Source organism: Astatotilapia calliptera, chromosome 12, assembly GCF_900246225.1.
Source record: "Astatotilapia calliptera chromosome 12, fAstCal1.2, whole genome shotgun sequence".
In the NCBI taxonomy this organism is placed as follows: Eukaryota; Metazoa; Chordata; class Actinopteri; order Cichliformes; family Cichlidae; genus Astatotilapia; species Astatotilapia calliptera.
Window position 1 is genome coordinate 21,006,228 of NC_039313.1, and position 142,792 is coordinate 21,149,019.

The window sequence follows — 142,792 nt, forward strand, 5'->3', positions numbered from 1 at the left end:
CAGAAAATTCACACAAGAGCGGAACAGAAGATCCTTGACCAGTTTGGGCTGTGAAACAGGAGAGCCTACGAGACTACACTATGCGAGGTAGCATTGGCACTACACAAGAGCAACATCTGAATTTTACTATTTAAATCTTTTTAGTTTACACATGAATTAATTACACATTATACATGGTTATAAAGTCTAACAACTGCTGAGAGGAAGGGCCTGCTATAATGCTCCTTTTTGAACCCTTTGGTGAACTGATTTGATTTAGTTTAACGTTAGGTTTTCAGTTAGCATACTACATAACCAATGGATGGTGCATTTTCACTTTTGGGCCTTAGTTTCCAAGTATGCACACACCACCCAACAGTTTCGTGTCAGTACCACTTCATGTTATATGAAGCGGTACTGACCTCATATTGACAGTTTAGTCCGTCACCATCCCTCTCCCACTAGGAGCTCAGTCTGAGTGGAGTTTTTTCTCTCCTCCTCTTACCTCATGTTATGTATTTTCGTTGTTTTTTTTTTCCTATCAGCCTACCTTACTGACATGTCTCCCCAATGTGATGTTTGTGTAAAGTTGGTCAGAAGGTTCCTTTGTAAGTGCGCATGCGCCATTAGCGTGCTGCCTGCTGTAACCCTAATTTCCTTCGGGATTAATAAAGTATTCTGATTCTGATTTTCATTTCCTTATGTATATGTAACCCTTACTTCCTTCACCCTAAACCTAACCTAAACCCAACAACAAAAAAATGTGACTGTGTAACCAAATTTGTGTCCCTGCAACACGAGCAATGCAAATAAAATGTACACATGGCTATTATAGATCCAGAGAGATAATGAACAAACGTATGATGACAGCTGATGGAAATGTTGATGTGTTTTGAATTTAGTTTGTGCCCTGAAGATGTCCATTTATCTCTCTCATATTAACCCTATTAGCAGTCTCACTGACAGAGCACAACGATAAGGGTTGCCAGGATATCGCTGTTATTATTGCTGCGACTCTATTTTGAGACTCAATAACTCTCTCACCCACACGCTGGTAATGAGAGGAGGGTGAGAGGTGTTTAGGGATTACAAATGACCAAATTTTGATCTATTTCATAAAGCAAAGGTCTAAAACACACCAGCTTTGAAGGTGTGGCATATCGCAGTACCATCGTAGTTTAGTCTCACAGTCAAATGAGTTATCTTTATGATAAAATCTGTTTTGAACTGTGTGATTTAAAAGAGGTAAGAAAACGAAAAAAATATTCAGCTGTCACCAGCTGTCGCTATTCTTAGAACAAACTATTTGCCATAATGAAACCTTGTATTAAGCACATTTAAAGTATGCTCAAAGGTCGCGTGCCGAATTTGAGACAAGACTGATTTTATTTGAAACACTGTTTGGAAAATAAAGTCATCATCATTTGAAAGGTGCCATCTGCACATATGGACACATACACATAAACACACGCGCACTCACACACCAGCGTCAGCACATCAGCGTCAGACAAGCCAAACAATGCCCACTGCTAGGCAACCATGCCATCCCAGTGCAGATGGCAGGGTCTGATCATGTTTATTTTACTTTAATCTAATGCTTTTAAGTCCCATTGCCTACCCATGCAATCAAACTGACGTTACTGGGGATATGCAAGTGGTGTGTTTGTGTGTGCGTGTTTGAAAGAGAAAGTGTCTGTGTGTTGAGGTCAGGACCGTCCTACTAATAGTGATTATATAATGGACTATACTTAAATGGTCAGCGTCTGCATGACTATGTGTTCAATTTCTATTTTTTCAATAAGCTAAATAGTGAAATGAGGGAAGATCATTCAGGCAAGTTTGCAAGTTGTGGAAAGGCAGGGCCAGTACCGAGTTGCATCATAGAAAAGAATTAAAAGTTTATTTTAGTGTTTAATGATTAACTAAACAGTTAGAATGCGACACAGTCACTTGTGGGTGGCAAAAGAGTAGTAATTATCTTTACCACATAACTGAAAGATGTATAAGAAGTTTCTTTAAAATGTTAAAATGTTCTATGACTCTTAATTTAAATTATGAAAGATAAGAACATAAGTAAATAATTTCACTTGGATTTTATCATATATGTGTTTAAGTTCAAAGAAACTGGATCAAAGAATATTATTAACATACCAAAACCTTTTGGAAGCCTACAATCAAAAATAATGACAAAAAAAATGACAAAGTTTAATGTACCCGTGTCTTTATTTTACGCATGAAACCTCAACTTCTCGTGATTTTTAGAGAACATTTGGGATATAGTGAGTCAGTTTTTACTGGATGTTTAGTCATTTTCCCCAAATTAGAGGCCCACACAGACAGGAAAGGTGGCTTGCCTTGGTTTGGACATGTGTGGGTGTAGCTTTCAGTCTCAGTCTTGTGATGCACGGAAGCTGTGGCTACAGAGGTGAATGGGTTATCCCGGCTTAACTATAATCTAGTTTGTTGCAATAGAACAGATCTATCCTACTGCAATTTATATCCACCCATTTGTGTCAGTGGTATATTTTTGTTTGAAGGCTGGATGGAGTCTCCAGTCCGTCTGCATTCCAATGATCATAATCATCTACTACAGTTTACACACCCTACTTTCTACTACCTTTCTACTACTCAGCCTGTTTCACCTGTTTTGAAGCACTTGAATTTTTTTCTGCAAACCAAACTGTTTAGGCAAATAATTTGAACACATCAAGCACGTAAAGTCCATTTGAAATAAATTACTTAATATATACAACTATAATTGCTCCAAATATGAAAAGATGACTGCAATAAAGCTTATTTCAGCAATTTACAGTTCAGAGTGTAAGTATTTTTTTTTATCACTTTGCAGTTCTGGAGTGGATTGACTGTTTTAGATGATGCTTAATACATTTATCAGTACATACACCTGCATGAATTATGTTTGTGAGTCTGAGTGTGGAGATGAATGGCTCATAGTCATAAAAGCTACAGAGTATTTACACCTGAATAGCATCTGCACTTTACGGCTCATTTTGACCAGAGTGGTGTGTTTAGTGACTGCACACAGTTTGTTTAAGCAAAAAGAAAAAACTGATGTAGCAGCTAGCAACGTCTTGTACTGTTGCCTTGCATGGAAAAAGAAAGACGGAAACAAGACTTTAAATTAATATTAATATTGTCCCATAACTGCTGGTAATAAGGAGCTGTTTGCTAACAGCTTTCCATATCAATTTGAAAGGTGATGATGTGTGCTCCCCCCAACTGTCTTCAATCCATTTTTGAATGTTTAAATGGAAAAATATCTCATACAGAATAAACAAGCATCATTTGGAATATTGCTATCGTTCAGTGTCTGCTTTTGGTGCTTTTTCGCAGAGAGTACTTTGACACCTAGCTATAAGTTGGGATATAAACTACATGATCAGTTTAACAATGGGTTGTTCTTATTAGAGCCATATAGGTCCACCATACCACAATCACTATCCCAAAACACCAGTTTGGATGAATTCTTTTGTGGATTTAGGCTTGTCTCAATGTCACTGGCTGAATGTTAAGATCAAGACTTTATAGGGGTCATCTGGTATGTGTCTCCTTGGTCTTCTTCTAGCTGAACATAGGTCTTTATAACTATGGCTTTGAAAACTGATTCAATTCCCTGGATAAGAACCTAACCATCCTGAAGACATCTATGGAGATACAACTTAAAAACTGTGCAAAAACTAGCATTTGTTAATCAGTTACATATATATTTTGAACTAGTTCTGCTGGTCTTTGCTTGTCTGCCTTAAGGCCACAATCTATCTGCACGTCCATCAGTCAGCAATGGCAGTTCTTTTCAGCTCCGTCAGTTTGTGGTGTGCCCCTCCTTCATATTTCAGTGTGTTTAAAATGGAAGATCTATTTATGCAGCCTGTCTTTAGGAGCTGGTTTTCTGATTGCTTCGTCAGAGAGCTGGTCTGTCTGTGGCAGCAAGCTGGAGGCGCTTTAGGCTCTTCATCCCCCCTGGTGAGCCTCTATCCCAGCAGGCTTAGGGACACAGTCCTAGGCAGCTGCCACAAGGTTGGATTGGTAAGGAATAAATAGCTTTTCTCCACAACAATAATGAAGAAGAAAAAGCAAACAGATTCAAAGATACTGATGTTGTTATACATGGTGTGGTATTTACCACACCTGCTAATTCATAATGCCTCAACCGGCCTTGATGAATGAACTTGTATTGCAGCATGGTTTTTATACCATCCGGGCTCGGTCGAAACCCATCAGCAGTTTGGGCAGAGCACCAAACGAACTTGTTTTGTTGGTTATTTGCTTTTTCAGTTGTAGAAATAGAAACTCAAACGTGCCTTAAATGCTGAGATAACTAGACAAAAGGCCGGTACTGTGATTGTTCCACGATTACTTTTCAGAGGGGAAAAGTCATACTCGTGTTGTCATCAGCGTTTCCTCTGTGACTTTATTGAAGTGACACATCAGGGCCTTTCATTGAGGGTCTGGTTAAATCTATTTTTGTCTTGTCACTCTCATTAATAAAAGATTTCAGACAGTCTACCAGGGAATATGAGGAGAACATTGCTTCAATAGTGTTATTACGTGGCACACATGCACTAACATACATCCACATTTATATCATAGAATAGTTCATGCTTAGGTCTTATCTCCCCGACATTGTGTGCTCAGCTGTGTGTTACACCTAAAAGCCAACTATTGACAAGTATTGTGGCAGTACACAGCATGAGTGGCCCTGCGGCTGTGTACAGGGCTGGAGAACCGAGCAGCACTATTGGCTCAGTTAACAAGGAATATATCACTGCAGCTGTTTGTCTTCACGTGTTTCACGTCTTATTCTCATTTTCTACCTACAGGCCTTCAGTTCTTTTTGTTTTCTGTTAATTCGTTGCTTCTTTCATGTGTCACTTTTGACCAACCTTGGCATCTCTCTGTGTGTACTGTTCCAGTTAGTTATGTAATCTCAGTATCTATGTCATTTGGGACCTCATATTGACAGTTTAGTCCGTCACCATCCCTCTCCTGCCAGTTTAGTTATCCACTTCACTCCAGGCAGCTGGGGAGCATGACACAATATTACACAGCCAAAGTTATTGATCCCATAAAGACTGCGTGTTTATGACACTGTCGCACACGTATATGATTCACATTTTGATGCAACCAGATCACTGACATGGCTGTAAGTTGGCACCAACCAAATTTAAGTTACATAAGTTGCCGTGTGTGAGTTCAAAACAGTCCTGTCAGCTGATGTTACGTGACCAGTGTTGACTGCAAACCAGAAAAGACTAGAACCCTGGGATTTAATACATGCTTAGCTCTAGCCTGACAAATAGCACACGATTCCTCGCTGACCTGATTCTTCTTATCTTGTCATGATAAGGTGGAATTATGATACCTGTTTGCCCGACATGAACTTAATAAAAAAACAAAAAACAAAGAGGCTCATATGACCTGTCATAAAATGAGTAGTATAGGACAAGACAATGGCAAGTTTAGTTTTCAGTTAAGGTCATTTCAATAAAAAAGAAAATCCTAGAAAACGTTATCTCTGTTGTACTTTGTAATGATTCTCTTGCATTATTTGCAAAGCAAATCTACAGCATTGGGTAAAATAAAGAAGCAGATTGTATGTGTTTTCATTAAAGTTCGTGCAAACAGTAAACTACACTGAGACGTTCTTTTATCCAATATAAACGTGTGTTAACTCCTCTAACAAGGACAACTGGTTTTAACCAGGTAACTTGCAGCTTTCCAGGTTCCATGAACTTTGCCCTGGTGCTTTTTTCACAATATTGCCAACTGACAAACAAACAGCTAGACTGAAAACTACCACAGCTTCAGCTTCAGGTCCCGCACTGGTGGAGGAAAAATAATAATAATAATTAAAAAGGCAATAAATGCGTTGCATATGTCATCTAAACTGATAGCAAAATAGACTGTAAAAAAAACTTTGACCAACTAAAATTCTGAAATCTGACAGATGTTAGACTAGACATGAGAAATCTGACAGATGTTAGACTAGACATGGGATAGGAATGAACCCATCTCAGCAATTAGCCACTTTAATAAAAAGGTTGACCTCCATCTGTAATATGTGCGTGTATACTTAGCAATATAAAATGCCCGTGTCCAGCAGTCTGCACACAGTATCCAACCATAATTTGGCCTTTTTGGAAGAGTCTGACTGTCAATAACCCAGAAGAAACTAAGATAAAATAACCCAACTCCATACTGCTCTCTAGTTAACTACATGTCCTGCAGCCTCTTGCTAAAAATATTAGCCCACAACCCCATCTCCTGTTGCATTTTGGAATTACAAAATAAAAAGTCAAGCACGGCTTTCCTTATAAAGTGTTTACTGGTGTAGTTATTTTACACATTATGCCTGAAAAGAATAATGTTTTAAAGATACAGTCACATAAATTTCTTCTTCAAACACATTCACAATAGTTTCCTGTACAACTATTTTAAAACCATTGTACCAAACCTTTCTAAAAGTTCTAAAGATTTGTTAAATACTTAAAATATGAATTGTATTACTAATGATTTAAACGAAACACTGAATTGAAAAACAAAAACCCAAAGCTAATTATAAAACACTGGGAGAGGCGTTTACCACTGTTACGAATCCCTTTTTCTTTCCACAGTATTCAAGCAAATTATTTTCCTTCTCTTGCACAACAGGGGAACTCTTCAACAATTCAGCACTTACTTTACTGCATTGTATGTAATTAACTATTCATTATTTATTTATATTATGCTGAGAAAATAGGAAATAGGTTAAATGATGCACTGAAACATCTACAAATATAAGTACAAATACAGTATGTAAGACAAACACAAAGTCTGTACAGTTCTAAAGAGCTTGAAAGTCAATATTTGGACGCATGTCTTTGGATTGTGGAAGGAAGCCACAGCACCTGCAGAGAACCCAAACTGACACAGAGAGCAAACTCCATACAAAAAGGCCCGAGGCAGATGGCGGAATTCAACCTTGCTGTGAGGCAACAGTGCTAACCACCACTCCACCATGCTACAGGGCTAAAAATACTATTTAAAACAGCTTGTTTGCTAAGTTCTCTGTTGACACAACACCAGTTAAGGGCTTTTTCATGCTTGAATGATTTACAGGTCAGTGTTAAGCAGCTTAACAAAAAAAAAACATTCCCCTGGAAATTGTCAGCAACAAGGATCGCACTGAAAATAAGTGAAAAAGTAGCCCAAAGAAAAAAATGTAAAGAGCAATGCTGTGTGCACTACAGCACTCTGACACTATTACAGATGCTGATTTTTGAACTCTGTGCTGATAACAGACAGGATGGTTCTTTTCCTCCTTAGCTGGGCAGATGCAGTGGTTTGACTCAAAATAAGCTTTACGTTTCACCTCAGTTAATCTTAAATTAGTTGAAACTCAGAGAAGGTCCCGGGTATGGAATTTATTTTAAATATGACTTTCGTCTTTACACAGCTTTTGCAATCGTTTATTTGCCCTGTTACAACATTTCTGAAATGTTCTGCTTACACCAGATTTAAAATCAGCATATATGCTTCTAAAAAATATATATAATTTCAACAGTTGACATTGTGTCTTTGTGCTATTTTTCAAATAACTACTACTTACTGAAATGATTTTAAAAAATACATTTTACACAGTTTACCAGCTTTTTGTGGAAACAGGCCTGCAGATGTACAAACAAATACCAAAATACCTCCAAAAAACTGTTCCATATACCAAACAAACCAATGAATACACTTAGCCATAATGACGTTAGAGTCCTATGACTGGATGTAGCGGATAATCTCACTCAGATCATAGCCTGTCACTGCAAAGGCATAGCCATCGCCATCACAGAACCTGGCGCCGCAGATTTGTGTATCTGTCACACACTCGTTATGCAAATGCGCAACCTAAGAGGAAATGAGAAAAACACACAGTCAGGTTCTGTTTGAGAGTAAGACATAAGTCATCTTGTGTCAGTCATCCAGGTGTGTAGGATGACTGGGGGAGACTGCAATGAACTGTCCCTCTTTTTTAAATGTATTCAGGAAATATGCTTTGTAGTCTGTCTTGGGACCACTTACCTCCACACTGTTGGTCTCTGGGGTGATAGTCATGTGCCATACTCTGACAAGAGAGTCCTCAGCAGCAGATAAAAGCTAGCGTAGAGAAGGAGATGGTCATCTTTCAGGTGATTTGAGGTAAACTATTAATATTACTACTAAAAATATGTTTAAATGTAAATATACTTCAAATTTTCACTAATTATTGTCAAACTGACAAAGATGAATCTGTTACTTTCAGCTGTGAAAAAGCTAAATAAAAAAGGCATTATTATACATCTTTTTGATACAACTCACCAATCCAGAAAAAGGAGCAATGTCTACTGAGTATATCCAGCGAGCATGAGCGTTGATCTCAGCATGCAAAATTCCCGTAACTGCCTCGTAGAGTCGAATCTGGCCTGTGCCGTAACCTGCCACCGCTGTGCCCTTCCACAACTTGACAGATGAGCAGCTCATACTGAAAACATTGAGGACCAATGCCATCAGGGAACCAACAGAAACTATATTTTATATTAGATTAGAGAATGTCAGGAAATAAAACACATAAATAAGTCAGTGTAAAAAATACCTTCGGTCAGAACAGACAGCATTTTTCAAGTCCTGAATCAAGTCTTTGCTGGATTCCCCCCCCCCCCCCCCCCCCCCCCCTATTTCTTAATGATATGACTTTAATATAGCATTAATCTGTTGTAAAATTGATTTTTGTGCCACTTCTTATTTTCTCTTCCACTTGTTCTGTATCCTCAAAGTTTTTAAGGATCCACTGCACACCATGCCAAGATATCCCAGGTTTTCTGGCAACAGCTCTTTGAGAAGCATCTTATTGAAAAATATTATTTTATTTCTGTCAAACTGTGCTATCTTAAGCATTTTTCATTAAATCAATTAAGAAATGAGAACACACTACATATTTTTTGCAACAGGCTCCTAGTAACAGAGGCTAAAGATACCATTTAAAAATTTCTTCTAAGCTCAGTTGTCTATTATTAAACACAACAATGGTTAGGTAGAATGTCATGCTTGAATAATTAATGGGTCAGTGTTCAGTGGCTTAGCAAACAAAAAACATCCTTCTGAAAATGGTCGGGTACAAGGACTGAACTGAAAATGACTGAAAAAGCAACTAGTGTCCAAACAAAAACTTTTAAAATAACTTCAGAAAACCCAGAGAACTACTGTTCAAGACCAATGGGTCCTTAAAAGCAATATGACGAAAGGTGTGGCTCAAGACAACACTGTAGAAAAAAGCTTCAGTGAACTTACTCAAAACCAGGGATTTTGTTGAGCAGCTGAAACTCCTCCCCAGACTTCCACACACATAGATTTCCCCCATCATCTGCAGTGACAAGATTAGCTATGCACTCCTAAAGGAACAGAGAAAAGGATATTGTAATTCATAGAACGATCATAGTTGTTATAATTATTACATAAGGTATTTATTCATTTAATCTATGACTCATGCAAGAGGCGTACACTGTCATGTACAAACAAAGACTGTGACAGATTGCAAAACACACATATGTGCCTTACCTGGCTGCCAGAGCACTCTGAGGCCATGTCAGTGATGGATTCTTTGTGCTCCTCCAGGACTTCAGACAAGGTAATATTACTTCCTTTACTGGGCACATCAAATACTAAAATTGCACCAGATGAAACTCCTATAGAATGAGAAAGAGACAAGTAGACTGTAGACCTGTGCTCTTTTGACTACACAAAAACTGAAAAGACAAAAATTCCACCCAGCACTTACCCACACATATATAATTCTCGTACACTGCTGCTATCCCTCGGGCAAACACTGCCTGTGCTGGGACAGAAATTAGGTCTGTGAATGCACCAAATCTAATAAAGAACTCAGGGTTAATAATTTTCTGTCTCACATGCAAATATGTAATGAGTATGAAATTTATGAAGCTGAATACATCAGTCACAGATAACAGTATTTATCAGCAAGCATAAGAAAATCTGAAAACGTCTTTATTGCCATAGTGATGTCATAATACTGGTGTAAATCTTTAAAAAAAAAAACACTAAATAATGAAGACATCCCACGGGTGTTGATGTTATGGGGATGGATCAATTGATCTAAATCCTCTTCAGGAACAATTAAGCGATTCACTGTAACTCATTATATCGCAACACACTGCACACTATGGTTTCACACTAATGAGTAAAAAAAGTTCTTCTATTAGTGAGTCCCTACATGTGTAGTAGGATAGTTACAACTAAATGTTGCATATTTACCTGTAGGTGTTTCTGGAGTATCCAGTGCATGCCAGTACACCATGATGGAGCCATCAGATTCATACATCTAAAGGAACACACTTATAAGTAAATAAGACTTATAAGATAAGTAAAAAGCTACAAAACAATATTTATTGCTTGCGGTACTCTATGACAGATTAAATTTAACTTAATGTAATACTACTGTTTCATAATGTGTGATTATAGCCACTATAAGTATAAAATTAAAAGACATAACACTGCCTCCTTTTCTGTTGGTGATCACCACAGCAGATCATCTGCCTCCATCTTACTTTCTCCCTACATGCAGAGGGTTATCAGTAGGGACATGCATGTCCTTCTTCACCGGCAGCTCCATGTTTAACATCCTTTGTCCCGTATATCCACTATACCTCTCTGCACATGCCCAAACCATATCAGCCTTGTCTCTCTAACTTCATCTCCGAACTGCTTGACCTGAGCTGTCCCTCTGATGTACTCATTTCTAATACTGTTCCGTCTGATCATGCCCAGCAAAAATGTAATCGTCTTCAATTATATAGCTGCCAGCTCTGCCTCCTGTCTTTTTGTCAGTGCCTCTGTCTTCAAATCATGCATCTTAGCAGGTCTCGGTACCATCTTGTAAAGTTTCCCTTTAACTCTTGCTATTCTGTTACAAATCACCTCTAACACACGTCTTCACCCACTCGTGCACCCTCATCTCCTCTGTCAACCTGTCCATCACCATTGCAAACAAGAAAGGGCTCTGTGACGATCCCACCCACACCTTGAACCCATCTGTCAGTCCTGCTGTACACCTCACCACTGTGTTACTATCCTCATACATGTCCTGCTATTGACATCAAAACTGAGAAAATAACAACATCTACCTGGATGCCCTTTTGAGACGTCACCACAAGGAGATCACGAGAGGGGAGTACACAAAACGCAGCCTGTTACAAAAAAAACATGTATTATTTTTAAGCTTAATTGTTTTTTGTGTTACTTTTATAGCTCTGCATTCTACATCACAGGACTATAAATGTACTGTATGAGTATGTGATTAATTGTAATATTTATATATGCATTACACATTGTAATGTATGTAATGTAATGTAACTGAAGAAAGTATTAAGCCATTTTCACACATTGAGGGAAAAAGTAGCTGTCTGAAAATTAGTTGTCTTAGGTATACAAGAGAATGCCTTTAATATGGTACGCAAACAAGCAAGACACAGGGGCGCACACACACGCACACACACACACACACACACACACACAACATATATATATATATATATATATATATATATATATATATATATATATATATACATATATATATATGTGTGTTTCTTTTCTAAGTGAAAAAATTAAGGAAGGAGAAAAACATGAGGATTAAAAAGCAAGACAGTGGTGAGTGGAGCAGATATCCACAATCTGGGGAAGTGATCTGAATAGTATAGTCAGGAATAGTCAAAGTCAGGAAACCATCAGTTGACAGTTAACAGTCTTAACACTTCATAACCAGCCAACTTGGTCTTGGGCATTGTTACCAAATTAAGGATGCTTACAACATTTCTAGAGTAATGCTTTAACATTCGTTTTGTAGGACTTTTAAGTTGGTTGTTTCAAATTATTTATAATATACTGGAAATAAATGAAATTTGTTGAAGGGGGATTGTTTTGCCTTGGACTCACCAACGTATACCAAGTGCATTCATTTCGTGTACATTTAGAAAGAATACGACTGAAAATACTGAAGTCAATACTGACGTTTTGCTGAAGTCAGTCTTTTAGCTGTTCTCAGTGAGTATGATAAGGTAAAATGGGGAGCAGAAGAAGTTGCACCGTGACCTAACCTGCATGATAAGCGAAGTGCTTGTAGCAACATTTGGCTCCTTGGACTGCAGCTGACGGTGGGTGTAGTTTAGGCCGTCCCAGGACGCGCTGACCATGTTGACCATGTTAGCATGGACCACGGTGAAGTGGGTGAGGCGCCTCGGTGCTATGCGCAGCACGCTGAGGTTGTTGTACAACGCTGATGCGCTGTTTTTTATCTGGATACTCTTTTCCTTGTGATACATTGGGTCTTCTTTGTAGGGCACAGTTGATCGAACAATGTGTAATCTAATCTGATGGCGGACTAAAAAAGAAAAGAAAGAAGACAGAAAATAAAGATACCATAATTAAATAGCAAGTAATCTCTTCAAAAACATGCCCTAACCACTAGGCTGTCGTTAATTCATAGCAAATTAAATGCTAACCACTTAACATTAGCAGCAAGCTAAGTATCTTAGCGAGATAATAAATACACCCGGACAGCCTTATATATTGGACATATGTAAAACAAAGTTTAAAAAAAAAACCCTCCCCCATAGCTGTTGCCTCAATCGATTATTCCAAATTAAGTTAATGTAAACGAAGGGCTTCTCTGGCTTTTGCTAGCAACAGGATTACCTATGCGTCCTCTGCAGCCATAGAGACGACGTAACTCTACGTACTACGTCAACTATGCGTGCTAGGTTGCTGGGCAACCGTGAATAGTACGAATCTGAGGATAAAGGTAAAATGTTCCAGTTTTGGCATGACAACACTGTTTATTAAAAAGAAACCTAACGCCGATTGTGTTGCGATATATAAATTTAGCGCTTTTAGTTGCAGTGTGGTTATCTACGTTAAAGTAAAGGTGTCGCTGACAAGGTGCCCATCTCCCCTGTTTGTGTGCTTCGTGTATGTCTGTAACGTGTATCCGGATAACGGAGCATTCGTTTTGATAACAGTGATTTTAGGGTTAATATTTGAAACTGTGAAGAGTGTTTTAAAACACCTACTCTATGTGCAAACTACTCATAATTATTACGATAATAACAGGAGTAAAAATAAAAAAGTTCTCTGCACCCCGAACGAGCAACAGTAGCCAGTTGGCTGCCTGTGTAGAAATGACATTTGCAGCGGGACAAAACCATATTAAAATGTTTTTGTTTTGTTTTCTTTAAATATACAGGTCATTGTTTGTATTCTTAACTCCAGTGTGGGGATCACGTAAAAATTGTGTCTGTTGACGTAGAATTGTGACTTTTGGGCCCGTCATTTTCATCATCTAACGGAATTAAAGCCACAAACTTCCTGATTGATGCACTAACTGAGCTTTTGAATGCCCTGTCTGCAACTGCCAGCATACTGACCTTTACACGACCATAACACAGATAAAAAATAAAATAAACCTTTTCATTGACCAAAGAAAATAAATAGCTTGAAAAATGATAGCTATCTGGCATGCTGTTATCTAACATGCTTTGTACTCTATGGATAAAAACACAAAATAATGCCCATGCATTTACTCTCCTCTTAATAAAACCCTAAAAGTGTGACTGTCCCTTATTGCAACCTTTAAATGTCTACAGTGTCACCAAATCACAAGGTCAAAAGGTCAATCAAAAGGTTTCAGGACTGTTTCTTGATTATTTTTTTAACCAAGTGAGCTCACCAAGATCTTCATCATTAAATAGAATTTAGGTTTGTGATAATGCCAGTTTTTTTTAGTTTTCCATGATCTGACTTTTTGCAATTTATATTTCACACCAGCCTCTGAGCAAAAATGCCACGCTCTGCAACCAAGGTTCAAACTGACAAGCACAGACGTAGGTCATCTGTACAGGTGATCTCACCTGCAGCACAAGAGCAGAAAGGGGAAGATATAATCCCAGGTCACTCGACCCGGACCCAGTGGACAAATATGTTGCTTCAGGAGGATGCAGATGAGGCAGTGGGGGAAATCTTAGATGAACTGCTGAGGAAGGTCATGAAAGGATGTCTTGATGTGTATACTGAGAGCCAGGTAAAACTGAGAAGCTTATCAGCTTTTTGTTGTTGTTTTTTTTTTTTTTACAATCAGTTCAACATTAATGTTATAAAGCAAATACTTTGTCTTGCTTTTATCCATAAATAATATATATTGCATTTCACATCTGTGATATTGTCTGTCTTTGGCAATAAGCTACCAACTTTCTCTGCATCTTGGGCCAAGAGGTACCTCACACAGATTGTAGAGCACCAAATCTTGTGCCTAGATGAGGGAGAAGGACCAGTCGAAAGATCAAAAACAGAAGATTCTGAGCCTGTGCCACCAACTTCCGATGCCTGGGCTCAAGGATGTGTGCCTGTTCTTATCCATCAACAACATCTTGCTGCACAGGAGGTACTCTTATAGTCTCTTCTATTTGTCTTCTATTCAAATGCCACCATTAAGTTATTTGTATTCACATCTACACTATATCTATATTGCTATATTCCTTTGTAACAGAAGGCTGACATTGACCAGGTTCCAGCACAGAGAGAGGCACGAGTCAGCCAGCAATGAATGTTGAGGTCCAAATAAAAAGCTCCTCAAAGCGAAGAAACAAGTCCAAATTAACCAGCCTTCCCAGTCTACCAGTTTAAAGCCGATAGAGAGTGATGCTATCATGTTCCTGGGTCGAAGACTCAGTGTTTTGATTTTTGTATTATAATTGTTGATCTTTGATTTCATCATGGTTTATGACAACCAGTGTTTTGGTTTAAGTTTTGTATTTCTTGCTCTCCAGTTGTTCTTGGTTTGTGATTTCGAGTTCTTAGGTTTTGGTTCCTGTCCCCCTCATGTTTAGTGTAGGTTTAGTTCTGTCCTTGTGTTTATTCTCTTGTTCCCTAGTCAGTCGTGTCTCATGTCACTCTTGTCCCTGTACTTCGTGTTCCCTCTGTTCAGTATCAGTCTATGTCTCTGTACCTGTCGTGTGCTTCCTGTTTTATTTTAACAGTCTCTGTTCTCTGTTCAGTCTCTGTCCCAATGTTTTCTCTGTGCTTGTCCTGGTCCCACATCTCATGTCTAGTCTCCCTGTCTCTATGTTCCCGCTGTAAGGTGTCAGTTATGTCGTAACATTAAGCTTGTGCCTCTGAGTGTGTGACTGTATGTACGTGCCATATTTCCTGTTTTACTCTGATAGTCTTGTGTGCTATGTCAGTGTGTCTAGTTTGGCTCCCCTTGCCTCGGCATGTTTAATTAGGTTCAGCTGTGTCTCCCCCCGTTTGTTTCCTCGTTCCCTGTGTGTTCTCCTTAGCTCTTTGTTGGATCAGCTGCGTTACTCCTGCGTTCTCTCCTGTGTGTCATTGCTTCCATCTCAGCTTTTCTAGTTATGTTTCAGGTTAGCTTTGCCAGTATAGGTTTTGTTTGTTCTTTTCTAGTTGTCCTTGCCATTTATTTTTAACATCTGTTCAGCCCTAAATATAGGCTCGTTTTCTGTTACCATCCACATTCATCTTCATTGTCTGCATTTGGGTCCACTCCTCTAACTTCATGTGGTTTGCCTCAAACCATGACAGATGTGCCTGTGCTGTTTTCTGTTGATCAGGTTGCAGGAGGCCCATCACCTCGGGTTACCCCACTGCTTCAGCCCAAGATCTGTGACAGCTGATTAGAAGACGTAGCAATGTCTATGGTTGAGCCACACATTAACACAATAAATTTGAAAAAACTACTATAATTGTACAAGTCTGCCTTTTTTTTAAACTCCAGTTTCCCACCATGTGATTTTAGCTACTCTGCATTTGAAATACAGAAATTAAATACAGTATTTCTAATCTAAAAAAATGTTGCTATATAAAATAACACATGATAAAGGTGAGTTGTCTCAGGAACGACATTGCACCTGAAAGTTTTATTCGTAATACATTATATGCATTGGAGTCTTTTTATACTGTGTGCAAAAATAAACACTGAGACCTTATTATTTACGTATCTCGTAAAATATACTTTACATATCACCTGATCTCTCTCAAATGTTAGACTCTTGTAATTTATTTAAGTAGTCTTTAATACTTCACCAGGCTTATTGCAAGGCACTCAGAGCTCTTCTTTGAATGTTGGCTGCCTTTTGTTCTTTCAAGATGATCCGACACATTCAATAATGTTAAGGTCTGGGCTCTGGGGAGGCAGAAGTATGCTTTTACTGCATTGGCAGTGTGTTTAGGATCATTGCCAAGCTGAAAAATGAAGCTGATGCCAACCACCCGCCTTCCAGATGGTACTGTATGGTGGATGGTAGTGGATAGTAGCGTGACTTCTTGACAGCCATCCTTAATTGAAACCATTTCTGATGGAGCTGCAGTAAACAGTAGAAGGATCAGTTGAAGAGCTAGGGGTATTTTTCTGTTCCTGTATCACTTCTTTGCTGGATTTTTTTTCATTTCCTAAAGTCAAGACTTTTAGACACCGTTCATATGCTGTAGATGGATTTTTAAGCCTCTTCTTCTTTTGTCCATCATTTGTCCTTTTTCCCTCAAATTTTTAAGATTACATGCACACCATATTGAGATGTACCAAGTTTAATAACTCTTTGGGAATCCCTTCGCTGGGGCAAAAATACTATTTTATGCCATTCAAACTGTCTGATTTATAGCATTTTTCATTAATTCTGCTAAAGAAATGAGAACAGCGTATGTGTTTTTGTGACAGAGCACTTGTAACAACATTAGTTCTTTCCTATGTTGTCTTTGTGTAGCTAGGACACTGGTTCTTCCTCTGAGTTAGGTGCATTTTTATGCTTGAATGATAGGCCATTATTAAGCAGCTTACCAAGCAAAGAAATGTATCTATGAAAATGGTCGGATACAAAGACTGGACTTAAAATGAGTGAAAAGCTGTTTATTATACTCTTGCATACGTTCATAACGGTTATAATGTTCCGTTTTTCACCATTTGGAAGATGTAATAGCGCCATAATCCTTTAGAGGCTGTAGTTTGTGGGGCTGTTGAATGTATTGTACATTATGCTGATAGGTGTTTGTATAATTGTGTTCTTCCCTGGAGGCAAAATAACAGAATTGTATCTACTATATTTAGCAATTAATTGCTTATAAATAGCGGATCTGCATTTTCTGTACATTTGTATTGATTTGAAAAAAGATATTAACAGAAATTTAAAGCAGATAAATATCACCGTATCGATTGTATGTTATTTATTTATTTATTTTACCTGTGTCGAAATTATTATAGGCATGTGTCTGCGCATGAGCGGCTCCGGAGCACCAATCAGAAGATTGTTTGTGCAACCTATCTTGGGAAAGACGATTGGACCCGCCCAGAGAGAGAAGCGAGCCAATCATCGAGCTCCCTCACCTTTTCTAACCCAATCAGGGAAATATTTTGTTGGGTAGCATGTTTCACTAACCCTTGGCACATGTGAAAGCGGAATGAAGGGAAAGCGCTGTTGATGAAACGTTCCTAAATAACTGAAATTTTATCTTGTCGAAAACAATTTAGAAATGAAGAAGAAGCAGTCCGTTCCAGAGGAACCAGCAGAGGTAAGACTTGAAAATTTAGTAAAGTTTGGCTTCCCGATCGCTCAGAAAAGAGCAGTTCTACTCAGCGATGCACGAGTACTGCTCGCATGCCTACAGTTTGCTATTTACGTCGCACTGGAACCACTTAGCGAACTTACATGTTTCATACATTCTGTGCTGGGGGAATATTGGTAACACGTATTACAGTGCAACATGTATAATTTGTTGTTTACAGATGAATCCCTCAGATTCCTCTCGACAAAGAGAAGAGGACGAGGAAAATGAGGCTCCAGTTAAAGCAAAAAGAAGCAAAGCTGATCACGCAGGGGAGGAGGTTGTCTATCACCCAGTGAAGCTATCTCGAAATGATCTGTATCGACCTCCTACAGCAGAGGAGCTCAACCAACTGAAAGAGGCAGAAAGCCTGTTTCACTGCAGTCTGCTCAAAATGCAGGTGAGACGCCAGACTTAGTGACATAACCATAAAAGATAATGATAAAAAAGGAGTGTGATCATATCTCTTAACCCTGTTGTCGTATGTAACCACTGACCACACAAACTGATAGTGATCTGTCATCAATAATAGATGGAGGAGCTGTTGAAAGAAGTTGCATTGAGTGAACGCAGGAAACGCCAAATAGATTCATTCATTCAGACAGTCACCAAGTTAATCCAGACTGTGCCAGACTCACCAGAAGTTGAGGTATGTTGTGCTTCAGTTGTAACCAAAGCTTTGTGATTGGCAATAGATGGTCAACTCCACACAAATTCACACATGATTTTTGTCTCAGGTAAGTGACCTGTCCTGGCTGTCTGGTGCAGTGAAGGTCCCATTTCTCTTGGTGCCTAAAACAACAAAAGGGAAATTCCACATGGCGCCTCCTTCTTCCATTGATCTGATCGGGAGCTACCCCTTGGGTACCTGCACCAAACCAAATGTCATGGTGGACCTGGCTGTCACAATTCCAAATGTAAGTCATCCTAACTGCTTTTGTATTCTACAAAAAAATCAATGGTGTGCTGTGTTTCCGTAGCCTTCAGTCTGCTATTCTGTCTGTTGTTAGGATGTCCTCCATCCAAAAGATGTCCTGAACCAGAGGTATCCGAGGAAAAGGGCTCTCTACCTGGCAGGCCTGGCCCAGCATCTCACTTCCTCTTCTGACATCGGGACCATGCAGTATTCCTGTCTCCATGGGAATCGACTTCGACCTGTTCTGCTGCTGACCCCTCCAGGTATTCAAGTTTTAATTAATTTCATATTGTATACATTTTAAACATTATTCAATGACATTACGTTTACATTATATGGATTTTAACATCTATGTTAAAAGGCTTTTTTTCTGGTTGTGACTTTGAGATAAAAAGTGTTCTGTATTCCAGGTAAAGACTCTTCCAGCTTCACCCTCCGCGTTCATGCCTGTCCAGCTCCCGGGTTCTTCAAGCCCAGCCGTTTTCATCCCCAGAGGAATAACATCAGGACAGAGTGGTACACTGGTTTGCAGACTTCCCAGTCTGGTAAGATTGTTATTGTTCATCCCAGTATTTAAATCCCCTTCAGTAAACTGTCTCAGACAATGATTTTACAGTTGTATGTTAAATTTAGTTAAATACTAACCCTCCGACTACAGAAGTAGAAGTAGCCTGTCATGAACTAGAAAAACATCAAACAGGCTTAAAAAATGACCTGGATATTTCTGATGGAATGAGAAGCAAAGCAGGAACATCAAAGGAGCATGCAAAGGAGATCTCAAAGTTGTTACCTTTTTTTTGGCCTTCTGATGCAGCTTGAGTCTTTGAACAAACTGTGTCTGGATTTTCAACAGACTGTTTTCATTGTATTGTATATTTATAGCCATGTTATTAGTCAGCAACTCCTTAATTAAATTATCTTTTTTTTTTAACTTATTTTGTCACAGAGAGCTCTGAACCTCCGACTCCACATTATAACAGCTCTGTTCTGGGAGATTTATTGCCGAGGGCTCACCTCCAGTTCCTCTCTGCTGTCAGCTCTCAGTGCTCAGCTTTTACTGATGGGGTGGCTTTACTTAAAGTCTGGCTTCGTCAAAGAGAGCTTGATCAGGTAGGAAGCTCTCATTGGTTCTCACACTTGTTGCATAGAGTTCAGAGGAGTGTACTGCAACGTTCAGCATAGCACTTTGCATTATATGGCTTGACAAAACCGAAAACCCCAGTCAGACATGATGATTACAACAATGGTTATAATCAACTTTATTCTTGACTGGATCATATTGAAGTGCTGCAACTTTTGATTTAGTTAAACATTAAAAGTTCTCGTAGCCTAATAAAGGAGATGTGGAAATCACTTTAGTTTATCTCCAGATCAATATATATTATTGATTAAATAATTATTCTTTGTGATCAATGGCCTACAACTACATCTGATGAATTTTCATATCTGTATTCTAGTAGCTGAGGTTCCAGCAGCGTAAGATTTGGAAGCAGATTAGAGTCAAACATGAAAACATTTATACACATTCTGCATCATCGATTAATATTGCAACTAATAATCATCAATAAATATTGCACTAGTAATGCAACACATGCTGTAACTTTCCAGATACTTTTAAACTGAAATTCTGATCCTTGCCTGGTCCACATCATGGTTTTAGCACAAGTCACCATTAAAATCTAGCCAGGTAGAGGGACAGCCATTTTCACAACACTGAAAACTCTGAATTAAAGCTAAAGCTAAAAAATGTCCTACTTTAAGGTGTAATTTTTTTCTTACCTTATATCTTTATTGTTCTCAATGTCTTATAGGGCACTGGTTGTTTTAATGGCTTCCTAGCTTCAATGCTGTTGGCGTATCTACTGATCACTCATAGAATCAGTAACAGCATGACGGCATATCAGCTTCTTCGAAACACCTTGAACTTCTTGGGTAATTTTAGTTTTAATGGATGTCCTCCTGTGTCCTTTTTTAAAATGTTGGTAATTGAAAGGTAACTTGCTTATCTGTTTTGAATGCCTTGCACCTTCTTCCTCAGCATCTACAGATCTGACAGTGAATGGAATCAGCCTGGCCAAAGATCCTGACTCTACAGCTGTGAGTTATCCAAATCAAATTTAAAACACTAATTGTGTGCATGTACTTTATTCACACTTTCATTTACTCTGGAACTGTGATTCAACCAACCCCCTCGTATCTTTTCTCTGTAGCCATCCATTTCAGAGTTCCATGATGCTTTCCAGGTTGTGTTTGTTGATCCTTCGGGACACCTTAACATGTGTGCTGACATCACTGCTTGTACATACAAACAGGTAACTGAACAGTGGTGTGTTTAAACTTTTTTTTCCACTTGTGATTTTTAAGCAACTGTTTCTGAACTTTCTTCACTTTGGTTCCTCAGCTGCAGCATGAGGCATCTTTGTCAATGCAGTTCTGGGACAACCCTACAGTGGATGGCTTCCAGTGCCTCCTCATGACACCCAAACCCATGATAAGGACAAGTGACCATGTGTTCCAGTATGTTTCTATAAACAAATGCATATATTTAACATATTTAGTTAACCTTGCATACTAGGTAAGCAGTTGGGTTCTGCACCTTCTTTTTAGGAAACATGGTTACTAAATGTAAAACAAATCACATGGAGGACTTTTACTTTCAGAGTAGAGATCATTATGCTCTTCATCCTCTCAGCTCTTCTGTTTCATTTCCCCTTAGGTTGTGTGAGCTGGTGAAGCTTCAGTCCAGCTGTAAGAAACTGAATCTTCTCAGTGAGCTGATGGACCACAGTGGGGATTACATTCACACTGCATTGCCTTTTATTCTGTCACTTCTCCAGCAAGGATTGTCCCAAAGGATTCACCTCCTTACCCACTCCCTCTCTCCTGACCCTAAGGTGAAAAAGACCTGCATTCAGGAATTATTGCTTTATTTCATATTATCTAAGTTACCAATGTGCAGAAAGAATTGGCTCTAATACTACTAATGTAACAGTGGATATGTTTCAAAGTTATGAAATATCCGTGTAAAAAGAAGTTAATCTCAAAATTGCTATCTGCAGAACTTACTTTACTTTGGTTTTATTTCAGTGGTCTGTGGAGAGCGAAGCCCCAAAGCACAAAGCTCAGCCTCCGTTATCTTTCGGTTTGCTTTTAAGGACAGAGCTGTCATCTTCTGTCCTAGAACGAGGCCCACCAGCAGACAGCCCCATGGTAACCTCACCTGCCTTTATTTATTGCATGTATAGGGCTTTATTTCTTGATTTAGCCACTGAAGTTGAAGACAAAAGGTCACTTGACTCATAATGCTACATGCATGACTCATTGTCCATGTAAATCAGATTGTATTTTTTGAAATGTGCAAGTGTGTAATACAGTGGTCCCTCACTATAATGCAATTCACCTTTTGCGGCCTCGCTGTTTTGCAGATTTTTTTGTGCAATTTTGCATGGTGTTTTTTTTTTTTTCTTTTCTGGGTCCTGATTGATTGACAGTGGTCTACATCCAGTCTCGTGCCGTGTCTCCTGTACAGTACAGAATGCGTTCAGCTTGTCAAATTTAAATAAATCTTCGATCGCTAGCAGTGTGACTCTGAGGTGCTGTACTGTATTCTCCCCAACAATCACAACGTCGATGAAACGGTTTGCACATTTTGCCTTTGGTTTCATTCTATAATACTGGACTCATTTTTCTACGAAGGTTTGCACTTTGAGAGTGTTTAAACAAGAGGGAAAATGTTCAAGCCTGTCTGAGAAAAGTGTATAAATGGTGTAGTAAGGGGTTTTACAGCCTTAAAACATCTATAATTGTAAAAAAATAAAGTTGGCTACTTCGTGGATTTCACCTATCGTGGGTTATTTTTAGAATGTAACTTCCGCGATAAACAAGGGACCACTGTATATACACACAGTTATGGATAAACATGGGGTTATTTGGGCAATGTTGCCCAATGGGGCTTCAACTTACAACCTAAAGAACCAGAGGATTGAACTACCGACTGGTTAATGGATGACTCACTTTAACTCCAGAGCCACAGCTCAGTTTGAGAATGGTTTTCTAGGTGTAAGAAGTGTATTTTTACTTCAAGTGTGTTTGTAAACATCTTGAAGAATATTATACTGCTGCAGACAAATGTAACACTTATGGACGTGATTCTGTATTACTCGTGGCTTCATAGTGTAGTGGTTCACACACTCGCTTGGCCAAGCGCAAGGTCACTGGAGACGGGAAGGGCATCCTTCGTAAAACTCTACGAACTCAAAACATGTAGAGCGACCCATTGTGTCAACCCCCTTTGTGACAAGGAAGCAGCTTAAAATGGACACACGAGTGTAACTATGGCTGGATTTTGCACTTTGTAACCAGCTTTTCTTTTAACATAAAAAGAGATCATGTTGTTCGTATGGAAATTGTGCTTATATTTTCTGTTACTTGTTTTTTGTGGCTTTGTTTTTAATCATGCTTGTGATTTAAGAAAAATTAAAAATCTAAATGTTCCTGTGCTAGGCGGCTGAATTTCGTCAGCTGTGGGGTCCTCGCTCTGAGTTGCGTCGCTTCCAGGATGGCGACATCACCGAGGCTGTGCTGTGGGACGGAGAAAGCATTTGCCAAAAGCGTCTGGTTCCCAAACAGATCATCACACACTTGCTGCAGCTGTATGTATTTTATCTCAGCAGAGCTTAGTTGAGAGACTAAAGAACTGACAATACTGTTAATACAGTGTAGTGTGGTGATCTTTTCCAACTATAACACTGATAGAAATATTCAGTAAGCTGTAATGCTTACAGAAACTACGGTGAAAGAAAGAAAGAGGCTTTGTTTTTTCATCCTGTCCTTAATTGTAAAGTTAGTCTATTTGATATTTAAAAAAACAAACAAACAGGTATTCATTGCCATTCATAGAACACAATGCCTATGCTAAGGTGAATATGGCATATAAAAGACTTCAGCATGATTGTAGAGCACTCTCCTTTAGATACTTGTTCTGACATTTGAAGCTGACTGTCAAGACTTTGTTATGACTACATATTTCTACAAATACTTCTTACATAATTTTACTACTGGTTCACTGCAAGCTGTTTCAGGGCTGAAGTGCCAGTATGAAGTTGAGCAAGGTGACAAAACAAAGTGATTGGTTTTAATTTTGAGAACTACTTGGAAGATGTTGTTAAATATTTGCCTGCGGCGAAGTAATGGCAACTGTTACTTTGCTGCAGGCAAACAGTGTTAAAAACTCAAAAGCAATGACTTCCAAGTTTTAGTGTCTGAAACAAGTTTTGGCTTATAGCACTGTTGAACACAAGCACGTACAACACGCCAACATCTTCCTATTTTGACTTCTTGCTTCTTCTGTTACCTTTCAGTAACCTTATTCTGTTGTTGGTATAGGGCACCAGCATCTTCAACATCTAAGGTCATGCAGGTTATGCATTTCTGTTTACAAAGATCATCATGTCAACATGCTCTGGGCTCAGTCTTCTGCGCATTGTTGCAAACGTTTGTCCTGCTTCTGACAATAAAGACGGCAGCGATACCCCTGGTACACACAAATAGTGTCTCGCAAGAGTTGCCAGTTTGGGGAATCTCGGTCCATTTACCCTCCACCAGTCGAGAGGGTTAATGTCTAACGAGGGAGCAATGTCTCTTAAGTAGTAATCGACCTGAGCCTCAGAGTCGGTGGCATAGGAAGAACTGTAGTTGTCGCCAAGGAGCAGCACCATAGTGTTTTTGGTGTCACTTCTAATTTGCGAGGGCACAGCTGCCTGGCTAATATCCGGGGTGACCAAAGTCTCCTGCTGCTCATCCTTTGCACCTGCAGTAGCAGTTACTACTGCATCCAATTTTGAAACTAGTTCATGCAGCTTAACCTTTGCAGCCAGTCTCCCCGTTGGTGTAAGGAAGCTCAGGTGTTTGTGCCGGGGATCCAACATGGAGGCGATAAGAGCCGGTTTTGAAGCCAGGTCGTTAGAGTCAACCTGCAATAAGTAAAAATAAAATGGCATAAATATATGTAAAGGGAATGCAGATTATTTTTTTTATCCTTGTTAATATGTTTCAGTCAAAACCGGTGCCTACCTCCATGTGATTTCTAAGTGACTGCTGAACTTTGAGCTTGAACTCTGAGACTTGTTCGACGTCATTCTCTTTTGGCACGAGATGAGTCTGAACCAGGCTGAAGGTGATCGGGTAGATATTTGAAATGGACACCTCCGTATCTGCAGATATGACTGTTGTAGCCCATTTAAGTGTCGCCAGCACAGGCGTGAAGTTCTCAATTATCTGCCAGCAGTCATCTTCAATCTCAAGGGTCTGAGCTTCCTGCCTGCTGGTGACGCTGCGGTCGGAGAGGACGGCTTTAATCGCCCACCGTTGTTCAAGCAAACGTTCAAACATGTCGCAGATGGTGTCCCATCTGTCTTTGCTCGACTGGATGAGCTTGCGTTGCGGCAGGCACATCTGAACTTGCTTCTGTTCCAAGGCCTCATTCGCGAGCAAGTTGCGATTGAAGTGCTTAACTAGTTTCCCGGCAGCAACAACGATGCGGAGTAAATCTTCACTAAGCCCATCGCTGACTGCTCGCTGAAGCGTTGTGGCAAAGCAAATCGTGTAGTCCCAGGTGACACGGGTACATGCTTGGACTGATAAGCTGTTCTGCGTGTCGTTATGAACACATGAGGTCACTTTACCGGCGATGGCCCACGCCTGCACGGTGCTGAGCACGCTCTCTGTAACAGTGTCTGCAGTGGAGTGGCTGCCTGCTGAAACTTTGTGCGTCTGCAGCACAGCTGACCTCCCCTGCCAGTCTTCTGTTATAAATGAACACGACATGGTCATGTACCTCTGAAAGGTGAGACCTGTCCAGAAGTCTGCAGTGAGAGCCACTTTCTCCACTCTACCCAGCTGCACCATAAGCTCTTCAACCTTCTCATGAAAACGGCCTTCAATAATGCGTGTAACATCACCAACAGATGGCATTTTATAACTGTGCACAGTGTATGCAAGCAGCTCGCGAAAACCATCGCCACTAACCATGCTGATGGGGAGCATGTCCTTCTCTATCATTCTGGAGATGAGCTCAGTCACCTCCGCATGCGTTGCCAGCGACACACCGTCGTTGGGTGCTGCGTCCTGGTGCTTGTTTCTGATGTGGTACATCATGCTGGTGGTGCTGCTTCTGTATTTGAGCTTCGTGCCGCACATCGTGCAGTGAACCTCGTCGTCCACTTTGATGAAGATATCCCAAACGGAGCTCCGCTTCAGGCGTTTCCTCTCGCTGGAGTCCCGCTCAGCAGGGGTGATGTTTATGTTGGGTGACATGACTGCAACCTGTGTGATTTCCGAGTTGTTGGAAGCGTTCTCATCCTCGATGCACTGAACGGTGCAGATCACGGGTTTCTCGTCCTCGTCCATCGGCGTCGCGGATGAATGGTGCCTGCTCATGTGGTTCATCATGGAGGTCGTGGCTCCGCCGCAGTATTTCAGCGTCGCGTTGCATTTCATGCAGCGGACGAAGTTCCCCGTTTGTTCAAAGCAGTCCCACACGGAGCTGCGCCTCCTTCCTGTGCGCTTCATACTTACCGTAATTCAGGTCTTCCAAGCCTTAGCAAGCTAGCAAATGTTAGCACTGACTGCTATCGGGGATGGGGTAAAAAATAAAACGGGGTTTGGGGGAATGTAAACAGGCTGTGACCTGTTTCACTTCGGCATGTGCCCTAGAAAAACCTGGCGGTGAAGCAATTATGTGTACAATTTCACTGAAGGTTCAAGTTAAAAAAGAGAGAACGTGTGTGTCATCCCGTAGGCACGCAGACATCCCCGAATCCTGTGTGCGGTATGTCGGGGCGATGGTAGATGACGTCATCAAAACGGGAAGTGAGGTAAACCGTTATTATTGAATTATTTTAGCCACGTATGATGGAAATTTCAAGAAGAACTCTGACATACCGTTCATATTTTCCCCTAACAGTATGGTTTGGGTCAATACAGATCAATCTAGAAAGTATGCGTAGTTTGTTTGACAATAATAATAGTATTATGTCTTGTTATACCTAATATATATATATATATATATATATATATATATATATATATATATATATATATATATATATATATATATATATATATATATATATATATATATATATATATATAACAGCTATAATGGTCTGATTATGATTTATTAAGTAATTATATAAACTTAAAATGGCAAGAACATTCTAAAACTGTTGGGATTTGTTATATAAATACTTATAACCATTACAACCACATGCAAAAACACACCCCGCTGGCATTTTTTTTCCTGATAATTATTTGTCTGTCAAAGCTCAACTTTCTTTTATTATTTTACTTAAAAAGATTGTAACAAATTTTGTTATTGTAGCTAAATTATCTTAGCAGTTAAATAATTATTTGTGTTAAAAAATAAAGTCTAATCCTGAAAACCACCAGAAGAGGGCATCAGTGATGTTTTTCATCACTGCATCTGCCTCTGAATGTCTTTTTTCAATATTAATACACATTATGCTCTTCAGGTGTCTGGCACTGGAGAGGAGGAGAGCTTAGTGGTGGTTCAGTCCTATGATGACCTGAGCAGAAAACTATGGAGGCTGGAAGGTCTGCCTCTCACCATCACTGCTGTTCAAGGAGCACACCCTGCACTCAGATACACACAGGTAAAATGCCTCGCTCTTACCAGAAAACTGCTGCCATGACGGCAGTAATAGGTATAAGTTGTTAAAAAATGCATAATTTTAAAATGGCACCTTGATCCCACTCCAAGCCTGTGAGCTCTTGATCAAACATTGATGTCTTTTATATTAAACTGTGAATTTATACTCAACTGTGCCTTTGCAGGTCTTTTCCCCACGACCACTGAAACTGGAGTATTCCTTTTTTGACAGAGAGAAAACTTCCAGATCACTGGTGCCTAAGGAAGGCAAACCATGTCCTGTCTATATCACTCCTATAACAAGTTAGTGGCTCATTCATTGAAACATTTTAAAAGGTCTTTGAAAAAACTGCACCTAGATGTGTAGTAATTTCCACTCTGGCTGCTGTTCGTGGTGTATTATGCATACACTTTGGCTCAAACGAAAACGTTTATCTTCATTTTCTTGGGTACTACAGACATGTAGCAATGCAAAGTCATACACCAATGTATTGGTTGCCTTATTCTTGCAGTAATCTGTCACATGGAAGGGAGTGGGAAATGGCCTCATGACCGCCTCGCGATCCAGCATATCCGAGCTGCGTTTCACATCCAACTTGGGGAGCTACTCAGAAAGCACCATAGCTATACATGCAGGCCCTGTCCTACCCACCTGGATGTCTGGAAGGTATGTTTTTGATTATGTGTACCCTTAGCTGGCTTTTCTGTGAAATTTAACTTGATATATATAATTTATAACTGAGAAAAGGGTCACTGAGCCACTCTGTCTTTAAGTTTATTCTTAGAGCAACTAGGGATCTAGGGGGAAAAAAACAGACCAACAAATATTAACTTTATTTTCTCTTATTTTAACACAAGACAGAGCACCTCTGGTTAGGTGGGCTCCATGCATTTTAATCATGTAATTTATATAATACTGTAGATCCTGTAGCTTCTGCAGCTGTTCCGTCACATTATTGTCTCCCCAAAAACACTTCTGTTGTGTTTTGTGTGCGTTTTTCTGTTTGCTGGTGTTTTCTTAAGTTTCTTAAGTACATTTGACAGTAGGTAACTTAGTAGTGTATACTCTGAAGTTGTTTGACTATTTTATTTTTTTGTAATGTTTGATTGCACGTAACAATATTCCTTTTATTTAAGCTGCCTTTTCAATTTGGTATAATTTATATTGCATCAAATCATAGCATGTTCTCTCAGTGCACTTCTGTAAGACACCCCGCTTTTAAAGAAATAGAGACAAGTTCATCAGTTTAATTAAAGATCAAGCACTTGGTGGTAGTCAGGAGTAAAAAGTCCCATTCTACAGGTAGAAACCTTTGGCTAAAGCAGCACATGTTTCACTTTGCCCCTAGGATGGCCTGGTGTTCCGAATCCAGGTGGCATACCACCGTGAACCTCAGGTGCTTCGGGAGAGCTTGACTGCAGAGGGGCTGCTGGTTGTAAGAGACAACGACGAGGCCCAGGCTCTGGAGATGGCCACCATTCACAAGCCTCTGCTTACTAGCACATTACACGGGTAAAAGTTCGAAAGTGATACAAAGTAGTTCCTGTGTGACAAAGCAGACTTATGTTTTTAGTTGTGTCTTTTCATTTTCTTCAGTCTGGTGCGTTTTGTCTTTTTATTTGAAGGCTCCAGCAGCAACACCCATGTTTTGGCGCAGCATGTCGCCTGGCCAAACGCTGGCTCAGTGCTCAGCTGTTCAGCGACGACATTACAGAGGACACAGCAGACCTGCTGGTGGCGTCGCTTTTCCTGCAGCCCGCTCCCTTTACTGCTCCCAGGTAGCCACCACTTTTGCTTTTTTTTTTTTTCTTGTTTTTTTTGTGTAGGAAACACGTTTTCCTCTGTTTGTTATGGGTCATGTGAGTGAATTTCTCCATCTTCCTCAGTTCCCCACAGGTGGCCTTCCTTCGCTTCCTTCATCTGCTCTCCTCCTTTGACTGGAGGAACAATCCGCTGATTGTCAACCTCAACAACCAGCTCACGGGCAAGTGCTCTCTCACACACATCCCTTTTCCGTGTGTGTGACACAAACAAATCCCTCTTGACCTCTTTCTTTTTACTCGCCCAACATACTTCTACATCCGTCCATATGCTTTATTGTTTCAACGCCAAATCTTTTTCGCCTCTCTGTCACGTGTAGCTGTGGACTACCCAGAGATCAAGAATGGCTTCATGGCCACCCGGGAGTCCCTGCCTGTCATGTTTATAGCTACGCCTAAAGACAAAAAACTGTCTATGTGGACCAAACGCTCACCTAGCATTCAGGTCAGTGGACACACAAGTACACAAATAACAAAGTATTTAATAGATCAGCTCTCAGCGCTGAATTTTAAATGATTAAATATTACATTTGTTTAGTAAACATGTGAGAAAAGAACACTGAAGAATGTACTATAGCTTAAAATACATCTGAAGTGTTTTCCCCTCCTTTTGCTTTTACAGTGTTTAAAAAGTTTCTTGCAGGTGCAGAGAATCATAAACAGCGGTGTAGAAAAGAGTTGCATGTTCTTGGCAAAGAACAGTCACATAGTTTTCCGATCCGGGATCCTTTCCTTAGTGCACACTGCTCTCCTGGATCACACTGAAAAGACAGGAATCATATTAAATTGAGAGAGTGATTCAGTACCTCTATAAAAGATGATAAATTGTTCTAAACAGACTGACTAGATCAGTTTTAGAATTCCAGCTGGTATTAGTTTTTGCCTTGCATACCACAGGGAGATAGCCATGCTTTTTTCTTAGAACTGGAAACGGATGGTTCTGAAGTCTTTCCAAAACGTCGTGTAAATCACTGATCTGAAACGGTACATAAAAAATTTCAAAGGGTCAAATGATAAACAGGATTATTGAAGTAAATAAATCTGAGAACGATGTTTACATCATTAATTATATCAGTTTAAAACCATCAGGTGTAGCTCACCAGCTGCTTTTCATTGCCATCCTCTTTGGTAGTAAAATAAGTAAAATATTTAGTTTCATATTCCTCTGCTTGGACGTGACCGCAGCCGTAAAGTAGTCCTGTGGCACACAGTATCGTACAGAAAAGACACGCACACGAGCCTCCCATAGTGTGCGGCTGACCCAGATAGGTTTCCTGTGCTTGGCTACCTTGCTCCTGTTAGAAACAACAATTTTAAGGACCTGCCTCTCCCAGCATCCTCCTTTATAGTTCTTGGAGAACAGGAAATTTGTGCTGTGACGTCCTGATAAAGACGTCACTGTGGACTTAATTACAAATTTTGACATTGATTCTAGTATACCTCCTGTGGATCCTGAGGCTTCACATCCCTGAGAATGTGAAGCCTGAGGGGGTCATTGTTGAATTAGTACGCACATTTTTGTAGAGACGAGTTCAGTAATGAGTCTTTTTTTTTTTTTTTTTTTTTTTTAATTTGTAGTTGTTGCAGTTCCTGTGAATAACCACCAGGGAGTAGACTATGAAAGTAGTCTATTAACAGATTGAATATTAAGTTTATTTCTAATGACAGTGTTTTCCAATAAAGACTTCCATGACCATGACTTCAAAAATGTCATAGAGGTTGAAACAATTCATATCTGGACTAGAAAGAGCTCTCAGGTTGAATGATGTCATATTTCTCTCAATTAAAAAAAGAAATTGGATTGCTCTGTTGTTGTAATCAACTAACTTTGATTAAAAATGTGGTGGAAGTTCAAAACAGATTTAAGGGGTGTATTTAAAGTTGTTGTTCGTTTGTTTTTGTTTTTATTTTCAACAATTTGGCAAAATTAGAAACCATACAGAAAATGGTGTTTTCGCTGCAGCTTTCCAGTTGTTATGCAGTTCCCGTATGAAATTAGGTCCCCAGATAAAATTATGCTACAAGATATGGGTAACATATATTCCAGTGCTAACTATTAGTTTGAAAACCGAGACAGTGTTTTTGGTGCTAATAGTTCAAAATGTTCAAAGCCACTTTTGAATGTGTGTTCAGATGCTGCAGCGTGTGATAATGGTGGCTGCAGAGAGTCTTAAAGTGCTGGAAAATCAGCTGATAGATGGCAGCCAGAAGCAGGATGTCAGGGTGGGTGAATACTGCCTTCATGATTTATCCACTATATAAATGCAGATTTTTGCTATTTCAGTGTTTTCATGCGTTCTTCGTATTTGTGTAGGTGATTTTGCGTCCTCCTCTGGACGCTTACGATGTTGTGATTCACCTGAACCCAAAGCAGGTCCCCCTGCTCGACCAGGCAGTAGATCCTCCGGCCATCACCTTCAGCAGGGGCGTGATGTCTGGCAGTGTGGCTCAGCCTGGAGGGCCCCTTCCAGTCATCGACTACAACCCTGTGTCCCTCTACCTGGGAGAGCTAAGAGTGAGTAATGTCTTTCAACATTTCAAATGCTGAGTGTGTTTTTGACAGACTTTAAAAAAAAAAAAAAAAAAGTGAAGCAGATATTATGCTTGAAAGCTGACGTGTGATACAACAGAGCCGCTTCCAGATAATAAAAAATTAAATCGCAGACAAGAGAAAATCCGAGATAAACTCAGCTGTTCTTATACTGTAAGGTAGTGAAATCCAAACTGCACAACATTCATACTAATTCCCGTTCTTCCTCTGTACATGTCTATCACAGTCCTGTTTTGACTGAGTAAGCTTGTCAAACTGAAGTGGGTTTTGGGTTTGTTTTTGGTTTCTTTGTTTGTTTGTTTGTTTGTTTTTGGGGGGGGGGATATACTCAATAGTTTTCTAATAAGTTTTGCTTTGAGCTTCACAAATAAGTGTCAGTTGGCATGCGTAACATAGTTGTTTTTTTTTTAATTTCCAGGAGGCATTTGGAGACTTGGCCCTTTTCTTCTGTGATCCATGTGGTGGAACAGTAATCACAGTTTTATGGAAGCCAAAGGCATTCATCCCAACCCCCTTTAAGGTAATTGCAAAGTGACTTCCATTTAAAAACATGAAGGCAGTTAAAAAACAAGTTTTTGGGGGTGTGGAAAACTTGCTTTTGTAATAGTTATTCTCCTTCATTCTGTTCATTTTCACACCTTCACACTAATCACCTTTTCCTCATGTTTCCTTTTTCTTTGTTATTATGTTTTGTTTTGTTTTTTCACAAAACCTCAGACGTCACAGGTGTCTGCTCGCAGCGTGGAGGTCACTGGAGATGAAGCTAAGACTGTTCCCAATGTTGAAGCAATACTGGAGGACTTCCGAATCATGGGGAAGGGCTTAGTCAAGTCAGTGGAGGCCAGGACTGAAAAATGGTCATTTTAGACGCAGCACAAATTCAATTCCATTACAAAATAATAAAACAGTGAAAACATGAATGAATTTTGAGCTTCTTGTTAACCATATCCGTTAACAGTTCTGGCTATATTTCTCTCATCCATCTGTGTTTGTTTCATGTCCAATAAATGCATACATGCTGTTTGTATTTCAGTTTATTTGCCTCTTAATTTCATTTAATTGTCTTGATTTATATACATCTATAGGTGTATAACACTTGCACATCTATAAAGCTAAATGTCATTGTTTTGAAGTCATTTATTAAAAAAATAGTTATTCAGAAACATTTATGATAAAACTTTTGAGTCATTTATCATAGTTTTTATTAGATATAATTAGATTTATATGTACTCAAGTTTCTCATGAGGATTTCCTTCCTTCCACACGAGGGGACATTTTAATCATTTTAATGGAACTTTAAAACTTTTTCCTCTTATTTAATTGACTAAGTGATGAACAGAATACAGTTATCTATGACTGAAAGCATATGCAGCAATTATGTGTAAGTACTGTATGAGTAACCATTTTAGTAACCTAAAACTGTTGGTAGACATTCAAAACTCTGCAAACGGGATCTATTTCATCACTGCTGCTGATGCAAAGATACCGTTTGTGTTTTATTTTAGACAAAGAAAAAAGGCTATGATTACCAAGAAGAGCAATGGAACTTGTGACTGTTTTGCTTTTAAGTTTTTCTATTTCTTTTTAAGTTGTCACCTTTGTTGCTCATTATAAGAAAAACTAAACATGGCTTGGAGTCACAACTTTTAACATTTGTGCAAGCAAGACAGCAAAAAGGCAGCGGAAGCTAAATTCTAGTATATCTTGGTCAAACTTGATTTCCCTACTAAAACAAAAGGACAACCATAAGCATAGAAGCTTAGTGTTTAACACAATTGCCCTGTGGCAAAAATATTTCAAAATTCCTTTTGGGTGCAGTTTGCATGTCTTCCCCGTGCTTGTGCCAGTTTCCTCTGTCAGCTTGTTTCTCCTTGCTTGTTTAATGCTGCCCATTTACATCCACGATTTTCTTGAGAGATGCTTAATCTTAAAGGTTGAACTGCTTCAATGAGCATTAATAAACTAATTATCCACAAAGTTGGCTTTGATCTCCTAACTTCAGTGGAGTTGTAAACATGAAAATTGCTTTCAGGTTTTATCCACCATACAATGCCATCTAAAAGTCTGTTATTGGCAATGGCTTCTTTTTTTCTTTTGGTATGGCAATGATCCCAAACACCACTGCCAGTGCAGTAAAAACAAACGCAGACAGAAGAACATGCAGTGGAATACCATCAGCCATTAACTGGCCTCCCCAGAGCTCAGATTACTGGATTATTAAAGCACTGTGGGATCATGACAGAGAACAGAGCATAAAGACAGTTATCCTTCAAGAAGCCTGAAGAACTATTCCTGAAGACTACTTGAAGAAATGACAAGAAAGCTTGCCAAAGAGAGTTCAGATGTTGAAGAATAAAGGTGGCCACACCAAACACTGGCTTTCAAACATATTAGAATTGTTGAAAATCTGTTCATACCTCATATGCTGTATTCCCACGTCTGGCACACACGTCGAACATAGAGCCACAGATCAAAAACTTCAATAATATCAGCGTAGATGTTTTTATAGTAAATAGTTAAAAAGTTTGAAATAGTGAAGCTGTGGTAGGCAACATATTTTTGCCACATCTGCACTCACTCTGGGCTCCTGTTTTCAGGCTTTAGAAAAGTGAAGACAGAAGAATATTTTAAGTGTTTTGAAGTCAGATGAATTGAGTAGTATGAACAGCATGAAAAAAAATCATACAATAGAGTCCAAAGGTACAAGGAGCTACCTTTTCAGCCAAAATCTGCGACTTATTTTCGTTTTGGTGGGCCTATAAACAGTGAGGGGGGAAGACTCAGGACAAAGGCTGTGTATTTCTTGGCAGCTTCTGTGCCTTTTCTCCTGCTCATCATACTAGAGTTTTAATTGTAAGGATGTCAAAAGAGGACTTAAATTCTTGTGGGTATCCCCATTTTTTCACTTTCGCACTAACTGTCCAGTTTCTGAGCCAAACTCTTCCAGGAAAAGTTAGATAAAACCACATGGCTGAAAAATGCAGCTCCACTGTCTTTCAAAATTGTGTTTGAGCTGAGAACTGAATACATACAAAAATGATGTTCTTTTAGCCTCCAAATAACATTTAATTGTTAGCAAAATTAACAGTTTTTGAGCAAACTATGTGGATGTGTGTAGAAAACGCAGGTGGAAAAGGGGGACATACAAGAACAAGAAGAAATAACACCAGTCAATATCAATGTAATGAGAAATTTCTCTGCTGAATCATCTAGTCCCCCCTGCTAATCTTCAATTTCCCTTCATATAATTTACATCAAATTCTACCATTTTAGAATCCTGCTTTCCCCAAAGTTGGTTTAGGAAGCATTCTCCTCAGTAATCTCCTCAGGGGACGCCTACTCCTATTCAAAAAAAGGTTCCTTGTAAAATGTTGCACGTGACTTAACCATGTTCGAGTTGACATATCTGGCTGGCAATGACTCAGATTGCCTTTTACACAATAACATCTCCATAAATTATGGAGAAAAAGTTTTCTGTATGCCTGAAAGTGGAATTTTTTTTCATAAGTTGACATTTTAAATAAGCAGTTTTATGTGTCTATAAACGTGTGCACATTTGTTTAGCAGTCCTTGGGTAAATTCCAGCTGATGGACTCCACTATCATGCAAACATCAACAACACACACAGACAAAAACAGGAGTATTTTAGAATGGGATCCAGATTCCTATTGATACCAGCATAGCTGAGGCCTTACAGAGCACATGTTCTCACATTTCTAACCAGACAAAGGAGACATAATGTATGGTGATGAAGTTTCAGAAGAGGAACATAAGAAAAGCACAGACAAAATAAGGTGACAGAAAGAGTAGAAGAGAAGATGCGTGTGATTAGCTGGGAATGATCCAGTACTGGTGGCAAACAGCATGAATTACACATGTGTGTGTATTTGTGTGTGTGCTCCGATAACTCTGGAACTCTAGGGTTCAGAATATACTGCTTTGAAAATAATGGAGATTCATTTGTCAAGATGTGTATATATATATATATATAGCATTCCATATGCTATATGGCTCTTGTGGCAACCAGGTAAGTTTGGATTTGCTTCCACTTGTTGTTTCCCAATGAGTGGAAATAGGAATTCTTTCCAACATTTGCTTTTTTTAATCAAACAAAAAACCCAGGATACCTGCGTATTAGTAAATACATAATTATATCTTATTTTTCATACAGTGAGTACTTCTAATCCCAATTCTGAGGGACAGAGAACAAGCATCATCAGTAAACTTAAACATACATTTAAGTTTAAATATATAACTTCATTTTATTTGGTTAGACTATTTTTGGTTGTAAAGGAGGGTAAAGGTAATATTAAAGTATTTACCTTACAATGCAAAAATGTCCTGAGGAAGAAAAAAAGGTGTACAGAGTGTGTGTGTGTGTGTATGGGTGTTTGTGCGTGACAGGTGGTGAGGGAGTGAACAGGTCAGTGACAAAACCAAGCTAGCACAGAGGCGGGGTATAGAGGGGTGGGTCCAAGCTCAGAATGGCCATCCGAGACCATTGGCTATAAAAGAGGAACTCAGTCCTCTCAGCTTCACAGGCACTCAGGAAATTCTACCAACTGTGTGTGTGTGTGTGTGTTTGTGTCATTTCTCACAGTCTCTTCAACCTGTGACAAGAAGACATGGGCTGGCAAAAGCATTATCTGGATAAACTGTCCCGCTTCTTCCAGATCCGCAACCTGCTGCTTCGTCAAGCCCTGGCAGAGTGTCTTGGCACTCTCATCCTTGTGGTAAGTGCATGTTTGTGTGTGGAAGCGTAAGAATGTGTGCACCTGTGTCTGTGCGTGTATGCATGGAATTCATGTATAATCTCAACACAACATTAAAACAATATTCATCCTTTAAATAATGCTATCTATTATGAATAACCCCTGCTCACCTGTTATATACATATATATGTGTGTGTGTGTTTGTGTGTAGGATCCCAGAGGCGCAACCTCACCCTTTCTTCACATAAAAAGGAGTTATATATGTGCACATGAACATGGAAGTTAATACATGCAAAGTAATGATGATAATTCAGTATGAGGAACAGCACATTTGTTATTGTTGTTTTTGTTTTCAGTATCAGTATTAAAGACAGAGGCCGACAAAAGATGAAATAGAATTTTATCTTGCATTGTCTCAAACATAAAGGTTAAAATAGGCATCAAAACAATAACTGTGAGGTGGACAACTTTTGCTTGCTAACTGAAATATATAGATATACTGTAGAAATATAGACTCCAGAGTATACCATTAAAAGTTGTTTATTTTGAAATGACGCCAAGAATAAAATGGATTTTACAGTTAATAATTTAAATTCTAGCAGGCAGCGTATTCTTTTAATGACTAAACATGATTAATCTTGCAGCACAATGTGATCTGTAAACCTGATAATAACCTGATAATAAACTCACAGAAGCAGGCTACCCCTGATTAAAATATCCCGTGTATGTACATATATATGATCTACATTTGTTTTGAGCACTTTGGATTGATCTATGTTAAATCATTATGGGAAATTAGAAATATTTGACCTGTAATGGTGTAACTCTTGGTGTGACTACTGATAGTACACAAAGGTGTGGTGAAGTTATTCATCAGGACACGTTCAGTGGCAGAATAATAGGTGCCACATTTTTCTTATGCAATAATATCTTGCGTAAAAATTCCTCTTTCTTCTTAATTTTTGTTTGTGATTTTCAATGCCTCCAGATGAACTCATGCTCACTGGGTGTGTGCAGCCGTGCGTGTTTTAATATTGTCTGAAATTCATGGTAGATTTGCTCACAAATTGACCATTGCATATGGAAAAAATTAGTTCTAGTCAAAGGCATTTAAAATATGTCATGAACTGACTGAGTAACTTTTCTGTTAGTATAGCGTGCTTAAATGCCTCATCACTGAGTCTAAACTGGCTTTGACCTTGGAAGCCATTTAGCAGCAGCAGCATCAGCAGCAGATTGTGTCTTTGGTTGCCACTGGTGTGCTAAACCCATGTGAAGGTGGAATCCATTTTCCACTTCAAAAGCAGTCTGCTTTCATCTGGAGAGTAGCTGTTGGAATTCCTCTAAGGCTCTTCATCCTGATTTTAAAAAGATCCCACAGAGACCGGTTTCAGGCCTCTCACTCCCAGACAAATCCTAAGTGTCTGTTTCAGTTGGCTGACTGCTCTGCAGTTCTTTTATAAGCTCCCTGACTGTGCTAACATTTGGCACTATAGATGTATGAAATGCTGAACTTGAATGTTTGTTGCTGGGTTGCAGTTAAGCTACATTATGACAGAAACATATGAAGTAACTGTAATTTGTGAAAAGAGCACAGAATCACTGAATATGAGCACTTCTAGAAGTGCTTCTGCAAGCTGGAAGTAGCTCTCCCTGTGTCCAAATTTAGTATCAGATTTAAATGAGACCTTTCTGGTGGAATGCGATCTAAATCAGGAAATGGACACTCACAAGCTAATGGCTGATCATTTGTAATCCAGTGCCTATGACATTAAGAAGTATCAAAAAGACTTTGTTCACACTCCTAAAAATAAAACAGCTAAGCACAATTCTAGCATAAGACTCAGCTATATCCTATTTTTCCAGCAACGGCTGGTCTCATCGTAGGAGGAGAGTTTACACTGAGCACAGTGATAATGAGCACTCCTCAGGCGCCAGTCCCTCTAAAGGCGGTTCCCTCAGACTAACCTCAACGAAAAGAATCCTCTTCATGGGGCTTAGAGCACAGAAGCCTAAGCATGGACGCTTACATACTACACTTACAAGCACATCCAAAGAACACTCATGGATATATGCACAAATATAATCACGAGGTACTCTGAACACACAGTTTGACATATCCTGTTTGGTGCTGTTCCATCCAGCCATCCATCCATCTTCTTCCACTTATCTGGGGCCAGGTCGCAAGGGGCACCAGCCTAAGCGGAGGGGCAAGACCTCCCTCTCCCCAGCCACCTCGTCCAGCTTATCCAGGGGAACATCAAGGCGTTCCCTGGCCATCTGAGGGATATAATCTCTCCAGTGCGTCCTTGGTCTGCCCCAGGGCCTCCTCCCGGTGGGACGTGCCCGGAACACCTCACCCTGGTGCTGTTGATAAAGAAAAACGTTCCCAAACCATCTTTATCCTCTTTCCAAGTGGATTAGGACTTGTTTTTCCCCCTTCTTGGATAAATCACTTGGGAATAATGACAGTTCCCCTCCGATCAAGGTCAACATACTGACCTTTCTGTACATGTAGTGTAGTCTTCTCCTGTCTGCCCTTGTTAAAACAATGGATTTCATTCAGAGCAGGTCTCATTCAGTGGGTTTTTGTTTTACAGGTCTCACAAATAATGATAACATTCTTTAATCTCACCTTGACTGACTAACAGGGCCTCTAATGTACAATACTTATATTGTGAGATGCTGAGTATGGTTGATGTCGTACACAAAACTTTGTAAAGTCTTGATATGCAGAATGCATTTCTCAGAGCAATTGGAAAGGTTTTCTTCATTTCAAACAAAAGTCAATGCAACAAACGGACAGAAAACATTTAGTCAAATTTAAATAGACCCATTTAAACAAAAACACACATTGAATTTTTCATTATATTAACTGTTCTACAAGAGAAACAACCAAAAACTAGTGTATTCATTTATTGGGACCCAATTGAACTTGATTTCTCTGCTCTCTCTCCAGATGTTTGGCTGCGGTTCTGTGGCCCAGTTGGTGTTGAGCGGTGGTTCCCATGGTATGTTCCTTACTGTCAACTTTGCCTTCGGCTTTGCTGCTACGTTAGGCATCTTGGTCTGTGGCCAAATATCAGGTAAGCAAACTGATTTATTGATGTTTATGTTATGTAACATGTATTTAGAGCTTTTTTTGTTTTACTTTAGGCAAGGCTGTGATTTTGTGTGATTATGGACTGCACACACTGACATAATGTCAACATCTGCATTTGCAGGCGGCCATCTCAACCCAGCAGTAACTTTTGCCTTGTGTCTGCTTGGAAGAGAGCGCTGGAGAAAGTTTCCCATGTACTTCCTCTTTCAGACAATTGGTGCTTTCTTTGGTGCTGCTATTATTTTTGGCATGTACTATGGTAAGTGAAGACTTCTAGTGATGAGTCAGAATTATCTTATTATATAATTATTAGATAAATATACAATATATATATACACTCAACAAAAATATAAACGCAACACCTTTGTTACTGCTCCCATTCTCCATGGGATGGACGTAGAGACCTAAAATTCATTCCAGATACGCAATATAACCATCCCTCCCAAACAGTGGTTGTGGGCAGTCTGAGGTACACCTGTGCACTACTCATGATGTCAGATCAGCATCCTGATGTGGCACACCTGTGAGGTGGGATGGATTATCTCAATATGGCAGATGTGCCCACTACCACACATTTGGACTGATTTGTGACCACTGTTTGGGAGGGATGGTTATATTGTGTATCTGGAATGAATTTTAGGTCTCTACGTCCATCCCATGGGGAATGGGAGCAGTAACAAAGGTGTTGCGTTTATATTTTTGTTGAGTGTATATAATTATCATATCTTATTATTTAAGCAGCAACAACAGCAATAATTAAAAAAAAACAACATCTTATTATTTGGATCCCATTAGATGCCCTGTGGGACCATCCTGCAAGTTTTAATGTGACTGGACCTGACGCCACAGCTGGCATCTTTGCTACTTATCCTGGAAACCATCTCACCCTTGTCAACGGTTTCTTTGATCAGGTAGTCTTTTGAAATGCAAACTGGTTTTATACACAAATTTTAAGAACAGAATATAGATGGGATTCCCTCTTACATTTCATTTTTACCACACAGATTATTGGCACAGCAGCACTGATAGTTTGCATTCTGGCCATTGTGGATCCTCACAACAACCCTATCCCCCAAGGGCTGGAGGCCTTCACTGTGGGATTTGTGGTTCTGGTCATTGGATTGTCTATGGGCTTTAATTCTGGCTATGCAGTGAATCCTGCCAGAGACCTCGGACCACGTCTTTTCACCGCTATAGCTGGTTGGGGGAGTGAGGTTTTCACGTCAGTGGACAGATTTGAACTACTTTTCCTTCACATTGCCTTTACAGTGATCCCTACTAACACTTACTAACTCTTATTCTGTCTCTGTCCAGGGTTAGACAAGGCTGGTTCCTGGTCCCTGTTTTTGCTCCATTCCTCGGTACCTTCATTGGTGTAATGATATACCAGCTGATGGTTGGTTTCCACATGGAAGGGGAAGTACGTGACAGGAAAGAGAGCACAGAGCAGGAGACTGTCCGACTCACCAATGTGACTTCCAAAGACAACTCCAGAGAGGCTGTGAAAGAAAGAAATGAGTGTTAGTCCGTTAGAGAGATGTCACTTAAAAAAAACATGCACTAAATACATAGTATCCCACCCTCACTTACTTCCTGACACAGCTATTGTTCTCAAACAATTGTTTCTGTTGGGACTTCTCCCCAGATAGATGTCAGGTTACCTTCTGTACAGTTGCATGTTTATGTGTCATAGTTTAGAGACTGACTGTGTGAATTTAAATATGAATTCAGAAGCAAAGAATTACATTAATTCTTTTATGACATGAACTTTCAGATTTTAGTATCTACAACACCAGACTTAACAGTATTGTATGCTTTACACCAATTTAATTTTAGATAATCTTTTTATGGAGTTTTACATACTTTATATTCTGTATATACTTAGTTAGATTAAAATATTTTTAAAAATCCTGTTCTGTGCTTTTCTCAGCCCATTTCAGTGGGATATTAAAACAATCAAACATAAGCATGTTCAAACATTTGTCTATCTTGTCTATATAATGAAAGTAGTACATTTCACTTAATGTAGGCGCCACTCAGTGACATTATCATACCTGTGCAAACTGTTGCCTCTGTTATCTTGGGTAGAGAGATTGTAGCGAGGGTTATAGGGATATAATCTTTCTACCCTTTACAAAGACAATCTTGAAGTAACTAAATCTGCTTCTTTCTTATATCCACACGTGTTTCATTTTTGACCAAATTTTCTAAATAAATGTTATTTAAAGATATTAAATTCCATTTCCATGCTTGAAACTAGTGTGAAAAAAAGTCTTATTTCATAGAAACATATTGCCTACGTTCATCGGTGTCTATTGATGAGTGTGTTTTTTATATCCTTTTTGTCCTTTACTAGGTGCCAGACTGGACAGTGACTCTTTAAATTTTGTATGTAGGTTGAGGGGAAATGCTTTTGAATGATTGCAGTAAAGTTCTCCTTTTTGTTTTTGCATAACGTAAGTGTGGTTCATGTTACTCTCCTGATATTCCTTTTTCCTGTTTGTCAGAAGTGCTTCTCATTTCTGAACGTGACTGTACTCTGATTACATGAGATAAAAAGTACAAAACATTGTCATAAAAATAAGCTAAAGTGACACATAAAGGTTCACTTCTCAGACAGACTAGCTTGCGCCTATCCCCTTCTGACAAATTAATATATATCTTACAATAATGAACAATTGTGGGAGCAATGTATAAAAGAGTAATTCAGTACTTTGCCCTTCATACTCACTGTTTTCACTATAGCTAGGGCTACCAACAACGCCACCTTTGGAATTTCACCCAAAGAAATAAGTACTAACACCAGTAAGGTACACAGGTTTGTTCCACTAATATGAGGCAGGAGATGTGATTTCACAATTAAAAGTTATACTTCGTTACTCAAAGAAAACTTTTTTTAAAACTCTACACATTCAACCATAACGGGAATGGGGGTTGGTGTTCAGAACTGAGGATGGTCAACTTGACGGGGAGACGATTTCAACAAATAAAAAAGATAAATAGATCACCCCAGACACTTGTGAGCATGCACTCAACTGCGAAGAGAATCTGGCACCAACCACACACACAGCACATAATAAAAGTCAGCTGGGAAACCCTCCACCACCTTCAGCTCTCAGCCTGGAAGCAAAAGGGACGAAATCAGCAGGTTTATACACAAAAAAAGGATAAATTATACGTTAAACTTAATATTAACAAAATCCTTTCACAATTTACCTAACAACCGTTCCTTAACAAAAACTACAAAAGTTAAACAATACTTGATAAAATAAAAACAGTTCAAAATGAACCCCACCTCAGACACACAACCCATATACATTAAAATATTTAAGGCCCGGGTTAGGGAATCAAACTCAGTCGCTGCTCAACCAGCAGAATTTGTGCTTGTTTGTGCTTTTTCTGCCTTTAGGATTGTATTTTCTCTCTTCACTCACTAAGGTTAATTATGGAGTTCCACAGGGTTCAGTGCTAGGACCAGTTCTGTTTACATTATACATGCTTCCCTTAGGCAGCATCATTAGAAGGCATAGCATACATTTTCACTGCTATGCAGTTTACACTCAACTTTATCTTACGATGAAGACAGATAACACACACCAATTAGTTAAACTGCAGGAATGTCGTAAAGACATAAAGACCCAGATGAACTCTGATTTTCTGCTTCTTAATTCTGTGAGCAACATAGTGAGGAAATGGAAGACCACAGGGACGGTTCTAAGGCCTAAATCTTAGATAAGCAGAGGCAAATGATGATGAGAACAGTCATAGTCAACCCACACACCAGCTCCAAAGACCTGCAACATCATCTTCCTGCAGATGGTGTCACTGTGCATCGTTAAACTATTCAGCGCACTTTGCACAAGGAGATTCTGTACGGGAGAGTAATGCAGAAGAAGCCTTTTCTGCACACATGCCACAGAGTCGCTTGAGGTATGCTAAAGCACATTTGCACAAGCTTCATTTTGGAATAAGGTGCTGTGGACTGATGAAACTAGAGTTATTTGGGCATAACACGAGGCCATACACGTGGTGGAAACAGAACACAGCTTTCCAAGAGAAACACTTGCTGCCCACAGTAAAATGTGGTGGCGGTTCCATCATGCTGTGGGGCTGTGTGCCCAGTGCAGGTACTGGGAATCTTGTTAAAGTTGAGGGTCGCATGGATTCCAGTTGATATCAGCAGATTCTTGAGAACAATGTTCAAGAATCAGTGACAAAGTTGAAGTTGCGCCATGGCTGGATATTTCAATAAGACAATGACCCTAAACACTGCTCAAAATCTACTAAGGCATTCATGCAGAGGAACAAGTACAACGTTCTGGAATGGCCATCTCAGTCCCCAGACCTGAATATTATTGAAAATCTATGGTGTGACTTAAAGCAGGCTATCCATGAAACCATCAAACCTGTCAAATCGTTACACTTCTCAAATATCATTGTGTTCATCTGCTATATGGTATATTTAAATGAAATTGCTGATCCAAACAACCGATGATTTATGAAGGAAAATCATGAAAATTATCAAGGGTGCTCATACTTTTGTAATAACACTGTACAACGTCTTAAATAATCATGCCCCATCTTATCTTAATGACCTTATAGTACCACATAACCCCATTAGAGCACTTTGCTCTTTAGTTAGGGCTGGATCAGGTGACCCTGAATCCTCCTTTAGTTATGCTGCAATAGGTGTAGGCTGCTGGGGGATGCCCGTGATGCATTGAATTTTCTTTTTCAGTCACCTTTCTCACTCACTATGTCTTAACAGACCTCTCTGCATTGAATCATACTTGTTATTAATCTCTGACTCCCTTCCACAGCATGTCTTTCTCCTGTTTTCCTTCTCTCACCCCAACGAGTCGTGGCAGATGGCCCGCCCCTTCCTGAGCCTGGTTCTGCCAGAGGTTTCTTCCTGTTAAAAGGGAGTTTTTCCTTCCTGAAAACAGCCTATATTTTCAAATGGATAGGTTTATACCTTTTTCTTTTTTCTGTCTTAATGACAGATGTTAACATCTGAATTTTATTGAGTCGGCCTGTTTTTTTTGGGGGGGGGGTTTCTGCATTAGCTGGCTTCACAGTTGGAAATTACTATTATGACAACAGCCGTTATCAGCTTTCTTATGTTGCTTTTTCCGTTTCAGACACTCTTTGCGCTCATAAGGTGCCTTTCATGCATCACATGACTCTTCTTCAACACAAACTAATCCCTAGGAGGGCGATCTACACCAGAGACTTTGATAAAATGTACACTACATGCCCCAATTTTTTCCAGTTATTTATTACAATTCAACTTGTTTAAGTCCAGTGAATAGCTTGAAATGGTACAAAGGGAAGTGGTGAACTGCCAGAGGTTTAAAAAAAAGTAACGTTAAAAGTGAAAAATTCTGTACATGTCCAAACTATACAAAAGACCTTTTACAGGGAACACAAAATGGGTTAACAATTTAAAGCTGTTCTGCAGCAATGGTTGATCGAACCTTGAAAGCTGGCGCTACTAATTCCTACAGGTGTTCCAACTTTTCTGGATTACTTACAACCCCCTCTTGTCTGCACAAAAGCAGTGTTGGAACAGACTGTGGTACCATACCCTTGTGAGCATCAGGTGAACAGTATTGTATTGCAGGAAAGAGGCAAGTAACAATGGAAGAGAGACACACCATCATAACACTTAAAAATGTAGGTCTTTCCTAAAGAGAAACTGCCAAATTCAAGGTGTCAGTACAATTTCCTTCACCATCAAAGGCACTCAGAAACTGGTCCAAACTCTGACAGGAAGCCACAACTGATAATACAAAGCCACAACTGAATCAGAGGACAAGTTTCTGAGAGTTAACAGCTTGCGTGATAGGTGGCTCACAGGGCAACACTTTCAAGCACAGTTTAATAGTGGTCATAGTAAACAAGTCTCAGGTTCAACTGTGAGGAGAAGACTTTAAGTTGCAGGTTTGACAGGACGAGTGTGATGGTTTGGGGCTGTTTTGCTGGATTCAGGGTCATTGTCTTGTACAGAGTCAGAGGCACCCTGAACCAAAATGGCTACTGCGGCATTCTGCATTGCCATGCAATACCCTCTGGTATGCGCCTACTTGGTCAGAGGTTCATCCTAAAGCAAGATAATGACCCAAAGTCCAAGCTAAGCCAGAATTACCTCAGGAAAAGAGAACAAGATGGTAAGTTTGAAAAGATGGAGTGTCTAGCACAGTCTCCAGACTTAAACCCCATCGAGCTGGTTTAGGATGAAATGGACAGAAGAGTGAAAGCAAAGCAACCTACAAGTGCCACACGTTTATGGGAACTTCTGCAACACATGTCGGAAGAACTTTCTGAAGAATATTTGATTTCTATTGTAGAACGAAAGCCACGGGTGTGTTCAGCTGTTATTTCTGCCAAAGGTGGCTACTTTGATCTGTCAAAAGTTTAGAATACATTTTGGTCTATAAATTGATTCAGCAATTTCTTTTTTTTTTAAACTCCAATTGCTTATTTGTATCATGCTTTCATTACAGACATTAATCTGCAGAATTTTCAATTAAAAAAAGACTGGAAAAATTGGGGTGTTCTAAAACCTTTGACTGGTAGTGTATATACAAAAGTCTATAACTGTGGCAAAAAGATGAGATTAATCCAGCAGAAAATCATTAATCTTGTGATCTAGGAAACACTGGTAAAATAAACATTGCAATTTTATTATCAGAACACTGAGTGCGCTCTCAATGCTGCTCTTTCTTCTTAAAATGATAGCTGGACATCATAGCTCTGAAACTTAAAAATGAAAACATTTAAACATTAAATGTTACCGTCCCTTAGATTTGAAGAGGTGCTCGTGAGGTTTTCTAGTTGCCACAATTCTTAGCAGTGGATACAAATCAAGTATAAAAACTTTTATACATCTTCAGCGTCACCAAATGAATCCAAGCAAAAGATCACATTTATTTGTCCATGAAAAAAAAACAACCTGCTTTTACTGGCCATAAAAATGCTGCTTGTTCTAGCAGGTCTTCTACCTTACAAGAAGTTTTGGAGTAATCATAGAGGTGAGACACATAAGCTTTTAGTATTACATCTACCGCCAGTGAAAGCTCGAGTTAAAGAAGGAACCCTTCTACCCAAAACAGAATGTTTTCATGCTAAAACAATATAATACTTTCAATATAACATTTCACATACCAAGTATATTCATTCATTATTACATGGTTTGGTACCGAATGTACCTATTGAATCCCCATTATATCCTTTAAGCCACACTATTTGCTCATGCTGGAGTTTTATCAAAGCATTTGCAGCTGGCTAGACTTACCAGCTAGACAACATTTTTTCACAGGAAAGATGAAATACAGATATCAGAGACATTGACAAATACACAGATGTTTTAACCTAATATCATAATGTCTGTCAGTATGGATTAAAGCAAAGAAGAAGTAAACAAAGTAAGAACACTATATGAATTCCCCGGGTAAGTTCAAAGAACTTGCACTCTATGTTTGAGCAATAAAAATGTTTTCACACATGAACAGACACTTATGGTCTGTTTTGCTATGCGTAGTATGGAACATGTTGGTACCATGTGCAGGCCATGTGTGATAAATGCTATATACCCTAAAGCTCCAGAGGTTATAGTACTTCAATACTTTGGCCAAGGCTAACCTGTGATTCAGTGATTTATTTCTCCACATGATCATCAACAACAGAATATTTAAAGGCTATGGAAAATGCAATAACCCAGATACCTAAAATGCAGCACAAAGCACATTTAAAACTCAGCAGTATTTCAGTGTGTAATCTTAAAATATTTGAAGCCTTGTGTTTTGCCTGTAAATCACAATTAGTATCAAAGTGAACAATGTGTGTGTGTGTAGTGTGTCTATGTATTTGGAATATCCAGTTTTAAATCTGCAAAAAATGTTGGGATGATGTGTAAAATGCAAATAGAAATAAAATGCAATGATTCACAAATATCATACAACCATGAATTAGTCACAATAAAACACAGAAAGCAAATTTATGTTTAAAATGTTTACATTTATATTAAATGAGACATTTTACTATTCAATTAGAAAATATTAGCTCCTTTGTAACTTAATGGGAACAGCCTGTCTCAGAAAGGTTGGGATGGGGGTAAGAAAAAAGACTCGATAAGTAAATGGTACTAAATAGAAATATCTGGAGAGAGATTTTGCAACTAACTAGGATAATTGGCAACAGGTTAGCAAGACTAGGTCATGAACATCTTAGGCGGAGGTTCAATAATGGCATCTAAAAAACATAATGTTCCACCATGGAAAAATTCTGACAAGTTTTAATTCATTATCTACTGTAAATATATCAAAAGTTACCAAGAATATGAGAAATCTAAATCAATACATGATCCTCCGTCCCTCAGATTGTATTGCATCAAAAACAGGCATGGTGTTGTCACGATAATCACTACATGGGTTTAGGATCATTTGCAGAAATCACACAGTTTGCCAACCACAAATTCAGGTTAAAGGTCTGTCATTCAAAGAAGAAGCCACATGTGAACATTTCTTTATAGCTGTTTCTGTTCCTTCCTTCTAATCGTCTCCTATTTTCTAATCATAGACAGGTGTGAAATGAACTGGTGAACTGGTGTGGACAGTATGGAAACACTGTCCAACACAGCTGATTCAAATTACCAAATTACCTCCTCGACATGTTTTGGAGTTCTCCAGAGGCCTGGTAATGAACTAAGCATTTGATTCAGGTGTGTTGACCAGCCCTGGAGTTCCCCACCCCTGGTCTAATGGCTCATTAGTATTTATATAATCTGCTTTTTTTTTTTAAATGTGCAGTGGTGTCATGAATTGTTGTGTCATCTTTTTTTTACTGTCTGATGTGATATAATCAATATGGGATGAAAAGCAAATGGTTTTATGTTCCACCAATCATCTATCGTTTATCCAAAGCCAGGTACCATAAATCCTGTATTGTGTTAAATATTGCAACCGTTTTGATGGTGCTCTGTTTTTTCAACCAGCACTAACAAATACAAATATGTTACATTGCAGAAGTTTGAAGAGCTCCATTGCTTCAAAACAACCAAGTAAAAAAATGAATTATATAATAAAACCTGTGAAAACTGGTAATCCTCCAGGTACTGAAAGTGCTGACTAACTCTCTCACACACCTCTTTTTCATGCATGTCACCACCAGCCACCACCTATAAAGACTTTGCACACAGTTTCGCACACAGGCGGTGATACATTTTCCATTGTTTTCTCTCAGTACTCGGGCAGACTGGATTTAAAATGACAATCACTCGGTGTCAACACTTTCACTAAAAGATGTTTGAAGGTGTGCACATGAGCCATGCTAAATTAAGGGTGTATCTATAGGTCAGTGTAGCCAGACAATGTTATTACAATCATTTCTACACTATGTCTGTAAATGACCTGAAATAAATTGTGAATCTGAAATCATTACTTCATCCTCTCACATGCTTTTATTTCAAGTCCACATATTTTGTTTTTGAATTATTTTTAATGCAAGAAATTTGTGGTTTTACTGTTGCCAGTGATTGATTACCTAGCGGCAATCCCTTTTTAGATAAATGCAATCATATTACAAAAACCTGGACCGATTTACCTGTGACCTGTTTTAGGGTGGGACTCAGATACGAAAAGAATTGTTTGAGTCTTTCTGGTGTAGCAATACATAGAAGTCATGCCAGCATAAACAAATTCTAAGAGTTATAATAGAGTTTTTTCTTTACTTATGATGAAATGATTTGTTAAAATATACTGTAGCAAAAAACAAAAACAAAAAACCCAACAACTGAGAAGACGGTTTCTATGCCACTACAATATCAATATTTAAAAGGAGTTGGCTTCACTTTTGGCATAGATTAGTGGCACTGTGGCTGTTATCTTTCAAAGATAAAAAATATCTTGGGTTTGTTGAAGTTGCTTCATAATACCTCCCTGGGTTGGGTTTAAGGCCAATCCAATACAAGCATGAAAAGCTGTAAGCTGTAGAAGCAAAATTGTTGACACATTTCACCAAAAGAGAAAAAAATATATATATATAACCTCCAATTTTTAATCTGGCATGTGGATGTGGTTTGGAACAGGGGATGGATTGCTGTATTTTGTTCAGTAAACTTTGTGCTCTGTCATTAGGATAAACACAACCACGGCAGGAGAGCTGCAAGACTTACTTTCTCTGATGGAAGAAAAAGGATATATTTGTACATTTAAAGCACATAGAAAACTTGTGAGTGCATTTTTGCAAAACAGAAGTTTTATATATTGTTCAGTTTCTTTGTTCTCTTGTCAAATTCTTTTCCCCTGACACTGTCTGGTCTACACACAGATCTATCAAAAAGGAGGGATCAACAACAGCCAGGTCTCTTTGCACAAACACTTTTACATAGCCTTTGGTTTTGTCTTGTAGAACGACTCCTCCTGCTGGGAAGTTTCTGTGCCACAAGAAAATACCATGTTTTCTGTAACTTTTATTGTCATTATAAACTTCAAGATTCAAGAAGTTTATTGTCGTATACACTGCAAAACACAAATGGTTACACTGAGCAACGGTATTCTTACTTTGCACCAAATGCACCATAAATTGGCTGCAATGTTTGCATGCAACAAGACAAACCCCCTCTATAGGTGGTTTTCAGTAATTAGCCATAATTGTACAATATTTTATGTCAGCCATAACCATGCAGTATTTTTGAATCAGTTCCAAAAGTTTGTGATGCTGTTTAAAATGTAAATAAGAGCAGCAATTTAGAAATTTTGGAATACAACTAAAAAAGACAAAGTTAAATGGTAAATTACACTAGTGAAATACCTATAAGCATTAGGTAAATGGATATCTATGTTAATGGAAGTAAGCAACACTAGCCACCACTGGGCAGGGACGTCTAATCGTCGTAAAGCTTAGAACCTAGAAAAAACCACATATTACTTTCCCAAGTATTTATCCAATTGAAGGCTTAAGCCACTGCCATCTAACAAGCATTCCCTCAAGTATTTATACAAGAAATCACGAGAATCTTTTTTTCTATTGTGAAAGCATCAAAAAATGTTAACGATTCTACTTTCTTGGGGTTTTTTTCTCATAACAATAAACTCCATTGAACATATCTCTATATAGATATAGTTATATACAGTGGGGCAAAAAAGTATTTAGTCAGCCACCGATTGTGCAAGTTCCCCCACTTAAAATGATGACAGAGGTCAGTAATTTGCACCAGAGGTACACTTCAACTGTGAGAGACAGAATGTGAAAAAAAAATCCATGAATTCACATGGTAGGATTTGTAAAGAATTTATTCGTAAATCAGGGTGGAAAATAAGTATTTGGTCAATAACAAAAATACAACTCAATACTTTGTAACATAACCTTTGTTGGCAATAACAGAGGTCAAACGTTTACTATAGGTCTTTACCAGGTTTGCACACACAGTAGCTGGTATTTTGGCCCATTCCTCCATGCAGATCTTCTCGAGAGCAGTGATGTTTTGGGGCTGTCGCCGAGCAACACGGACTTTCAACTCCTGCCACAGATTTTCTATGGGGTTGAGGTCTGGAGACTGGCTAGGCCACTCCAGGACTTTCAAATGCTTCTTACGGAGCCACTCCTTTGTTGCCCGGGCGGTGTGTTTTGGATCATTGTCATGTTGGAAGACCCAGCCTCGTTTCATCTTCAAAGTTCTCACTGATGGAAGGAGGTTTTGGCTCAAAATCTCACGATACATGGCCCCATTCATTCTGTCCTTAACACGGATCAGTCGTCCTGTCCCCTTGGCAGAAAAACAGCCCCATAGCATGATGTTTCCACCCCCATGCTTCACAGTAGGTATGGTGTTCTTGGGATGCAACTCAGTATTCTTCTTCCTCCAAACACGACGAGTTGAGTCTATACCAAAAAGTTCTACTTTGGTTTCATCTGACCACATGACATTCTCCCAATCCTCTGCTGTATCATCCACGTGCTCTCTGGCAAACTTCAGACGGGCCTGGACATGCACTGGCTTCAGCAGCGGAACACGTCTGGCACTGCGGGATTTGATTCCCTGCCGTTGTAGTGTGTTACTGATGGTGACCTTTGTTACTTTGGTCCCAGCTCTCTGCAGGTCATTCACCAGGTCCCCCCGTGTGGTTCTGGGATCTTTGCTCACCGTTCTCATGATCATTTTGACCCCACGGGATGAGATCTTGCGTGGAGCCCCAGATCGAGGGAGATTATCAGTGGTCTTGTATGTCTTCCATTTTCTGATGATTGCTCCCACAGTTGATTTTTTCACACCAAGCTGCTTGCCTATTGTAGATTCACTCTTCCCAGTCTGGTGCAGGTCTACAATACTTTTCCTGGTGTCCTTCGAAAGCTCTTTGGTCTTGGCCATGGCGGAGTTTGGAGTCGGACTGTTTGAGGCTGTGGACAGGTGTCTTTTATACAGATGATGAGTTCAAACTGGTGCCATTCATACAGGTAACGAGTGGGGGACAGAAAAGCTTCTTACAGAAGACATTACAGGTCTGTGAGAGCCAGAGATTTTCCTTGTTTGAGGTGACCAAATACTTATTTTCCACCCTGATTTACAAATAAATTCTTTACAAATCCTACCATGTGGATTCATGGATTTTTTTTTTCACATTCTGTCTCTCACAGTTGAAGTGTACCTCTGGTGCAAATTACTGACCTCTGTCATCATTTTAAGTGGGGGAACTTGCACAATCGGTGGCTGACTAAATACTTTTTTGCCCCACTGTACCTGTCTGCTCAAAAACTACACACACCCCATTCCAGTAGCTCATAGAACAACTTTTGGCAGCAACAATGTGAAGTATTTGTTTTCTGTATGACTTTCATTCTCTCACTCATTGTGAAGGAATTTTGGCCCATTCGTTTTTGCAACATTGCTTCAGTTCAGTTCTGAGGTTTGCTGGTGTTCATTTGTGCAAAGTTCTCCTAAGGTCCCACCACAGCATTTCATTTGGAATGAGGTCTGGACTTTGTCTTAGCCACCATCATTTTCTGTTTTTTGTTTTTTGTTTTTAGACTTGCTGCTGTGCTTCTGATCATTATCCTGCTGCATGACCCAGTTTCAGCCAAGCTCACTCAACGACTGCAAGGTGTCCAGGTCTGACGGGGTAAAAAGGCTGTAAAACAAATACAAATCATCACCCAGCCATGCCTATCAGTATGACATGTTGTACTGATTTCACGTGTCCAAAGAAAATTGTTCCAGCAGTCTTGTGGTTTGATCAGCTGCAACTTGCTGCTGTGCTGCAAAACTTTTTTTTTTTTTTTACAGAGAAGAAGCTTTAATTAAAAGATTCTTCTCTGAAAATAATTAATATTCTGTAAATTATGTGATGTAACACTTTTTTTCTTTCAGTTTTTCCAAGCATTGCAAAATCTGACACTGGGATGAATTTGCTAAAACATGGTAAATGGTAAATGGCCTGTATTTATATAGCGCTTTACTAGTCCCTAAGGACCCCAAAGCACTTTACATATCCAGTCATCCACCCATTCACACACACATTCACACACTGGTGATGGCAAGCTACATTGTAGCCACAGCCACCCTGGGGCGCACTGACAAAGGCTACCTATCCTATCAAGTGTGTTCTTTCACAGGACTACACAGATTCCTGTTTCAGATTTCTTTTGGATGTGATTGTATTTAGTGTAACAATTTAAACTTGCAAAAGTATTGAACCACCCCTTTTTTCTTATACCTTGTCTCTAATGAGACAGAGAGTTTTGTAATTTTTTATATTGTTATGAGCAATATTTCTCCAGGCTTTCTGAAGGTCTTCAAAGTTTTTCCTCGGACATTGGCTGTCTTTTTGCTCATTTTTAATCCAGTCATTGTATCTGACCATTTGCTTTTGTATCTTTAGGCACTTTGTTACTACCAGCACATAATTTGTTCCCATCTCTGATTTGAATGTAGGAAAAAAAAAAAAAAAAAAAAAAGATATCACAGTTTGACAGGCATAAAATTGTTCGTCAATATTGTATCAGAAATGATCTCAGTGGTGACCCTTCCTTAAGAATGGAAACAGAGAAATCATGTACGGAGGAGGTAAAGAGGGAGGTACAATAGCAAGTGCCTACAGCCATCTGGAAAACATGGTGGAGGCTCTGTAATGGTTTTGTGCTGCATTTCAGCCAATGATGTCTGGAATTGTGAAAGCATTGATGGATTTATGAATCCAAAAAACTGCCATCAGATTTTGATTCACCATCCAACAACAGCTGTAAAGCATCTAATGAACAACAGCTTAACTTTTCAACATGACAATGACCCAAACACCAAAAGACTCCTCCCCAGAGCCTGGACCTGTGGGATCATCTTAAAGGAAGGAAAAAAGGTACCTAGCATCCAAAGAAGAGCCTTGAATGTCCTTCAAGAAGCTTGGTGAATTATTCCTGAATACTACTAAAAGAAATTACAAGAAAGCGAATGGTTGTCTGTCTCTGTGTGTTAGCCCTGCGACAGACTGGCAACCTGTTCAGGGTGTACCCCTGCCTCTCACCCTATGACAGCTGGGATAGGCTCCCGCAACCCTGAAAAGGATAAACAGAAGCGAATGGATGGAAACTCCTTAAAATAATACAGACTCTTTGCCTTTTATACTGCACGCATGTTTGCAAATCCTTTAATAAGTATAGCAGACATTTCCTGTTCTTTCTCACAGTGTACTACTACTACTACCAATACTTAATAACAATAATAATGATCATTTCAAACTATTTTAAGTATATTTATATAAGTACAGTATAGTATAGTCTATAAAATGCTGAGTGTACCTTTAAATTACTAAGTATTTAAAAAGTAAAGAAGTACTTGTTTTATTCCAATAGTGAATCTATATAAATAATGCATGTTTTATGTGTTTTAGCCACTCACCTATCAGCGTAAATACTGAAGAAAAGAGTCACACTCCCCAGGAACAGAGATAATAAACTTAACACCACCATTGCCATTTTCTAGGAAATCTCTATAAACATGTGTATGTGAATACAAACCAAAAAAAGCATCATTTGTTTTATGCAATTCATATTTACTCCTCTGCTAACTAGTAACTGCTGCAAATACATATCATCGGTTTTTGTCGAAACACAGTTTGAAAAAAAAACTTCTCTACGTCCACTACAACCTTTGCTGTCTCTCTTATATTTGTCTCCATCTAGTGTTGGAAAAGTAAATATTGCTTTCTATAGTGTACAAACATCAACAATAAATCAAATATTTACATAAATAAAACTGGACATTCACTCTTCTATTAGTATTATTTTATTATTTTTATTTGCAGATCTTACCACTGTCCACATGGAGAAAAATCATTGGATCTGCAGGGGATCTGGTGCTAAAATAAGAAGGAGTCAAATCTATATAAAAAAAATATAGAATCATTATTATTATGTGACATAAGTGTATATTATACTTCATTTGGATTAAAAACAAATAACTGTTATAGCCAAGGGTTAAGTGTGACATGGGTAGTTTGGGTACTCTAATAGTATGACATTTATTTGTGTACAAACTGTGACCAGCTGATGTATGCTCATGCACCAGTATTCAGTGCTCTTTGAGTATTTAGCATTTCAACAGTGAGATGAATAGACCTTTGAAAATAATTTCTCATCTTTCTCTGCTCTCTTTCTTAAATCTTTTTCCAGTTCTACACTGTAAATTTACAACTTTTTTCTCTCCTTTGAAAATTTAACAACTGCACATTTTCTTGCAGACACATTTTGTGAGACAAGCTTCACAAAAACAGTTTGTGTATTTGATGGTATCTCTTGAGCTTTATTTCAAGTTACTACTGCCACTTGCTGTTGTTACTCCATTTATGCACACTCCTTTGTCTGCACTATGAATACACCCCACGGATGAGGGAAAAAAAGATGTGTCAAAGGTGTAAGCAGTTATGGGATGTCATGTTTTTCTAATGACTGAGCAAATATCTCAATGCCATCACTAGAAGAACAACTTTAACTAAAGGTGCCAGAATACTACTTTAACCCCGATTGTAAGCCTAAACTATGTCTTGCATAAATTTATCTTATTGCAAGTCATTGTCTAAAACAGGCCCGAATAGGAGTGGTTCAATCAAAGACTTCTAAAATGGTTATGTGTTTACATGCACATACACAACACTGGGTAAATTATGGCTGAGATATTCTTACCTGTTTCATCCTGTCTGTATACATCAGATATATGACTGGAAAGAATCTCTGGTTCCAACGATTCCCCCAGATGTAGGTGAGGATTGATATTTTTATGTTGGCTGGTTTTGCCATTGCATAGCGTCTGGCTGTCAAGTGTTCTCCACCTGCTCCCCTGCTTCTAAAGAACCAGAGGCAAACGTTTTTATCTTTCAGCTTTGTGAAAACATTCAACAATATTCTCTAGCTTTTAAATACATTTAAAATAATGTAATTAAGATGCTATTATCATACGTGGAAAATTTCTTTTCTCCATCCTTAATATTATTACCTTCTTATGTCCTCTTGAAAGGAAGACCAAAGTGGATTGTTTTGTAGCAGTAAGGTGGAGCCCCTTCCCTACCACAGTGAGGTGGCCTTCTCTGGAGCATGTCCATACCTGGCTTCCTGGCTCTCTTCTATCACCATCCTTGCCACTTGCAGTTCTGAAGACACAGGGCTGCAGATGCACACCTTCATATTGCTCTCTTGGTGCAGTCAGACATTCTCCAGTGTGGTAGTTGCTGACAGCCTGGCTCTCTTGGTGCCAACGCCATTCCTGTATAGGTGAGCATGGGCTGCATTCGCCCAGTGACACTCTACCTCCTTCGGTTCCTTCTGTAACCTGCAGACATTTACCCAGCAGCTTGTTTTGAATCTTTAAGGCAGACAGCTCTGTGGATGACAACATACAAATAAAACATAAAAGAATAAATAATTAAAGTACCCATAAATTATATGTAATAAATGTGTGTTAAAAGATGCATTTGGTATGTCTGATATGCAAAAAGCTGTATATTTTATTATTTAGAACAAGGTAATATAACTGGTTAGCAGTCAGTACCAAGCCCACATGCTTACCTGTAGAGAACCACAACCTTATCTAGGTAACCTACAACTGCTCTCTGCTGTACTCATTTTCTGTGTGTCAACCACATTAACATTACTACTTAAGTGGACAAACACATGCAAATCCAGGCAAACATGGCTCAACATGCAGTTTGTAACCACACAAGAGCACTTCATTCAACAGTAAAACAACTAAATAAACAAACACATGTTTATTTTTTTGTTGTCGTTATTGTTTTAGGTTGATAAATCCTGCAATGGAGCTTCATCTGTTTAGCTCTGCAATGCTGTGCTTTGAAACCACTGACTGAACCTATGTGTAATGCATTTGAAACCAAGACTAACTGACCAAGCAGTGACGTTCACACTTTATTACATATAAAAAAATCTAGCTGTTTAAATAAAAGCCTTTAGAGGTGTCAATCAGTTATAGTCTATAAATATGCCCTTCATTTTAAACACTGCTGTTTTTTCATAGTTCTGATGTAATACAGGAGTCATAACTGCACCTGCTTTGCTTTACAAATAGGACAAAATTCTGGTGGTTTTTGAGAAAATGACACCTGCAGACCTGTTTCTCTGTTAAACCAACTCACAATTCATTAGGTACCATTAACAAAAGCAGTGATCCCAAAAATGCTGACATCTACAAGGGAATGAAATCCGGCAACCTGCGGGTGCTGCTGTAAGCTATGATCTTTGTCTGAACCCACACATAACAGAACAAAGCCAGTCCCAGGGCGCATAGAAAGGAATGAAATGTATCCACATTACTTCAACAAAGTTACAGCTACAATAAAAAAAGGTCTGGAAGAGCATGAATGCTGCGAACATATGATAGTTTGACAAAACTAAAACATTTTAACGTAAAAATCAATGGTTCAAACCCTGTCAGCGTTTTTTATCAATATATGTACGAGCTTTCAGTGAAAACAAGAAATTTTGGGCATGACCTTAAACTTCTCACCCACAGTTTTTGTTTGTATAGACAGATTAAATTTATTATCTCTTTTATCAGCTTCATCCATCCATCCATCCATCCATCCATCTTCATCCGCTTTATCCAAGGCCGGGTCGCGGGGGCAGCACTTGCAAAATGCCTTTCAGCTACTTAAGAAATGTTTACAACAGTTCGAACAGCTAAAATTAAAACTGTTTTTTAAAAATAACAGCTATATTACTGAGGTAAACAGCGACACATGTTACCTTTGAAAATGATGAAGAGGAAAAAACAGACGTTCAGTAGCACTTTTCCCATTTTGGTGGCAGGCGAAAGTAGCCTATCCTATGGTCATGTGCTTGTGTTGTCTGAGCAACAGCAGCAGGTGGGAGGAGCTAAGCATTCACAATATCAATAGATGAGCAATAAATACAATAAATAGTGACCATGTGACACTTTTTAATCCTCTTAAGGAGGAATGAAATGTTTAAGTATCATTTAGATTTCTTTGTTTGCAATGAAATGCTTCACAACTGTCCAGAGGAGTTTAAACTATTCAAGATCACTCTTACAAGTGCTGTCCCTATTCTCCACCCATGACTGGCAGACCTTTTTACAAATGCTAACAGTACAGTTTCTCCTTCCACTAGAAAACCATTGCAACCGATACCACCTTTACTGATAAACATGCAATGTTTGCCACTGTGGCACACATGAGTTATTGCCTGCAACCAAGGTGCTACGACTCCATGGAATACTAATTAGGTTTAAAGGGGTGTAAATCTGTTTTAGCAAGACAACAAGTCTTTGAGGAATGTTTGTGGGGCTGAATGGTTATGTGGTGTTTTTCTCTGTAAAGATTCACCACATAGGATGCTATTGGGATAAAATTCCCTACTCCCTGCACATAAAAACAGCTGGAGCAAAACATTTTTGTCCTGTTTTCAGCTGATAAATGTCAGGCTTATGATTCAAAATAATTTCCTACTTAATGATCTTTAAGCTTGGGTATAAAACATGTTTTGGTAAAAAGAACAAAAAAGTTTGTTGCACATATGAACCAATGAATCAACATGAATGAATAAAGATCTAAATTAAATGTTAAAATATTCAGTTTTATCAAACTTTAATAAGCTTATATTTATTTTTATCTTCAATGGGGGACGCAAACACAATACTAGCACAAAAAGTAGGCAATGCATGTTTTGGCCTTTGAAAAAACAAAAAATAAAAAAAGCAACATCAGTGGAGGATGTCAATTGGACTGGAGTTGTTCACCATAACTCCTAAAAGCCCAGCTCTATGTCACATTTTCCGATACATGTTACCCACAAAAAGTCAGAAACATTATGGTACATCTTGAGACAGTCTGGGACCAGGAATATATTCATATGTAGGATTTACAAAATGTCTTGACACATGCTCAATTATCCAGGTTAGGAATCCCAAAAAGTATATTCAGTTCATTTCAAGGTAACATTCTCAGTACGAAAAAAATTCTGAACAATTATCCAAGTGTCTAAAGAAATTGCTTACAGTTTATTTAAGGCTTATTCGCTTAATAAATCCAGTTCAGCTTCTACAGTCATTCATTCATTCTGATGCTGGTAAATGGACAAATATAGTGGAGGTTCTTCTCCATGGAGAGCAGTAGGGCCTGGATGTTGCACAGATGGTGCTATGAAAGCTGGAACTGAACCCTGTGAAGCAGCACCTTGTGGCCACTGGTTATAATCACTTGTTATATTTGCATGCTGAGTGGGATCTGGGGTGGGGTATTGATAAACACCTGACCCTGTGAGTATAGGATCCAATCCAGTGGTGAAAGTAGAGGATGTGAACTCGCTGTAAGCTGGAGACTCAACTGTCTCAGGCCCCACAGCCTCACGACTCTGAGCTGGAGCAAATTTAGAAGGAAGGATGACCAGTGGAAACACCACCTCTGGGTCAAGGGCAAAACTAACGTCCAGATACACCTGGGAAACAGTCAGAGATGAAGAAACTTGTAAAGCATTATAATCTGCAATAAAGATGTTGTGTTAAGACACATATTTACTTTTTATTATTTATCCACAAATGTTTGCAAAAAAGCAGGTTCATTTCTGAGGTAATACAAATCATGTATTGTTTCATACCTTTATGTAATATTCAACTGAGATGATTTCACAGTTATGGAGGGTGGGAATGGCATCGCTGGGAACTTTCAGCTGGCAGGAGGCAGTTTGCTCTGAGTTTGGACGGATAGTGTCTCCGACCATTTTGAACAGCGTTTCCTTGCTGCTATTAGTGTTGTCCTGGCAACTGTACACAGTTACCTGCTGAAGTTTGAATTTGAGCCTTGTGTTCCTGGAAGAGGAGTTGCAGATTTTGGCGACAACAGACAAGGTTTCACCTGTCAAAAGCAAATATTAACAATAAGCTGCATTTTTTTTTTTTTTTTAGTCTATCAACATTTGCTAGAGCACGTTGCAGATACTTTACCTGGAGAACAAACTCCTCTGTTAATGGTAGCACAGATCTGGACCTGTCCCTTGCAGAGACCACTCATCTTTTTACGCACTGAACTGGACTGTGGACACTATAACAAACCAAATAAACATTTTTCCAGATCAACTAAATGCCTCATGTGGAGAAAATGCAGAAGAAAATACCTCAATGTTGTTTTTAGGCTTCAGATCTAGTCCAGGTAATCAACGCTGAATTCTCTTGTATGTTACATTTGCACTGTTGGTATGTTTGAACTGATGACTATCCCCAAGATGTATAAACAAAAAACTTTAAAGTGTAAAAGGTAATTCAGGTTTTTGAATCTGAAACATTTTTTATTGAATAGTTAGAACACATTTTCCAAAAATCTGATGTTTAACACATGTCACTCTAGTGTTTACCATCATTTGAGGAGTGTGTGGACAGGACTTTGACACAAAGTTGATCTCTTTTAGCACTTTCGAAGGCAGTCGCCATCTCCTAGATACCTTGGCTTCAAAGGTGTAGACAATATTTCCATGTTTTCCCTTAAAGGACGAAGGCATCCTTCTGTATAACAGAACTAATTAGGAATGCATTCATTTGCAAAAGCAAGATATGTATTAATGTTGGATGCTGCAAATTCTCACTTACCCCTCTGGGATTTTGAGCCTGAACTTAAAGATGTGCACTCTTTTTGGAAGAACAGTCCCTGCAAGAGTCGTTTGATTAACATTTGATCTCAATCTCATATTCTCAAAGTTAACTGTTTTCTTTATCTCTGCTACACTATTTAACCCATTGATACTTCCTTTTGTCTGGCTTTTGTTTTGTTTGGAATTACAGATAAAAGTGTTAATATTTTTTAACTATAGCTGCCAATAACAGATAATAAAAGACAAGTTAACCAACTTGAATTAGTTCAATCTTTTTTGTGGTTTGACCTGGAATCCTATCATGCACACCTCGATAACATGTCTTTATTTATTCATTTATTTATTTAGATTTTTGTTCTTATTATTTTGGGATATATCTTTCCTCAGACTCTTCACTTCATAAAAAGAAAAAAAAAACTTTTTTTTTTAAAGTAAGGAATCTAACTGTAGCAATTTTGCTTTTTAATACAACACATTGCCAAATTTCCTGATAAATTTCATAGCTACAAACACCTTTAAGTACAACAAACTCTGTTTGACTTTGACATCCTACCTTCATCGTTTTCTGCAACCAAGTATTCCTTCACTTTGAAATATCTCCTGCGCGCACTTTGCAGTCTCTCGACAGGTACACCTACTTCTGTCCATTCTACGTTAGCGTCCCCTTTGGCTTTTACATAAACGCTCTTGACTTTGACTTCTTTTGTCAGTCTGAAACTGACTGTACCCACTATAGTATCGCCTTCAGAATAACTGCTGTTGTCACTGATTGTTTCAAAAGTCACATTTAAGTTCTTTATCGGAGACATTTCAGAGCCGAGTGAAATGCAGAGCGTTTTTCTAGGAACTAATAAACTGAAGCAAGATATGACAGGAAGCTCCGCCTAAAGAGTGAGATCGTAATTTATGATTCTACCCAATATCACAACATCTAAATATCATATAAAGAGAAACGTCATATATTTACGCAGTTTAGGGTGATGTGAGAAAAACTACCAGGCCACAAACGATGTTCACAAGAAGAAGATCACATTCACAGCAAATTGGCAGGTTTTTAAAGTATATTCCAGTAAAACCCCGAAACCTATTAAAATATGCTTATGATGTACTGGTAATTGATCGCTAGTCCATCTGTAATGGACTAGCGATCAATCAAAAACTGTATAGAGTATTGCAAATTTCACCCCGTGACAACAGCGATAGGCTCCAACCCCGGGCTAAGAAAATTGAAGGATGCTCTTATAAACTTTTGCATCACCAAAATCACTCGTCGGAGTCAGACTGGGCAAAAGCATTTGCCGTGTGATGCGAGCATTGGGTATCGGTATGATTATTCGGAGATATTCCGTCCCATTCAGCAGAGAGAGTTTGTTTTGTTTCGTCAGCAATGATTCAGATTCGTCCCATTTGGGTGTTGAAACGAAACCATCGTGTCCTTTGTGCCAAATTGCGCTGAATTCTGAGACGTGGACTGATTTTGGCTCGCCCGTGATTATGCGGGAAAAGACTTGTTTCTAAGAAAGTCTGCATGCAGTTTGGTCTGAACGGTAAAAAAAAAAAAAAATCAGTCGAAACAATTTAACTCTTCCAGATTGCAGTGTAGATTTTAGTGTAAATTATTTTGTGGACACGCTGGGTTATAATTGCCCGATAGGCCCTTAAGCAATTACTCTGCCTGTTGTGACTGCTTAGTTTATTGTACACATTACAATGATCTCAATAATGTCGTTGTGTCATGGTCCTGAGTTTAGTGTGTGTGTGTGTGTGTGTGTGTGTGTGTGTGTGTGTGTGTGTGTGTGTGTGTGTGTGTGTGTGTGTGTGTGTGTGTTTATTAATTTATATTATTTAATTTAGTGTTATTCGTGGTTTTAGTGCTCCCTACTGATCTGCTACTGTGTGTTATATCCTTAGTTTCTAGTCTTTAGGTTTCTGTTACTGTGCCCCATGTTCACATGTTCGTACATCTCCTATGACCCCCTGTCAGTCATGTGTCCTGGTCTCAGTGTCAAGTCGGTGTCTTAGTCTGTCTCATGTTTCCCGTTTTATTTTGATGGCCTCTCGTCTAGTGTTTAGTCTAATCAGTTTTGCTTCCTCCCTGTCTCGAAAATATTATGGCAACACTGAGAAGGCAAATCATTAAGATGTGTTGTGAGATACAGGTGATGGTGTTTCTGTCTTAGTTCTCTAAGCAGAACTTCAAAAAGCTCAATTCTTCTGGCCAGTTCTTGTCTGAGGTTCAGACTAGGAAGAACGTAACTATAATATTGAACCTGAAATATGATCCCCCCACCCACTAGGGAACCACTCTCAGCTGTGGGTTCACCTTCTTCTGCTGAACTCATAGAGCAGCAAACAACCAGTCCAGAGAAATACCGTAGCATCACTTTCATTGCTCACTCCTCAACTCCTGTGAACCATAACAAGTGTGGCCTCTCTAAACATCAGTAACTAAGAAAACATGTAGGTAAAACAGTAGGTATCCTACTTATTGCTGACTTTATTATTATTATTATTATTATTATTATTATTATTACTATTATTATTATTATTATTACTATTATTATTATTATTATTAATAATAATAATAATAATAATAATAATAATAATAATAATAATAATAATAATAATAATAATAATAGTAGTATTGTGCTTGGGTTTTTAGACTCTACCAGTTACACAGATGTCTCTTCCTCTGGGCTGTTTAAAGGGGCAGTTTATACAAATGGCCTTTTAAACAGCCCAGTTGTGTATATACCAGATGCTGTCAGGCTTCAAATGTATGTATTTGTCCTCTCCACAGTCCAATCCATTGTAAGCCATTGATCTACTGCTTAAGTTCACATCTTCAGTTCGAAAATGGAGACAAGCATCGAAATTGATAAATTTTGCAAGCACAAAATGGTTAGTAAAAGAACGTCAAGGAATACTAAATTATGTAATAGCTTAAAATATTAATTTCCATACACAGCGCTTACCACTTGTAAATGGTGATGATCATCACAATACTGTTGATGTTCTGGTTTCTTTTATCAGAAACACGATTCAGTGAAACACAGCTGAATTAAATTCCCCTAGTCATGCATATAATAAATATGTGAGTCACATACAAAACTCATTTCTGCATGCATATACAGACTAAGAAACACATCATTTTACGCAGCCCACATTTGAAACTATATATTATCCTTCTCTAAGCTCTGATTGTTGTACATATATTTCCTCATTTACATACAAGTTACTCACTTTCACAAAGCTCTGAGGCTAAATAAAAAAATACTCAGCATCCTCTACAAACATCCAGTACAAACATTTGCTTTTTCTCACCTATTTGTCTCCATCTAGTGGTGGATTTCCAACAGATAAAATTGTAAGTAGATTATTAATTAATTAGTTGTGTGAGAGCTGGAATCTAGGAGTTAGCGCTACCCATAGGCGAGTGCAAGCAGTTAGGATTTCTTAATTTGAGGTGTCAGTATTTGATGGAAATCCTTTGTTGAGATTGGTGGCGTGACTGGACTAGAGTGGTCCATTGCTAAAGAGGTAGGGCAAAGATAACAGTGTTAGGTCTGAGTCAATATGGTGCTTAGTATTGAGCGCTGTGTTTAATCTTTAGGACAGTTTTGGTAAAGTTTGGTAAAGCAGGAGGAATACCCCCTGTGAGCTTTGTGATTGTGTTTATAAATATATTCCAGTTTTCTGATTTTCACACCAGACTGCTGCTTCAGACTGCCTGGCTGTTTTTAGTATTTATACTGGTTAGTATCGCTCAATAGATGGGAACCAACTGTCAGTCTGTAGTGTGACCTAACCTTGTTTTTTTTTTCCCCACAGGAGATGAAATGCTGCGGTAAGTTATTGTGGTTTCCTAACTGCTCCTTGCATGCATCGCATGTAGGGCAAGTTGACGTGTGGGCATTCAGTGGTTTTTTGATGGTTTTTCTTAAATAGTTCCCACAGTAGGGCGTAACGTATGTTATAAAAGTAGTATGTAGCATTATTCTTGACATTATTACCTAGTGTAACTCTCGTTGGAAGTGGAGAAAAGAAAAGAAAAAACAATGTCTTAACAAATCAGTGATCGTCTTTAATGGAAAAGGTAACACTCTTCCTAAATGTGTTAAAAGTGAGGCAAACAATGGAAAGTAGAACAACCTGCCCCCTAAATCTCTGACCACACTTACCACTTTTGTATGATGAAATGTACAAACACACAGAGGTGTGAGAAAACACATTGGTGCATCTCCCAAAGAGGCAGCAGTGGAAAACTATGAGCTCAGAGCAAAAACGGAAGGACATAAATAAATGCAAGCACTCACAATGACCGACCTGCTCTAACATGTGTAGATGAGTCAAAACGTTCTTTACAGTGTTTTTATTCTGAGTCTAAACTCTTGTGCAGTTCTCTGTTACCTATCGTAGCTACTTTTGTGCTGGCGAGATGTTTTTTCCATGCTCGCTCGCTCTCTCCCTCCCCACGCCCCTGCTTGGTTAAATTGTGCATATAATGGCAGAGTGTTACTGACATGTTGTGTGCGGTAAAAATGGTCATCACCACTGTTCAAAGCTCTTAAAAGCAATATATCTCACCTTTATGCTACAATCTTCTTAAGTCCAGCGTTTATCTATGGCAACTTGCTATACTATTGCTCAGGGCAAACCAATCTCTTCTCTCATCACACACAGCCAAAATGTGTTTGTCCCCCTGGATTCATCAAAAAATCCAATTAACCGTTTGCATTTTCATAATGTTTTAATATTCCAATTTGTTCCAATTCATCTTAGGAAATAACTGTTTTACCACAGAAGGCAACCGCTGATTTTCTACAATATATTAGAGGCTTTACTCTTGATTTTTTCAGCTTTGACTAATAAGTAATCATTATATTATAACCAAAAACCTTCTATAAAGCTTCTTTGTTTCATGTACATTACGATAACACATTACATTGCAGCTGCTGTGCAGGTTGAGGAATAACCCTCTATCCCTTTGATAGCACTGTGACACATACATCCAAGTTTAGACATTCACCTGGTGGCAGTTTATTCCTTTAACCATCCATCAAGTTATTTTATTGGATGTTATCAAGATGCTGTCATGCTATGATCACAGTGCTCAGAAACATCTAATTTTAATAATGAAAGCTCTCAGTTATAAGATTTTATCAGCAATTTTTCAAAACAAAAGCTTCCCATTGACGGTAATCAGATGTGAAAAGTGCTTCTGAGTCTGTTTCAGCTGACAGTGAAGGCATTGCAGTATAAAACAGTAAGTAGTTTAACAGAGACCATGTTGGTCATCACGAAAACCATAAGCTAGGAGTAATGCTAAGTGTTTTGCCTCAAGAATTTGATATGCCACCATACATAGAACAACATAAACAATTCAATATTTTTCAAAGTAAAGTGCAGCATACTCCTAAGGATAACACTGCTAAACAGACCTTTCACCTCAAATCTCTAAGCATAAACACAAATTATATGTGACATTGTTTTTTATATATATTTAAAACAACAGACAATGCATTTACATTCCAGTTTTCAAAACACTGAAAAAACAAGCAAAATTATAATAACAAATATAAAAATGTGATCTATAATTAAAAACATGTCTGTTGTTAAACAAATTGTTATGTGGAGTATAGAGAGTAGAAGACTGACTAAAGGAAAATCACTTACTTCTCTTATTGTTTGTTCTGTCACTTCTTGTGTCTCTGGTTACCCTACTGATATCAAGAGGTGAAAACTGCTCAGTCACATGATTTAACCCCCAGTCCCATTTTTCAGGCCCTTTAAAAGTCACAGTTTTGGGGTACAGCTCTGATTACTTGGTATAGTATATGGCCAGCTACGTCTAAATAGGGTATAGGACATAGAAACTTTCTGCAACTGAACACATTCATGATTTGTCCAGTTAGTCTTATTTTCCCTCCAAAATATTAAATATTAAAAACACAGTTTTTGTATAACACATTTAATTCCTTTGTGGGACAACAGCTGGAAGGCCTCTTCTGTCCTGCCAGTTGATCATCAACAAGAAGGGGGCAGCTTTATGATTCTGCCTTCTGAACCCTGTTTAACCCATACCCAACTGTGACTTTTGAGGTGTCCCCTGCTATTAATATTTGGCCCATTCACTTACACTCACAGTGTTTCATTTTGATGCTGGTAAATGGACGTATATAATGGAGGTTGTTCCCCCTGTAGAAAAGTAGTCAGAGTAGGACCTGGATGTTGCATTAAAGGTGCTTTAAAAACTGGAGCTGAAATCCCCTGTGCAGTAGCACCGTGTGACCACTAGTTAGAATTGCCACTTGTTATATTATCATGCTGAGTAGCATCTGGGGTGGGGTAGTGACCTGACACTTTGGGCTCAGAGCCAAATCCAGTGTGGAAGGCAGGGGAAGCGAAGTTGCTTTAACTTGTGACCACAGTTGTCCCAGGTGGGTGAGGCCCCACAGCCTCACCAGGCTGAATGGCTGCACATCTGGAAGGAACGATGACCAGTGGAAACACCACCTCTGGGTCAAAGGCAAAGCTAATGTCCAGATACACCTGGGAAACAGTCAGAAATTGAGAAACTTGTAAAGAATTATTATTATCTGTTCTAATTAATACATAGTTGAGACACACATTTCACATGTAGCATATTTATTCACACATGTTTAGAAACAAAGCAGTTTTATTTCTGAGGGGATGTGATGTCACCAAGAAATTGTTTAATACCTTTATGTAATATTCAACTGAGATGATTTCACAGTTATGGATAGTGGAGATGGCATCATCAGGAATCTTCAACTGGCAGGAGACAGTTCGCTCTGAGTTTGGACTGATAGTTTCCCCGACCTCTTTGAACAGATTCATCACCCACTTCTTAGTAGACTCATTGCAGCGAAATACTGTTTTTTGTTCAAGTTTGAATTTGGGCCTCGTGTTCTTGGAAGAGGAGTTGCAGATTTTGGCAACAACAGATATAGTTTCACCTGTAAAAATCAAATCAGAACATTAAACTGCATTTTTAAATCTATCAACACTCGCTGCGCAGCGTGAAGTTACTGTACCTGGAGTGCAAACATTCCTGTCAGTGGTAGCAGACATTTGGACCCGTCCCTGGGAGAGCCCACCTATGTTTTTACTCACTGTACCAGATTGTGGATGCTATGACAGACCACATAGACAAACATGTTTACAATTTAATGCGTGTGATTTTTAATGTGAGTTTTTTCACAAAGCACTTTCCAAATATCACATTTATAGCACGTATCAGTGCAGTGTTTACCATCACTTCCCAAAACTGTTGAAACGTCTTGGAAATGAAGTTGATCTTCTTTTTAACTTTAGAAGGCCACCACCAGCTCCTGGACATCTTTGCTTCAAACATGTACACAATTTTTCCATATACCCCCTTGAAGGATGAAGGCATGCTCCTGTAAACAAAACCAGTGGGAAATGTATGCATTTGCCAAAGCATCGTATGACAGTATTAATAATTCAAATTCCCACTTACCCCTCTGGGATTTTGAGCCCGAACCTAAACGTGTGGACCCCTTTGGGAAGTACAGTGCCTGCAAGAAACGGTCAGCAAATGTCGGCTTTGTCACAGAGCTACAGTGATATACTTACAATTTACTGCTGATCATTGAAGCCAGGTTATATTCCTTAAATGTAGTGTTTTCTTTATGTCGGCTGCACAATTTAACCCTTGCATTCTTCCAAGTGTGTTAAAGCCTCTCACCTTTACCATTTCTTGCAATTAAGTACTCCTTCACTTTAAAATATCTCCTTTTTGCAGTGTGGGTAATCTGGAAATATCCTGTTCCTTCTGTCCATTCTGCCTTGACGTCTCCTTTGGCTTTTACAGAAAGGCTCTTAACTTTAACCTCTTTTGTCAGCCTGAAACTAACACTGCCCACTATAGTATCTCCTTCAGAATAACTACCGTCTTCGTTGATAGCTTCAAAGGTCACGTTTAAGTCCTTCATCGAGGACATTTCCGAGCTGAGTTGAAGACGATGCGTTTCTTAGCACCGATAGACCGATTTAAGGTGCATGACGGGAGGCTCCGCCTAAAGAGTGACATCGTGACTTATGATTTCAGATAATAACAAAAGTTAAGAGATGAGATGCTCCACGCATTGATTTAAGTATGATATACAGTATAATGAAACATTTGAAAACTTATTGCAATTTACGTAGTTTAGCAAATAGACTAGCCTACTGAATAGTGCTGAACATGAACTCGTTAAATCGAAGTCACGGTCGTACTGAAAGATTCATACATCTCGCTAAGAAGACTGTGTTTGTATATGATCGCTGACAAAAAATAAATAAATAACCATAACACTACTCAACAATCTGTTAATACTCCCTCCTGTAGTTTAGGGTACATGTAAATATGTCTTCAATAAAAATAAATAACGTGCTCGTTACATAAGAGCTTATTTACGTTATTGCTGCTCATTCAAGAATTGTAAGCAAGCATATAAGTGCAATTTCAACACCATAATGCACATCTAAAGTAAAACTTCACTGCAGAGTTTGGTCATCCACATTTGCAAGTCAAAAAATACGTAAATGAGGGAAAAGTAGGTTATACACTTGTGTGATTTGTGTGAGCAGCGTTACCATGTGTGCGTGCGGTTTGGTCGCTGCTCTGAACCCAGATGAACAACTTAAGTGAACACCGCTGCCTTTCCGAGAAACGGCTGTCTGTGTAATGTGAAAAAGAGGGAGAGGTGTATAAAAGTTTTTTTTTTTTAACACACCGTTTTTTAATCGGTAGCAGCTAAATAAAGGAAAGGCAACCAAGGGAGACCAGAGTAGCGATTAGGAAAATGTATTTACAATCAGATTAATAACAGAATAAATACATAAACCTCCTCAAAAACATTGACACCTAAATGGAGAGAGAAAGAAGCCATAATCGTCTCTCAGGGGAAGTACTTTATTTTTGAAACCGTCTCAGCAATACAGCATGAGTATTCTCAGCTTGTCCTATCTTCACCTGCCTCTCTGGTCTCCCTTGCCAACTTGTTCCTTGCTCTGCTTAGCCCTCTCTCTATCTGTGCTGCGTGTTCTTCTTCACTGGTGTTTACTGGGGTACTGTGTGTGTATTTATATTGTATTGTTGCCTCCTAATGATTCCTTAATCAGTCACCGACCTTTCACTGTGTCAGTTCTTCGAATAAGTCCAGTGAGTAAAGCTGCTAACAGAAAGGGATGGTAGCCAAAGAGTACAAAAACACAGTGTAGCAGTTAAAAACATTTGATTTATTTATAATTTCAGAAAAAGCCGAAGACAGTTAAAAACAGCAAAAAATAAAATCAAGCTAGCAGTCCATTGTTGTACATTAAGTGCACAGGTGCAGGGGTCTTAAGACAAACGCTTTGGAACCCATCACAGCAACCAGTCTTTTAACTGTTGTGTCTCACTGGGGAATGCCTTCCCCATGCCCATGCCCATGCCACACCAGTTCCCCCAGCATCCGTCAGTTCTTTCCATTTTGATGCTTCCCCTTTCTCTGCTGCTGGCACATCATCTTTTATACAGAGTAAGCAGGTGTTGATAATTGCTTTGTTTAGGAAACTGTAGTAGGAAGTCACAACTTTTCAAAATAAAAATATGCAAAATATATAAAAAGTTGCAACTATTACTGGACATTTCTATAATTAAACATGTCAGATTACTCTTTTAATTTACCCTGCATACACTCAATAAATGTCATTGTCCTGGGTCATTTTGACCCAGCATTCTTAGTTTTCTTGTGTTTTTGTATTTTGTTCATTATTTATTCCATGGTTCCTCGGTTGTTCAGTTTAGTTTATTAGATTTCCCCCCGTGTCTTTACCCCCTGTGTCCCCGTCCTGTATCTGTGAGTTCCTATGCCTAGTTTCTTTTCCTTGTGTTTTATTCCATGGTTTCCCCAGCTCGTTATGTCTGCGCCCTTTTCCCAGGTGGGTAAGCCCCCACAGCCTCACCAGGCTGAATGGCTGCAAATCTGGAAGGAACGATGACCAGTGAAAGCACCACCTCTGGGTCAACGGCAAAGCTAATGTCCAGATACACCTGGGAAACAGTCAGAGATTGAGAAACTTGTAAAGAATTATTATTATGTGTTCTAATTAATACATAGTTCAGACACACATTTCACATGTAGCATATTTATTCACACATGTTTACAAAAAATGCAGTTTTATTTCTGAGGGGATGTGATGTCACCAAGAAATTGTTTAATACCTTTATGTAATATTCAACTGAGATGATTTCACAGTTATGGATAGTGGAGATGGCATCATCAGGAATCTTCAACTGGCAGGAGACAGTTCGCTCTGAGTTTGGACTGATAGTTTCCCCGACCTCTTTGAACAGAATTATCAGTGAGTTCTTAGTGTGGTACTTGCTGCGGTACACTGTATTTTGTTCAAGCTTGAATTTGGGCCTCGTGTGCTTTGAAGAGGAGTTGCAGATTTTGGCAACAACAGATAAAGTTTCACCTGTCAAAATCAAATCAGAACATTGAACTGCATTTTTAAATCTATCAATATTTGCCGTGCAACTTGAACCTTTATTTTACCTGGAGTGCAAACATTCCTCTCAATGGTAGCAGACATTTGGACCCATCCCCGGGAGAGCCCACCTATGTTTTTACTCACTGTACCAGATTGTGGACTCTATGAAAAACCACATCGACAGAGAAGATTTTTATGATTTATTGCCTGTGATTTTTAATATGATTTCTTTTATACCAAACACTTTTCATTTAGCACACGTTACATTTCTAACACTTATCAGTGCAGTGTTTACCATCCCTTCCCAAAACTGCTGAAATGTCTTGGAAATGAAGTTGATCTCTCGTTTAACTTTAGAAGGCCACCACCAGCTCTTGGATATCTTTGCTTCAAGCATGTACACAATTTTTCCATTTTCCCCCTTGAAGGATGAAGGCATGCTCCTGTAAAACAAAACCAGTGTGGAAAGTGTACATTTGCCAAAAAAAGAAGATAAAATGTTAATGAATATTAAATTCCCACTTACCCCTCTGGGAGTTTGAGCCTGAATTCAAAAGTGTGGACCCCTTTGGGAAGTGAAGTCCCTGCAAGATAAAGCTAAACACTTTTAAAAATGTCAGCTTCTTAAAAGACATACAACTATATTTACAGTTTACTGCTGATCATTAATATTTACATACATATTCTTTGAATGTAGTGTTTTGTTTATATCTGCAACACTATTCGAGTAACTACAAAATACAAGTTAACCCTTACATACAGTTCATATTTCATGCTTTCACAGTATTTAAGAGTCAAAACTGACCAAGGTCAAGAATGACCTCTTAAGTGTTTCCAACAAACTACACTACAGATAAATTTACAATCTATAAATAGCTTGTCTGACATTAATAAATGGATGATTAATCCTTAGTTAATGTTTCAGAGAGCAGGAAGAGTGTATTTTTTTAATGTTTTTTAACACTCATTTTTAGAGGAAAAACATTTGCTGTCACAGAATAGCATGTCATGTGTCATGTAAGACATGAAATTATAACAGTCATAATTAATTAAATATAAGTGAAAATGGGAAGACAGTACTGGAACTTTTGGAATTTATTATAACCATTTACAAACATTGCAACCATTAAAAATTGCCCTCACGTTTTATCATTAATTAAAAAATAATCACAACAAACATGCAGGTACAAAATGTGCTTCTTGGAAACTAGTCCGTGCATTTAAAGCAGTGTTAGGAATAATTGCATATTTGTGGTACTTGCATGTTTCCTCAGCTCCCTAAAATGGCATCCATAATCTTGTGAACCTACAAACTCTCTTTTCATCTGTCTTGAGATCAACAATTAGGACAGGACAATTAAAGTGTGGCCAGAGGGGACAGACGCAGTGCTCCAGGACAGATTTAAAAACACAGACTGGAATATGTTCACCCACACAGACCTGGACCAGTACACCTCATCTGTACTGGATTACATCTCCGAAACCACAGACAGTGTCACCACCCCGAAACAGATCACCATGTACCCCAACCAGAAGCCTTGGATGAACCGGGATGTTCGTCTCCTCCTGAAGGCCCGCAACACCGCCTTTAGGTCAGGAGATGCACACGCCTACAGCACAGCCAGGGCTAATCTAAAGAAGAGCATCAAAAAAGCCAAACACCATTATAAAAAGAAGGTAGAAGAACACTTCTCCAACTCCAACCCCCGACGCATGTGGCAAGGACTCCAGACCATTACAGACTACAGGACCACCAAACCCTCCCCCGCATCCTCTGATGTCTCCTTCCTCAACGAGCTCAACAACTTTTATGCTCGTTTTGAGCGAGGGAACCCCACAACCACAACCAAAGCAGACATGACGCCAGACCACCAACCTCTGACTCTCTCCCCCACCGATGTAGGAGCGGTGCTGAGCAGGATCAATGTCCACAAGGCTGCAGGTCCCGATGGCATCCCCGGGCGTGTTCTCAGAGCGTGTTCTGGGGAGCTTGCAGGAGTGCTGACAGACATATTCAATCTGTCCTTGGCCCACGCTGTGGTACCGGCCTGCTTCAAATCCACCTCCATCGTCCCGATACCCAAAAACTCCAACCCATCTTGCCTCAATGACTACCGCCCAGTAGCACTCACCCCCATCATCACTAAGTGCTTAGAGCAGCTGGTCCTAGCACACTTCAAATCCTGTCTCCCCCCCCACCCTGGACCCCCACCAATTTGCATACCGCCAGAACAGGAGCACAGAGGATGCAGTCTCCATCGCACTGCACTCTGTCCTCTCACACCTGGACAACAACAACACCTACGCCAGAATGCTGTTTATAGACTTCAGTTCAGTGTTCAATACAATCCACCCCTCACAACTCATCAGGAAACTGACAGACCTGGGCATCAGTTCCCTCATCTGCAAATGGTTACTGGACTTCCTGACCAACCGCCCCCAACATGTCCGGCTGGATAACCACTGCTCATCTACCATCACAATGAACACCGGTGTACCACAAGGCTGTGTGATGAGCCCTTTCCTCTACTCCCTCTTCACCCACGACTGCAGACCTGCTGATGGTTCCAACACCATCATTAAGTTTGCAGATGACACCACGGTGATTGGCCTCATCAGTGACAACGATGAGGCCGCCTACAGGGAGGAGGTGGATCGTCTGGCTGAGTGGTGCGACACAAACAACCTGCTGCTTAACACCGAGAAGACCAAGGAGCTCATCGTGGACTACAGGAGGAATGCTGACCCACATCCACCCATCCACATTAAGGGGACGGCTGTGGAGCGTGTGAGCAGCTTCAAGTTCCTGGGAGTCCACATCTCCGAGGATCTCACCTGGACGACCAACTGCTCCAAGCTGGTCAAGAAGGCTCACCAGCGCCTCTTCTTCTTGAGGACTCTGAGGAAGAACCACCTGTCCTCAGACATCCTGGTGAACTTCTATCGTTGCACCATCGAGAGCATCCTGACCAACTGTATAACAGTCTGGTACGGGAACTGCTCTGCCTCGGACCGGAAGGCGTTGCAGAGGGTCGTGAAAACTGCCCAGCGCATCGCCGGAGCACCACTTCCTGCCATAAAAGATATCTACAGGAAGCGGTGTCTGAAAAGGGCTGGGAAAATCATCAAAGACCCCAGTCACCCATCACATGGACTCTTCACCCTCCTGCCCTCTGGGAGGCGCCACAGGAGCCTCCGGACTAAGACCACCAGGTACCGGAACAGCTTCTTCCCCACAGCTGTCAGACTCCTGAACTCTGCCTCCTGACATCTGACCCACGTTAAACTCATGGACTGAACATACACACCCCCACAATGGACAACTGTACCCTCAAACACACAATAATAACATGGACTGAACCACCACTCACAACCACTAGCACTTTATATAGCCTCTGTAGAAACTATCTACACCCTCACTTATCTTAACTGCACTACTGTATAGCTCTGTGTAAATAATCATTCTGTACATTCAATAATCTTTAATCCTACAACTGTTTACAACTTGCATAGTTCCCATTTCTGTATAGCTGTATATCTCAGATTTCTGTAAAGTTATTTATTTCATATTCTGTATAGTTTTTCATATTTGTATCCTGTTCATAGCCTGTACATAGCTTGTACTCACTACAGCCTGTACATACTTAGTTATAGAATATTCACAACATACTTCATACCGTGTACATTATAACATACCATAATAGACCCATTTCTGTAATATACTTACATATCTATACTATTGCTAATATATATTGTAATATACCTATATCACTAAAGCACTTCTGGATGGATGCAAACTGCATTTCGTTGCCCTGTACCTGTGCATGTGCAATGACAATAAAGTTGAATTCTATTCTATTCTATTCTATTCTAACAAGCTCAGAATCAATTAATTTTATTGTGTTCATTTTTAGATTTTCTTTCAGAGTTGGTACTTGTGCTTGCAAGTGCAAGGCATGAGTACTAACAGATAGGCACATACCTTCATTTATGTAGTGCTTGTCTACTTTTATTGACTGCTAAAAGAGGTTTTGAGTACAAGTCAAATTGTAATCATGCATTCATACTGCACTTTATTCCTTACATTTCATCTTCCTCACATCCATGGCCAATTTAGAATAACCAGCTGTCCTAACACATGTGTCTTTGGGAGCAAGAAAACACAAAACATAACTTTTTTGGTTGTGGGCCAAATTATGGAGTGACTTCTCTTTTTACACCTTTATACTTTTTGCTGTTGTGATTGATGGATTTTATGATATTCAATTGTACTTTTTTACTACACTGTACTATTTTTGTTTAAATTCAAAATGGATCAAATCTCAAAAAGGATGCATGGTTTAATCAGTTTTCATTAGTTTTCTCACTTTATTTATTATAATTAACATTATTTTAATATTTAAACATTTTTGTTGTTCTTATTGTTTCAGTACAAATCTTTATTTCCATATACGCTTAACTTCATGGGCAACTGCTTTTATTATAAAATTCTACAAAAAACAACAACCTCGCCAGATTTTAAAGGTGAGAGTAAAACCTCTTACCTTTAAGTGTTACACCAATTAAGTAATCCTTCACTTTGAAATATCTCTTTTTTGAAGTGACAGTCATTAGATAATCTCCTATGTCTTCTGTCCATTTTGTCTTTGCGTCTCCTTTGGCTTTTACGGTGAGGGTATTAATGCTGACATTTGTTGTCAGTTTGAAATTAACTGTGCCCACTATAGTATCTCCTTCAGAATAACTACCGTCTTCATTAGTCGTTTCACAAGTCAAATAAAAGTCCTTTATCGAAGGCATTTCAGAGATGAGTGAAAAGCGATGTGTTTCTCATCACAGATAAACTGATTTATGGGGCATGACAGGAGGCTCCACCTAAAAATTAACATCATGACATCTGATTTGACCACATTTATTACGACATGAATTTAAGCTGCAACCTCATTTTGACCAAAATGTGTCACCTATTAGTTGCAGAAAAATCGGGACTGCTATGTGTTTGGGTGGAGAAGAAAAAAATCTGGGTGAGACAAAGATCAGAGGTTTAGAGCACCTGTCACTGGTAACCCACAGGTGGCTTGTTTCAGTCCCTGTTTAGATAAAGATGTCTATCTCCAATACACTGGTTTTGTACAGTATATAATAACTGACAAATGAATAATCATAACATAACTCAATAGCTTCATAATTTCCCTGTCTTCTAGGTTACATGTAAATCTAATGTCTCCAAAGAAAGACAAGAATCCATCAAAGTGCTTATTATATAACAGTTTATTTGCATGTTTTTGGCTGCTTAATACAATGTGCAAAAGGTTATAAATGAAATTTCTGTCAGGGCTCTGTGTGCGGGCAGGCAGAGATGAGAATCCAAATGCAGGACTCGGAAAACGGAATGCAACTCAAAAACCTCAGCTTTATTGCTGGCAAGAAAACAAAACATGAAGTGAGGACTGAACACTGAGACCAAAAAACACACAGGCATAATCTGATGGTACGACATGACACTGGGTTGAGGACAACACAGGGCTAATATACACAGGGTGGTAATCAGGGAATGGGTAACAGAAGGGAGACACAGCTGGGGGAGATCAGGGCTAACGAGATGGGGGAGCTAAGCTGCACACACTAACATAAGACAAAGACTTTCACAATAAGACAGGAAACAAGAAACCACTAAACAAAGATGCAGACACGACACAGAGACAGACTAGACACTGAACAGAAACTGCAATACACATGAGAACCCAAAACCTAAGAACTGATACCTCACCAAGAATAACTGAAACAGATCTATAATGATAATAATAAACAAAGCACCAGAACATCAGAAAATAATCCATAATGCAAAAATAGACCAAAATATAAGAAACTCAAATGCTGGGTCAACACTGACCCAGAACCGTGACAATTTCAGCACCATAACGTACACCTAAAACAAAAATTCACTGCAGGGGCTGACCATCCTGATTGGGAATCAGAATCTGCGCAGACTAAGCAGGTTATACATTTGTGTGTGTGCGTGTGGGTGGGGGTGGGGTGTTTTGTTTTTTAAATTTAATTACATTTTTTCCCACTGCATAACCATGTAAATGTGTGGTTTGGTTGCTGCTCTAAACTCAATTGAACAGCTTAGATCAGGGGTGGGCAACTCCAGGCCTCGAGGGCCGGTGTCCTGCAGGTTTTAGATATCTCCTTGGTCCAACACAGCTGATTTAAATGGCTAAATTACCTCTTCGAGTCTTGAAGTTCTCCAGAAGCCTGATAATGAACTAATCATGTGATTCAGGTGCTTACACAGGGTGAAATCTAAAACCTGCAGGACATTGGCCCTTGTGGCCTGGAGTTGCTCACCCCTGGCTTAGATGAACACCTTTCTAAGAAACAGCTGTATGTGTAATGATAAAGAAGAGGAGAGGCCTAAACACGCCTAAATTCCTAAACATCAACACTAACTTCATAAGAAACTACACAGCCCAAATGTATGAAGTCATGCTGTAGCCCAGGTGACTGCCAATGACTGCTTGGATCAACAAAAAAGAAACAAAGACTGGATCAGAGAATGAAGCTTAAGCCAAAGGACTGAAACACTTACGGAGCCCCGCAAGGGACATGGGAGAAAAAAAAAATTAAGACGGACTTTTGCGAGATCTCGCAAAACAAACTCGGGATCTCGCAAAACTTTTGCGAGATCCCGAGTTAGTTTTGCGACATCTCGCAAAAGTTCAGCGTAAATTTTTTTCTCCTATGTCCCTTGCGGGGCTCCGTAAACACTGAAGCAAAAGAATATCTGTAAGAAAACAATTTCCGTTTTTTTCTCATTTTTGTTCTGTCTGTTTGTTTGTTGCTGAAACGCTGTTAGTAGACATGTAGGAAAGAGTGGGCACCCTCATGATTCTATACTGGCTCAGCACCTAGCAAGCAAAGAAATTGAAAACTGGCTTCTGTTTTCTGATTGTGAATGTCATTACCATCATTACTTTGTTTGACAGCTGCTTTTCCTTGCTCTGCTTAGCCCTCTCTCTTTCTGTGCCTGTGTTCTTACTCACTGGTGTTTACTGGGGTACTGTGTGTGTATTTTCATTGTATTGCTGCTTCCTAATGATTCTTTAATCAGTCACCGACCTTTCACTGTGTCAATTCTCCTTATAAGTCCAATTCTGGAGAAAAGTTTGGTTGCTTTCAAGAACCTAAATAAGTCTCCTAATGAGTCATCACACATGAGCAAATAAACTAGCCCTAATATTTGCATACATTTACTTGGCTATCCTTTTGCTTTACAGTATTGCCTGCAAAATCAAATCAAAATGGATTCTACTGCTTGTCTTTCTTAACACTGAGTACAATAGCCCATTAGCCCACACAAGATGCATCCTCAACCAATTCAAAGTCTCCTGATTACAGCGTGCTTCACTCCATTAGTACCCATGCCTCTTATTTCTCCCACCTACCTTTGTACCATACATAAAGAAAGAAGAGTGAAAAGCAGAAGAAAGAGGGAGGTCCTTTTCCATCAGGGAGAGAGTTCCTGGTCATTTTAGAAAAAGCCCAAGGCGTTCAAAAAGCAGAAAAACTGCAGATAGGAAGCAAGAACTTTTCAAAATAAAAGTTTGCCAAAAATACGAAAAATAATTAATGTATAAAACCAAACTAAGTAAACGGTAGGAATAAAACAGGTCCTGTCAGGCCAGCTCCACCTAAAGAGGGCAGAAGATGATGGAACTTTCTATAATCAAACATGTAAAAATAATTTTTACTTTAGCCCTGAAACACTCAATAAAAGGAAAAAATAATAATTTTTTTTTAAATGTAGCTTTGAGTCACTTTGTGTAACAATTGCTGAAAGGCTACTAAGTGACCTCAAACCAGACGGGAGCATGACCAACAACAAATAACTGGTGACCAGCTTTCTTGTCTCCTTCACTAACCTGTTCAACTGTGACTTTTGAGGTTTCACTTGCTGTTTATATTTAGCTTAATTGTTTACCAGATCCAGTTCAGCTTCTATAGTAATTAATTTTAATGATGGTAAATGGAGGCTTATAATGGAGGGCCCCTGCTTAAATTGAGGCAGAGCATCAGGTCCTGCATATTACTCTGAAGGTGATATGAAAACTGGAGCTCAGAACCCTTGTGGAGCAGCTTGTGGCCACTGGTCACCACTTGTGTGCTTGTATGTCAAGTGCGATCTGAAGTGGGGAACTGTCAAATCCTGGGTACAGGATAAAATCCAATAGGCAAGGACAAGGGAAGTGATATCACTGTATCTATAACTTTGAGCCCCAGCTGTCCAAGGTGGGGAAGACCCCGCAGCCTCACCAGGCTTAATGGCAGCAAATCTGGAAGCAACAATAGGTGGAAATACCACCTCTGGGCAAAGCTAATTTCCAAAGACACCTGAGAAACATGTAAAGATTTATTATTTTCTCTTGTACTGTAAAGATATTAAGATTTTGAGTCAAGACAAACACTTCAATGGGTCAAATAAGCTTAGTAATATATTTTTTAAATCAAAGTTCCATGTATGAAGCTATTGAGAATCTATAATTGACATAATTGATTGATAATTTAATTCATGTTGTGCATTTTTGTAGTTATTTTTGCATACCATTTTTTTTTAATTAATAAGCTAAAACATTTCCTGTGTCTATCATTTATCTGCAAATGTTTGTACACTCCGTACAAGAGCGTAGTACAGAGCGTAGTACTCCACACTGTATATAAATTCCACTTGTTTTGCACATATTCAACTCTGTATATTATATATATATTATTATTATTATTTTATTTTTATTTTTATTTATTTATTTATTTTTTTACTATTTAATTTGTAAAAATGTGTATACACACACACACACACACACACACACACACACACACGTAGGAAAATATTTAGTATACACATCCAGAAATGCATACACTATTATATATTGTACATATATTTATTAGTTTCAGGTTGGCCATTCTTGTATTTTGCTCGTTTGTGTTGTTGTGTTTGCACATCTCTGTTGCTTGTGGGGCTCGCACACAAGAATTTCACTCGCATGTGCTGTGCCAGTGTGCCTGCACATGTGATGTGACAATAAAAAAAAAAAAAAAAAGTGATTTGATAGTAAGCTCTAATACTGTAACCACCACACTCACACTGCAATGGGGTATACAAGATTTCTTGTTTCCCCTCCAAGTCAGACTACTGGCTGAAGACAACTCCAGCCTGGAATCCAAGGCCCAAATCCTACACAGTCAGGATCGTTAGCCTGGTTACAAACAAGAGAAGGTGGTCACTTGGAAGAACGAGCAGCCAAAAACTTATCAATCCTGCATTTCCACCCACATTATCAGGCCTGGCTTTGTTAGAGGGTGGGTCTCTACACCAGCTCCTGGGCTTTTTCTCTCGAGCTCAAACCTCTCCAGATCTTGACCAATTTCCTTTCCTTGGGCACAGAGGGTCTCCAATCCAGTCTTTTTTTTTTTATCCCAGCAGATCCATAATCCTAATTCAAACAAGATTATTTTCAAACTGCTTACAAACTACAGACTAGGAGGTGCTATGCAGCCCACATGGGGAGGATATCGACACACTAACCACCTGCATAACAGACTATATCAACTTCTGCATAGATAACACTGTACCAACCAGGAGTGCGGTGTTACTCCAACAACAAGCCATGGCTGACTCCAGATTTTAGGACCCTGCTGGAGCAGAAAAAGAGGGCTTTCAGATCTGGAAACAGAAAGGAAATGAGGAGAGTCCAGAAGGAGCTAAGGAGAGAGATAAGGAGAGGAAAGGACACGTACAGACTGAAGACCATCACTGGATGGAGCACTTTGAGCGGAGGGGGTCCAGAGTCTGGAGACCAGGTTTGGGCTAACAGATTGAACCAGTTTTTTTTAACAGGTTTGATTTAGTAGCCCTTCCCTTCCCCATCCAGCAGAGCTCTTAAGGGTCTAAGAGCTCCACCTGTGACATTTTATGACACTGTCGTTGCTATTTTGTATGCTGTGGTTTGCTGGAGTGGGGGGAATGGCAGAGAGGGACGGGGAAACTCAACAAACTGGTCAGGAGGGCCGGCTCTGTCCGGGACTGTCCACTGAAGTCCATCGAGCAGGTTGGGGAGGAGAGGATGTTGTCTAAGCTACACTGTAAGAAATGTACATAAAAATTACAGTTAATAACTGTAAAATGGCAACGGTAAATTACCATTAAATCAAAAAGAGTAATTGATTGTAATATGGACATTACATTTCTGTAAATTGAAAAACGGTGATTTGCTTTTATTTTTACACTGTTAATATGTTGAAAATATATGAATGTACTGTAATATGGCACATTGTCTTTGAAAACAACAGGAAAAATCTGTAACATTATTTACAATTAATCACCCTACAATTTACATAATAACTCTGTATGAATGACAATCTTTCCTGCTTTTTTCATTTGAATTTACGATTTACAACTGTATATTAATTACCTAAAACATAGCGTACTTTTAATTTTAACAAAATGTCAAAACATTTTTAGAATTATTGTGAAAATTACAGTGAAATGTTTTTAATATTAACAAGCTCAGGCTGTTTGATAAAACAGTATATGTTAACAGTACATACAAACAATTACTAATAAAAAAATATGTATATTTCTTTAAGTTCTAGAGTCTCACCAAGTATAACACAGCTATTTACAATGAAAAAAACATATTTTGTGGTATAGGGAGGTTTAAATCATGGATTTACCACTGTTCAGTCCATGTTCAATCTGTTTGCGTGTGATACCACCTGCTGAAATTAAAATTAATTGATTAAAATGAAATACAAAAAAATAATGAAATAATGTTCATAAACTGGCATAGTTTGCAAGGTCAAGAGCAGTCACAGGAAACTGATTTCCTGATTGTTACAGTCCATGCACGTTTGGGAGAAAATGCATCACGTGTCTAAACCGTCACCTATACATATATATGTATATATGTGTAACAGGTGAGGAATCAGCTGAGTCTTCATCAGATGTACTGTGTGACATTAGTGATGGTAAGATATTCAAAAGTAGTACTTTTTTTTTTTTTAACCAAAATCCATTATGTTTCAAACTACTGCTATACCAAGATGCCTTTGAAGTTGTTAATCCTTTAGGTTATGGAAATAAAAAGATAAAACTGTAGTTAAAGGAACCGTGTTTTGCATGCTGTAGATACTTTGGGTTCATTTTGCACTGGTGGCTTCTGCTTTAGTCGTACACAACATTTCTGTAGATATTGTTTAATGACGCAATCTGTTTTTCAGAGTGGTGATCCAAATCAGTGTGGAGCAGAATGCACCATAGAGATGTACAACACTCCTGTTGAACACCCCAAGACTGAAGGTACACCAGATATAGAAGGAGTAAAGTTTGAGTCAGTTTTCAACTGTTTAAAATATTTTCACATCCGTCAGCCAGATTTGCCATTTTGATTAGGACACAAGATTTTTATGGCATTTTGTCATATCATGTTATGCTGTTTCTTAAATTTTTTTGTGAAAAAAAAAGAATGGTTCACCTACTCCATTCTGAATCGGAGCATTAAACAGTTTAAATACTCTGACTCTGATACCTCTTCAAAGCCGTGTGAGATCAGTCCTCAAACAAACTCTCAGCACAGTTAATACAAAACTGGAACTTTTAAGGCTGTTGCCTCTCATAATTGATGACGTGGTGGAGTGGAAGATGGAACAGATGATTTTTACCCCACTGCATCCAGACTGCAAATGAATCGTGCATGTGCGAAGCCACTGCTGGCATGTGAAGAGAAGAACCTGTGAGGCTCAGTAACAGAGATTTTATTAGAAAACTACAGACAGTTTGCGCTGAAAAATATCATTTTTTTCCCAATGCATCATGATAACTTCACTTCAGTTTGTTTCGTTTCATCAACAAATAAAGGAGGTTACATATAAGCTATTTTTTTTTAATCGCTCAAAACTTGTCTGAACACAAACTGCACTTGTTGGGCCACTGTGATGTATGTGGCTGAAGAAAACAAATTGCTGTTATTTTTAGGTTGTACAGTCCTGATCAAAAGTTTTAGACCATTTGAAAAATGGCAAAAAATCATATTTTGCATGGTTGGATCTTAACAAGGTTCCAAGTAGAGCTTCAACATGCAACAAGAAGAAATAGGAGTGAGGCAAAACATTTTTTGAGCTTGCAATTTATTAAAAACAATGCTTAAACTGAAACAGGCTGTTTTACAGCTGATCAAAAGTTTAGGACCACACCTCCAAAAAACATGGGTAAACCCCCAAAACAGAAAGTTCCAAACTTGAACTCAGTAATTAATTGTTCCGCTGTCCTTGTTGATCACTTCATGCAAGCGTTTCCATGAGGTGAGTGGGAACATGCGAGCATTGGGTACTGTAGCGTTGTCCTGTTGAAAAACCCAGTCGTTACCACACAGATGAGGGCCCTCAGTCATCAGGGATGCTCTCTGCAACATCTGGACATAGCCAGCAGCCTTTTGACACCCCTGCACCTCCTGAAGCTTCATTATTCCACTGAAGGAAAAAGCATCTCCCCAATCATTGTGGCACCCACTCGTCTGTAGGGCGAAGAAAACATCTCAGGTGGGATCTGCTTGTCATGCCAGTAAGGTTGGAAACCATCAGGACCATCAAGGCTGCATTTTTTTACAGGAGAAAAAAAAAGGTTATATTTTTTTCTCATCAGAGAATTGGTTTTTGAAGCCCTTCAGTCTCAGATGCCATTTGATGGTTATGGGGGTGCAGTCGGCACCACTAATGGCCTTAATTCGGGTTGAGGATTTTTTTTTAGATCTTCCACTTCACATTTTTGTTCCATAACCCCCAGGATTATTTAAGAAATGACCATCTTAACTGCATCCCACCTCAGCAGCGATGGCGCACTGTGAGCGACCCTACTTATGCAGTTCAGCAAGCCGACCATGTTCAAAAAGGAAAGTTTGTTTTGCTTTTGCCATCAGAACATCCTGACAGTCTGACTAGCTGACAGAAAATGACAATGAATCCACAGTTTTGCACAGATTTAGCCTTTTAAAGGTATGTGGTCCTAAACATTTGATCAGCTGTAAAACAGCCTGTCCCAATTTAAATTTGTCAAATGTAAGTTAAATGCAAAAGATGATTTTTTTTGCCATTTTTCAAGTGGTCTTAAACTTTTGATTGGGACTGTATTTAATAATCGATTAGTTTCTTCTGAATGGATTAAGAATGGGTTTTTTTCCGCATTGCAATGCATCACAATTGTAAATCATTATACGATTAATTGTGTCAGCTCTATTAGATGTAAGATTGTATATTTACTTTTGAAATGGGCAGTTTGCTTTATTGTGCTTTGTATTTGCTTTCAGACTGCAAGGAATGAAGGCTAATCTACACCGAGCATCTGAAGAACAACATGCAAGTCCTCCAGCACATTGAATCCAAAACCCTTTCCAGTTCCTCAGACACCATCAGAGACTGTTTTGAAAGCCCTCTACTATCAGGTCTGGATAAAAAGAAACTTTGCCAACCACTGCAAGTATCAAGTGTTTTCAATTTTGTTTGACTGTTTATTATGTACTTCTTTGTTTTTGGTTGTATTAAGTTTGATATTAATTAGATCAGTGCCTTTTTAGTCATTAATTTGATTATTAAATATTAACTGTCTAGGGCAGCACAGTGACACTGTAGTTAGCACTGTTGCTGCACAGCAAGAAGGTCCTGAGTTCAATTCCACCATCAGGCCGGGGTCTTTCTGTGTGGAGTTTGCATGTTCTCCCTGTGTTTGCGTGGGTTCCCTCCGGGTACTCCGGCTTCCTCCCACCATCCAAAGACATGCAGTTTGTGGGGATAGGTTAATTGATTAATCCAAATTGCCCATAGGTGTAAATGTGAGTGCGAATGGTTGTCTGTCCCTGTGTGTTAGCCCTGTGACAGACTGGCGACTTGTCCATGGTGTACCCCGCCTCTCGCCCTATGAAAGCTGGGATAGGCTCCAGCGAATGGATGGATGGATGTTAACTGTTTAATTTAATCATTGTCTCTACTGGTTTTTATTAATGTTTCTAGCAAATTATGACAAAAAGTCAAAGAATGTAAGTTTTATGCCAGTTAGCCCTGTTATGTTTATTACCTCATTTGTTGGACCTTAATTTTTTTAGATGACATTCTGGCTGAAAGAGCTGCCAATAATTTTGTGTAAATATGCACTTTTGAATAAAAAGGCATGTTTTGTATTTTACAGCTCTTCTGTGCTTTGTCAATAGAAGACAGTAAACAAGCTTATTAAAATGTATTTTAACTGGTTTACTTTATATTTGTTTTTTTATTTCAATGTAATAATTGTACAAAAACCAAAGTTCACTGTGAATTTTACATTTATCAACAAGTATACCATTATGTATTCTGCATTATCACTATATTTTCCATGGTGAAATTCTGGCAACCACAGCTGCCAGTATTTTACCGTAATATTCAACTTTTTAATATTTATTTTATTCAGTTTCACTGTATTTTACAACGCAAAACTGTAATCAGGTTAATGGAGTGTTTGTTGTTTTTACATGAGTTACCATGAACAGGTTTATGATTCTTTATTGTGAAGTTTACATTTATCATCAAAGTATACCGTTATATATTCTACATTATCACTATATTTTCCACGGTGAAATTCTGGCAACTACAGCTGCCAGTAATTTACCGTAATATTCAACTTTTTAGGTATGATACTGTATTATTTTATACAGTTTCACTATATTTAACAAAGTAAGACTGTGATCAGGTTAACGGAATGTCTGTTGTTTTCACATGAATTTATGTTTAAATTCAGTCATTTACTGTAAAAAAATAATTATTATTTACTGTGAAATTTAAGGTTACCAAAATAGGATACCGTTTTGTGTTCTACATTTACAATTTATTTTTCACGGTGAAATTCTGGCAACCACAGCTGCCAGTAATTCACCGTAAATTCTACAATATTTTTTTTACAGTGTAACATCCATCCTGGACAACACCTCCCACCCCCTGCATGAGACTGTACAAGTACTGAGCAGCTCGTTCAGCAGTAGACTTTTACACTCACAGTGTAGGCAGTAGCGCTACCGCAGGTCATTCTTTCCAGCAGCTGTCGGACTCTATAATGCAGTAAAAAGTAAAAAGTAATGCCAACCCCAATGTTTAGTGGAGGATTCTCTGCATTCTTTTCCATCATGCTACACTCTGGAACACACACCCCAACTTTTTTTTATAGCCCATCCTCGGGCATTCTGTTTAATATATCGAGATTGGGGTTTCCCAAAGTTCTCATGGGCAGATCTCCTAAGACCCTCCTGAGCAGTAGGGACCGATTAGTGAGAGGGGGGATAGTGAACTGATCCTGGCTGTGCCGTGCTCCATAAAAGCAACCACTGATCCGAGACTGTTGCTATATCATGTGTGGCTGTAGTCTGTTTCTGGGATGCTACCTCCTGTTGCATAGTTATCTGATGGTAGAAAAGTGCAGAAGCGCAGATGATTGCGATGAACCACTCTGACAGGACCATCCTTACCTTCCGGCCAAATTCTGTAAACTGAATTTGTAGGGCTTGGGTGACTGGCAATGATTTGGATCTTTTCCTCCCAATGTACTGCCAGTTTACCTTGTCTCTTCTTGTTTTATAGACTAAAACACTCTCCTGGGAGCAATGGAGCTGCTCTAGCTCGAACATCATACCTGTCCTTCATCCGGCTTGCAGCCTTCTCCACTGTTCTTCTCCACAATGCTAAACTCTACAACATATTTACAAACAAAGGTAGTTTCATCTATGAGGTAATGTAATATCACTTTCATTCCTTGGTGTAATACTGAACTGAGATTGTGTTACAGTTATGGATAGTGGGAATGGCATCGTTAGGAATCTTTAACTTGCAGGAGGCTATTTGCTCTGAGTTTGGATGGATGATCTCCCAGATCATTTTGAACAGAGTACTCTCACTGGTTTTACTGTGGCTTTTGGTACCATATTTTTTGCTTAAGTCCCAATTTGAGTCTCGTGTCCTTGGAAGAACAGTTGCAGATTTAGGCAAAAACTGATTTCACCTGTCAAAAACAAACTAAATTAATAAATGTAACAATATTTGGTAACTCAAGCAGCTGCTACTTTACCTTGAGAACAAACTCCTCTGTTAATGGAAGAAGACATTTGAATGTTTTCCTTGGAGGGGCCACTCTTCTTTTAGTTTACTAGATTAACATAATACCTCATGGAAATGCAGAAGAAAGGTGTATCAGGTAACTGTTTTTTATATTGTACTATTTTTATATGGTATACTATTCAATTTTATCTGAAATATATTTTAAAATGAAATGTATACATTTCATTTTAAAAGTTACAACACACTTTTAGATTTTGTTTTTTGTTTTTCTTGTATTTTAAAAGGCCATCACCAGTCCTGGAGATCTTTGCTTCAACCCTGTAGACAATTTCTCCATGTTTCCCCTGGAAGGATGAAAGCATGTTCCTGTGAAACAGAGCAGAGGAGAATATAGATATTTACAAAAAACAATCTATGACACGATATTAAAGCTGGTATGTAGAAATTCCCCCTTGCTCCTAAAAGTTTGGACCCCTCTGGGAAGTGAAGTAGCTGCAAGAGAATTTGTTTTATCTTTCCCTGTAGAGACCTTAAAAAAGCACCTTGCCCAAACTGGACTGATATATTTATGATTTACTGCTGATTATTTAAGTCAGTTTGTGTTCTCAAATGTACGTTTGCTTTTTAACCCCTTCAGTCTCCCTTTTATTCATCTTTTCTTTTCTATGCATCATTTCAGAGTTATTGCAATAGTTCAAATGTCTTTTAATTATAATGTACGTGCCAGTAACTGCAACATTAGTCAACATTCAAAACACACTTATTAGTTCTACACAGAGTTCCCAATGTCAATAAGTACTTTCTCTCTAATATTTCTTTAAATATTGTTGTCTCTGCACATCGCAAGTGTTTTAAATACAAAACTGGTCTATTTTTATTCACATTTTTTAAAGATTACACTCTAGCCAGAACACCATGGCTTCAAACTAATACCTTTAATGTCAGAACAACAAAACTGTCCAAGTTTTAAATGAGTAAAACTTTCTACCATCGCCCTTTTCTTTAAGTATTTCTTCACTTTGAAATATCTCCTTTAACCCTTTAAGACCTACCATAGAACCAAGTCCGCCAGAGCTTATAGTATATTTTTACATGCTGTGGAGCCATTTTTTGGAGCATTTCAAGTTGCTATACATCAATACAACCATTATAGCCCAAATTTTAATAATATGTCTGCATTAAGTGCATAGTAATTACATAAATTGCAAAAAAGTGCAATAAACTACAAAAAAATTGAAAATAGTTTTTGATTTTTTAACATATATTTCTAGTTAGAGAAATTTAAGAGGCTTATCCCTCAAAACTGTAAATACAAAAAAGTTGCACAAACTAGTTTCCCACCAAAGGAAATTTATTTTAAGTGTCTTCATAGTTTTATTTTTGAGATACACCAATTTTCATATACTGCAGGAAAAACGAAAAAATATATTATAGTACAAATTTGCAAAATAACAGCATATGCATCAAAATAAAATATTTCCAGCAGTGCAATATGAGTCCTCAGCATCCCAGAAACGACACAGAAAGTCATAAAGTCAAACATAACTTTTAAAAACACAAGTATAGGCTCATAAGGCCACGATGGTAAAAAACTACATTTCCGCAAAATGACGTCACTTCCGGTTTAGGGCAGGTCATGCGGTCACGTGATAGTTCACGCCAGAGGTGGGACCAAGTCATTGTTTTGCAAGTCTCAAGTAAGTCTCAAGTCTTTATCCTCAAGTCTCAAGTCAAGTTTCAAGTAATGTCAGGCAAGTCAGAGTCGAGTCTCAAGTCACTGGTGTGAAAGTCCGAGTAAAGTCACAAGTCTGAAATTTTGAATTTCAAGTCCTTTCGAGTCTTTAAAAAAAAACAACGAAAAAATAATGTTGCAGTTATGCTAAATGTAAATATTAGACCATGTAATTTTTAAATCTGTGTTTTTCTCAACACATGACAAAATAGTGAACTTAGAAAATATACACAAATTGTGAAATTGCACCTCTTTAAAATGCAGCTCAATTAAACCTAGCTCCAAGAATAATTTTCACCGACAGTTCTGAGATAAGCTGCATGTTATTCTTGGATGCGGTTGTAGGACCGGCTTTAAAATCACATGACAAAAATATCATACATATTAAAAAAAACTGCATCACCAACGTAGCCTGGACAACATTTGCTAGTTAGATGAAGTCAGCTATCTCATCGTAGCATATTTATATGCATATTTATAATTATACGGTTCTTGGAGTGAGTGCATACACTCATGAAGTTTAGTAACTTCCGGTCACTGCAACAAGCCCAGGTACAGTTTACCGCCGGATGGGTACAGGACCTTGAAATGCACCGTGTAGAACGAAAGACCATCGTACCTATCATAAGTTTACCAGTCTCACAAATCGTCTTCATAAATACACATTCGTTAACCGTTTATTAATCACATCATGGTTAAGTGAACTGTGCTACATGTAAGAAAGAATTTGAAATGACACATATTTGGACCGTTGTCTGGCATTTATGTATGAAAACAGGTCATATAACTCTAGTGTTAAAAAACTTACCAAGTATTAATGCCCTACATTGACAATATGTACCATGGAGTACATAAAAGCATCGTTTTTGAGTGCTTTATTTGCGGATTTGATTTTGGAAATGGTATGCAATACAAACGAAATGTTTTGTATATATAAGTGGTGAAAAGTAACTTGCTGTCTTATTTTCATCACATTATAATTCAGCTCTAATAAATGGTAAATGACCTGTATTTGTATAGCGCTTTACTTAGTCCCTAAGTACCCCAAAGCACTTTACACTACATTCAGTCATCTACCCATTCACACACTGGTGATGGCAAGCCACAGCTGCCCTGGGGCTCACTGACAGAGCCGAGGCTGCCGGACACTGGCACCACTGGGCCCTGTCGGAGCCAGGGCTCAAACCGGGAGCCTTCCGATTACAAACTGAACTGCCAACTCTTGAGCCACGATCGCCCCACTGACATAATAAATGTCAGTGGGAATTATACTTTATGCTTCTGTAAATTTAAATGAAAGCTTTGGTATTTTATAAAAATGTAAAAAAAAAATATGAATGAATTTTTAGTTTTCTTAAACTGTCCCATGCTTTATACTAGAAGATTTTAAAAAAAAGTGTCACTTTTCATGTACTTCACTCTACTTTACATGATAACTACTTTTCATGATACTGCCTAAGGAAAGTATGTGTTAAGGGTGGTGAGTTAGTGAAGCCAGACGCGGACCTCTCGTTAAAGTTGAACAGTGTCTTTATTTACAGTGAAGCCAATCCACAGTTATCCACAGTGCAAGTCCCTTCAGTGCTCCTCTCCCCGTCTGCCCTCGGGTGTCCACACAACTCCCGTGAATCAGTGACGTCTCTCCTTCCGTCTCTCCGTCTCATCCGCTTCCCGAGAAAAGGCAAAACAGCCACGATTAGCCTCCCTCCGCTATCAAACACTTGCTTTACCCTTGCTGAGCTCGAGTCACTACCAGGCTTGGTGCAATACTCCAGCGCTGTCTGTCACCCAGCCACACCATTAAATAGCTCTGCCAACGACGGTGGATGATGTTGGAATCAGTCGCAGGTGGGACAGCTCAGAGCGGCAGCACTTCCGGGTCGGAGATCTCCCATTGCTACGCGACCGCGTACCAATCGCAGCGGAGCAGGAGAGGAAGAAACAGAGCGAGAGAGAGGAGAACAAACACACACATACACACAGGGCGCCGGTCGGGGCACCGTCAGACCTGACAGTATGTGTAAGATAAATAGAATTCGTCCGAGCACAGATTCCTGTGGAACTAACCAATTACAGGGAGTGCAGAATTATTAGGCAAATGAGTATTTGGTCCACATCATCCTCTTCATGCATGTTGTCTAACTCCAAGCTGTATAGGCTCGAAAGCCTACTACCAATTAAGCATATTAGGTGATGTGCATCTCTGTAATGAGAAGGGGTGTGGTCTAATGACATCAACACCCTATATCAGGTGTGCATAATTATTAGGCAACATCCTTTCCTTTGGCAAAATGGGTCAAAAGAAGGACTTGACAGGCTCAGAAAAGTCAAAAATAGTGAGATATCTTGCAGAGGGATGCAGCAGTCTCAAAATTGCAAAGCTTCTGAAGCGTGATCATCGAACAATCAAGCGTTTCATTCAAAATAGTCAACAGGGTCGCAAGAAGCGTGTGGAAAAACCAAGGAGCAAAATAACTGCCCATGAACTGAGAAAAGTCAAGCGTGCAGCTGCCAAGATGCCACTTGCCACCAGTTTGGCCATATTTCAGAGCTGCAACATCACTGGAGTGCCCAAGAGCACAAGGTGTGCAATACTCAGAGACATGGCCAAGGTAAGAAAGGCTGAAAGACAACCACCACTGAACAAGACACACAAGCTGAAACGTCAAGACTGGGCCAAGAAATATCTCAAGACTGATTTTTCTAAGGTTTTATGCACTGATGAAATGAGAGTGAGTCTTGATGGGCCAGATGGATGGGCCCGTGGCTGGATTGGTAAAGGGCAGAGAGCTCCAGTCAGACTCAGACGCCAGCAAGGTGGAGGTGGAGTACTGGTTTGGGCTGGTATCATCAAAGATGAGCTTGTGGGGCCTTTTCGGGTTGAGGATGGAGTCAAGCTCAACTCCCAGTCCTACTGCCAGTTTCTGGAAGACACCTTCTTCAAGCAGTGGTACAGGAAGAAGTCTGCATCCTTCAAGAAAAACATGATTTTCATGCAGGACAATGCTCCATCACACGCGTCCAAGTACTCCACAGCGTGGCTGGCAAGAAAGGGTATAAAAGAAGAAAAACTAATGACATGGCCACCTTGTTCACCTGATCTGAACCCCATTGAGAACCTGTGGTCCATCATCAAATGTGAGATTTACAAGGAGGGAAAACAGTACACCTCTCTGAACAGTGTCTGGGAGGCTGTGGTTGCTGCTGCACGCAATGTTGATGGTGAACAGATCAAAACACTGACAGAATCCATGGATGGCAGGCTTTTGAGTGTCCTTGCAAAGAAAGGTGGCTATATTGGTCGCTGATTTGTTTTTGTTTTGTTTTTGAATGTCAGAAATGTATATTTGTGAATGTGGAGATGTTATATTGGTTTCACTGGTAAAAATAAATAATTGAAATGGGTATATATTTGTTTTTTGTTAAGTTGCCTAATAATTATGCACAGTAATAGTCACCTGCACACACAGATATCCCCCTAAAATAGCTAAAACTAAAAACTACTTCCAAAAACATTCAGCTTTGATATTAATGAGTTTTTTGGGTTCATTGAGAACATGGTTGTTGTTCAATAATAAAATCATTCCTCAAAAATACAACTTGCCTAATAATTCTGCACTCCCTGTATGTCTTCAACAGTTTGCTGTTAAGAAGTAGAGTTAACAGTATTTCAGCAACGTTTAGGATTCATTTTCATGATTCCGATGGATTAAGCATTATTTATGTTTTTGTTTGTTTAAAACTTCAGGCTGTCTCTTGGGACCTAGTACAGAATATTTTTTCACTGCCCAAAATCTGTCAGTAATGGTTTGGCTTTACATAATGATCTTAACCAAGAGGAAGAGAGAGCAACACATCATCAAAAAGCAGCTGCAGCAGGTAGTGTGGTTGAACTTTTATTGATTTATTTATTTCAAAATAACAGATGGTATAGGTATATGTATTTGGCTGGTTCTGAAATCATACCACCATGTCTTTGTATGTCTGACCGCACTAAGAAACATAAAGGTCATGACCATAGGTGAGAGTGGAGATATAAATCGGCCAGTAAATCTAGAGCCTCGCTTTTACGCTCTGCTTTTTCTTTCTTTTTCTTTTTCTCTTCTCTTTGATCTCTCCCCTCCCTCTTCCCTCTCCCCTCTACCTTCAGCTAAGGATCATGGCCTCAGACTCGGAAGTGCTAATTCTCACACTGGAATGGCTGCGAACCACCTTGCGAGCTGGGGGCCACCACTTGATAAACAGAACCACATCATCTGTGAAATACAGAGACAAGATTCTGAGACTACCCAAGTTGCTGTCAAGTGGCCTTTTGCCACTTGCCGACTATATCTAGTCTAGGCTTAATTATTCTTTCAAAATGTATAATCACCTCCTGCTGTTCTGATACTACTTCACTTGTCTCTGTATAGAATTGAACATTTTAAGATAAAATCAGGTTTACAAAAATCGAGTTTCAAAATAAAAAGTAGATAAATAACATGATTAAAAAAATAAGCAAAGATTACAATGATGACTAAAAAAGTTATTTAAGAAGAAAGAAAGAAAAGTATAAAACCCTTGGGATAAATTTGTGAAAGAAGAAAATATAATAATAAAATTATAATGAATGAGATAAAAATACATATACATACATATGCTTTATTAGAGGTGATTGACGACTGCAACTTAGCTATACAGTGTTCCCTTGTTTATCATGGGAGTTACATTCTAAAAATAACTAAATAATAAGTGAAATCCGAAAAGTAGCAAACTTTATTTTTATAGATGTTTTAAGGCTGTAAAATCCCTCACTACACACTTTATACACTTTTCTCAGACAGGCATGAACATCTTCACACTTTTTTCTCCTGTTTAAACCCCCTCAAAGTTCAAATCTTCGTAGAAAAATAAGCCTGGTATTATAAAATGAAACCAAAGAATTGTTTTGTGCTCTTGTTTCAACACCCACCTAAGCCACACACATGCTTTTGTATCTCACTTCTAATTTTCAGAACTTTCACTACCCTGTTTAACAGGTACCTGGCCCTTATTGTTAATCTTTAGCCTATTCACTTAATCCAGTTCAACTTGCACAATCACTCATTCTAATGCTGGTAAATGGAAGTAGATAATGGAGATGGTTCTCCCTGCAGAATAGCTGGTTGCTGCATTGAATCCACTGTGAAAGCTGGAGCTGAGAGCCCCAGTGAAGTAGCACCTTGAGGCAACTGGTTATAATTGCCTCCTTTTATGTCATCATCCTGAGGGGGATTGGGGATGGGGTATTGGCAAGCACCCGAGGCTGTAGGTACAGCATGTACATTGTAACTGGTGGCCTTGGCTGCCCCACCCTCCCCCACAGATTGTCCTAAAGCCTCATCGGGCCATATGGAAGCAAGTCTGGAAGGAAGGATGACCAGTGGAAACGTCACTTCTGGGTCAAAGGCAAAACTAATGTCCAGATACACCTGGGAAACAGTCAGAAATGGAAAAAAGAAATGTTTAAATAAAGATTGTTATCCGTTATATAGTTATAAAGATACTGAGTTAAGACACATATTTCCTGTTACTTATTTACCCATGATCGTTTACAAATGAAGGAGTTTCATTGCTAAGATATCATGATATCACTATGAAATTGTTTCATACCTTGACATAATATTCAACTGAAATAATATCACAGTTATGGAGAGTGGGGGCAATGTCACCAGGAATCTTAATTTTGCAGGACACAGTTTGCTCTGAGTTTGGACTGATAGTGTCCCCGACCATTTTGCACAGAGTCTTGAAGGTGGGATTAGTATGTTTCTTGCAGCTGTACACTATTTTCTGTTGAAGTTTGAATTTGGGTCTCATTTCCTTGGAAGAGGAGTTGCATATTTTGGCAACAACAGATAAAGTTTCTCCTGTCAAAAACAAATCATAGAAATAAACTGCATTTTTTAAAAATCTATCAGCATTTGTCTTTTCATGTTGCAGATATTTTACCTGGAGAACAAACACCTCTATTAATAGTGGCAGACATCTGGACCTGTCCCCTGGAGCGACCACCCATGTTTTTACTCACTGAACCAGATTGTGGATCCTGTAATAGAACATGCAGATAAAGATTTCCCCAGGGCAACTTAATTCCTCAAATGACCAAATTGCAGAATAATCTACTTCCTTTTTTTTGTAAACTTAAGACCAAATTCTGGTAAACATCATAAACACAGAACTCCCTGTGTTACAACTGGCGACTCCTAATGAAACATATGAAACTGTAACAGGACATTCAGGTTTTTAAATCATATAAGATTTTGTCTTATATATTTTTCATTTAGCATTTACAACACACGCTCTAAATATTTATAACATATATCAAGGCAGTGTTTACCATCATTTGGACAGTGTGTGGACTGGACCTGGACATAAACTTGATCTCTTTTTGTGAATCAGAGGACCAATGCCAGCTCCTAGCTATCTTTGCTTCCATGATGTAGGAAATTCTTCCGTTTTTCCCCTGGAAGGATGAAGGCATGTCACTGTAACAAAAAAATAAAATAAAAACAGTGGAGATTGTATTAAAATAATGTCATAACTATGCAAAAGGAAACTGTTATAACACAGTATTAATCTTTGAGGCTAGACATCTCCACTTACCAGTCTGGAAGTTTAAATGCGAAGAATAAACTGTTGACCCCCTGGGGAAGTACAGTGCCTGCAAGACAAGGTTGCTTAACTTTTCCTACACAGAGCAAGAGTGATATATTTACGATTTACTACTTTTCATTTAATTCAGACCATCAAAATGTGCTGTTTACTTCATGTCTGGTACACCGTTGAATCGGTTACTTCTTTCTATTGTCCATCACTTTTGTGATCATGATCACATCATGACTTATGTCATTGCTTTAATAGATATAGATAATAGTTTTTGTTTGTTTTTTTAATCTGTCAATAACTACAAAAGACTATTGTTAGAGATTTTCTACATTATACATTATAACCAAATCTCTATAATACAATATAATCAAGTAAGCCTTATATTCTAACCAAGTAAGCCTTATATTCTAACCAAGTATGCCTTATATTTTGTGTGTTCATATATTTTCACATAACCAAGCCTATTGTTGAAGAATCACCTAACCAAGTCTATTGTTAAAGGAAAACTGATGCATTCTTCACTTCAGTGTCTGTGATGTCAGATAAAGCATGATATACTTCTGTATTCTTATCCCAGTGTGTGAAAGATCAGATAAGCTGATTTAATGTTTAACCTCTTCCCTGACAGTTAAAAGAGGAAGTACTATGTAACCCATTTTTGCCTTATAAATAAAGCAAGCAAGCCTGTGCTCGGTGTGTTTTGTCTTCTCAGAGACATTCACCCGTACGCACGTTTTCTAATTACACTCTGAGTCGGTCTGCAGTTGTCTCATTTCTCTTACTTGTGTTTGAACAAATGTCTACCCCTGACAACTATTAACTCAAATTTTAAAAAAAATTGCACACTTTTTCAAAAACTATCAACTTCACAAACAACTCTTTTTTTTAAAAGTAAGATTTCTTAAAAAAAAAAAAATCTTATAATTCCCACATTGCGTTTATCATTGTTACCATTACACGTTATCCGCTGCTTCACTCCAAAGCTTCAAAATTCCCATCCGACACATTTAATTTCAAAATAACTCTGAGTTTAAAATACTTAAACCACTTACCTTTAGGATTTTTTTCAACTACATAGCTCTTCACTTTGAAATATCTCCTCTGCGCAAAGTATTTTGTGTCGCCGTCTGACCACTGCGCGAAAGCGTCTCCTTTGATTTTCAGAGAAACGCTCTTGACTTTGACGTCTTTTGTCAGTCTGAAAATCACTGCGCCTACAATAATATCTCCCGGAGAGACAGTATCATCGTCGTTCGTCGCTGTGTAAATCACATTAAAGTCCTTTATCGGAGACATTTTAGATCTGAGTGAAATGATTTGCGTTTCCCGTCACTGATAAACGGATCTGAATGGTGTGATTGGAGGCTCCTCCCTGTGAGTGACACCGTAATTTTGGACTGTAGCCGACACTAAAAGGTTTGGGACATTTATTACATTTATATATGATGATCGGCATAATGAATAACCACAGTTAAGGTGATTGAATGCTGATGAATATCACAATAACTCACAATTTTGTAATTCATATAATTCTCATTTAAATTGTTTATCTGTAACATTTAAAGACTGAACCAGTTAGTGGGGTTTCTGCCAAAATTATAATATAATTATATAATATTTATACAATAAAATATATATTAAATTTTTATACATTAATACTGTTGCAGTTAAAGCAGTTGGAAAATAATCAAAGAGTATGTTTAATAGTCAGTAAAACCTTAAATTTTATCATCCTTCCATAGGCAAATTGGTTGTTTCTGTTGTTGGACTGCTTATTCAACAAAGTTGATGAGAACATTATAGAGCTGACAAGAGTTTATATCAGGCTCTGTTGCTTATAAGTCAGAAAATACGCAAATGGGAGGAAATGTTGCACTTTTGTTACACCCATAAAATCAGCAGTTTATGTATTTGTGTGTGGTTTCATTTATTCATCTATTTTCTTTCCTCCTCTTCTTCTTCTTTTTTAATTTTTACATTTGTAGGATGAGGCGTGCTTGTGTGTGGGTTGGCTGTTGAAGTCATACCTCTTTTTGAAACTATGACCAAGTGTGTGGTCGGAAACTCCTAACTCTTTTTGTACCTCTGTGTGGTGGGAAACTTGTAGACTGCTCATGCGATGAGATTTCAGAAACTGTTCTTGTTTTGTTTCCTGTGTTAGTGTTTTCTTTTCTTTTTTTCAAGTGGCTCAACAAAGGCTTTCATGAAGTGTAGTACCACTAAAACCAGTTCACAAGTCAGTGATGTCCTATCAGTCACACCCCGTTAAGTTAAAGTAAAAACGTTTTTTATTTTTTATTTTTTTAAAAACAACTTTGCTGTCAAAAACTGTACTTCCACCAAATTCAGTTCTCTCACCCACAGTTGCCTGATCACAAAACAGCTCTTTGAAATAAAAGTTTTGTTGTCAGCTTGTAGGTTAAAGCTTAGATATGTTTCTGGGCTCTAAGGCTACGTGCACACTGCAGGTCTTAATGCTCAATTCCGATTTTTTTGATCAAATCCGATTTTTTTGTCTGCGTGTTCACACTACAAATAAAATGCGACAGCAAACGCGCTCTAGTGTGAACGCTCAAAGCGGCCCGCATGCGCAAAAGAAGACTTCACACACAACGCGCTCTGTTCAGACCCAGAGCAAACTTTGGAGCGTGATATCACGGGGGTGGGTGTGGAAAGGATTTTGGCCCGATCCGCCATTTTGGGGGTCTAGCGCAAGTGAAAAGGGAGCGAAGTCACACACAACAGCCATGGTTCATATTTGCTGTGTGGTCGTCTGCAATGTTCGATCACACGACCGGCAAGAGAATAAGGTTGAAAATGGTTTATCTTTCCATTCTTTCCCAACCTGGAAGCAACATGAGGCAGCTTGTGTATTGGATGTTACCAAACGAAGGCGTCTAGCTTACTCTTCCATCTCCAAATCTGTTGGTGCTCTAGACATTTTCCTTCCGGTAAGCTCTAAATATGTTCATATCAATCTTTATAGCCAATTAGTTTTATTTTCTATGCGCTCTGAGGTCATAGCAAATTAGAACAAACATCCTACTGAGTGATTTTGCAGAACTACCTTCTATTTATAGAGTTGCTAATTATTTGGCATTATTGCAGCAAACCAGCCTATGAAATGGATGAAACATAGTGACTGGGTTCCAGCCCTACACAAGGGACCTGCTTCAAACACACCACCATGCCAATCAGATTACTTCTTCCATGTGAGGGTGAAGAGGTGACCCTCCTGGATAAGATGGTGAAGGTTTGCTGCGTTTTGGTGAACAGTGTGATAATAAAAACAGGGAAAAATGAAACCTGCTCTTGTTAAATATTCTTAAGTATTGTGCTGTTAAAATTGCTGTATTTTTTCAAAAGATACAGTAAATAAAGTAATGTTAGTAGTGGGTGATGTCATGTAAACACTCATGATTTTGTGTAAACATTTTGTCATTTGTAAACTATAAATGACATGGATTCTACATTGTAACTGATGTGATGTTCTATAAGGTGGTTTTAATAAAAAAAAAAAAGAGGCAAAAATTAGTTTGTTTCTTTATTCAACTTTTGAACAGTGGGACTCAGTCAGTATATATTCAGTAAATGCAAATTATTTACACGGCAGTGCACTACAGGCACAAATCTAGACCCCTAGATAAAACATTATGGGTCATTCCCACAACCCACAGCTTTACTGTGTTCCAGCAAAGTATCCAATAGCAGTGACAACTCCTCCACAGTAGCAGGTGGGATTTTTCTGTTTTGAGGACGACTCCTTTTACCTGTCAATACGGATGGTCTGTTTATGTTTTGATCGAGAGCCTTTTTTTTGGGCAGCTGAAGAGGAGAAGTCTATCTTATGGCCAACCTCTGGCTGTATCTTGGTCATATTACCCAGCAAAACCCAGTATGCAGGTTCATCTGTAACAGTCCTTGTGCCACGGATCAACACTGTTGCTTCTACATTAAACAGAAGAGCAGCGACATGGCTGCAGGTCTCTGCGACTCCGGCCTTACAGGTGCTGTGGGCTGCTTCAACCTTCCCTGTGATGCTCACAGTGACCCATGGCTGCAATGCTGGTTCATTCAGTCTTTGAGAGTGCAGTACCTGAAACACACACAGACAAAGTTCATTTAAAGACAAGAACTAATGAGCCAAGGCCGACATAAATGTGTTTTATCTACTTTATCATAAATGTAACAAAGTGTTTAGAAAGTTAGCACATACATGTAATTTTTTTATGTATCCATCTATAGAATGCTGCATGTTATATTCTAAATCTGCCTGTTCTCTCTCAGAAACCTGCCTGCAGAAAATGAACCTAAAGTATGTAATGCAAGGATGTCATCACTTTAGAGATGGAGAAAGCATAAAGTGACAATTATGGATCACTTAATATGATAAGGAGATTCTGCAGGTCATTAATCAATGTATAAAAGTAAAATAAAATGTATTTTTAGTAACACGGGATACAAACATGGAAGCAAGATGTATAATTAGGATTATTTATAATAAATATGAATAAATTAGTGCAATTTCTTTAACTATAAAGAATAACAATCCTTCAGGACAATGTCACATCAATGCACTGAACTCATTATGTTATCCACCTAACAGCCTCCACATGTTCTCACTGTAATTTCCCCTCATGAATGAATTTATGCTGCAGTAATCTGAATGTTTGCAGGGAAATCAAACGCATTTCACTCGCAGTGCTCGAGCTGACTTACCTTTGTTTGAATGACGACTTGTACGTGCTGACTCCACAGACAAGGTACGAAAATATGTCAGGCTACGTCAATAGCGGTTGGTCTTCAGGGTTTCTACTCCACGGCCGTATTTCATACGGGTCCACATTTCCAATGCACGCTATTTTCTGCAAGTACCGCTGCTTCCCCTCTGGACGCACTCAGTCTCTATACAGTTCATTCTCTTTTGAGCTGCTTTTAAGCATCTTTCTTGTAGTCGTCGTTCCAACACAGTGTGTTTGTTTTGATTCGTAGACCCCGAAAATGGCGCTGCGCTCCCATAATGCATTGCAGCGTGGCGTCAACTCCAAAGCCCTATATTGTTTGACAGATGGCCGTTAATATAAAGACTTCGGACTTTACGTTTCCCAATTTTTGCTTTAAGTTATTTTGTTATTTACATAATAATGTATTTACATAATAATGTAAATAACCTAATAATGATCCTTATTGCTGTTTTAGAGAGGAGCGGTGCTTCAAAGGATAGTTGCAGATTTCTGTCAGAATGCAGATTATACAGTACAAATAAAATGTTCACGTTTCTCCAACGATGTCTTCCCAACAGTTTCACTGTCAGTTTCGATGTCTTCTCGGGCGCTTCTCCGGAGCTGATAATTGGCATCTGTCTTGTGTCTGTGACGTAAAAGACGGATTTAATGCGACATCACCGTTCAAACAGCAGTCGCTTTCTAAAACATCGGATATGTATCGGATTCAGTACCACATACGAAAGCGACCCAGATCGGATTTGAAAATATCGGATTTGTGCCGTTCACACTGTCATACCATGATCGGATATGGGTCGCATAGGGTCAAAAAAATCGGATTTGATGCGCTTTCGCCTGCAGTGTGAACGAAGCCTAAGTATAGGTTCTGTAGTCAGCAGAAAACTTTCAGAGTGGATTTCTAAGGTCTGCTATAAAAAGCCAGACCAGGCCAAGTTGGTGTGTGGATGTGTGGTTTTTAACTGTGGTTTACTTGTAATCACCCTGCCGTGTTTAGGGTTTTTTTGTAAACATTACAATCTTGTTAATGCCATTGTTCTTCTAATTCAATATTTGAATTAAAACTGCTTTATTTCTCTGAGATCAAAGAGGTTACCAATCCTTATCAAATCAATTCATCTAATACTACACTGTAGTATAAGACACAAATTAGCACAAAGGTAGTTCAACTTCAGGGTCCCCAGTCTGTACAGTTAGGAAACCATTGCAAATTTAAAAAAAATAAATAAATACTGGAGAGGCAACAATAAGAAACCCCACAAAAAGGTAATGGCAGAGACCATTGTTCTATCTCCTTTTCACTCCAGATGGATAATTCTCTTGTTTGGATTTTAGCCACTTTGCTTGTTGATGCCCGCAGGTAGTCCAGCTCCTCCACGATCATATATGTGCTAGGTCATTGTATGAGGACATCTGCACAGGTCCACCTAACCCTATCTGTGCCTTTGGGTGAGGAGAAACAGAAGGACCACTGCTTCATGGCTTCTACAACATAGTGATTACAACATTAGTGACTATGAAGGAGGAGACAAAGAAAAAGAGTACAGTAGGTTGCATTTGTGGGTTACCTGTGTAGGTTGTGGTTTTTGACACCTTCTGCAGACTTTGTACTGCTGTTAGAGTGTTAAATTTAATGTTCATCACTGAAAATGTGATCTCATTTTAAACACTAAGGAAACATGAGGGCCCGGTGGCGCCAGTGTCCGGCAGCCTCGCCTCTGTCAGTGCGCCCCAGGGTGGCTGTGGCTACAATGTAGCTTGCCATCACCAGTGTGTGAATGTGTGTGTGAATGGGTGGATGACTGGATATGTAAAGCGCTTTGGGGTCCTTAGGGACTAGTAAAAGCGCTATATAAATACAGGCCATTTACCATTTTATACTTTTATATACCAGGCAAGTAAAATGAAGTTTGGACCGATGTTTTATGTAGCATACAAGAGCTTAAAGATGTAAAAAATTAAAAATACCTTGCCTGCATTAGCAATGTGTGGTTCATTTGTATTCATCGTAAGTGTTGGTAAACTCAAGCATAGGTTAGCTAACAAGGCATGTGCAGTTGAATGCAGGTAAAATTATTGTAATCAGGGCTGGACTGGGACAAAAAATCGGCCCGGGCATTTTGACTAGAGACTGGCCAACCAGGTATTATAGGAAAAACCATAAAGCCTTTGAATGAAAACAAACGCTGTTGTCACAGTGATGTGCACTGTCTTGTTGGTATATATGTATCAGTCTAATAAACTACACCATCCTCCCTATTCTGGTGTTCTAAACAGTACTTAGCCAAAACCCAAAGACTGCTTGGTCGAGTTAACCTCCTGAACTATCTACAACACATGGTGGAAACCTGAAATTAAGATAGAGAAGACTAGAGGTGAGACATGATCATTATTGAATATTAAAAAATAATAAATTACAGATTTAGATATATTTTCATAAACTATTCATTTACCACATCAATAAACAGCATGGCAGGGCAAAATATTTTTTCCAACATGGCAACCTTTAAAAAGTGAAAGGAGACAGAAAGACAGGTGAGAAAGAATAAAACTTAATTGATTTTTTGATGGCATTTTACACACAGTACTGGTACAGTATCTAGAAAATGTGGGAAAATACTGGCATCATATACAGTACTTACTTCTGAAGAAATTATGATGGGACAATGAAAAAAATTACTATGTACAATAATGATTTCTATAAATTTTACATAACAAACGTTTGTTGTAAGATTCAGATAATTATTTATTAAAAGCGAGACATTTTAAATGAGAATAAGAAAGAAAAGTATTTCTTTGTGCCCCCTTTCCCTGTTAATGCCCTACCTGGCCCCCTGGCAAAACTTTGCTAGACCCGCCCCTGCACAGTTACCAGCTGTCAGCTACATAGAAAAAGATCCTGGTGTTATTTGTCTCTCAGCAACAGTTCATAACTTCCCTTCAACTCAATTAATGCCACCTAAAAGGTAAACCTGTTTCTCCATCACCTGTTCAGCTCTGATGATTCAGTAAGGACATCTCCTGGTTTCATCTTCATGTTTCCCTCTCACCAGATAACCAAACCGACATCATGACCAGCAGGTTTACAGCTGTGGCTCCAGCAAACATCAACTGATACTATAAATTAATATTAAATAAATTCTAACAACAGCTGATCAAGCTTAAACGTTCTGCTGTTGTTTAACCTCCACTGCTTTCTTCTTTCTGGCGCAAAGTGGGCGATAAACAAACAAGAGAGAAAAGCCGATCAGCTGATCATTGATCAGTTTCATGATTGAAATAACAACAGGGGAGAGAGGGGGAGAGAATGAGAGAAGAGGCAGCTGCAGCATAAAGACACAGAATAAATCCAGCTTTGTGTCTTTTTCATTCTAGCTGAAGTACGGGACAAATCGCGTTCCTTTTCAGCTCAACACGAATATTTTCTCTGAATACGAGACGATTCCGTTTTTTACGGGACGGTAGGAAACTAATTAACCTTAATAAACCTTAATAAAATAAATTTCAACATCAGTAACATCATAGCACCCACCCAGCTGTATATAAACTCCGTCATGCTAGCTAGTACGCAGTACGAGTTATTGTAACTGACTGTAAAAAGTCAGCACAACGAAAATAAACTCCACATAAACTTGGTTTATATCCGACCCAGATAGACTGCAGGTCATAAGATCACCTGAAGTTCAGTTCCCCTGACACTCGGACCGACACCGGCAGCCACCTCGGGTCTCTCCTCCTCCTGCCTCACCTTTCCGTCATCCACCTGCCAGCATGTTGCATCTGCTGGCCTTCACCACTTGCTAATGTTACTCAAGCTGTGAAAGCTCCGCAATAGCCACCACCAAACAATTTAGTTATTTTTACACATCTCCCAGCATCTGGCCAATCCACCACCTTTCAGTGTTTATACCGTTACGAAAAAAAGAAAAAAAAGAAAGAAAAAAAACATCGGCCGATAAAAATTAAAAATCACCATGGGTATGCCCAATGGCCAGTCCAGCTATGGTTGTAATATAACCTATGTCAGTGTAGGAAATTCAGAAAAAGACTATGAAGATGAAAATAGAGATCTTATGGATGACCCAGCTTAGAACAGTGAGCTGGTGGGAGAGAATACATGAGAGAACACATGAGTGGCCAGGGATGGGAATTAATAAGAATTTAGAGATTCCAATTCCATTACTAATATCACTTATCGATTCAGTTCCTTATAGATTCTCTTATCAGTTGTCATTAGTCAATAGTCACCGCCATTGCTAAGCAGCAATAACGACATTACATTTATGCAAATTAATTGCATGCTGTCGGTCAAATGTTTGTTGAGCTATTTCCCCTCTTTGTTGTGATCAGTGTTGCAGTCATTACTCAAAAAAGTCATTACTATAAATTACTATAAATATTGCACATTGCTTTTCTTAAAAGTAATACTGTGAATGACTTAATTACTCTGTGGAAAAAGCAATTTGCTATACTAGTGATTACATTATTTACATGCCAGATGTGAGGAGATGTGGAAACCGAGATACTTAAAGGACCAAACCTTCTCCACCGGAGCTCCATTGATGATAATAGTCTTGTAGTCTCTGTGCTGACTCCTTCTGAAGTCCACCACCAGCACCTTGGCCTTGCTGACATTCAGCTGGAGGTGGTTATCCTGGCACCACGATCCCAGATTCCTCACATCCTCCATGTAGGTCATCTCATCGTTGTTGGAAATGGCGCCCAACACCATTGTGTCGTCAGCAATCTTCACAATGGTATTGGAGCCATGGATGGTCACACAATCTGAAGTATAGAGGGAGTAGAGGAGTGGCGAGAATACAGACCCCTGTGCCGCTCCCGTGTTGATGGTGATGTTGTCGGAGATGCACCTATACCCTCACCACCTAAGTTGTGCCAGTGAGGAAGTCCAACACCCATGCACACAGATGGCTGTTGAGTCCTAGATCCCTCAGCTTTGTGAACAGTCTACCAGGTACTATTGTGTTGAACACTGCAATCAACAAACAGCAGCCTCATATAGTTACCCTGTTTCCTGTCCACGTGGCTGAGTGGTGTGCAGGACATGGGCGATGGCGTCCCCTGTGGATCTGTTGGGTCGGTAGGTTAACTGGAGTGGATCTGTGGTGTTTGGGATGGAGGAGGAGATGATGTGCTTCAACATCCTCTCGAACAACTTCATTATCACCGATAGTAGGCACTTTGTAGGCACTCATATCGGCAGTGCCGGTCCCGGCGTTCACTGCAGCGCAGATTGATCTGTCCACCCATTGTTTCTGATTTGGGAACGCCACGACTCTCGCAGTGGGGATGATCTCCTCCGCTAGCATGCTAACGAAGCTTACTGCTACTTCCGTAAACTTGTTGATGTCAGCTGTGCATGCTCTGAACATGCCCCAATCTAAGTCGTTGAGCATGTCCTGTAGCATAGCTTTGGGGTGGGATGTAGACAACCGTGGCAATTACCAAGGTGAACTCACTGGTCAGGTAAAAAGGACGACACTTAATGCTTAGGTATTCCAGATGGGACGAGAAGCCACTGGAGAGAGTAGAAATGCTCCTGGCGTCACACCACTTTCTGTTTACCATGGGACACACTCCTCCACCTTTTGGTGTTTGTTTGACTTGTTCTCGCTCACAGAGAATGAATCCAACGGACTTACGGGACGGTGGGGGTCAGCCATGTCTCAATGATGCACACAATGTTGCAGTCCCTCATGTCTCGTCGGAAGATGACGCTTGCCCTTAGGTCATTAAGCTTGTTCTCCAGCGATTGTACGAACGCCAGTGTGTCCAAATGTCCAAGATTACATCTGCAACCTTGTTATCGATGTTGAGTGAGCTGCTGTAGTAGACTATAAAACTGGAAGATTTTAAGAAGTAAACAAAGCAATAAATAAGTAAACAACTAAAAAGGTGCCTAATCTGAGCGGAGCAGTCAGTAAGCGGTCAGGTGTCTGGAAAAGGCCGCTCCATCTTGTCATTTGTAATGGAGGTTGCAGCCTGCAGCTTACTACCTATTGAAGCTAAGGTTCTGGCTGCACGGCTCGCCGTTTACTCGGGTTTCTCTCTGGGTTCTTGGTTAGCTAAGTGTTAGCATGCTGTCTTTGCAAGGAATCAAAGTTGTTTTAGCAGCATAATGTCATTGTTTCAGTTTTCCACTTTTCCATTTATCTTGTCCTTTTGTGCCATGCAAATTAATGCCCATATCCACACTCTACATTGTGCTATTTTTCCTCCTCAAACTGAAAGCAGCAGATTATAGCTGAAGTGCAAGAACCATTAAATGGTATCAATAGGTTAAGGAACTGAACCACTGGGAACTTTTTTTCTATTAGTTCTCAATTCCCAACTAAATGAGTGGCCCTTACAGATATCTTGGTGGCTTTCATTATCACTTTGGACTTTGAACTGAGTATCTATCTGGGTAATGCCTGAATGTGGAGTTACAAGAAGAGGACCCATGAATTCTGCAGATTAAGGGAATTCACCATTGCTTGGGATCAAAAACAAAGTCTATGCAGACAAAACAACTCAGAGAAAATAAACATTTGCCAACCGGATGTACTACCTGATGTCTTACACGTAATTTTTATTTTTACAGTTGACCTCTTTCTGTGTTTGTGGCTTCATGCAGTTTCCAACCACTCTGTGCAAAAGTTACTCTCTGTTTAGTGATGCAATAGCAACACTAAACAGAGAGTAACCGTTGTAAACTAACCCACCAGTAACTTTTGTTTTATGTTACAGTGAAGGTTTTAGATTAAAAAGAATGCATACCCATAAACATGTCAAAGTTAGTCAGATGATGTGCAAAGCATAAAAGCACGAATTTCAAATAGATTTTATTCACATGGTACAACTTTGAGTGCTCCAAAATATTTCTCTGTAAAGGCTTTTTAAAATTATGTCTATCACTCACACACATGGTGTCAAGTTTCATGAAGTTGAGTGTGAGAACCTAAACACAGACATGCAGGTAAACTGAAAGTGAGCCTTTATGTGGCTGGAGACTAGGGCCCTGTTTCAGGAAGCCGGTTTAGTGCAAAGTCTGACTAAGTATACCCTGAGTTAACGAAAACTCTGGTTTTTCGGTTTCACAAAGCGAGTTCAGCTGAAGCCTGAGTGAGTCACTATGACGACACACTCCGTGAAGCTAACCTGCCCCCTAGCAGGTTTACTACAACTAACCCTGACTGTCTCCGCCCCTTTGTCGGAAACCTGACAGTAGGAAGTGTCGGACATGGCGTGCCCCTTCCTTGAAGAGCCAGTAGATCGTGAAGCCCAAATTCTCCGCAGAGCTCTCCGCCGGGAGAGAGTGATCAGAGCGCGTTTGGACATTTTATCATTTCCTGATGATTTTCTGTGTGAACGTTACCGTTTCTCAGCACAATCTATAAGTTATTTGGATAACATCCTCAGGCCATATATTACGCATGTGACACATCGCGGACATGCTCTCAGTTCATTACATATTATTTGTATTGCACTTCGGTTTTTTGCAAACGGGAGCTTTCTGTATAATATTGGTGACGCTGAGCACGCTTCCAAGGCTACCGTCTGTCGGGCAGTCAGGAATGTTACAGTTGCACTGAAACGTCTCCTGTACTGGTTTGTGGTGTTCCCCGGTCATAGACCCACAAGATTTATCAAAGAGGGATCCCACAAAATTGCAGGTATCAGGATGAACAAAACTTAATATATACTGATGATGGTGATACTTGAACTACTACTTAAATTTTACATTTATTTTCAGGGTTCCCAGGCGTGATTGGCTGTACAGATGGCACTCACATTCCAATCATTGCTCCTTCAGTAAATGAAGGAGACTATGTGAACAGGAAGTCTTTCCACAGCATTAATGTACAGGTACATAGTTCCCTGTAGCATTTCAAACTAACAAATTATTTCATTATAGTAATGGATGCTAATTTGTGTTCTCTGCACTGTGAAGATCATGTGTGATGCTGCCAACATTATCACAAATGTGGAAGCCAAGTGGCCAGGCTCTGTCCATGACTCACAAATATTCCGTGAATGTACACTGAGCACAAAATTTGGACATGGTGAGTTGAAAATACTTTAAAATATATAAAGACCAATTGCTACAGGGACATTTGAACTGAAGTGTATCCTTCTGTCTTAGGAGAGTTCACTGGCTACTTGCTTGGTGATAGGGGGTATCCATGTTTACCCTATTTGCTTACCCCTTACCCTGACCCTGAACCGGGCCCACAGCAGCGATATAATCTGGCTAATTGCAGGACAAGAGCCAGAATTGAAATGACTATCGGAATGCTTAAGGCCCGGTTCCAGTGCCTGCAAAGACTCAGGGTCACCCCAGAAAGGGCATGTGACATTATTGTGGCATGTGTGATTCTTCACAACATTGCCACAATTAGAGGAGAACACTGTCCTTCTGAACCAAACATCAGCAGTGATCCAAACCATGAACATCCTGACCCTTCCACGGACATACAAGATGGAAGCGCAGTCAGAGACACCATATGTCACAATCATTTCTTTTGACCCATCACCTCAACATGTTGAAAGACGAATAAACAGATTTTCTGTTCAACTGGCTTTATTGGTCGCCTGTGTTTCCTGTACACAAAGTATTAAAAGATGTAAACCTCATAAAGTGTCTCTGTTGCTTCCTCCTCTGTAACAGCTGTCAATGTTTCTTCATTATTTTCCTGTAGTAAAGAAATAAACAACATTGCTGTTCTACTGTAAACTCATATAATCTGTGGAGTATTACTCACAACTGCATGTTGGTCTGGCTCAACAGGAGGCTGCACCAGATGCAGTACACCACCACCATCAACTGATAGAACATGAGGTTTATACAGGTCACTTATAACTTACAAGGGACCAAATGGCAATTAACAAACATATAGCACTCAGCTTACACTTCATTGTCATTATGCTCTCAAAGACAACCAAGACTGAGGGAAGGCAAAATCAGTAGGAAAATAACTTCACTACAAACAAATTCATTATGGTGAAGAGTTTATCAAATGAATGAGCAGCACTGCAAAGGTGACTGTGAAGAAAGGATGTACGCACATCATGTATTATTTTGCATTTACCCACTATGTAGGCACTTGTGTCTTGCGGGGTTATTGACTCAGAGGATGTCCCCACAGAGATGCCTTCGGCCACAGGGCGCCCACTGTTTTGGCTGAGGGCCAACTGCTCAGCCTCTGTGAGTGGTGGTGGTGGAGGACCCCCACCTGTTTTTCGGGCCTCCGCTTTTTTTCTGTTGGCTATAACGGGTCACATTTGAGCATACAGAGTAAGCAAATATGTACTTGTAATGTGCTCAGATAATTTCAATAAGTGCTTACAGAAAGAAAATTAATGTAGCCTCTAACTGCAATTGATTTACATCGGACAAACAGACCAAGCACTATGGCTCATAATACAATTACACCTTACCTGTTTGGACTATATTTTTATATTTCATTTTTACTTGCTGCCAGGAACGTTTGGGGCCTGTTGGGTTCCACCTGCGCTCACATCACATCACAACATAAAATGTATAAAATAACAAATAAAATAACATATGATAAAATAACGTGTTAAATGGGTGGAAATCCCTAGATCAATGTTTATATTAACACTCACACATTGACTCTGTCAGCTATGTTTTGCCATGCATGCTCCCTTTCTTTTGCAGCTGAGGCTGTGTTACCTTTTTTTCTGCAAAATTTGCATGTTATCGGCATATGCTGGCATCAGAATTTCGGCCTCAAGCGCTGTAAAATACATTGACCGCGCCTTCTTTCCCTCCGTCTCCATGGTGACTCGCTTACTCTGTGCTCCGCTTATCAGGGCTTTATGTATCCTCGTGCGCGCGCTTCACTTGGGGTTAAAGCAACTCCGCGTTGATTGAACTAATTGTTATCAGCCTTTCTGAAACCGAATATTCCGAGTTGGACAGTTCGGGGTTACTCAACCCTGAGTATCCTTTTTCACTCTAAGTTTTCTAAACCGGCTTCCTGAAATAGGGCCCAGGAGGTGGAAATAAACAAAACATAAATACAAAAGGAAAATTACAAACACAAACTCACTGGAACCCAAAATGAGAATAACGCTAAGATCAGGAAACACAAAGGAAGAATGGACAATCGAGACCCGGACTCTAGACACCGACTTGATGCAGGAAGAGAAAAATGAACACATGGCAGAAAGAGCCAAGAGACAGACACAGAGAGAGAAACACAAGATGGGCTGGGGAGAGTGAAGGTAAACAAGAATGGAGACATAATATGGGAGACTTATCATTGGAGATGTCACAGTCTGACGCTGCAGACTGTGTGGAGTTAGAGGGATGGAGCGTAAAAACAGACACATGGAACAAAATTTAATTTTAACGGAAGGTGAGCCATTTAATAAGGCTGGTGAAAAAATACAAAACGAAGGGCAAAGGCCGTCCAAGGCAAAGCAATCACCTAAACTGGGTAAACTAAAACTAGAAATGAAAACCTGTACCTGAGAGCCACGAATACCTGGAACATGATACAAGGTAAACAGGCAACCCAACATGAATAATAGAAAACGCACACACTAAATACATAGAGGGGTGACGAGGGGAGTGGAAACACATGGAAACACAGCTGGAACGAATAGAAACAAGGACATAGGGGAAGCAAAACGGGAACACAAGAGAAGAGACTGTCAAAATAAAACTGGAAACACCACGACTCAAACTAAAATACACTGTTAGACACATGGCAAGGAAGGAAGGAGGAAAGCACATGAGAACAGGATTGACTAGGAAAACAAAGGAAGGAGACAAAAAAAGGGAAAGATGGAAATCACAGAAGAAAAAGGAAAAGGGGGAGAGAGAAACAGAGAGGGACAAGTAAGAAGAGTGACATTACGGGCTGGGGAGACATAGATGAATACACATGACAAACAGGACAAACAAGGAGGGAAGCAGAAAGGCATGACTGGGGTCCGAGAACGAGGAAGCAAGAGACGTAAACACAGATGACACGACAGACATATTCTGACAGCACAGAGGAGACACCAAGATACAAGGGGACTCTAACAGACAAGAAACTAAACAGTGGATACAAGGAACTCAGAACATAGAATAAACTCAAGACTAACTAATGAACCTTAAATAATAATACATAACAATCAACAAAAACAGAAGAAAACTCTGAAATGCTGGTTCAAATGTCCCAAAACCATGACAGAAGATACTAATGGAAGAAGTACAGAGACAAGACTAAGGGAACAAGAACTTTGGTCAACCTATTTTTTTTTTACTGGAAATCTCAAATAACATAGTAGAGGATTAACAGGAAATGAAAAAAATGTAATAAGACAAAGAAAGCAAAGATAATTAATAGAATCTACAAACAAGTCAATTGCTCAAAGCCGAAACAATTCATTAATAAGATCACAAATGTCCAAAAACACAAAACACTGGGTCAAAGTTAAACCACACACTTATCACTCTATGTCATTTTAAAAGTGCTTTCTAAACACACTGAAAATTAATAAGGCACTTTGATGTTTTCACAGGACCAGATACATAAAGCTTAGTAAAAGCCTCCAAACCTTCAGCCAATTAGTACATGCATGGAATGCATCATTTATTCCACACCACATATATATTAAATCCCATGAGATTTCTCTCAAAAACACTCAGACACTTTAAATTAAAACATTGCTGAACCTTCTCTACAAACACAAAAAAAAACTTTGCTTTGTTTTCTATACACCTGTTGCCATCTACTGGTGGAAAAGTAAATGTATTTATACTGAAAGAGGTAAAAACTTTACACTAATTGTTCATTCAAGTCCCTTACATAGACAAACATCAACATACATTAACTGGTACGTATGTTAAATAAAGGACTCTATCACTCCCTTTTGCTAACAGCGTTGCGATATACCCTGGGGCAAAAAATTTTTAGAACCTTAACACAACATAGTACCAAAGCAAACACTCTGTGTGTGTGTGTGTGTGAGTGAGTGTGTGTCTGTGTGTGTGTGTGTGTGTGTGTAGGAGGAGCACACACACACACACACACACACACACACACACACACACACACACACACACACACACACACAGAATAAGAAATGTCAGTAACACCATTTCAGCTTTTGATCAGCACCATGGACAGCAACTGCACACATTTATTTGAACTTAAGCTATAATCTCATATTAGCTGAGAACTGTTTGAGCTTGTATGTCTATAAGCATGGAAAAAGAGAGAGAGAACCCCAATAACCACGGGTCCTCACAAACTGAGTAGACAGGGCCACTGTACAAAACAAGAACATTCATTTATAGAATTAATTATTTATCAATCATTTCCAGTGGTCCAGCTTTTTCATGCACTCATATTACATATGATTACACATTTTAAACATAACTGATAATAAGGTTTAAGTCTTTTTAAAAGTACAAACTCCTCACCATCAGAACTTCGTCTTTAAGGCCTTTAGCTAATATCAAAAGTCCCGATGTTATTCTCTGCTCTCCTTCCCCATTTGCAGTGCTATAATTTTACTTTGCACAACATCATTTAAATGCCCCTATTGAAATACTCGATAAGACACTTGTTGAAAAATATATTGTTCTGTAGTTGACATCAACGAGTTTTCATGGATTTTCCATCTTCCCAGCATGTCTTCCCATCAAAACTTTTTAGTAAAGGCAGTGGAGTCTGAAATAACTGAGAAATATTTACAGCTAAAACTCAGTTCATTAAAAAATGTATACTGCATGAATAAAGTTGAGCTGTGAATCACTAGGTAGAATTATGACTCATATATACTTATATACGATTATTAAATAATAATCTTTCTGCCCTTAGCAACATAGCATATGTAAGCTGCACAGTTGGGAGGGTGTGTTTGACAACTGGGCTATTCCTACTTTCTATCAGTTGTGCACCACCCCGAGTACATTGTTGAAGCTTGTATTAATGATGGATTAAGCAAACCAGATCAAGCTTTTAGGAATCTGTGTAAAGGAATGGGCTCAGCCCACCCAAAAAAAATGCAGAAAGTAAATGGTTTTTTTTGTTTCTGTTCCACCACTTAACAAGCAGAGACGCACATGCTTTGTTATCTAACCGATGCTGCATGTAGCGACAGACTCTCAGGAGTGTGCTCTCTCATAATAAAAACAAAAGAAACTTTCAGTCGGGGCATGTTTAAAGTTTCATATTTATAACATCATGTCCCCTCAGGTTCCAGGTATTAAACACCTATTATACAGAAGTGGAAAAAAGAAAATAGCAGCATGGTCTTTTCTGGAAAAAAGAAAATAGCAGCATGGTCTATACAGCAACACTAATTTGTATGTGTACATGCCTATGAAATATGAACCAAATGAATTCTCATGCAGTTGCATAACAAATACAGTTTATGCATATAACGGTTTTATTGAATCCACCTGGACGCAAACTATAACTAGCGAGCCACTTTATGATGGAAAGCATGTGTGCACAGTCACAATGTTGGTAAGTGCTGTTTGTATCACAGTTTTAAAGGACCATGTGGTTTTTTCAAGTCACGTATATCCTGCTGCCACTAAACTTAAACAGTTTAAAAAGTGCAAAAAGTGCTGTATGTACTAGAATAGATAAGACCTATTGCACTTGTATTAGTTGTTATTCATTCTAATACACTGTTTTTCAGTTTTACTACAGTACCTTTGCTGAAATTTGAAGCATTTATTTCATGTTCTTCAATTATTAGTTTAGCATCCTGTCTGGAATCAGGTTGGGATCTACCTCATCCTAGGTACTAATATCATTCAAGTTGGTAAATACTTGAATATGTTGGCCAACTAACTGTAACCTTTTCATGTTCCCATTTAGTGCTAAACAGGGAGTGAAGTGTGTTTAAACCTGTTTCTCCAATTGCTTCATATAATGGGAATTGACACTGAAAGGGAAGTGCAGATAGACACATTTCCATTTCTTTATTGTAATGTAATCCATTGTTAATATAAATATTTTTATATTTTTATAAGCATGCAGGGTGACCTGCAGGTCCGCATGCTAAGCATGCTTAGCATGCACGGGTGCATGCAAGGGTGACCTGCATGCAGGGTGACGGTGACCTGCATGCTAAGCATTAAGCATGAAAGAGGGAAAAAATGACATGGTACGAACAGCTTTGGTGGACAGAAAACTGTATTCGTGTTTAAGAGGGACTTTCCAGGGTAATCTCGTCCAAACATGCAGGGTGACCCTGCATGTTTGGACAAGATACAGGTGCACTTGCAGGGTGGCTGTCAGTGTGATCCAGTGGGTTCGTCCATTTACTTTCAACAGGCCTTAGCATGCTAAGCATGCAGGGTGACCTGCAGGCGAGAAAATGAGGGCAAATCTGTTCTGAAAATTATTCTGGCTGTCAGTGTGATCCAGTGGGTTCGTCCATTTACTTTCAACAGGCCTTAGCATGCTAAGCATGCAGGGTGACATGCTACTTTCAACAGGCCTTAGCATGCTAAGACCTGTTGAAAGTAAATGGACGAGCCCACTGGATCACACTGACAGCCAGAATACTTTCTCTGCAAGAACAGATTTGCCCTCATTTTCTCTCCCTTACACTTGGATAAAAACTGGGTATCCACATATCTTGTTGATAAATGGCAAGTAAATGCAAATTCTTAAAAGGCAAAGAATAAGAAAAACAAAGATGGCAAATAACTGAGTATTCATATGCTATTACAAGCATTTGATTTATTTTCTGACTTGTTTTGTACAAATGTTGTAATTAAAACAAGATTGAAAAGACATTTTCGAGAATCTCTTGCGCTCACTTGTCACCCACATTTTTGACTAAAAATAGATCTGCAGTGCAAACGTATCTAGGAGCACACGTGTGAATAACAAGTATGACATCACTGGGTCCAGGCAGCCCTCAGTCCCAGTCGCAGCAACAGCAGTGAAGATGATGTCATTGTTTAACGATGAGCTCGTGCACACACACACAGCTAGAGGCAAAGAGGTGGGTGAGTGGAAACAAAATGGGCCAAAACGGCAACTCTTGTTCGAGTAATCACCCTTAAAATCTTTACTGGCAAAAAGCTTGCGTAAGTCTTTCATCAAGCCACCGGTTCAACAAGCTCCAACATGAAGAAAAACGAACGTTGTAAAAGCTCACATCCACCGTTTTTTGTTTTACACCGCAAAAATATGCAGTAAAGCTACAGCAGGTACATTAAACATATGCAGATAAGCTTCATCTGATGCGATGTTCAAATTAAGCGTCTCGGTGTCAGCAGCCGTCCTAATTTCAGTGACACCTTTAACAAGTAGGGGCAAGTCCAAAGGGATCCAAAGGGTGTAATACTAGATCATATTACATTTCAAAGCTTTAGTAACATTGTTTTCCAGATTTTGATTCAAAACTGTCACCCTGTAATCGCAGTTGTACCAGTCAAAGGAGCTTGCAAAGAAAAGCGTCTGGACTTCTTTAAGTTGCTTGAAGACGTTTCACCTCTCATCCGAGAAGCTTCTTAAGTTCTAAGGTCAAATGGTGGGGAGTCCCATATTTAAACCTAGTGGGAGTATCCCCCCACAGAGGGACAAAAGGACCCCCTGATGATCCTCTAATCGCCTGAGCCAAGGTGTGAAACTGGGTGTGGGTCCCAATCAGCCAGGGTTTCGGGTGAGCTCATTGTGAAACCTGACCCCACCTTATCATGCGAATTCCTGAGGTCAGATGGCCCAGGATGTGAGTGGGCGTTAAGGCGTCTGGGGAGGGAACTCAAAACTGGATTATAGATGGCAGACAGTTGGTGTCGTAAACCACAGCCTCTGTTCAAAGATGGTCACTCACAGTGGACATAGATGGCTTCTTTCACTCCTCTTTCAAACCATCTGTCCTCTCTGTCCAAAATGTGAACATTGGCATCCTCGAAAGAGTGACCTTTATCCATTTGTGACAAACATGAGAAAGCAGTGTCAAGCTGCACAACCAACAGTAAACAGCACTAAAAAAACAAAACAGAACTTTATTTTATAAATGCAAAAGTTTTTCCCCTTATCCTACTTACAAAATATTCACTCTCCAATCTGGTACACCTCAGTGAATACACCCACATATAAGATATTAAAAACCATATGGAATATGTTTCTGCACATAGAACATAAATGTTGTTTCAAGCATGAAATTAAAAGTACTTGATAGTGTTGAATGACATTAAAATCATTTTTTCAGGGAAAAAAGTTCAGTTTTAAAATCATAGCAGCTCTAGCTGGTTTCAGAGAAAAGGTGGCAGTGGCAGATTATAATCTCACCACAATCTGTCAACACCTGAGAACACAGCTAACACAGTCTGCACTAAAATATGTTGCTGGCTGTTATGAACTTTAAACGAAATATACTTTACTATTTTCAAGCAGATTAACATTGAAATAGGCAAAAAAAAAGCACAAAAAAGCACAGAAACTAATAGAGAAAGGTCTGTCTGAATATATATATATATATATATATATATATATATATATATATATATATATATATATATATATATATATATATATATGCATACACTACCTATCTTAAAAAAAAACATTAAACATAAAGTAGTGTAAAAACTGAAGTTTTATAGAGAATCAAATACAAAATCATCTCATAAAAGAATTAATGTAATTCTGTGTTTCTGAATTTGCTTTTCTACTTACACAGTCATTTTTCAAAACTCCGATACAGTAACAAGACCTGATAACTATCTGGGGAAAAATCCAAACAGACAGAGATAGCTTGAGAAAAATGGCAGGAAATAAACATGCTGCTGTTATACTGTGCATTCCCAAATGCAGTGACTAGCTGTATTTCTGCAAGACCCTCAGTAAATTTCTTTGGTAGCCTCTTTAGAGTTGTTTGAGGAAGCAACATTGGCAAGTTGAAGGTTCTCCTGGACTGTCCCCTGTTTCTTGTCACGTGCTTCTCCCTCTGTGTGGAAACCAACCATCAACTGGTAAATCACTACGCCAAGAATGGAACCAAGGAATGGGGCAAAAATAGGGACCAGGAACCAGCAGTCTCTAGCCCTGCGGGCAGACAGGATCACACTTATTGCCAGATAAAAAGGGTTAACAAACAGAGAGCAGTGGAAGGGCAATGTGAAGGAAAAATGCATAAAATCTGTCTACTTACGTGAAAACAGCACCCCCCCACCCAGACATAGAGGTGAAAAGACGTGGTCCAAAGTCTCTGGCAGGATTGACTGCATAGCCAGAATTAAAGCCCATGGACAATCCAATGACAAGAACCACAAATCCCACAGTGAAGGCTTCCAGCCCTTGGGGGATAGGGTTGTTGTAAGGATCCACAATGGCCAGAACACAAACTATGAGCGCTGTTGTGCCAATAATCTGTGTTGAGGAGGGGTACAAGTAAGAAGGAATAATGGGATATATCATTTACTATTTCAGAGTTGAAATTATGTGTATGATACATGTTTGAGTTTCAAAAGAGCACCTGATCAAAGAAACCATTGACAAGTGTGAGATGCCTCGCAGGGTAAGTTGAAAATATGCCAGCCGTGTTGTTAATGCTAGTAAAATTAAAACTTCCAGGACGGAGCAACAGAGCATCTAGAGGGATACAAACAATGAAATGTACCATGGATTTTTTTTTTCTTAAAAAAAAACAAGATAATTCTGACTCACCACTGGAAGTCTTCACTTACCATAGTACATGCCAAAAATAATAGCGGCACCAAAAAAAGCACCAATTGTCTGAAAGAGGAAGTACATGGGAAACTTTCTCCAGCGCTCTCTTCCAAGCAGACACAAGGCAAAAGTTACTGCTGGGTTGAGATGGCCGCCTGCAAATGCAGATGTTGACATTATGTCAGTGTGTGCAGTCTATAATCACACAAAATTACAGCCTTGCCTAAAGTAAAGCCACACACACAAACACACACACGCACACCCATAGCTGATTATATCATACACTTCCATAAATCTGATTGATTACCTGACACTTGGCCACAGACCAAGATGCCTAACATGGCAGCAAAGCCAAAGGCAAAGTTGACAGTAAGGAACAAGCCATGGGAACCACCGCTCAACACCCGCTGGGCCACAGCACCACAGCCAAACATCTGAAGAAAGAGTAGAAAAGCAAGTTCAGCTGGATCCTAGTAAGTTACACAACAAAGTACACAACATTATGGTTGTTTCTGTTGTTGAAACAGTTGATATACTGATATATTGACAGTTATATAATCATAGGTTTGACAAGATCCCAGGAACCAAAGGCTTGCAGCCCCAAACCATGACAGAGCCTGGACAGTATTTTACAGATGGCTGTAGACATCCACATCGGTGCCTACCTACGCTTCCACCCTTACACTTAGACCCTTTCTCATGTGCCGGCTACGGATTTTTAGGCCTGTCACTTATTTTGTCCTCTATTTAACATACACTGCCAGGGCTGTGCGATATGACCAAAATCTCATTTCCCGATATAAGAATTCTATCCCGATAATGATATAAATCACAAAAATGTAACATTTTCTGTAAATTCGGTGAATCTTGGGCAGCTCGTCTTGCGGGAAGTGTTTCCTGCTGCGTGTCATGTAGCTGGAGTCGAGTGTTTTAACCGATGCATGAAACTATACATTTTTAGACATAAGTTGTAAAGTCCGCCGTTTTCTTTGTGAGTATTTATTACACGGCGTGCTGCGGGGAAAAGCCTGTTCTAACGTTTGAGTCTAAGGTTTATTTTTTTAGCACCTGTCGGCTCTTTTTTAATTCTCATCCGTAAATAATCTGCTCTTTCACGTGATTCAGTTTATTTTGAAAAGTCTCAACAGGATCTTGAGCTTTATTGTGAAAGGTTTATGTGGAACATAAACAAGCGGACGCAATGCTGTTACCGTCGTTGTTGCTAACCACAACGCATAAAAACAGGCGCTTGTCCTTCCGTAGTGTGGTTATATAAAATATAAGAGAAAGAGAGAACTTTAAGAAATTAATATAGCCACTACAGTGACCATAAAAACGATGAAAAAATATTGCCGTAAACAGTTTATTTTGCGACACCATGAAACAAACAATAGTGTAAAATGAAACGATAGACGTTTTTATATCGTCATCCAATATATATCGTTATATCAAACAGCCCTATACACTGCCCACATGCTCAGATATGACAAGATTTCAGCTCTTAGGGAATCACTTTATCTGTGCAAAAATATTATTTATGCCTGTAAAATTGTGTTCGCAAATGTATTTCTGTGATATGATTCATTTTCATGATTGATTGACTTTTGCACAATACCAGTTTCAGCTACCCAATAATGTTATTACTGACGTGTATCCCCTGATGAATAACTGCACCACACCTTCTCCTGTGCCATCAGTAGTGACACTATGTACTGCTCAAACCCAGGCGCATTGAGATTTGGACTTCCATATTACTCCTGTTTATTAAATAATGTGTGATGCTCTAAATGGCTTTTACTTTGAAATGACATAAAAATAAATATTTTATTTCATAAATACCCAATCAGTAATACAAACACCATTCACTAAAGTTTGCATTATGTGATTTATTGCAAATTGCGCCGAATTTAACACTGAAATATGCCACGTCTAATGCCTGATATCTGAGGAGAATTTTTATAAACCTACAACTTCACCGACTCAAGCAGCCGAGGCCACTTTAAGCACTTGTCCAGGTGCATTATATGTAAACTGCCTTGAGCTCGTGTCAAGATGTTTTTATGCCGTGTCAGCCGACAGAAGCAAATAAAATGTTGGGACTTTCACTCCGGGCCTGATGTGGCTATGCGAATGACTGTTAAGACTTCACATAGCCACATCAGGCCGTTCATCTGGTCCTCATCCTGAATGAATAGAGAGAAGAGACCCACCTATTCCTGATAGTAAAAAACATTTATTTTGTTTTATCATTTATTAATGTTGATGTGTTGTTTACAATTTTACTTTGTTTATTGTATTTTTAAAAAAAGAATCTAAATGAACTTAACCAAGAGCCAGAAAGAGCAGAGAGCCAGCCAGTTTCCTTTTTACAGTGAGTTGATGAGATTGCAGTGTTTCATTTTTTTAGTCATATTTCTAATTAGAGATCGGATTATCATGGAAAAACTAAGAAATCCTGCAGCATCGTCATGCGGGGAAAAAACTGTAGCCCGAACTTGGCACAGTAATTTATAAGAATGTGGTAAGGATCTGACTGTTAAAGACCATTTGCATTCTCCTGTCCAGCTAATCAGTTGATACACACAGATGTCAGCCTTTAAAAAACAAAACAAAAAAAAAGCAGTCCCTCTCTGGATAAATACCGTGTCTCACCTGCCTCTAACCAAGTCTAACCAGGTCCTATCAGTCCTATCCTATCTCAGTTCTCTGTTAGTTACCTTTGAAACATGAGTAAAAACTGTGCTTCCATGTATTAATTTATTAATTACTCAGTGAATTGTTAGTGCATGTTTACTCTCTCACGCAGAACTACACACACACACACACACACTTACTACAAGGATGAGCGTGCCAAGACACTCTGCTAAGGCTTGACGAAGCAGCAGGTTGCGGATCTGGAAGAAGCGGGACAGTTTACCCAGATACTCCTTTTGTCTGCCCATGTCTTCTTGTCACAGGTTGATGACTTTGAGAAATGACACAGAAACGCACACACAGCTTGTAGGGTCTCCTGAGTGCCTGTGAAGCTGAGGCGAGCTCTTAATACATACATAGACCTGGGCTGGGACAGAGGCAATCCTGAACTTGTACCCACCCTCTGTACCACGCCCCACTGTGTGTCTTGATTCACAGTCCTTCACCTTTTTTCTTACAGAGGCACTTTCTCTTCAACTTTCATGCATATATACACCAATGGACATAAACACAGTTCTTTGCTATAATTTGCCTCTTTTGTAGATGGTGCCAAATTAGAGCAGGATCATTTATATCATGAGGTAATGACTTTCTTTCCTACTTTACAAATGATATCCAAGAAAGTTGATTCCATTTATCTGCACATGGTGCACACTTCTTCAATTTCAGTGGAGTGCAGGTTTCTCCTGAAGTCACTTAAGATTGACCTCATGGCCAGTTGTTAGTCAATAGTGCTAGTTTCGGTGCTTGTGCAATTGTGCTGTTTACAAGGCTGGGAAAAGATGCAGTCAGCTGAGACTGAAGAATTCAGTTCAATGAATGATGAAACGTTTCTCCCACGGAAAACGCCACATGCAGATGAACGGAATCAACTTTCTGGGATTTTTCTTACCCAGTGATTAAGCACACGTCAAGACATTTTGAATAATATTTAATCCTCAACATATTTCCCTCATCAATAAAAAAATTGTTTAGCAAAACATAACTTAGTTGTATCTTCTAACTTAACCATAGTTTAGCTGCCAGCTCAACAGCTAAGAACTTACCAATCATGCTTCTTCTCTGATCTTCCAAAAGTGTCATAGGTTTTTCAGCTGATTATAAACAACTGTTGGTCAGTTTCCCTGTGCAAATGCTCATTGGTCACTTTACTAGAGATGTCTTTGCAACTGTTCTTTAATGTAAATAATCACACAATCGCAACTCAGTGTATTTAGACATGTAGACATGTTGAAGATGATCTGCCGAAGTTCAAACAAAGCATCAAAATAAGGAAGAAACACATTATTTAAGTGACTTTTAATCTGGTATGGTAATTCATGGCATGTCGGCCGGTCTTGAGATTTCCAACAGAACGATCACCAGGGTTTACACAGAATGGTCTGGAAAAGGAAAGTTGGCCAGCAAGTGTCAGTTCACTGGGTGAAAATGTCCCATTGATCCCAGAGGTTAGAGGAGACTAACAATCTGTTTTGAACTAATAGGAAAGAAAAATAACTCAAATTTTCACCCATCACAACCAGAATATGCAAAACAGCATCTGTGAATGCACAAGAAACTTTAAAGTAGATGAGCTACAGCTGCAGAGGACCACACCTGCCAGCTAAAAACAGGAAACTGAAGCTATAATTCATATGAGCTCATTAAAACTGGGCAAGAGAGGATTAGATAGTCTTACAAGAAAATTCAGATCTATCTCACTTGTCTCAATATTCGCAAGCAACATAGATCCTCAGACAAGTTGCCTCTCCATCTATTTTCTGTGTATTCATCTTAACAAACCAATCTCCATTTTTTTTAAACAAGCATAGCCTAAACTGTATAGACTTCAAATACTGGATCTTAAAATATCCATTTAGATAAATGGTCATGTTTTCATATTTTGGATTTGTAAGAGCATGCACACATATCTGTAATTCACACCTATTTAAAACCAGTACCAGATCATTCTCTTTCTGTCTGTCACCTTATTTTGTCTGGCATATTCTTTTGTTCATTCATCATACCTCATTTGTCTGGCTTAAGTGGAGGTGTGAGATTATTTCCACTTAAGACCACAACTATACCGGTATTAGCATGGATCCGTGTATAGTAGTATAGTATGTATTCAACTGAGGACTGCTAGGCAAATGTGCATAGGTATACGGGTACTTATTGCACAGAAAAGTTACACATTTAAAATCTCACAATCATGTCAACATCCTAAAAACATTTTGAAAAAGCACTTTTTGGCATGAGTCTGAGTCATTCCAGTTAGGCATCAAATCATAGATGCTGCACAATAGTATTGCACAACATTTAATAATGAACTGTCATGCCACAACCTTTGTGGTGCAATCAAGAGCAGCTTTTAGTTTTACAGGTTTGTTGGGTCTTCCACGAAAGTGTAACGGCATTTTGGTGTAGTGGAAATGCCGCGCAACTGGGTCTAAATTTATATGAAAGTAATAACAGTTTAGTGACAAAATGTAATTAGTTACTAGTGCAGATAAGATTTCTGGTTCCTCTGAAATTGACACAAATGGTGCTATCAAGTGCTAGTGCACAGATTTCAATAAAAGGATGGGGAACGGGGTTGTCTGGCACCACTGTCTACTATACCCATTTTCTAGTGTTTAGTGGATGGTTGGTTAGATGTCAGTGGCCACTGACAGTCATAAGCAGGCACAGGCGTTATTGTTCAAGACCTTTATAAAAGCTCCTTTTCTGTAAATTTAGAAAAAGGCACAAGATAAACTATTCGCAGAAAGAATTACACGTACAGATTATATCTTGTATAAAGTTAGATGTAGGCTTTAAAAAAGCATAACTTACTGTTGGTTAGTTTTTGGCTTAGTTTTTTTACTTTTAAATCTTTTCACTTCAATTTCCCAGCTCAAACCCTACTTAGAAGGCCGTTTTGGAGCCGTATGGTTTTAAACAACTTTTCTTGGAAGAGCTTAGTTCAGAAACAAGACAGTAAAACATGAGCTAACTTGCTGAAATGAGAAGTTTTTACACTGAAATCAGTAGTGGGTGGATTAGTAGAAAAGGCACAAAAAGAACTTCCAGATTTTTAAATTCTACACGATTCTCTGAATAGAACAGATTAATGTTAAAAAGAATTAATGTGTACGTAAGAATTCTGTGTACTTACATTAATTATGGTTGTTCAAGCTGCCAGATTTGGGGTTTTTTTCAAGAAGCATGATGATTGATGTTAATGTTCTTGGTTTATTTAGTCCAGCTATTAATCTGACATCAACTGGTTATGTATAGCTAATAGTTTTTTACAATGCTAAGTGTATTTGATTACCATGTGTTCGACAATTATGTTATGCTAAAATAAAGTGTGTTTACTTAGTCAACCCAGAGCTGTAGTGGTTTGATAAATAAATCATAATTTTTAAACTTTAATCTCACTATATGCTCTTTACATGAGCCAGCAGTCTAGAATGTATCTCTTGCAAAATGTCAGAACAAAATGCCCTTTAAAATTTTGATGGGACTTGAATACAAGCAGTGGGATCAAACATCTTGTAACATCTCATATGTACGTTATGGCAAGAGGGAAATGCAAAAAGAATATTACAGCATGTATGCCTTGAGCAAAAATAAAGTCTGGCTAACCCACTATTTAAAGTGTTAATCTGTACCATACAATTATGCATATAATAAAAGAAACAGAGAGAGAGAGAGAAAGAGACATGAGCAAAGAAGACAAACACAGGTAAGTATTCCTACATGTCACAACATGCAATAATTGAAAAAGCTTTTCCTGGAAATAACACTGTCTTCCAGCTGCAGTTCTTGGAATAACTCTTAAAGAATAGCTCAAATGGGTTGCAGGGTAGGCCCAAAGACTACATTAGTCTAAATCACATAGCTGTTTAAAGTTCAGAGTTCAGTATTCCAACACCAATCCTTGGGAATTTGATTGGCATCTCAGGGTTTGAGAAGACATGTTCTAAGGTCATTAATCCTTTAGTCCATGAGAGTGTCATTTGCAGCCTTGGGGACATATATTCAACCTCTGAAAAAGTGTTTCTCAAAAGAGCCATTGTTGCTTTTGATGATATAGAATATTAACAGTAACGAGGGGCCCAAAGTTGAAAAGCCAGACTTGTTCTTACCTTTACAATATTATAATGTATAAATGAGACACCACAGTGACAAACAAAGTATCATAAAATCACCCCAAAAACACAACAGGGTGGGGATCGATTTAACCATGGCCAGTAACAAAAAAGCAACGTTTTACTCTCTACTGTCCACAGACATTTACAGGTGTTGCTATGTAAAAGGAAAACAAAACAAGTGCACTTAAAAGGCTCAAAAAAGGGAGTATCTTATGAACACATGTTATAACTTGACAATTGCTCAGTCTGAGAGTCTGCTTCTAGGAATTCTCTTCTTATGCGTTTCTAAGAACCAAGTCTCTTTCTTTGACAGGGTGTTGGCTCCAGCTCCGTGACAGTTTTCGGAATGGGTTGGTTAAATCAAAAGCGTACTTAGATACAAACAGCACAGCAGCTGATGGTGCAAAGTAATCCAAATTTTGCAACTGTCCAGCCTTGAATGCTAATGTCTTCATGGCTATGATTAGCATCTTTGGTTTTGATAACACACATTCCCACAGTTTCTATAACAGATGCTTGACTAAAGATTGTCTGTGGCCAAATGAGATTCAACAGAACACTTGCAATGCTCATAGAGCATTCCACCAAATGTTAGTTTAGTTTTTTAATAATGTAGATCTCCTGAGAAATAAAAACTTCTATTTATGAAGCAGGAATTAAGACAAACCACCACCCTGCCATGTACCTTTTCCTCCACAGAAAAATCTACAAAAACCATAAAAAATATAAAAGTAAAATGCAACGCTGTTGGGAAAAGACCAAAAAATAAATGGTGCAGAAAAATGTTAATCTGGTGATAAAGCGCACAGACCCATAAAATAAACATCTATGTTCCAGTAGATTTAATCAGTGGTGGCCACATGTTAAAGCTCTGAATTCTCTGAACCGAATCAACATTAAAACGTATTGTCCCACAGGAGACAAGGGAATAACTTTAGTTTGTCAGTAAATCAAAGTTTAAAAAATGTAATTGATTCAACAGGTATTCTTGGTGTTCTAGTATCTATCCATTCTCTTCCCCATGCAGAGCCTATTTCAACTACCACAGGGCAATAGGTGGGGTGCACCCTGGACAGATTCCAGAAAAAAAAAAAACATAGACGCTTCTCCTCCTCTGAGGGTGAATATTGTACACACCTGTATAAAAAGAATATTGTATTTAAGCAACAGTTGACGTAAATTTAATTTCATATAAATTTCATATTAAATGTATCATTTTATAACAGTATTTGTATTTACATTGCATGTACATGACATGCAATGTACAGGTGTGTACAAACAGGTACTCAGAGACACACGCTATCTTGGTTGGCTGCTTCCTCTAAACATATCATGCATTATCAGTCTTGTATGTTGCTCAGTAACATCCATCCATCCATCCATTTTCTTCCACTTATCCGGGGCCCGGTCACGGGGACAGCATCCCAAGCAGAGAAGCCCAGACCTCCCTCTCCCCAGCCACCTCCTCCAGCTTATCCAGGGGAATACCAAGGCGTTCCCAGGCAAGCCGAGAGATATAATCTCTCTAGCGTGTCCTGGGTCTGCCCTGGGGCCTCCTACCGATGGGACATGCCCAGAAAACCTCGCCCAGGAGGCGACCAAAGGGCATCCTTGTCAGATGCCCTAACCACCTAAACTGGCTCCTTTCAATGTGGAGGAGCAGCGGCTCTCCCGGTTGGCTGAACTCTAAAGGAGAGGCCAGCCACCCTTCGGAGGAAGCCCATTTCCGCCGCTTGTATTCGCGTTCTCGTTCTTTCGGTCACTACCCACAGCTTGTGACCACAGGTGAGGGTAGGGGCATAGACCGACCGGTAAATTGAGAGCTTCGCTTTTACACTCAGCTCTCTCTTCACCACAACAGACCGGTACAGCGTCCGCATCACTGCAGCCGCTGCAACATTCCACACATCTCCTCTACACATCACTCACTCACTTGGACACTAGAAGGGGGAATTATGTTAAAATGCTCTTCATACACTACAGCTCTGCATTTAACACCATAATTCCCTCCACACTCACCACCAAGCTGGAGCATCTGGGACTCAGCTCATCTATGTGTCAATGGATCTCCAACTTCCTAACTGGCAGACCACAGGCAGTAAGGATGGGCAGACATGTCTCAGCCTCCACCACTCTCAGCACTGGAGCCCCCCAGGGGTGTGTTCTGAGCCCCCTGCTGTACTCTTTGACTGTGTGGCCACTACCAGCTCCACCACCATCATCAAGTTTGCTGACGACACCGTCGTGGTGGGCCTGATCTCTGATAACAACGAGACGGCCTACCTGAAGGAGATTAGGAATCTGGAGAACTGGTGCCAGAGGAACAACCTCCTTCTAAACGTCAGTAAGACAAAGGAGCTGATAGTGGACTTCAGCACTAAGCAGGAGAGGAACTACCAGACCCCTGTCATCAACAAGTGCCCAGTGGAGAGAGTGGACAGCTTCAAATACCTCGGAGTTCACATCACGCAGGACCTGTCATGGTCCTGTCACATCAACACCATGGTGAAAAAGGCCCGTCAGCGTCTCTACCACCTCAGACGCTTGAGAGACTTCCAACTGCCCTCCAAGGTGCTCAGGAACTTTTACTCGTGCACCATAGAGAGCATCCTGACGGGAAACATCTTAACCTGGTTCGGGAACAGCACCATGCAGGACAGACGAGCTCTACAGAGGGTTGTGCGATCAGCTGAGCGCACCATCCGCTCCGAGCTCCCTGACCTGCACTCAATCTACAGCAGGCGGTGCCGGACCAAGGCCAGGAAGATCGTGAAGGACCTCAGCCATCCCAACAACAGACTGTTCTCTCTGTTGAGGTCAGGAAAGCAATTCCGCTCCCTGAAGACCAACACAGAGAGACTGAGGAGGAGCTTCTTCCCGCAGGCGATACGGTCTCTCAATCACACCACCACACAGTACTGACCCACACATACAGTTGTTACACACACACTGGACATTCTGGACATTGTTTTCACTTCATCACTTAAATCACTTTAAGCATATTTGCACCGCACAAGACATAATGTGGATTGCACAACACTGGACATTATATTCTTCATTTCCAGTTAATACTTGTACAGCTGCTGTTATTGTGTATATATTTATTTATATTTCTTCATACATTCTTATATAGTTCTATATTGTGTATTTTGTTGTACAGTTATTTTATTTTCAACTTTAATTTACATATTTTATCTTATTCTTTCCCAGTTAAATTTACCCTTTTTAATTTTTCATATTTATTTCCTATCTTATTCATAGCCTTTTCCTTTTTTTTGTTTTCTTTAGGTCACAAGCAGTTGTCCAAGCATTTCACTACATATCGTACTGTGTATGACTGTGTACGTGACAAATAAAATTTGAATTTGAATTTGACATTCAATATTTATAATTTACTGTTACTTGTGCTTATGTTGGCTGTTGCTGTGGTTTGCCTCTTGTGATGTTTTCTTTTTTCTTGTTTTTTTTCAGCAGGTGATTAAACAGATTTTCAGTGTCCTTTCTCTCTGTCTCTCTTCTCCTCTAGTTTTCTTTCTCTCTCCGTCGTTAACTCAGTTCCCAATTTCTTTCTCTTTCCTGTCCCCCAGCCCAGTCCATTCTGACTGCAAAAATGTAAAAGTTAAATAAATAAATAAATAATAAAGATCGATTAAACTATGACAACAAAATCCACCAGTATACCAAAAGCTGTAATGATCCACTCAAGAAAATAAATCTGTTGGACATTTGTCTTTGCCTTCAGACAGTAATTCTGATTGCTACAGTGCTGGACAGGCAAAAAAAAAAAAGAAAAGAAAGAAAGAAATTAAACTTGATTAGACCTCTCGTCTGTGTGTGTGGGTCAGTAACAAGAAAAATAATACAGTTTGTCATATACATGCAATGTAAATACAAATACAGTTATAAAATTATACATTAAATATGAAATTTATATGAAATTAAATTTACATCAACTGTTGCTTAAATACAATATTCACCACAATAATATAACTAAATCAGAACTTCCTGCTTAAGCTGAACAAAATAAACCAACTCCAATCAATAAGGTGCCACTTATATTTATTTATTTATTTAATTATTAATAAGGAACTCCATTAGCTTCCACAACAGTGGTTGCTAATCTTTCTGGGACCCAAGCCATCAAATATAATCCAATAAAACATTATGGTAGCTAAACACCATTGCCAGAGATGCCAACAGGATCAACAAACTAATTCACAAGGCTTTAACCATTATTGGCCGGAGTCAAAGAGGAATAGGAAGTCACTGCAAAAACTGCTCTCAATCATAGAAAATACATCCCATCCACTCCACTTCATGCTGCTGTGAAAACAGAGTTCATTCTCCCTCAGGCTTATTTAACCTGGCTGTAATAAGGAATGCTTCAGGAACTCATTCCTGCTGTTTTCTGGGAAACTGCACAATGATTCTTCTGTCTGTACCATACCTTATTGCAGCTGTTTTAGATTTATCTGCACAAAATATCTATTTGTGCAATTTGCTCTTCTCTCTGGCACAATCTCAACACCTTACTATACATCTCTGAAATGGTATTCCCAAGCTGGTGCTATTCAGTTTAAGTCTGTTCCACACTAAGTGAGCCTGTGGCACTTTCACTTTCACTTTAGCTATGTTGTTTATGTGCTATGGACTGCACTATTTTTATTCTTTATTCTGCTGCTATAAAACTATCATTGTCCTGGTAACATTTAAACTGATATGTTCTGTATTTATTCAACCAGAAATGATAAGTCTCTTAAAACATGCAGCACATGTTCCTGCATGCCATAATATCCAAGAATGTGTGTTTTTCTCAGAAAAAGAAATGCCTTCTAGCTGCAGGTCTTTGAATACCTGTAATGTGAACATTGGTTCAAGAGGGCAGGGCTCAAAGGTACATTATAAAAAACAGCACAGCTGTCTCCTTTGCAGAGCAATTCAATATTCCAAAAACTGACATGTGGTATGTGACTGGCATTGCAGGGTTTGAAAAGACATGTTCCCCTGCTACATGTTTTTTTCCTTCTTATCCTGGGATAAAGTATCATTTGCAGCCAGGAGAACATATAATTCTGGATAACAGTTTCTCAAAAGAGCCATTGTATGGTTGTTGATAGTATGTAAAAGTGCAAACTTAATGCTCATTAACATTAACAGTGGGCCAAAATTGGAAAGACGTGTTATTACCATTACAATATTATAATGTACGAATGTAATGCCATAAAATGACAAAAGAAATTGCAAAATAATACCACACAACTCTGAAAGGATAGGGGTCACATCAACTATAGCATCAATCAATAACATTAATTTAGCTTTGAAGAGGGAAAAAGGTTTCACATTAATGTAGAAGTACAGAGTGGGCCATTTATATGGATACACCGTAATAACATGGGAATGGTTGGTGATATTAAAGTCCTGTTTGTGGCACATTAGTATATGTGAGGGGGCAAACTCCTCAAGATGGGTGGTGACCATGGTGGCCATTTAGAAGTCGGCCATCTTGGACACAACTTTTGTTTTTTCAATAGGAAGAGGGCCATGTGACACATCAATCTTATTGGTAATGTCACAAGAAAAACAATGGTGTGCTTGGTTTCAACGTAACTTTATTCGTTCATGAGTTATTTACAAGTTTCTCTTCGTTCACAGCCATTGACATGTCGAAGAGGTTAACACGTGAGGAGCGGATCGAAATTGTGTTGATATCTGGTGAACGCAGTAACCAGGTCATTGCAGCAGTTTTCAATGCAAGACACCGTACGAGACCACCCATCTCCCATGCTACAGTTAGCAAACTGCTTGCTAAGTTTCGTGTAACTGGTTCAGTGTTGGATTTGACAAAATGTGGACGCAAGAAAACTGTTACTAATGAAGAAACATCAGTTGCTGTCCTAGCTTCATTCAGCAAGACCCCACAGCGTAGCACTCGCTGCATGTCACTGGAGAGTGGCATTAGTCGAACATCCCTTCTGCGGATATTAGCTACTCACAAATGGCACCCTTACAAACTCCAGCTACTGCAGCATCTCAACGAGGATGACCCAGATCGGTGCACAGAATTTGCAGAATGGGCAAAACAAAAATTGGAACAGGACCCTCAGTTCACGCAGAAGATTTTGTTCAGTGATGAGGCAAACTTTTATGTGAATGGTGAAGTTAACAAACAAAACCACCGCTATTGGTCTGACACTAACCCACATTGGATGGATCCCTCCAAGACTGTTGGAACAACAAAAGTGATGGTTTGGTGTGGTATATGGGGTACAACGATAGTGGGTCCATTCTTCATCAATGGAAACCTCAAGGCCACTGGATATTTGAAATTGCTACATGATGATGTGTTTCCCTCTTTGTGCAGTGAAGCTGGCATGTTCCCTGAGTTTTTCCAGCAAGATGGTGCACCACCACATTATGGGTGCCAGGTCCGAGCATTCCTAGATGAACAGTTTCCTGGAAAATGTATTGGTCGTCGTGGGCAGTTGAATGGCCCCCAAGGTCTCCCGATCTGACCCCCTTAGATTTTTATCTTTGGGGTCATCTGAAGGCAGTTGTCTATGGTGTGAAGATACGAGATATGCAGCACCTGAAACTATGGATACTGGATCCCTGTGCTGGCATTTCTCCTGCGGTGTTGCTATCAGTGTGTGAAGAGTGGGAGAAGAGGGTTGCATTGGCAATCCAACACAATGGGCAGCACATTGAACACATTTTATAAGTGGTCAGAAACTTGTAAATAACTCATGAAAGAATAAAGTTACGTTGAAACCGAGCACACCATTGTTTTTCTTGTGACATTACCAATAAGATTGATGTGTCACATGGCCCTCTTCCTACTGAAAAAACAAAAGTTGTATCCAAGATGGACGACTTCTAAATGGCCACCATGGTCACCACCCATCTTGAGGAGTTTGCCCCCTCACATATACTAATGTGCCACAAACAGGACTTTAATATCACCAACCATTCCCATGTTATTACGGTGTATCCATATAAATGGCCCACCCTGTAGATTCACTAATTGTGGTATGTAAAATAAAAACATTTATTTCTCAAAGGGGAGTACCTCGTTTCTACATGCCGTAGATTGACAGCAGCTCCTTCTGAGAGTGTCTTTCTAAGAACTGTTGTTGATGTATTTTATAGCTTTAGGGAACACCCCAAAGGTGTACTTTAATGGATCAGGTTACAGTGGGGCAAAAAAGTATTTAGTCAGCCACCGATTGTGCAAGTTCCCCCACTTAAAATGATGACAGAGGTCAGTAATTTGCACCAGAGGTACACTTCAACTGTGAGAGACCGAATGTGAAAAAAAAATCCATGAATTCACATGGTAGGATTTGTAAAGAATTTATTCGTAAATCAGGGTGGAAAATAAGTATTTGGTCACCTCAAACAAGGAAGATCTCTGGCTCTCACAGACCTGTAACGTCTTCTGTAAGAAGCTTTTCTGTCCCCCACTCGTTACCTGTATGAATGGCACCTGTTTGAACTCATCATCTGTATAAAAGACACCTGTCCACAGCCTCAAACAGTCAGACTCCAAACTCCGCCATGGCCAAGACCAAAGAGCTTTCGAAGGACACCAGGAAAAGTATTGTAGACCTGCACCAGACTGGGAAGAGTGAATCTACAATAGGCAAGCAGCTTGGTGTGAAAAAATCAACTGTGGGAGCAATCATCAGAAAATGGAAGACATACAAGACCACTGATAATCTCCCTCGATCTGGGGCTCCACGCAAGATCTCATCCCGTGGGGTCAAAATGATCATGAGAACGGTGAGCAAAGATCCCAGAACCACACGGGGGGACCTGGTGAATGACCTGCAGAGAGCTGGGACCAAAGTAACAAAGGTCACCATCAGTAACACACTACAACGGCAGGGAATCAAATCCCGCAGTGCCAGACGTGTTCCGCTGCTGAAGCCAGTGCATGTCCAGGCCCGTCTGAAGTTTGCCAGAGAGCACATGGATGATACAGCAGAGGATTGGGAGAATGTCATGTGGTCAGATGAAACCAAAGTAGAACTTTTTGGTATAAACTCAACTCGTCGTGTTTGGAGGAAGAAGAATACTGAGTTGCATCCCAAGAACACCATACCTACTGTGAAGCATGGGGGTGGAAACATCATGCTATGGGGCTGTTTTTCTGCCAAGGGGACAGGACGACTGATCCGTGTTAAGGACAGAATGAATGGGGCCATGTATCGTGAGATTTTGAGCCAAAACCTCCTTCCATCAGTGAGAACTTTGAAGATGAAACGAGGCTGGGTCTTCCAACATGACAATGATCCAAAACACACCACCCGGGCAACAAAGGAGTGGCTCCGTAAGAAGCATTTGAAAGTCCTGGAGTGGCCTAGCCAGTCTCCAGACCTCAACCCCATAGAAAATCTGTGGCGGGAGTTGAAAGTCCGTGTTGCTCGGCGACAGCCCCAAAACATCACTGCTCTCGAGAAGATCTGCATGGAGGAATGGGTCAAAATACCAGCTACTGTGTGTGCAAACCTGGTAAAGACCTATAGTAAACGTTTGACCTCTGTTATTGCCAACAAAGGTTATGTTGCAAAGTATTGAGTTGTATTTTTGTTATTGACCAAATACTTATTTTCCACCCTGATTTACGAATAAATTCTTTACAAATCCTATCATGTGAATTCATGGATTTTTTTTTCACATTCTGTCTCTCACAGTTGAAGTGTACCTCTGGTGCAAATTACTGACCTCTGTCATCATTTTAGGTGGGGGAACTTGCACAATCGGTGGCTGACTAAATACTTTTTTGCCCCACTGTAGGTTCAAAGCATACTTAAAGTTCAAATGACACAATAACTGACAGTTCAACATCCTGCAGATGTTCCAAGACTCTCTGTCTTTCAAAGATTCAAAGACATCTTCTTTTTTTCTTTTCTTTTTTTTTTGTGAGCTGTCCAAGTTTATTTCTGACTCGTACATACAAACAAAGCTAACATATCACAACGTTATGGTCAAAAAACTGCCACAGCGCACATTTTCCTTTTTTTTTCTTTTTTTTTTTTTAACAGTAGATACTTTTTTTAATTTCACGTGTTGAGAATGAAAAAAGAAAACAAGCAGAAGAAAATGAGAGCAATAGAATAAACAACATCACGATGATATATGGGAATACAACAGTAAATACTAAATATTAAACATTATTGTGCAGCACGTAAGATCGACAGCGCACAGTGTGCTTTGAGGTAGGAGACAAAAAGGGTGTAGTTTGTGTGTGTGAGCACCCGTGTGTACACCTGTGAGCATGAACGCGCTTGTTTTTAAAAGGTTCCTTCATGTAATAATCTGCTAGAGGGTGTGGGGAGCCACAGCCCAGTCCTCCAGGGCATGAAGCAGGTATGGAGGAGATCAAAACTCCAGACATCCAGAGGCCCTCAGAACACAAGAGACCAAGGAAGACCAACAGAGGGGCAACCACGCCACTATCCCAGAAAGAGCTGAGGAGAGCCCCAGATGAGGGCTCACTCAGCAGCCGCGGAGCAGAAGCCAGGGGTGTTGCAGTGACGTGCCCGTGAGCTCCGCTGGCAGCCAGCTGTGCCAGAGTGACCGAGCCCCAGGCCGAGAGGCTGAGGGCACCCCACCCCCGAAGCGGCCCGAGCGAGCCCCAGGCTCCAGGCCCCGATAAGCAGCCACCAAGGAGTGAGCCTGGACGCCCATCCCCGGACACAAAGAACCACCAATGCACCGATGTCTGAGGGCATCTGCCACTGGTAGGGGAAGTGGTGGGGGAGATAGGCCTCCATACCTTGGAGGACCAAAGACATCTTCAGGTCTGTGACTGGCATCTCTGATAGTTTCTTCCTGTTACCTTCTCAATAGATCACTGGATGAAGACTTTGTCTACGGCCTGGAAAATGTACACTCTCAAAAATAAATTCGAAGCTTGCAATTGCTCAACAATTTTATTGATGTAAATATCAAGAGAAATGTTAGATTGCATCTACTTACCAGTAGTTCAGGTCAAAATGTTTTTTATTACAGATTATTATTTGAGCTTCAACCAGTACTAATCAGTTAAAATACAGGGCCTGGACTTCAGTGTGGGAGTCCACTGGCAACCACTGGCCAGTATATAGTTGCAGTAAAAAACAAAGAAAAGAAAAAAAGCCACGCACTTAAATGTATAGCCTGCTCGAACCTCTATAGAGAGCTAAATATGATTTTAGTTTTATTATCTGCCATAGTCGGAATTAGTGTGTAGCCTTTTTGTGGCCAAAAATCTGACAACAAATCAGGTAAGTATACAAAATGACCGTTAAGTGATTTAACAGAGACCACGCAGGTCGTCACAAAATGCACAAGCCACAAGCCCTGGCAAGTGTTTCACCTCTAGAACCTTACTGTCACGATCCTGGGTCTTATGACCCAGTGTTTTGAGTTTTAGTTCTTTTGATGTTTATAGTGTATGTTTAAGCTTATTAAGTTTCCTATGTTCATTTGCTTATTAGTTCCCCCTTGTGTTTTCAACCCCTGTGAAGTCTCCCTTGCCCTTCGTGTGTTTCATGTCTGTGGGTCTTATGTTGTCAGGTCTGCGTCTCATTATATTTCCTGTTTTATTTTGGAGGGGTCCTGTGTTCCTATGTTCAATGTTTTTAGTGTTACTCTCTCCTTGTGACGTCGTTATGTTCATGTGTGTCAGCTGTTTCTCCATGTGTTCCCACTTCCCTCATTATCCTCCTGTGTGTATTTAGTCCGTGTGCTTTCAGTCATTCTTTGTCAGGTTGTCTGCTCATCCATGTCACAACTTCAGGTATCTATGTCAGTTCACCATGTTTAAGGTTTTTTCCATGTTTAGTTTTAGTTCACCCAGTTTAGGTTATTGTTTAGTTTCCCCAATGCCCTTTTATTTGTACCCTTTTTGCTAGCCTCAATAAACGGCTTGTTTTTTGTTAAATCCACGCCACATTCAGTTTTTGGAGTCTGCGTTTTGGGTCCTTTTTGTCAACACATACAGTCTGCCCTCGCCGGACTGTGACACTTACATCTCCAGCATACATAGAACCACTTATGCAACAATTAAATATTCTTTAAGATAAAATGCAGCTCTCTCCTAAGGATAGCACTGCAAGAAGGCTTTCTCATCCTAAATATGTGAACAATAATTACATACACCAAGTCAATTTCATTTTTATACTACATTTAAAAGTGCAGTTGGCAGTTTTACATTAACTGTATCTAAAGAAAAAGTAAAACACAGACAAGCATACAAAAATGAAAACCAAGCAAAAAGCACAACAATGATAAACAGCATGAAAATTGTGGGATAAAATTATAAAAGTAAAAAATGAAAAACAAACACGGATAAAATCTAACAATAGAAAATACATAAAGCAGTTACAATACAGTGTTATACATATTTTGATATGAAGTTATCTTTATTGCTACCAATTGTTTCAACTACACTATCAATTATGAGACAAATGTCTGAATATCCTGGGAAATTACTGACATAAACAACTGTCTGATGATGCTGTTATAAAACCTACTGACAACAGTCAAGCAACAAAGATAAGACATGGGTACTGTGCAAATTCCCTGCTGACTCGGCCTCAGGATGTCTAGAGGCAAGAACCAAGCGCACCCAAATGAGCGCACCAGTGATCATGTGCGCATCACGCAGAGGGAGAGTGAGGGACAAAAAGCAGCAGCAGAGCATGGCAGTTGTATCGCAGTTTGTGTGATTCCGTGTGCGTTAATGAGACTGTAAGTGTTATTGCCTTTGACAGGTTAACTGGTATGATAATAGTTATAGTTGTTTGTGTATGTTTAAGCTAAAGTTATGCCTCAGTACACTGCTACCACGTTAGTAGGTTTATTTAATTATTTAATTAACTAGCACTAAGTTAATACCAGTGGCCAGAATCTCCCCCAATGATTATATCCCGCGGTTAAAGGATTTTTCTGTTGTTTATTGTTTAGTTTAACTGTTGTTAGCTTGCCACATGCTTGCCTTAGTACTAGCAACTGGGAAGATATGTGCTATTTAGCCAACTTCTGGTCTTACGGCGACCCCTTGTGGACATTGTAAAATATTGCTGTGTCTGAGTAGATGATGTGTTCTGATTGTTGCTTGGTTGTCTTTGAGCCTGCTAATTATAGTGTTACCTGTTTCTGTTTCCAGACAACCATGCTTATAGTCACCGATACTGCACCCGCCACAATTATAAGTGCATATCTTCTGTGAAGCTTCATTAAAGACGGTGAACTAAACTCCTGGACTGCTGCAGTCTTTCTGACCAAAGACTTAGGCCAGACTTGTATACCCAGCACTTCCAGTATATATATATATATTCTACAGGTACAATGTAGCAAAGACAAAAAGAATAACTGTAAAAGTAAAATTCACAGCAAATTTACGAACTAATTAGTTACCTGCAGACGCATGCTTCTGAAAAAAGAAATGAAAAAAGCACACACACCGCTAGCTCTAATTAATAATGCCACACTGCACTTTTTATTCCCTTTACAAACTAATTGTCATGAGTTATGTATTGCTTTTTTCATACAACTTAAGAATCCAGGAGCTGCATTTTGAATCATTTACAGTGGAGAAAGATGATATACCTCTCAAATCTAGGCAAAAACAACGACCACAGAGGAATCGTTGGATCAACAAAAAAAATATAATAAGAGACTCAAAGACCTCTTTTGAGATCAGAGATTGCAGTATGAATCTCTGTCTGCACTGTTACATTTGGTCATGCTGGACTTCTGCTGCCATCAACAGGTGAAATCTGGGCTCAATGACATGATTTAATTCCACTTTCTTTTCTTTCAGATACTTTAAAAGTTACAGTTTGAGGAATAGCCTCTGACCAATTTGGTTTTCACCTTAACAGTTATTTTTAAGGTGTCACTTACTGCTCACATTTAGTTTATTAATTTGCTCAGTTACCAGTTCAGGGGAAAGAGATGGTTCTCCCTGTTGAAATTGAGGCGTAGCAGGAGGGTATGCAGGTACTGAAGGTGATGTGAATCCTGGAACTGAAAACCCGTATGGAGCAGCACCTTGTGGCCACTGGTTAAAATTGCCACTTGTTATGTTTGCATGCTGAGCGGGATCTAGTGAGGGACAAGCACCTGATCCAGTGGGGAAGGCAAGGGAAGGGTAGTTGCTGTAACTTGGAGCCCAGGCTCTCCCAGGTGGGTAAGGGCCCACAGGCTCCCCAGGCTGAATGGCTGCAAATCTGTAAGGAATGATGAGCAGTGGAAACACCACCTCTGGGTCAAAGGCAAAACTAATGTCCAGATATACCTGGAAAAAGTCAGAGATTTAGAATCAAATCAGACTAAAGTAACCATCAAATTAAAAGTGCAATTATTAAAACTACCAATTTTACTTTTTTAATTTGACATATAATTATTATTTGTTATGCTTTTTTATGCAGCGTCTTATCTTCATAGTAGTTATTAATTATTTAAGAGGTTAAGACACACATTTTCTTTATCTATTATTTACCTACAAACATTTACAACCAAAGTTCACCATGAAATCCCTATGACATAGTTTTATACCTTTAACTGATATTCAACTGAGATGATATCACAGTTACGGAGGGTGGCGATGGCATCACTAGGAATCTTCAACTGGCGGGAGGCAGTTTGCTCTGAGTTTGGACGGATAGTGTCCCCGACCTCTTTGAACAGAGTCTCATCACAGGTTTTAGTCTTGCCATCGCATCTGTACACTATTTTCTGCTGAAGTTTGAATTTGGGTTCTATGTTCTTGGAGGAAGAGTTACAGATTTTGGCAACAACAGATAAAGTTTCACCTGTCAATAGCAAATGTTAACAATGAGCTTAATTTTTAAATCTATTCACATTTTATTTTGTAAGTTGCAGATATTTTACCTGGAAAACAAACTCCTCTGCTAATGGTAGCAGACATTTGAACCTGTCCCTTAGAGAAAACACCGACGTCTTTACTCACTGAACTAGATTGTGGACACTGTAAAGAACCAGACAGACATTTTTTTTTTTTCAGATCAACTCAATTGTAATCCAGATGTCAAATTTATAACACATCATTGTAGTGTTTACCATTACTTGAGGAGTGTTTAGAAATGCCTTAGAAACAAACTTGATCTCTTTTTGTACTGCAGAAGGCAAATGCCAGCTCCGAGATATCTTTGCTTCAACCACATAGACAATTTTTCCATGTTTCCCCTGGAAGGACGAAGGCATGTTCCTAAAAAAACAGAATCTAGTTATTTGTAAAAGCAAACTACAGCACGGTATTAATGCATGAAGCCAGAAATTCCCACATACTCCTCTGGGATTTTAAGCCTGAATTTAAAAGTGTGGGCCCCTTGGGGAAGTGAAGTGCCTGCAAGAGAAATATGATTAAACTTGTATGTCCAAATGGTCCTGCTAGGAATGGCACAATAACAACCTGTGTTCAAAAATTTCAGCCCCATCACTCACATGGTGAAGTTTTTAACACGCTGAGTGTTGGAGCCTTGCCAGTAAAGAAATATGTAAATGATGGAAATTCTCTGTTGGTTTTTTTTTCCAAAGTTCACAGCAATCTCTCTTTCTGGGATTTGACTATCAAAAAATATTGAAATTAGGGGAAGTTTGCCAATAAATTAATAGCAGTGATAACTGTTTTTACTGAGAAGGAAGCTGAAGTACCAGGAAAGACCTGACACAAGCAGGAAAAAAACAAGCAACTTCCACATGGGGTTGGCCCTCTAAATGTGGCCCATAAACCCTTCCCATAGCTACACCCTACATTGTGTCGAGTGACTATCTGCAACGTGCAAGACCCAAAGTGAAAGGCTAAATAAATATTTATTAACTTTGCTCTCAGAAGTAACAAAAAAATTTAATAACCACTCCACTAATTGCTTTGCCAGCTGCCGTGGTTGCGCCAAAAAAGTGATCATCAGCAAAAAAGTGATTAGGGGTATTTGTTAAAAGATTATTGTGGGAATACAAACAGTTCTAAGTGACTTATTGGCATATAATTTGTCAAAAATATGTCAAACATATCTCTTGTGAATCATAAAAGTCATTCTGAGCCAGAAAATATGTTTGAATCACAAGGTACAAGCCACAATCTATTTTTGGCAAAATGACTGTTGCATATCTTTTATTTATCTTGAAAAAAGTGTCACTGACATTAAAATGTGTTTTTCAAGAGAGATCTGCCCAAGAAGTCATGAGAAATTATAACGAATACAAAAACACATTTTTCTAATCATACTTTAAGTGCCCAAAATTAACTAGCTTGACACAGAGTGATAAAGATTCTTGCAAAACAAGTATTTTCTTTATTTCATAGACAAGCAAGGCTGGATGGGGGTGGGGATGCTCTCCAATTTAAGTGTTGATGCATGCTTAATTATCCAGATAAGAACAATTTCTGTGATATGCATTTTAAGCTTGCCAGTCTTCCTTTACCTCACTTGGATCCACAGGTGTCACAGTTCTGATAAATGTATACCAATTGATTGCTAGTGGCAACCTTCATGAGAGTAGTTGTTGCGGATAACACATCAAAGCTCATTTTCCACTCTAAGTTGGCAGTTACACAAACTTCAGGTTTACATGGGGAAATAAATCAGCCCTCTTCTGGATGAGTCCTGTCTCCACCTGAGCACTCGGACATGTTGATAACTCAGCCATAAACTCTATGAAAAGCATCAGAATTTAAAATCATTCCAGAATAAGCAAATAAGTGAAGAATAAGGGAAGAATATGTGTGTTTATACTTCTATACACACATATTAGGAAAACAAAACACCACGGCTTGTCACGGGTTAGCCAAGAAAAGCAGATAATAGAAAAATTACAAGATTAGACTCAAGAGGTACACAGCAGAAGTGACGAAGCCAAGATGAAGGATATATAAGAAAAGTAGTATTTATACACACGAGGTAAACATGTAATGGGACAGAAGGCGGTGACATGACAAACCTATAAGCAATTAAGACAATCAAAAAAAAAGATGAGAATTAAATGATTATAAAACTCCAAAGGACTCAAAAACTCTGAGAAGAGGCCAGAGAACATGACAAAAACACTATATTCCTTCATGAGGACTGAAATGGCAACAAAAAGTCCTGCTAGGAATGGCACAATAACAACCTGAGTTCAGGTTTTAAATGCTTGAACCCCTTACCTCAAGCATTCTCTGCAAATAGAAATTCCTTCACTTTGAAATATCTCCAGTGACTATAATGAAATTCCCTTTCCTCTCCATTACTTTCTGTCCACTTTACGATAGAGTCTCCTTTGGCTTTCACGAAAACGCTCTTGACTTTGACGTCTTTGGTCAGTCGGAAATTAACTGTGCCCACTATAGTATCTCCTTCAGAAAAAGCATGATCTTCACTGATTGCCTCGTAAGTCACATTAAAGTCTTTTATCCGTGACATTTCAGAGCTGTCAGTGAAATGCTTTTCTCAGCACAGATAAACTGATCAGACGGGCAGATCAAGAAATTTCAACCCCATCACTCAAAAGGAGGAGTTTTTAAAACGCTGAGTGTTGGAGCCTTGCCAGTCATGTAAATGATGGAAATTTTCTGTTGTTTTTTTTTTTTTTCAAAGTTCACAGCAATCTCTCTTTCTGGGATTTGATAATCAAAAAATATTGAAATTAGGGGAAGTTTACCACGAAATTAACAGCAGTGATAATTGTTTTTACTGAGAAGGAAGTTGAAGTACCAGGAAAGACCTGACACAAGCAGGGAGAGAACAAGCAACTTCCACATTTAGAGGGCCAACCCCAACCCTGCCCATAGCTAAACCCTACATTGTGTTGAGCAACTATCTGCAAAGCGCAAGACCCAAAGTGAAAGGCTAAATAAATATTTACTAACTTTGCTCTCAGAAGTAACAAAAAAAATCATCGATGCCATCCATTTATTCATCTATCCACCCATCCATCCAGCTTGTCCAAGAGGAAAGGAGCTGGAGCCTATTTCAATTGCTGCAGGGCAGGAGGGTCTGTCCCAGTGCTACCACTTAATAAAGTTGGTTACTTTTTATCTGAAAAGTTACTGAATAATGCCAAACTCATGAAGTTGTACCATGCAAAAAAGTTCACAGATCGATGGTCTCCAGTTTACCTTGCTACAACCACTCCACTAGTTGCTTTGCCAGCTGCCTTTGTTGTGCCAAAAAGTGATCATCTGCAAAAAAAGTGATTAGGGGTATTTGTCAAAAAATTTATTGCGGGAATATAAACAGTTATAAGTGACTTGTTGGCATATAATTTGTCAAAAATATGTCAAACATATCTCTTCACTTGAGCAAATAAGTGAAGAATAAGGGAAGGACGTCCGCTCCTGGGCGCCGCCCAGCTCACATTGCATACGACCCCTACGGTACCTCATGCGAGTGGTGAGCCTGCAGGAAGATGAGCCCATGTCCCTTTTTCGAGCTGTGCCTTTTATTAAACCATTCAAAATCACAGATCTTAAGCAAACATCCAATATACCTACAATATTGATCGATTTACCTGCGCGCAGTCAATCTAGAGCTTGGCTGAGTCCAACTTTAAAATTCGTGGTCACACAAAGAAGTCCAACAACACGCATTAAAAATGGGCACCTACAACAATGAATGATCCTGTGGCAAGGCAAGGCAAGGCAAGTTTATTTGTATAGCACAATTCAAGAACAAGGTGGTTCAAAGTGCTTTACAGAGACATTAGAAACAAAAACAAATAAAAAGCATGATTTAAAATTGATTAAAACAAGCAAACAAACTAACTAACTAAATAACAAACAAAAAAACAAACAAAACAGTATGTAAAAAAAATCAAAACAGATAAAATCAGAACAGTAGATAAAATCAGTAGTTAAAATGTAAGTTTTGAAGTTTAAGCTTAAAAGTGTGGATTTGGTGCTTTATTCAAATGCAGCTGAGAACAGGTGAGTCTTCAACCTGGATTTAAATAAACTGAGTGTTTCAGCTGATCTGAGGCTTTCTGGGAGTTTGTTCCAGATATAAGGAGCATAAAAGCTGAATGCAGCTTCTCCGTGTCTGGTTCTGACTCTGGGAACTGATAAAAGACCGGATCCAGATGACCTGAGGG

General features: G+C 39.2%; 10 protein-coding genes and 1 pseudogene across 15 annotated transcripts; 3 read left to right on the forward strand and 8 right to left on the reverse strand.

Annotated features, from left to right (window-relative positions):
* Nucleotides 1-7,388: 7,388 nt before the first annotated feature.
* wdr54 (WD repeat domain 54) lies at nt 7,389-12,781 on the reverse strand. 2 transcript variants are annotated; one of them, XM_026188607.1, is made up of 10 exons: nt 12,715-12,781; nt 12,117-12,400; nt 11,145-11,207; nt 10,276-10,342; nt 9,782-9,838; nt 9,562-9,689; nt 9,295-9,395; nt 8,326-8,488; nt 8,050-8,124; nt 7,389-7,875 (listed from the first exon to the last, which is right to left on the reverse strand). In XM_026188607.1, exons 2-10 carry the CDS (start codon nt 12,339-12,341, stop codon nt 7,744-7,746), a joined length of 1,011 nt encoding a protein of 336 aa, XP_026044392.1. In that variant the 5' UTR covers nt 12,342-12,400; nt 12,715-12,781; the 3' UTR covers nt 7,389-7,743. The 2 variants fall into 2 exon arrangements, with proteins under 2 accessions (XP_026044392.1, XP_026044393.1); XM_026188608.1 differs by lacking the exon at nt 12,715-12,781 and adding an exon at nt 12,629-12,698.
* Nucleotides 12,757-15,767, forward strand: c20h2orf81 (chromosome 20 C2orf81 homolog). 4 transcript variants are annotated; one of them, XM_026188609.1, is made up of 4 exons: nt 12,757-12,820; nt 13,843-14,095; nt 14,255-14,455; nt 15,642-15,767. In XM_026188609.1, the coding sequence occupies exons 2-4, from the start codon at nt 13,856-13,858 to the stop codon at nt 15,702-15,704; spliced, it is 504 nt and encodes a 167-aa protein (XP_026044394.1). In that variant the 5' UTR covers nt 12,757-12,820; nt 13,843-13,855; the 3' UTR covers nt 15,705-15,767. The 4 variants fall into 4 exon arrangements, with proteins under 4 accessions (XP_026044394.1, XP_026044398.1, XP_026044396.1 ...); XM_026188613.1 differs by having other exon boundaries at nt 14,285-14,455; XM_026188611.1 differs by lacking the exon at nt 15,642-15,767 and adding an exon at nt 14,561-15,631.
* A 1,660-nt stretch (nt 15,768-17,427) lies between these two features.
* On the forward strand, nt 17,428-32,613 carry nol6 (nucleolar protein 6 (RNA-associated)). Its single transcript, XM_026187207.1, has 26 exons — nt 17,428-17,592; nt 17,807-18,025; nt 18,158-18,274; nt 18,363-18,542; nt 18,636-18,804; nt 18,952-19,086; nt 19,488-19,651; nt 20,353-20,473; nt 20,580-20,638; nt 20,752-20,853; nt 20,943-21,058; nt 21,258-21,435; nt 21,629-21,751; nt 23,045-23,193; nt 26,340-26,415; nt 27,073-27,213; nt 27,395-27,512; nt 27,722-27,876; nt 28,559-28,722; nt 28,836-28,988; nt 29,097-29,194; nt 29,351-29,475; nt 31,164-31,253; nt 31,345-31,545; nt 32,000-32,101; nt 32,299-32,613. Exons 1-26 carry the CDS (start codon nt 17,554-17,556, stop codon nt 32,446-32,448), a joined length of 3,444 nt encoding a protein of 1,147 aa, XP_026042992.1. The 5' UTR covers nt 17,428-17,553; the 3' UTR covers nt 32,449-32,613.
* Nucleotides 23,373-26,407, reverse strand: LOC113033427 (zinc finger BED domain-containing protein 1-like). The gene is made up of 2 exons (XM_026187208.1): nt 24,614-26,407; nt 23,373-24,513 (listed from the first exon to the last, which is right to left on the reverse strand). Exons 1-2 carry the CDS (start codon nt 26,108-26,110, stop codon nt 23,962-23,964), a joined length of 2,049 nt encoding a protein of 682 aa, XP_026042993.1. The 5' UTR covers nt 26,111-26,407; the 3' UTR covers nt 23,373-23,961.
* A 3,520-nt stretch (nt 32,614-36,133) lies between the features above and the next one.
* Nucleotides 36,134-41,373, forward strand: LOC113033428 (aquaporin-3-like). The gene is made up of 6 exons (XM_026187209.1): nt 36,134-36,314; nt 39,253-39,379; nt 39,518-39,655; nt 40,192-40,307; nt 40,401-40,618; nt 40,711-41,373. Exons 1-6 carry the CDS (start codon nt 36,207-36,209, stop codon nt 40,919-40,921), a joined length of 918 nt encoding a protein of 305 aa, XP_026042994.1. The 5' UTR covers nt 36,134-36,206; the 3' UTR covers nt 40,922-41,373.
* A 14,859-nt stretch (nt 41,374-56,232) lies between these two features.
* Nucleotides 56,233-61,307, reverse strand: LOC113033679 (arrestin domain-containing protein 3-like). The gene is made up of 8 exons (XM_026187715.1): nt 61,052-61,307; nt 60,497-60,554; nt 60,265-60,412; nt 59,858-59,954; nt 59,512-59,768; nt 59,210-59,352; nt 58,913-59,110; nt 56,233-56,262 (listed from the first exon to the last, which is right to left on the reverse strand). The coding sequence occupies exons 1-7, from the start codon at nt 61,305-61,307 to the stop codon at nt 58,966-58,968; spliced, it is 1,104 nt and encodes a 367-aa protein (XP_026043500.1). The 3' UTR covers nt 56,233-56,262; nt 58,913-58,965.
* A 3,272-nt stretch (nt 61,308-64,579) lies between these two features.
* Nucleotides 64,580-68,500, reverse strand: LOC113033680 (arrestin domain-containing protein 3-like). Its single transcript, XM_026187716.1, has 6 exons — nt 68,231-68,500; nt 68,003-68,060; nt 67,775-67,922; nt 67,557-67,653; nt 67,222-67,478; nt 64,580-67,050 (listed from the first exon to the last, which is right to left on the reverse strand). The coding sequence occupies exons 1-6, from the start codon at nt 68,484-68,486 to the stop codon at nt 66,913-66,915; spliced, it is 954 nt and encodes a 317-aa protein (XP_026043501.1). The 5' UTR covers nt 68,487-68,500; the 3' UTR covers nt 64,580-66,912.
* A 1,633-nt stretch (nt 68,501-70,133) lies between these two features.
* On the reverse strand, nt 70,134-75,866 carry LOC113033941 (arrestin domain-containing protein 3-like). 2 transcript variants are annotated; one of them, XM_026188160.1, is made up of 6 exons: nt 75,549-75,866; nt 71,531-71,588; nt 71,300-71,447; nt 71,070-71,166; nt 70,733-70,989; nt 70,134-70,561 (listed from the first exon to the last, which is right to left on the reverse strand). In XM_026188160.1, exons 1-6 carry the CDS (start codon nt 75,802-75,804, stop codon nt 70,427-70,429), a joined length of 951 nt encoding a protein of 316 aa, XP_026043945.1. In that variant the 5' UTR covers nt 75,805-75,866; the 3' UTR covers nt 70,134-70,426. The 2 variants fall into 2 exon arrangements, with proteins under 2 accessions (XP_026043945.1, XP_026043944.1); XM_026188159.1 differs by having other exon boundaries at nt 71,270-71,447.
* A 17,801-nt stretch (nt 75,867-93,667) lies between these two features.
* On the reverse strand, nt 93,668-96,784 carry LOC113033757 (arrestin domain-containing protein 3-like). Its single transcript, XM_026187839.1, has 6 exons — nt 96,541-96,784; nt 95,486-95,543; nt 95,220-95,367; nt 94,832-94,928; nt 94,493-94,749; nt 93,668-94,311 (listed from the first exon to the last, which is right to left on the reverse strand). Exons 1-6 carry the CDS (start codon nt 96,782-96,784, stop codon nt 93,949-93,951), a joined length of 1,167 nt encoding a protein of 388 aa, XP_026043624.1. The 3' UTR covers nt 93,668-93,948.
* A 20,024-nt stretch (nt 96,785-116,808) lies between these two features.
* On the reverse strand, nt 116,809-120,934 carry LOC113034043 (aquaporin-3-like). Its single transcript, XM_026188324.1, has 6 exons — nt 120,734-120,934; nt 118,207-118,333; nt 117,917-118,054; nt 117,706-117,821; nt 117,382-117,599; nt 116,809-117,275 (listed from the first exon to the last, which is right to left on the reverse strand). Exons 1-6 carry the CDS (start codon nt 120,839-120,841, stop codon nt 117,071-117,073), a joined length of 912 nt encoding a protein of 303 aa, XP_026044109.1. The 5' UTR covers nt 120,842-120,934; the 3' UTR covers nt 116,809-117,070.
* Nucleotides 120,935-137,597: 16,663 nt separating this feature from the next.
* LOC113034042 (arrestin domain-containing protein 3-like) lies at nt 137,598-141,126 on the reverse strand (annotated as a pseudogene).
* Between the last annotated feature and the right edge of the window lie 1,666 nt (nt 141,127-142,792).

Coding starts and splice junctions, on each gene's coding strand:
- LOC113033427 (XM_026187208.1), bottom strand. CDS start 26,110: ATGAAGCGCACAGGAAGGAGGCGCAGCTCCGTGTGGGACTGCTTTGAA. Junction 24,514..24,613: donor CACTTAGAAATCACATGGAG/GTAGGCACCGGT, acceptor TACTTATTGCAG/GTTGACTCTAACGACCTGGC.
- LOC113033680 (XM_026187716.1), bottom strand. CDS start 68,486: ATGTCCTCGATGAAGGACTTAAACGTGACCTTTGAAGCTATCAACGAA. Junction 67,479..67,556: donor CAGGAATGTTTGCACTCCAG/GTACAGTAACTT, acceptor TGATTTTTACAG/GTGAAACTATATCTGTTGTT. Junction 67,051..67,221: donor CAGTTGAATATTACATAAAG/GTATTAAACAAT, acceptor ACTGTTTCCCAG/GTGTATCTGGACATTAGCTT.
- c20h2orf81 (XM_026188609.1), top strand. CDS start 13,856: ATGCCACGCTCTGCAACCAAGGTTCAAACTGACAAGCACAGACGTAGG. Junction 14,096..14,254: donor ATGTGTATACTGAGAGCCAG/GTAAAACTGAGA, acceptor TTTGGCAATAAG/CTACCAACTTTCTCTGCATC. Junction 14,456..15,641: donor AACATCTTGCTGCACAGGAG/GTACTCTTATAG, acceptor TCTGTTGATCAG/GTTGCAGGAGGCCCATCACC.
- LOC113033941 (XM_026188159.1), bottom strand. CDS start 75,804: ATGCCTTCGATAAAGGACTTTTATTTGACTTGTGAAACGACTAATGAA. Junction 71,448..71,530: donor AGGCTCAAACTCCCAGAGGG/GTAAGTGGGAAT, acceptor TTTGTTTTACAG/GAGCATGCCTTCATCCTTCA. Junction 70,562..70,732: donor CAGTTGAATATTACATAAAG/GTATTAAACAAT, acceptor ACTGTTTCCCAG/GTGTATCTGGACATTAGCTT.
- wdr54 (XM_026188607.1), bottom strand. CDS start 12,341: ATGTATCACAAGGAAAAGAGTATCCAGATAAAAAACAGCGCATCAGCG. Junction 11,208..12,116: donor GCACTTCGCTTATCATGCAG/GTTAGGTCACGG, acceptor TTTTTGTAACAG/GCTGCGTTTTGTGTACTCCC. Junction 10,343..11,144: donor CGTCTCAAAAGGGCATCCAG/GTAGATGTTGTT, acceptor GTGTTCCTTTAG/ATGTATGAATCTGATGGCTC.
- LOC113033428 (XM_026187209.1), top strand. CDS start 36,207: ATGGGCTGGCAAAAGCATTATCTGGATAAACTGTCCCGCTTCTTCCAG. Junction 36,315..39,252: donor TTGGCACTCTCATCCTTGTG/GTAAGTGCATGT, acceptor CTCTCTCTCCAG/ATGTTTGGCTGCGGTTCTGT. Junction 39,380..39,517: donor GGTCTGTGGCCAAATATCAG/GTAAGCAAACTG, acceptor CTGCATTTGCAG/GCGGCCATCTCAACCCAGCA.
- LOC113033679 (XM_026187715.1), bottom strand. CDS start 61,307: ATGTCTCCGATAAAGAACTTAAATGTGACTTTTGAAACAATCAGTGAC. Junction 59,353..59,511: donor CAGTTGAATATTACATAAAG/GTATGAAACAAT, acceptor ACTGTTTCCCAG/GTGTATCTGGACGTTAGTTT. Junction 59,111..59,209: donor GCTTACAGCGAGTTCACATC/CTCTACTTTCAC, acceptor TATAACAAGTGA/TTATAACCAGTGGCCACAAG.
- LOC113033757 (XM_026187839.1), bottom strand. CDS start 96,784: ATGTCTCCGATAAAGGACTTTAATGTGATTTACACAGCGACGAACGAC. Junction 95,368..95,485: donor GCATTTAAACTTCCAGACTG/GTAAGTGGAGAT, acceptor TTTTTGTTACAG/TGACATGCCTTCATCCTTCC. Junction 94,312..94,492: donor CAGTTGAATATTATGTCAAG/GTATGAAACAAT, acceptor ACTGTTTCCCAG/GTGTATCTGGACATTAGTTT.
- nol6 (XM_026187207.1), top strand. CDS start 17,554: ATGAAGAAGAAGCAGTCCGTTCCAGAGGAACCAGCAGAG. Junction 21,436..21,628: donor CCCTCTCTCCTGACCCTAAG/GTGAAAAAGACC, acceptor GTTTTATTTCAG/TGGTCTGTGGAGAGCGAAGC. Junction 29,476..31,163: donor AACGCTCACCTAGCATTCAG/GTCAGTGGACAC, acceptor ATGTGTGTTCAG/ATGCTGCAGCGTGTGATAAT.
- LOC113034043 (XM_026188324.1), bottom strand. CDS start 120,841: ATGGGCAGACAAAAGGAGTATCTGGGTAAACTGTCCCGCTTCTTCCAG. Junction 118,055..118,206: donor GGTCTGTGGCCAAGTGTCAG/GTAATCAATCAG, acceptor CTGCATTTGCAG/GCGGCCATCTCAACCCAGCA. Junction 117,600..117,705: donor TCAATGGTTTCTTTGATCAG/GTGCTCTTTTGA, acceptor TCCTCAACACAG/ATTATTGGCACAACAGCGCT.